General features: G+C 36.9%; 5 protein-coding genes and 2 long non-coding RNA genes across 12 annotated transcripts; 1 reads left to right on the forward strand and 6 right to left on the reverse strand.

The window, feature by feature from the left end:
- Nucleotides 1–504: 504 nt before the first annotated feature.
- LOC121726513 (serine/threonine-protein phosphatase 2A 56 kDa regulatory subunit gamma isoform-like) lies at nt 505–45,575 on the reverse strand. 3 transcript variants are annotated; one of them, XM_042113899.1, is made up of 12 exons: nt 45,502–45,575; nt 35,212–35,422; nt 30,494–30,671; nt 21,022–21,221; nt 16,524–16,727; nt 10,689–10,819; nt 6,514–6,631; nt 5,601–5,713; nt 4,625–4,787; nt 3,663–3,892; nt 2,690–2,864; nt 505–2,034 (listed from the first exon to the last, which is right to left on the reverse strand). In XM_042113899.1, exons 2-12 carry the CDS (start codon nt 35,302–35,304, stop codon nt 1,882–1,884), a joined length of 1,758 nt encoding a protein of 585 aa, XP_041969833.1. In that variant the 5' UTR covers nt 35,305–35,422; nt 45,502–45,575; the 3' UTR covers nt 505–1,881. The 3 variants fall into 3 exon arrangements, with proteins under 3 accessions (XP_041969833.1, XP_041969835.1, XP_041969834.1); XM_042113901.1 differs by having other exon boundaries at nt 35,212–35,341; nt 45,502–45,574; XM_042113900.1 differs by lacking the exon at nt 45,502–45,575 and having other exon boundaries at nt 35,212–35,469.
- Nucleotides 45,576–50,102: 4,527 nt separating this feature from the next.
- Nucleotides 50,103–51,822, reverse strand: LOC121726514. The gene has a single exon (XM_042113902.1). It carries the CDS (start codon nt 51,515–51,517, stop codon nt 50,129–50,131), a length of 1,389 nt encoding a protein of 462 aa, XP_041969836.1. The 5' UTR covers nt 51,518–51,822; the 3' UTR covers nt 50,103–50,128.
- Nucleotides 51,823–59,295: 7,473 nt separating this feature from the next.
- LOC121726204 lies at nt 59,296–75,762 on the reverse strand. The gene is made up of 3 exons (XR_006035503.1): nt 75,751–75,762; nt 71,434–71,436; nt 59,296–59,510 (listed from the first exon to the last, which is right to left on the reverse strand). It is a non-coding gene; the product is annotated as an uncharacterized LOC121726204 (long non-coding RNA).
- LOC121726201 (dynein regulatory complex protein 9) lies at nt 61,373–71,276 on the reverse strand. The gene is made up of 8 exons (XM_042113439.1): nt 71,123–71,276; nt 70,540–70,610; nt 69,699–69,870; nt 69,249–69,395; nt 68,971–69,076; nt 68,019–68,213; nt 65,792–65,923; nt 61,373–61,678 (listed from the first exon to the last, which is right to left on the reverse strand). Exons 1-8 carry the CDS (start codon nt 71,146–71,148, stop codon nt 61,487–61,489), a joined length of 1,041 nt encoding a protein of 346 aa, XP_041969373.1. The 5' UTR covers nt 71,149–71,276; the 3' UTR covers nt 61,373–61,486.
- On the forward strand, nt 62,191–76,798 carry LOC121726203. Its single transcript, XR_006035502.1, has 3 exons — nt 62,191–62,201; nt 74,208–74,212; nt 76,687–76,798. It is a non-coding gene; the product is annotated as an uncharacterized LOC121726203 (long non-coding RNA).
- A 2,523-nt stretch (nt 76,799–79,321) lies between these two features.
- LOC121726202 (prolyl hydroxylase EGLN3) lies at nt 79,322–88,279 on the reverse strand. 2 transcript variants are annotated; one of them, XM_042113442.1, is made up of 7 exons: nt 87,541–88,279; nt 87,130–87,249; nt 86,003–86,083; nt 80,535–80,674; nt 80,052–80,168; nt 79,732–79,793; nt 79,322–79,411 (listed from the first exon to the last, which is right to left on the reverse strand). In XM_042113442.1, the coding sequence occupies exons 1-7, from the start codon at nt 87,826–87,828 to the stop codon at nt 79,383–79,385; spliced, it is 837 nt and encodes a 278-aa protein (XP_041969376.1). In that variant the 5' UTR covers nt 87,829–88,279; the 3' UTR covers nt 79,322–79,382. The 2 variants fall into 2 exon arrangements, with proteins under 2 accessions (XP_041969376.1, XP_041969374.1); XM_042113440.1 differs by having other exon boundaries at nt 79,322–79,414.
- A 5,540-nt stretch (nt 88,280–93,819) lies between these two features.
- Nucleotides 93,820–139,168, reverse strand: LOC121726006 (papilin). 3 transcript variants are annotated; one of them, XM_042113219.1, is made up of 25 exons: nt 139,045–139,168; nt 114,093–114,169; nt 108,405–108,548; nt 106,582–106,775; nt 105,867–106,098; nt 105,331–105,471; nt 103,484–103,802; nt 102,947–103,236; nt 102,493–102,686; nt 102,055–102,238; nt 101,431–101,635; nt 100,790–100,983; nt 99,774–99,942; nt 99,294–99,441; nt 98,934–99,140; nt 98,533–98,719; nt 98,169–98,345; nt 97,916–97,972; nt 97,090–97,218; nt 96,483–96,623; nt 96,056–96,334; nt 95,617–95,757; nt 94,983–95,197; nt 94,332–94,466; nt 93,820–94,072 (listed from the first exon to the last, which is right to left on the reverse strand). In XM_042113219.1, the coding sequence occupies exons 2-25, from the start codon at nt 114,148–114,150 to the stop codon at nt 93,824–93,826; spliced, it is 4,389 nt and encodes a 1,462-aa protein (XP_041969153.1). In that variant the 5' UTR covers nt 114,151–114,169; nt 139,045–139,168; the 3' UTR covers nt 93,820–93,823. The 3 variants fall into 3 exon arrangements, with proteins under 3 accessions (XP_041969153.1, XP_041969154.1, XP_041969156.1); XM_042113220.1 differs by lacking the exon at nt 139,045–139,168 and adding an exon at nt 138,366–138,400; XM_042113222.1 differs by lacking the exon at nt 97,916–97,972.
- Between the last annotated feature and the right edge of the window lie 5,011 nt (nt 139,169–144,179).

Genomic DNA, 144,179 nt, shown 5'->3' on the forward strand with positions numbered 1-144,179 from the left:
TCTCATACTTATTATATTTAATTTATGTACTATTATCCCAATATCAAAATTTTATACAAAACCACACCTTTGTAAAGTGTTCCAGTCGTTAATATGAAAGGACTTCATTGGTACTTTTTAATCAAATTGTGTTCCAAAATGTTTTTAATAGAAGCAAATATTTTATTTTACGTTAAAGATTTTGGAATGGCTCATATTTTATATAATCCAGCAACACAATTTACTTAAATACAAATAAATATTATAAAATATATAATATAATCAGAAGATTGCGATAACAGCAATTAAAACTAAAACATAGTCCTGCCACATTAACAACTTTAATTTTTATATTATTAATTCCTTTAGAAACATTACAGCAGCGCTACACAATTATCTCAATAGGCTGATCTACAAATAGACAACAACTGCTGTATAACAGTTAAATAGTTTGTACCAACCGCTAATTTGAAAAATTCAGTCGAACTGTTTTGCCGTTTACAAGGTATAAGTTTTAACTTTTTACTTTTAAATATAGCGACAGAAGAAAACGTTTGTGATAGATACAAAGGTAGAGGAAGCGAGTATGTATGAAAATGAAATCCTGAAACGAGTCTTGTATTTTAGTAGTGTTTATAACTGCCGTAAAAACGAAGTTCTCGTCTGTTGTTCTCGAATGTTTTATTATATACGAACAATTTAATACTTTGATAGTGTTAATTTTTGCCGAAACTGGCAATTTATTTACAATACTAGATTGAAATGCTGGTGGGTTGTGTACATCTAAATATTTGTATAACAAACGGAGGCCAAGGTGGCGTGAAAAACATTTTACTGAAAGATAGAAGCTTAGTGTATAAATTGGGTTGTAAAGTTAACAGGATTTCTTCACTCCACCCCGGCGTGGTTGAATTGTGTGTGCTATCTACTTTATACAAATCGTTACTTAGTAAATGCGATGTGCTTCTATGTAACACTCACTGTGGTTATCAAGCGATTTAACAACGACATAGGAATTTGGAATACGAGTACTGTTATCTTAAATTACTTCCTAATAAGTCTTGTCCAGCAATGCGATGAAATAATGTAATTTAAATAAATTAACTACTCACAAATTAAATGTTCAACATTCATATTATATATAAATCTTGTAAAAATTATATTTTTTTATTATATTGCATTCTATTATAATATTTAAAACAATCGAAAAACTCAGAATACTTACATATTTTTTTCCCGCTCGGGCGACAACGATATTTTGGTTAATTTTACATGATAGCATTGTATTTGATTGATTTGTCAGATTGCTACAAACAAATATTGGCAGCAATAATTTTGATTGAAAGTCTTATTTGCGTAACTAGCGACCCAATTAGTTTATCATTCGCAAAATGCAATAATATCTTCTTGCTTTATAGACTACTATACAACCCGCCCTTTACGATTTTGAGTTCTTAAGATTGGTTACTAATAGAAAAGGCGTTTCGGGATATGCAAAAAGTATGAGGCGAGGAGGGACATATTTATTTTGTTGATAGTGGATAACAACAGAACCATGTTGGTGTGTTTTGGTATCGGTAATAAAGGGTATAGCGCCAACAGCGGTATTATGGCAGGCACAGACGACTAGCAGTATTTTTGTGATGGACGCTAACAACAAATTGGAAGTTGGATGGTGTCCGTAGCAGTTGTCGGGGGTATCACAATTTATGTTGAGCGGAATCGGTCGATGCGGGTCTGACGAGCAGGAGCTAAGAGCGGTCGGATTGTTAGTAATAGTTGTAGCAGCCTGGGCGCTAACGGTCGGGCGGGGCTAGCAGTGCAAGAGGGGCGGGGCTAGTAGCGCACTAGGGGCGGGTGCTAGCGGTCGGGGCGGGTCTGGCGGCGCGGGACGGGCGGGCGCTAGCAGCGGTCGGAGTCGGGTGGCGCGGGGAGGAAGGGGTCGGCGCGCTTGTGCTCCAGCAGCGCCTTCACCGTCGACGTGTCGGCCGGCAGCTCCGATTTCTTCCGTAGCAGGGGCTTCGTAGCGTTGTTATAGGTTTGTTTTCTTGTTGCCTGTAATTTAAATCATTTTATTTTTTGTTTTTTTACAGATAATTTCATATAGTGGTCTACAAGGGACATTTGACACGGATACAGTAGGCCTACTACGAAAATGTTTTGAGACTCAAACAATTGGACGAGAATGCCGCGTCCTGCTCTAACAACGTCGTTTCACGTTTGTTAGAGTAGGAGGTGCAAGCCCAGATTCTATAGACCGCGGGGAAAGACGTAGGCCACTTTTTTGTTAGAAAATGTACGGTCACCGCGGAAGTCCTTACGTACGCGGGTGGATCCGCGTCTCAACTTTAATATATCACATAAAAAATAACTGTGTCGTGCGTCTGGTATATTATACAGGGTGCAATTAAACCTTCCTGCCAAATTTTTCCAGGGCTTAGGTGTCATTAGGAGAGTCCATTTAACAAAAAAAATAATTGCAGAACGGTCACTCGCGGCGGTGTGTATGAGCGCGGGTGACGTGGGGGGCGGCGCACGCGCGCGGGCACGTCACGCGCGGGCGACTTGTAGTGTCCATTAATTGTAGTGTTTTTTAGGATAACTTTCGGAGGCTATTTCTCAACATTTTAGTACTGAGTGATTATAAAAGAAAAAATACGTGTATTTTAATTTTTAACAAGGATTAATATATCAAAATGTGTGTGTTCACCTCGTCGGGTTCGATGCGGGGCAGCGTCATGTCGGGCGGCTCGGGGGCGGGGTCGCGCGGGGCGTCGCCGGCGGCGGTGCGCGGGCGCAGGATGTCGTCCGCCGCGGGGTTGGCCGCAGCGCGCGCCTCCAGACGCTGCCACATCTCCTCGCGCTGCTGTAGACGCTCGTGCTCCCTGGAATATCGAGTAGGTTCGTTTAAATGCGTAATAAGCTAAAATGCACATTGGCAACAATTGCCATTACAATACACGCAACAACAAATAATTAAGATTTTTTTTTTTTATCGTTCTTACAAACGAGACAACTAAAATCATAATCTATTTATGGGCTGTGCACAACTTTAAGACCGTTAGGAACTAGAGAGTTAGAGTACAATAATATCTAAGTACAAATAACGTGACATCACGATCACGATTCGCTAACCACACCAATGGAGTGTCCCGTGTATAGCTTACTATTCGCCCCTCTAATGAGACCCTTTGAAAAATGCGCCTAGTGCCTACCCTTTCAAATTTTTCCTACCTATCTCAAAGTTGTGCACAGCCTATACGTATAACCTACGAATAATAAAAACTAAGGAAGAGTAACTGTGTCAAAAATTTGTTCACGAGTCTACAAAATGTGACCCGAATATATGCATACTTTATGCATGTATTCGGTACACATTACACAATTTTGTGTAAATATAGAAGTGACTTAATCTCAACGGCTTTATTTTGTGAGTGTTAGTGTTTCGTTGCTATTGTCATATTTTAGTGTGCGAAAAGGAATATTAATTATAATTCAAAACGGTTCGAGGGAATCAATCCACCCATGAGTTAAGCGCCATGCTCTACAGTGTACACTACTGGACCAAGGAAAGCAGAGACTTAGAGGTCGACGAGATTAGAAGTATGGGAGTTACGTTTCCTTAGTTTTTATTATTCGTGGCGTATAACGATAGCTATAATATTTTAATCCATCTCGCTCACTTCTGTTTCTCCTGCTTGTACTGCTGCGTGCACTCGTCGAACAGCTTCTGGTTCATCTCCATGAAGAGCTTGAGGGCGTTGTAGACGAGGCCGTGTATGGTCTTGTTCCAGTGGCTCTTGGTGTTGCGGTAGAGGGAGGGGAACATGATGGGCAGGATGTGCGTCGCGTTGTCCGTGATCAGCGACATTATGTACTCGTTGTTCCAGTAGTATAGCGCGCGCTCCGCCACCTGCAACAGACATTATACGTCAATTGTAATAATGTAATATCGATATATTATTATTGCGGAGGGTAAGAGATCGTAATTTGAGACTAGAGAAAACATGATTTCATGGCTCAGTTAAAGAATCCCGATTTAAAACTGCCAGGATCAAATTTTGAGGCCTAACATAATAGTATTTAGAATTCGTTCCTACGATAACTTTATTACTATACAATCAACGCCGCGCTCGTTAAAAACAACTTTAAAAAGCTGAAATAAAATATGCAGTACAGCATATTTTATTTCAGCTTTTTAAAGTTGTTTTTAACGTGCGAGCCAGACATTTACCCAGAACGATAAAAAAGGAGGTGCGGCTATATTGACTTATTCCTATCTCCCAACCTAGCCATTAGCCGTCCACCACCCAACTTTGAGAATTTTACCTTTCAACCTACTTCAGGACTCAGGTAGGACAGTGGAAATGGAAGTATTTTACTTAAATATTTCCCCCATCATCCCCCAACAAAACTTTTTCATGACTTATAGTTTTCTGTATCTAAGGGGCGGCGAAAATGATCTGCCCGGAGCGGCTAAATAGTTAGATCCGTACCACGACGGGCCCTGGGCCCGTCGTGGTACGGTTTGAGACTCAACAATCGAACGAGAATGCCGCGTCCTGCTCTAACAACGTCGTTTCACGTTTGTTAGAGTAGGACGCGGCATTCTCGTTTGCCCTGATTTTGAGAAGTCGGTACGCACCTGAAAGTGCGGGCTGGAGACGCACTTGGCGAGCTGGCGGAACAGCGGGTCCATGATCTTCTGGAACTCGGCGGGCTCGATCACGTCCAGGATCTCCTCCATCTCGTTCAGGAACATCACCTCCTTCGGCGAGTGCGTCTTCGGCCAGTACTTCAGTAGCGCCCTGGAAATTTACAACGTTCAAATCAACGATTTCAATACTTGGATATGGCATACGCCATCAAAACTGTAGCAATGTTTTTGCATGCTAAATGTGTATCGAGAAAATATTGTCGTCCTTTTTGTCTTACAGCAATAGCATATACTACTATCTCTTTCACTCATTTTACGCTTTCAATGCATATTTTACGTAATCAATGCATTAAACACGTCCGACTGTCACCGCGTCCTAAGGCACACTGCTCTCAGATGAGTGAGCTCACTCATTTCGAGGGTGACACATTTTCGCTCTGACGATTGTATGGAATGCCTTTTCTAAAGGTTATAATTCTATGGTTCAAATAGTCCTGTACCCCGATTCTGCTATTTAAGTCAAATCCTACAGATTACATCCAGGCCAAATCCTATAAGTGTTAAAATACGATTCTTAGGGCCTGTTTCTGAACACGCTGATAAGTTCCGGATAGGCTATCCACAACTTATCTGACAGATAGAGTATAGAGTAGCTGTCAGATAAGTTGTGGATAGCCTATCCGGCACTTATCAGTAAGTGGTGAAACAGGCCCTTAACGTAAAACATTTCTAAAGTTATAACGCATTTATTTTTATTTTTATTATATCCTTTTGTGTTTGCTATTCTTAAAAATATGGTTTCTCTTTGTAAATATCACGATGCCGTAAGTACTGCGACTTTGTATCATACAATTGTTAAGTTATTTTCTTGTTCTATAATGGACCGTCAGATATTTTTTGACTAAAAACGAGAAAAAGAATTAAAAATATATATATTAAAATTGACAGTATTATCTAAACGCACCTAACAACTGGCTGCGTGAGCGAGGGGTCCTTCTCCAGGAACTGCACGACGCAGTAGGCCAGCTGCGGGTGGTACACCGACAGCGACTTCACTTTGTGCAGCGGCAGCAGTACCTAAACAGTGAATAGCGCATATCAATCAATAATCCTGCCTCTTAACCAGTGTTTCCCAAACTGAGGTCCGCGTGTATATATATGTATATGGAGATCCGCGGTATCATCTCTAGACCATACATAATCCGATTTTTTTTAAGTTTGTTTTTTTAAGAGGGTCCGTGAAAACTGTGCTTGATTTCCTAGGGGTCTGTGGCTGAAAAAGGTGGGGAAACACTGCTCTAAACCAATAAACTGACCGAGAAGCACTTAAGAGGAATTTTAGATTAAGCAGACCTGGCGGTTTCCTTGCTTAAACCTCGAAGTTTAATGTAAAGATTGTAATACAACGCTATCGTTATATTAGTTGTGTGCGGTTTAAATGCACAAGATTCAACCGCGAGGTTATCGCTGTGTGTTAAGTCGAGGTTGCAATATGTGTAGTACCACTTACCAGTTAGGGGACATATTATATTTAAAGCGTTTTCTATAGAAAGGGAAACAAATCTTTGATCAATTTCTATATACATACTCATAGTTCTAAAAAATACGTGTGGCACTCGGGGACTGCCGCGGTAAAGCTATTGCATAGCATTTTTCATCAACTTATGCAATTATAATTCGCATACGTCTAGTCGCACGCACACAAACACAGTGCCAAAGTCTGGCAACGCCGTACCGCTGTGCCGGTCGGAGTGGAGCGAGTTAAGTTAAATTCGTTACGGAATTTCTTGATTCGATCGCCGCGCTCAAAGTCCGCGATATAAGCTATGCAGTAGCTTAAGATATACGAGAAACTAACGCCAAATAACCATATTTACCCTAAGTAAAAATAATTTGTGTTCCTCTTTGAGCGGCAGCGCGAACCCGTTGATGATGGAGCCCAGGATCTCCAGCAGCTCCGCGATGCCGTTGTGGTGCTCCGTCTCGTATATAAACCTGCAATACATCACCTTTAAGTATACAGCATCTTTGTACAGAACATACAGAGTCTGGATCAATAGAATTTGGTCATGTCGAGCCCAGGCGCCAAATCACGCCGAATATTGATTTAACATAGTCCACCAAACGACGTAATAACTAGACATCGGATTATATGCATTTGCATATGCAAGTATGCAAATGCATATAATGGCACTTTTTAGGAGTTAGTGCATATTTTGGCAATTTTTCGTTGACAGTGCATATTTCGGTAGTTTTATGCCCTCGTAGTCTTCAAACTAGCTATCATGACACACACCGAGGCCACAAAACAGAGGTATAGATTAAAAAACACTTCAAATATGTGGCTCCATCCCCATTAAACAAATGCAATACACCCGATACGTACAATATCTTTCTAGAAACAAAATTTTTCTTTGTATTTGGCAACATTACTAAAAAATTGGAATAAAGTAGTTACCGATTTCTTAAACTTCCATGATACATTAAGATTGCAATCGGAAAATGTTGGTAGAAAATTATTATTGGTGCTGTATAAAAAATTAAAAATCCTGGATTTGATGAAATTATAAAATTGACGCTTTAGCTCTTTACACAAATTATAAATTTTAATAATAAGTCACTTTTGATTGTGCATATTTCGGCCATTTATCGTGCATACTTGCATGCATATTTCCACACTTTCATCGTGCAAATAATCCGATGTCTAGTAATAACGTTATCTGACTATAAACTATTTTTTCTGACGGTGATTAAGTCTAAGGCCTTCTCATCCTTACCGCTGTTGAATAGTAGCCTGATATTTTGTCATGTTATCACACACATGGTGAATTAATTACGATACCGCCGCGGAGTCTACTTAAATCTTAATAAACTGCACAGTGCACTAGACAGACAGAGAAAATCAAAGGGCGTAGGCCCTTTGATTTTCTCTGTCTGTCTAGTGCCTTTGACCAAGCATAGCGGCTGGCAAACGCCACCGGTAATAATCGAATTTTAAAGGCGGATAGGCCAAGCGAGCGTCCTCTCAGTTTAATCTCAGAGAATCTGTTGGTCCTATCACCCTGTCTCTTTTGTATGCAAAAACTATTCGGAATGGAAATCGACCGGTTCATATTTTGCTATATTATGCTTTTCTTGTTTCTATATTATGTGAGCTATTTTATATTTACTACATTAGAGACACATAAATCATATTAACGACATCGTGACCCTTCTTCAAAGTAATTCGCTTATCATTACCGCTGTCGTATTCTTTTGTTAGAGCCACAAAGAAAATATACAAACATTTACAATAGTAAGTTTCTGTTTAGTGTAAGTACACAAGCCAGCGTTGTATTTGATTATTTCATTTCTATTTGAGTACGTAACATTATAGTGTTCTTCGAAGAGTGTTCTGGAAGTTTCGTGTTTGAGGTTGGCGCGTCGGATGTCACGGCACACAGTCGTTAGCCCGTAATAATGGTAAACAAAGATCTGGTCAAGTGTGACGCCTCGCGAGGTAAGAGGTTCCGTAGTTATTCTGCCATACTTTTGTTATTCCCTTTCAACTTATAAAATTTTAGACTTATAGTATGGTCAAAAGTTTAGTTTTTGCATGTCAAAAACTACTCCCACATGCACTCTAATCTGGGTCAAACTTTACCCGTCGATTAAGAGGATTCCACACCGCCCTTTTTTCCATACAAATGCTGTCCCCTGTTTCCTCCCTGGATAATGCTAGTAGAGTTATAATTTTTTTCCTGAATATCTACGGCCACTAATACAATGTCCCTATGTTTTCTTTTTTTTTCATAATTTAATTATTAAATAAGATATGAACGTTCAAAAACCCAAAAAAATGGCCAGATTTTCCACTGTGTTCAAACGTCCAGAAAACAGATTTGGCTAGATTATACAAAAAAAGCAAAACATAGGAACACAGCTCAAGCCTTTTTTTAATCTTTAATGAAAAAGGTACTTAAATCGGTTAAGTTTTGGAGAAGGAATCAGGGGACAACGAATCGTTGATTTTCTGGATTTTCTGCAGTTGTCTCTATCGCGTTCTGCGGTATAGGCTTGAGGTAAGGGAGACAGCTATACATATTACACGTACTTTTTTTTCATTTCTCTAGCCCCTGTTGTATCCTCTTAAGGGTGATCGCAGACTCAATCACACAAAAAGCGTGCCGTCTGCATTTGTACGAAGAAAAAGACAAATAAAAGGCTTTTCCAAACTTCAGACTGACAAAAGTTTCATGAATCTTAATCATTATAATATGAGCTTGAACCCTAATGATATTGTATGTCGCACCGAGCATGTGATCACCGATCACCTACATGCACCAATTAAAATGCATTCAACGCTGAACATAAAAAATTGCTAGTCCCATATTCTCATTTTGTGCAATAACTAATAACTAGAGTTCGCCCAATGGTCGAAATTCGACCTTAGTTTCAAGGACATTAAGGCTACTACCTAGGTATATTTTGTAAAAGAATATTGACGTTATCATATTTTTTTTTCAATTCTTGTCTCTGGGACCCAGCTGATCTCAGACTGGCCGTGTAAGCATTGTCTAATAGTATCTAGGATTCAATAAAAAAAACTATAATTCATTTTCAATTTGTCAACTTGTTGTCAACAGACTTCAACCATAAATAAAAGAGTATAATTCGTATGTATAGGCTTGTCACTCAAAAATCTGTCATTTCTAATGTGTGTGTGTTGTAGCGTGTGTAATGTTTTATTTGTTAAAAAATGTGTGATAAAAGCATAATTTCAAAATAATATTAGCTCGATGCACTCCTTCACCGTATTAACTATAACTGTGCAAAATTTCATTCACCTACGTTAACGCATTTTTCGTCAAAAGGGATCGTCGAAGGATTATTTGATAAATCGAATTTTCGCGAAAATTCTAGGGATTTTTCGAAAACACGGATAATTAGATAACGGTGATAACATTTTTCAATTATCCTAAAAAAATTAGGTTTTTTGGGAAAACGCGAGTTGCCTTAGTGACATTGCACATTCTTAACGCTGATTGGCTTGATTTTTGCTTACTGGCCAACTCTTATTCTGATTGGTTACTATCTTTTCCTATGTATCTTTGAGGTAATACACCATAGAATTATAAAGGACATAACCTCAGAATTAGTTTTTGGTTCTGTTTAACTTTCAGCACTAATTTCACATGTATCATTCATTTTGTATTTACAGACACACTTTTAGATAACATTTCGCACTCATTTTCAAGTCCAACTGCAATTTTAAACACATTAAATATCAAAAACTGCTAGCTCGCTTACAAAAACATGAATTAGCATTTAAAACGTCAAGTCTTCAACCAATCAGAGAAGATGCTGTTGTGAGGCGCTTAAAACGACCAATCAGTGATTTTTTTTCGATAATAACTAACGATTCGTTTCGCAATCGTACTAAGGCGACTCGCATTTTCGCGAAAACACTAACTTTTGTCAGTAAGATTAAAAAATGTAATCAACATTATCTAATTATCCGTGTTTTCGCGAAAATTCGATTTATCAAATCATCCTACGACATATAGATTAAAATTATCTATAAATGGCACTGTCCTAGTCGTTCGCATTAAAAACTGCAGAGAAAAAGTTATTTAAATCTGAAAATGAATGCAATGTAGTATTTCTATTTACATAGTACTTACGCTTGCAGAGTTCTATCATAATCTTTAGCGTATCAGTGTGTCGAAAACGATCGGACTACGCTATGAAAATATACGAATATGTATCCGGAAACCTTCCAACCGAAGGAAATTCAAAGCGTTTAAAATTGAAATCTGCAGTTAATAAAAATCAAATACACGAGCGTCTAAGCTAGTTGTTTAGTTGAAGTCTAGCATGTTCGATTTTCAACTATTGTGTTAGCAGAGTCCTATTTTCTACGCTCTGAATTTTTCTCTGATATACTTAAATTAAAGATACATAATCCAAAATCCTAATATTATTAGCACAGCTACCAGCCTTATAATAGAATAGTAGAACGTAATACAGTACCATAAGTATGCAAAATCAACTACTATTATAAGTCACATACCTATAGAATACATTGTTAATCTGTTTCCTGATGTAGGCGCGTAGGACTAGAAACTTCCCGTATATCCTGTGTAGGGTCGTCTTGAGGAAGTCGCGCTCCCGCGGATCCTCTGTGTCGAACAACTCCAGCAGCTGGAACAATAATTATTACGTCATTTTACTACAAATACAAAATACGTGTGGCACTCGGGGACTGCCGCGGTAAAGTTATTGCATTCCATTTTCATCAACTATTGCAATAATTATAATTTGCATACGTTTAGTCGCACGCACACAAACACCGCGTCGTCGAAGTCTGGCATCGGCGAACTTCTCACCCAAATTACATGGAGCTTATGACAAAATTTTCATTAAGGCTCCCACACATAAAGCTGCGAATTCATTCGCATCGCAATGTCATTTTTAGTATGAGTTTTGTCGCAGATAATTGCGATGCGATGCGAATTCGCAGTTATGTGTTATTAAATGGTACCAAAGGTACTCCGGTTGGCTATTGCCCGAATCCAATCAAAATAATGCAAATGCAAAAAATCAAGGTAATGCAAGTTCCATTTGTCTTGCATTCTTTGCTGAATCCTACGCCTTAGTAGTTATTATCTGCGTGTTAAATTTCACTTTTCAGTGCAATTCGTTCTCTCGCATTGAAAACGCTCCGATAAATCACAGCGATAGTTGCATGAAATATAAATAAACAATTGCAAGAAAAAACATAGAAGTAAATATAGCATTTACCTAATTTATTCAATTTAGATCAGTTGGCCGCGTAGAGTCTTTTAGGGTATTAAATTCAAACCAAACCGAGAACCGGGACCAAATGCTCAAAGCGAATTAATATCGACGTTTGCAATTAACAAGGAAACATACGAAACCAATTGAGAACACCATCTGTGTTTTGAAAGTCAGTTGAAAATAAGTACTTACTTTAAATATTAAGAGTTCGAGTTTTAAGCTTGCAATGCGTAGCGCGGCGCCGCGCCGCTTTTACAATAATAAATTGTTATTTTTTAGCAGTAAATAAATATCAATTTGATTCGTTATCTATACTAATATTATAAATGCGAAAGTATCTCTGTCTGTCTGTCTGTCTGTCTGTCTGTCTGTCTGTCTCGCTTTCACGCCAAAACTACTGAACCGATTGCAATGAAATTTTGTACACAGTTATTCTAGAGTCTGAGAAAGGACATAGGCTACATTTTGATGTGGGAAAATATCTTATTTCCATGAAAATATCGATGAAAATTACTTCGCATTGCGCGTGGCCAGCGCTCATCCCGGGGGTCCTGGGTTCGAGTCCCGCAGGCGGAACAAAAAGTTTTGAATGTTCCTGGGTCTTGGATGTGTATTAAAATAATATTTCAAAAATCTTAAATATATTTTATGTATAATATTATGAAAAATCCAGAAATATATCGACGCGATGCAATGAACATTTTAGTTCTAATACGATTCAACAGATGGCGCTTTTTTTTTACTTCGTTGTAACATAGAACTAATCATACTTATTAGTTATTATGTTTTTGTTTATAGTTTTTAATACGTTAGAATATTATGTTTAATAATATTATCACTTGCTATAATAATAATCAATCTATCTGATCTTATAGAACTCCTACTGCATTTCTAAGGAGTTCGAGTGTGTTGTGTTGGCCTATATTCCATCCAGAAAATATTTTTACATTTTAATCTATATCTATACTAATATTATAAATGCGAAAGTATCTCTGTCTGTCTGTCTGTCTGTCTGTCTGTCTGTCTCGCTTTCACGCCAAAACTACTGAACCGATTGCAATGAAATTTTGTACACAGTTATTCTAGAGTCTGAGAAAGGACATAGGCTACATTTTGATGTGGGAAAATATCTTATTTCCATGAAAATATCGATGAAAATTACTTCGCATTGCGCGTGGCCAGCGCTCATCCCGGGGGTCCTGGGTTCGAGTCCCGCAGGCGGAACAAAAAGTTTTCAATGTTCCTGGGTCTTGGATGTGTATTAAAATAATATTTCAAAAATCTTAAATATATTTTATGTATAATATTATAAAAAATCCAGAAATATATCGACGCGATGCAATGAACATTTTAGTTCTAATACGATTCAACAGATGGCGCTTTTTTTTACTTCGTTGTAACATAGAACTAATCATACTTATTAGTTATTATGTTTTTGTTTATAGTTTTTAATACGTTAGAATATTATGTTTAATAATATTATCACTTGCTATAATAATAATCAATCTATCTGATCTTATAGAACTCCTACTGCATTTCTAAGGAGTTCGAGTGTGTTGTGTTGGCCTATATTCCATCCAGAAAATATTTTTACATTTTAATTCTAATGTATGAAAACAGATGGCGCTTTATTTTTTACTTCATTATTATAACAGAACTAATCATACCTACTTTATTATATATTATTGTTTTTATTCATAACTAGCTGTTGCCCGCGACTTCGTCCGCGTGGACTTTAGTTTATAGTGCGCGGTGTCAACAAAATTTGTGTCAAATTTAAAAACTTTTTAAAACCCTGGTAAGTGGTACCCCTCTTAGGGCCGCGCAGCGCGCTACACCGGAATGGCAGCGCTGAAAGTGCTCGCCTCGCCGCTGCCATTCCGGTGTAGCGCGGCCCTTAATTAATCAAAATACCCAAAAACAGCTGTGCAGTGTGCACATAATCTGTACTAATATTATGAATGCGAAAGTATCTCTGTCTGTCTGTCTGTCTGTCAGTCTCGCTTTCACGCCAAACGCCAAAACTACCGAACCGATTGTAATGAAATTTTGTATACTGATAGTCTAAAGCCTGAGAAAGGACACAGGCTACTTTTTTACTGGAAAAAAGGGTTGTAAGGGTCGTAAATTTGTTCAAAAAATTCATAATGGCGTTCATATGGCGCCGTGCGTCTTCTACATGGCGCTGACGCTTGCTCAAAAGTCTTTCTATAAGAGGTGGTATCATCATACATTTAAGTCTCGATTTTTTTCGATTGTTATATCTATTCTACGGTATTAAATAACTCAGTACTTTATCTGTGCAGGCAGTGACGTAACCTTAAGACCAAATTTCACCAACGACTGTTAAAGTTAATGCTCGAATTAGTATCACGTTAGCTGTTTCGTTTTTCATATGAATGAAAGAGAAGACAGGATATTTTAACAAGCTGTTAACACTAACAGACGTTGGTGAAATTGGGGCTAAACCTATCAATGATAAATAGTTTATGGGTAAAGTTGTGTAATTGGGGGGCTAAATAAGCTTTAAAATTTGGCATAATATATAAAGTTTAACATACAAAAATGAAGTACTTATTGTTTGCACACTGCACAGCTGTATTGATTTAAGGGGTACCAGGGTTTTTTTATAAAAGCTTTTGACACCAATTTTGTTGACATCGCGCGCTATAAACTGAAGTCCACGCGGACGAAGTCGCGGGCAACAGCTAGTATTTTATATTTTAAACGCAGCGCCGCGTCGCTTATTCTCAGGGTGAGTGGTGACGCCTTGACATTGGAAAGTTCCGGGCGAAAGTAACCGTACCTTAAGAGGATACACCAAGGGCTAGAGAAATGAAAAAAAAAGTACGTGTAATATGTATAGCTGTCTCCCTTACCTCAAGCCTATACCGCAGAACGCGATAGAGACAACTGCAGAAAATCAACGATTCGTTGTCCCCTGATTCCTTCTCCAAAACTTAACCGATTTAAGTACTTTTTTCTTTAAAGATTAGAGAAAGGTTTAAGCTCTGATCCTATGTTTTATTTTTTTTTGTATAATCTAGCCAATCTGTTTTCTGGATGTTTGAACACAGCAGAAAAATCTGGCCATTTTTTGGGTTTTTGAACGTTCATATCTTATTTAATAATTAAATTATGAAAAAAAAGAAAACATAGGGACATTGTATTAGTGGCCGTAGATATTCAGGAAAAAAATTATAACTCTACTAGCACTATCCAGAGAGGAAACAGGGGACAACGTTTGTATGGAAAAAAGGCGGTGTGGTGTGGTGCTTAATGTTATCATTTTTAAAAGCTCATAAAAAATACGAACGAACAAAGTCAATTTAATCGATGTTAATAAATTAAATAAGAAAGTCATCACAAATAAACATGAGTCACTAACTGATGTAGATTATTTACAACTTTACAAGTAGTTATAAGATAATAGTTATATCGTCTATCTATGTTAATCAATCCATAAATTTTATCGAAAACTGTCAATAACATCGCGACCTAGAAGCACATAGTAGTGCTGGTTCTAGCATATTACTATTCCTATTTCTTTTATCTAGTAAAAATGCTTTAATGTTCTCGATTCATTGCTATGTATGCCCTTAGACCCAATTTATACCGTGTCTGTTAGTGCTAGCTAGTTAACATATCATGTCTTCTCCTTCATTAATACTTGGTACTACTAATATATATTCTGTGTTAATACGAAAAACGAGAGAAGTAAAATTATATTAATTCGATCGTTAACTTTAACAGTCGTTGGTGAAATTGGGTCTTAGCATTCCCTCAGGGTGACAACGACAACTCCTTGCATTGTCTAGTCTCTTTTCGATTAAGTCTCTAGTACAAACACGTAGACCAATTTAGTGAGGTATTAATAATAGATTGTAAAGCTGAAGTCCATTACATGGAAGCATGGAACAATAATTTTAATGGACGACACACCTGCGAGACTCATTAATAAATGCTGCGGCGGCGACCTCGCCTCAGCGCCACTCTAAAGGGCGTAGGTCGCGCTTCGACCTCCTACTGGATATATGTATAACTACTGCCCCTATAGTTCCGTACCTAATCCGTTATGCGAAAACTTCACCTTTACCCAAAAATCATAACGAACAAGAATCACGAACGTGTACAGGGGCTTAGGTATTTGCTTATGATTTCCCGATAATATTATGATCGACGTCGATTGTGTATGTCATACAAGATACAACTCCCTCATCCAACGTGGAGTCTGTGAGACCTTTATCAGATTGCAATTACATGAAATTATATTTTCACGGTCAGTCCTACAATACCCCGGTTCGCTTAAATATCACATACATTTATTGTAAATAGAGTCTGTTGTAGGTTTTTAGTTCACCTATTTTCATATTCAACAATAGGCAAAATCATATACACAAATATAAAAGCAGTAACAGTCAACTCGGGGTTCTGTTCACTATCACGGAGGACATAAAGAAGATAGTTAGCGCTCGATCACTCGCGAGGGCCGGTCAAGGTCGGCCGACGCTGGCCACATGTTTGATGTTACTCCAATACAAATACCGTCTATACAAATACAACTAATACGATTATATGCTAACAATGAAACGGTTGGAAGTTTAATTAAAGAAAAGACAATACCGCTGGTTTTCAAGTATTTTTTTTAATACGAAAAAGCGTGACGGTAGACTACGACCTAACCCGCCTAATATTTTAGGTGATCTAGAAATAAAAACTAGGAAGTTGGAAACGTAAGCAGCAGTAATGGACCTTAAGACGTTAGTAAAACTGTGAGGATAAAAGTAACAAAATATGGACTATACTCTATAATATATACCTACTATTGAAGTTTTAAGTGAATAATCGACACAATGACACATAGACCACGTTCTTATCTATCCACAACAAAAAGGTTCCTTCGCTCGTTCAAACTGATTCAAACCTCATGGCGACTGTACACTCGACGAGATCCTCGGCCGTACAAGTTTGCTCTGGTTATCCTCGCGAGAGCCAACGGGACGAGGACGAGAGCGCCCTGTACACAGTACACACTCGCGCTCGGCCTGTCTCGGGGTGTCTCGACGAGTGTGTATAGCCGCCATTAAAAACCAAAGACTATCAATACCTGGAGCACAAACTTCTGGTCGATGTACTTCTTGGCGACGTTGGGCTGGAAGTCGGGCGACTCCAGCAGGCGCAGGAAGAGCTCGTACACCAGCTGAAGGTGCGGCCAGGCCGCCTCCAGCGTGGGCTCGTCCTCCTCCGGGTCGAACTCCGCGCCATTCGGGTTGGACGACGGAGGTAATGTCCGGAACAGGTTTATGGCAAACTGTGAAAAAAAAAACAAATAATGCAAAAGAAACTGAAGAATAAACAGAGTAGAGATGTAGGTATCTAGTGAATATAGAGATAGATATAGTGCAAGTTTCGTATATTACTGCTACCGCACTTAGAGAATATATAATAATTATTTAACTTTAATTTATTGAAGAATTTTGTACCACAATTATTACGTTTTATCAAATTAAAGTTAGTTCCTTTAATCTGAGTACGACAGTAAGAGTGTGAAGACAAGACAGAGTCAAATAAATTTCTCGGTGAGGCCAAGAATGGAAACGCGAATAAAATGATTTCATCCAACCGTCGAAGAATTTATTCTGAGTTTGACAGCAGTTAAAGTTAAAAATATTATTGTCACATCTCTTTAGAAGCTACTTGAGTCGCAGTCGTTGTTTTACTCGACACACGGTGAAATTGCAGCCTTTTATATCAAAAACCGAAACAGTAACCGCAACTGGGTCAAAAGAAAATGATTTTCCGTTCTAAGACGTCGCGTCATGTCACATAAAATACGTACGCTATAAAGTCTGAAAGAAAATCTTTAGCAGCTATTTACAACATCTAAAATAACAGTGACGGCACATTGCTCCTTTGCGTTGCGGAGCGACGCCACAGTGGCATTGTAGCGGCAACGCCGCCGATGTTTTGCTTACATTTTTCTATGATAATATAATGTCAAATTAATTTATCAAGCCCCATACGCTCACCGATGAACGAGACAATAGAATATCTATTGTGTCTCGTTTTCCCACGATCGACGCGTTAATAGTTGCGTTGTTGCACGCGGTTTTTTGACGAAACTACGGAGAGAAGATGAAGTGGGAGGATGCATTGCGCTGTCACCGTCTTGTACTTGGTTGACGTGCGTCGCCTCAACACATCTATGTGGCATCCAATGCGTTTTTCCGTTATGACAACACAACGCATCGTCCGTGTGAACTCGCTCTAAGTACTCGTTTTATTGACGATGTTTATAACAGCAATAAGCATTCTGGTCATCAGATTTCTGAGCCTTCAATCTTGATATTTTCTTGGTAGGTACTCATACTACTCATATAGACTGCACTTACAATGAAATTAATTTCGCCTAGAACCTTGACCCACATGTACGGAATTTAAACGATAATGTAACATTGGACACTATAAATACTTTCGCGGTTATGTCTGAATGGAATTTTATTTGTAAATAACCCGTTATATACCTACTAACATTATAAATGCAATGTATGTCTATCTGCTACTTCTATTTTACCAGTTTCAATGAAACTGCTGGACCGATTGAGAATAGATATACTTTGATTTGAAATAAAGGACAAAATTAGTTGATCCCGGCAAAAATTTACGGTTCCTGTGAAATAACAGAAAAGCTGAACATCTAGTAATGAATGTTACGTAATACGTTATTACCTACTGTTTAAGAGGAGTCCACACCACCGTTTTTGCATACAAACGTTGTCCCCTGTTTCCTCCCTGGATAATGCCGGTAGAGTTATGATTTTGATCCTGAATATCTATGGCCACTATTAGCATGCCCCTATGTTTTCTTTTTTTTCATAATTTTATTATTAAAAAAGATAAGAACGTCCAAAACCCAAAAAATGGCCAGATTTTCCTCTCTGTTCAAACACCCAGAAAACAAAACTGGCTAGAATATACAAAAAATATAAAACATAGGAACACAGTTCAAGCCTTGCTTTAATTCCCAATGAAAAAAGTACTTAAATCGGTTATGTTTTGGAGAAGGAATCAGTGGACAACGATTCGAAGATTTTCTGTTCTTTTATTAGAACTTTTGTCGTATTGTCTCTATCGCGCTCTGCGGTGGGAGACTTGAGATTGGTGAGACAGCAATACATTTTCAAATACCTATTTTCAATTTCTCTCGCCCCTGGTGTATCCTCTTAACACCGGCCTTATGCGACCTTAAGTATTGAGCACACTGAGACGGACCGTGCCGGGACTCATCGCAAAAATCCGCCTCCATACAATTTGTATGGAAGCGGATGCGCGTATCGCACACTGTGTCGGGGCGCAGCGGATTTCCGCTTCCATACAAATTGTATGGAGGCGGATTTTTGCGATGAGCCCCGGCACGCTAAGCCCCGGCACGACCCGTCTCAGTGTGCTCACTCCTTTACAGAGCATACAGAATCTTTAGTAATGTGTGTCACATAGAGCCTCCCAAACAGTAATTAAAGTTAGGCGGATTCTTTTAATGTATTTCGCAGCGTAGATCTTTGATAGGAGGACTTGCGATTTTGATGCGACGAAGACGCATTGCTCAACATTATTCAAAGATGAATTTCTTCTTCGGTAAGATTGGTGTGGTAAACTAAGATTTCATTTTGTCGTAATAATCTATAGCTATCCACATAAGTCAGTCAGTCATCTATATGTATAATCAGTCAAGCGCTATTATTTTTATGCTATCATAAGAAATAATAGCGTTTAACTGAAATACGTAGTTTACGGAGAGAACAGTTCAAATCTTATTAGTCCACAGATAATAATAATTGTAAGAAACAGTAAAATAAGTTATGGTGTGCATAATAAAAGTATTGTTGTCTGCAGTACGTTCTAATGGCTGTATTAAAGGCATTTGTGTGAGTTTTAACACGTTCCATCTGGGACTACATTTTAATTAACGCGAACTTGCATTGTTCGGTTTAAGATCTGAATAATTCTTATCTTAATCAAAATATGCACACATAAAACGGTCATGCGAATAAGAACGTTACAGTTTATTATTGCAAGCATGACACAGCATGGAGATTAAATAAAAAAAAGTCTTCAAGCTATCTACCTAATAAACGAGACTAGATAGTAGATAGACATAGGTACCGTATTTGAGAAACTACGCATTTTTAATCTATTTAAATAATTTATTTTGCTTGCAGTAGCAGTAGCTGTAGCACTAAAACTACGAGCAAAGCTAATTCCTAATTCATTGTACCGCGAATCTTAAAATTAAAAAATTCCTCTGTGTGTCCTGTTCGATTTGTGAAATAAAGTATCCCACCAAAAACATTTTCATGTAAAAATGTTGCCAAGATGAGAACATAATATTATAGTTCGTCGTGTCAAAAAGTAGTGAGATCTCATGTAGAGCCAAGTTTCTAACCTTACATACTCAACCCTAAATCTAAAAACCTTAATTTTACCCTAAAGCGCGGCAAAATATTTGATAATAATATTATAATGTGTCAACCGCACGAGGAGAATCTATAAACTCTACACATTAGTCAAAATCGGTGGCCTGGCCATTTATTATTAGTTACTGTATATTAAGTTTAAAGCCCTGGCGAATAACAAAATGGCCAAGCTATATCAATAATGGCAATAGGTAGGTACTTAAATTTTTCTCAAAGTCCTTAGTTATATGTCTACTTTAATATTTAATAATAATATTAAAATAAAATAAAAAATTGAGGGGGGCTCCCACACAAAAAACACAAATGTTTGCCTAATTTTGCTCTATAATGGTACGGATATAGGTTAAGTTGGGTTTGATAATTTTTATGTTGTTTCAGTACTTATATTATGTTACATACCAATTTCAGCGTTCTAAGACTTCAGGAAGTACCCTAACAGTTTTGATGATCGGCCAGTCAGTGACCAAATTGTGGATTTTTGGACACCTATAAAATCTAAAGTATAATAGCTACGATATTCAAAATTTGCGCATTTAATAACTATACTCATGTCATTATATCTTAAAAATTTCAACTATCTGGCATTATCCAAACCAAAGTTACGAGGGTTCAAAAATACGACGAAACGTTTCGAGAAAAGGTAGGTGCCCTTGCGCGCTTCGCTTGGCTCATCTTGGCGGGGGCACTCCCGTGCCCCCAGATTTTTATCTATCAAATCACACTACTGTTTTGCCTTCAAGAACAAATTCTTTAAAAATATATCTATTTTCTTGTTCACTGGGTGATTTCATTATAGCTGTATTTTGTCTTCTGACATAGAGTGTATAATGTATTATATTTGTACAGGGTGTAAAGGTTTGCACCCTGTATAGAGTTACTTATTGTATTTATTGTGCTAATAAGGTTTGTTGTTAAATGTTTGTGTTGTAATGTTTAAGTTCCTATAACTATCTTCTGTATTGGGTTATCCTGTAATAGTAGATAAGTTTGTTTAATAAATAAATGGAAAAAGCTATAAGACGGGTTTGTATAATATATAATGTATAATGCGTTACTCATCATCAACTACGCATAGATGTATAGTTGATGATGATGATGGTTATAGTATGTTTTATGTCCAACGGCTTTTACCATATTAACCGCCTCCGGGTATATGGCCTCGGTGATGACGCCCCTCTGCGATGTGACGTACTCCACCATCTCCAGCAGCGCCGCCCGCTTCACCTCCTTCCACTTGAGGTCGGACAGCGGCTCGTCCGCGAAGTCGAACAGCAGGCAGCATTGTCGCAGCTTCTGCACGAATAGCTGTTCCCGTTCAGCCGCTGGTGCGTCTGTAAACAAAAGTGGACCGTGTTTTAGGGGCCATCCATAAAGTATGTCACACCTAAAAATATTTAGGTGGTTATAATTTTTAGATGTAAAATTGTGACGTCACACTAGGAGGGGCGGGGGGTCTAAAATCATGAAAATCGTGTGATGATAAAGTACGTCACACGATTTTCATGATGGACGGATTGAATCCCTTATCCCGTAGAGGCACTGAATAAAATATAATGCTCGAGATGTGGTTGGCACTACCGTGCTTCCAAGATACTAGGAAATCACCGCACAAATCGTACGTGTATCATTTCAGGAAGCTTTAGATAAAAAAACAATGCAGAATCACGATCATTGCTGCTATAGTTTGAAACCAAGGAGGATCAAACTGTTGAGTAACTCTACACGTTTGTGTACATAAGTTTGTTTTGTGGTAGAGATAATAATATGGTAGAATCCTGTTATCGCAAAAAGGAGGTACTAGAAGTAGTATGTATATAGTATATAGTCCTAGCATTGGCGCTAAATGTAGAACTTTATCTGATTTCAGAGATGTAGTAAACAACAAGTAAAGTGTGCACTTATTAGACAGTTGAGGGCATTCTTCGATATGTGGAACAACCTGTTGAATCTGATAGCTTTGAGCTCACGTCACTCATTTCAGTTTTCCTTTGTGAATGCGAGCGAATGTGTCGCTCGTGTGGACAACTTTTTTCCACGCGAAACAAACCCAAAAGGTATGTTATGTACCTACAATCTACATATTACTACAATACATGCTTATCATGATATGAAGCGTATAAAACTTAATATATATTAAAATATTCTGCATTGTGAAAATCGTTATTAATGTAGCGATTTCAGTAGAAAGAAATTTGAAATTGATACGGTACAGCAAAATATTTCGCTATATTAGCTTCATTTACCTCTTACGTCTGACTACATACAGCCTTATTTGGCTCCACCTTATCAACCAGAATACGCGTTTTACCAATTTACGTAATTCATATTTCATAAGTTGTTTTTAGGGTTCCGTATCCAAAGGGTAAAAACGATAATGGCAACAGGTAGGTACTTGAAATTTTCACAAAGGTGGTTGGTTAGAATGTTAAGTGTACAATTTGTACATTCTCGTTGGAGGAATAAATTAAACACTGAATACTGTATCCCTGAACGCTCTACTCTCGGTGGTGGCTGGTAAAGAAGTGAACGACAGCTCTCACGTCTGGCGGCCATATTCTCCATGCCCCCACTATAATTGGTAGTGCGGCCATCTTTATTTAATATTTATCAATACACTCCAGTACGGTTAAATGCGTACTTTAATAATTAATAATAATATTTAAATAAAATAAAAAATTTTGGCCTTTTTTTGCTCTATAACAGTATTACGGTACGGAACCCTTCGTGCGCGAGTCCAACTCTCACGTTAGGCTGATTTTTGTTATTTTTTTTGCGCTGAATGCAAAATGGAATTCGCTTTTAATAACACGACTGACCTTAGATAAGCTAAGAATGGCAATTTCACGGACAGGTCTTGAATCTTGATATTCTCGACTTAAAAACATTATCCTTACGTAGGTAAGTCGTTGTAGGTAAGTAGGTATACTACTAATCAACTCTTTCGACCTTTGTTATAAGAATGCTAATAGGTAGTAAGTACCGGTACCTTCAAAACTAGTTGATAACTTTACAGATCAGCCTTATAGCGAATTACAACTCAAAAATTGACCCCCTTACTAATAAAACAATAAGTTGTACTTATACAATGTTTTGTTCTTGTTTGATACGTTACGAAAGTCGCTTGAAAGACAAGGACAAAACATTGTTCATCTATGTAATACCGGTTTCGGTGACGGTGGCCGGTTTCATTGAAACCAGACCAGGTACGCAGGAGTACTTTTATAGTGCCCAAGTGTGTGCGCAGTACACAAGAGCACTCTCTATTCCTTTACTCTCATAACCCAGTGGGACGGAAGACCGACACGACTGGCGAGAGATCAGGCGCAGGACCGACTTTTTACATGCCCATCCGACGCATGGATCATCTTACTTGTCAGACAATCAGATGATCAGCCTGCATTGTCCTAACCAAACTTGGAAATAACATGTTTCCAACGCGGGATTCGAGCCCACGACCTCCGGAGTCGAGAGCGACGCTCTAACCACTAGACCACGGAGGCGTTATTGATTGCGTTCATCTATGTATACTGAATACAGCGTGATTCTTTTAAAAGGAGGTAAATATGTAACAACAATAACTAGATGACGCCCGCAACTCCATTCCGCCAAAATTCGTTTATCGAGCGGGAACCGTACACTTTTCCGGAACGGAAAGTGCCTCATGTCCTTTCCCGGAACTCAGAATATCTCCATACAAAATTTCAGAAAAATCGGTTCAAATCGGGAGTGAAGAAGTAACAGACAGACAGAGACAGACCGACAGACACACTTGCGTATTTAGAACATTATTATGGACTTTTGTTCACACATCGCACTATTTCAGTGACATAAAACGTTAATTCGAGTACATTTTGGGGTCGGCGAAGAGCGACAGAGGTTTTGTTGCGATGTGGAACAGCCAGCCGACAGTCGCGAACAACTGAGCACTGAGCAGGGTAACTAAGAACAAAGAAACGTACATTATTCAAGCCGGTACAATTATGTAACCCCATCCACAGGACCTACTTTACATTCACAAACAGAATTCTACAGACTACAACATTTTTTATAACTTTTGCATAATAGAAAAATATGTTAGGGCCTGTTTCACCACTTCCTGATAAAGTGCCGGATAGGCTATCCACGGCTTTTTTGACAGATTCTCCATACTCTATCTGTCAAGTTAAGTGGTGGATAGCCTATCCAGCACTTATCAGAAAGTTGTGAAACAGGCCCTTACAATCGTAATTCGTAACTAATGATTAATGAAGTTCTCTTATAGGTTATGGGCCAGTTATAAAACGTTAACAAAATGTTTTTGTTCCGCGCGGGCATCGAAAGGTAGACTTTTGACTTGTGTTTTGTGGATGTATGCATCCACAAAACACAGGTCAAAAGTAGTTTCTGACAGTGTGAAATATGTATACTTTGGTGGTGTGCACTTATTAGGGTTGATTCAGACCGCAACGCGACGCGGACGCGTAGATGCATTTCTAAATTTGTATGGATTTGACAGATTTCAATTGCGTCAGACGTCTTGCGAATCTGTCAAATCCATACAAATTTAGAAATGCATCTACGCGTCGCGTTGCGGTCCGAATCAACCCTAACTCGTACCGTCACGTACGCAGAGTAAAGCTTCTAACTCTACACGTCTAAACCCACTATCGGCAAAGTTAACTTCGCAACTCTACATATTATCATACAGCTGCCGCTGTTATACTACAGGATGTAACAAAACCAAGTGATAATACTTTATAGTTTATAGTGTGTATGTTTCCCTTAGGGCCCTTCCACACGACATTGTTTTACGCGCTCGTTTGTATCGATACAAACGCAAGATGAACGCTCAGCAAACGCAAGGAAGCCGACACGTTTTAAACTTTATATCTGTCAAAACGCGATGAAAACGCGCAGAAGACGAGCGCATCAGAAACGCGCGTCCTCGGTGCGCTAAAATACGTCATATTGTGGAAAGGCGCTTATCTAGAGTTTACTGTGATAGTAGCAGGGCTGAAAGAGTAAATTTTTATTTTGCGATTTGTAAAGGCATGTTTATGTATACACACAATAATCGTCATGATTCATAAATTTGCACATACAAAAGTAAAAACAGTTTCTCTTTCAACTCAAACTCTACTTACTACTACTACTACTAACAAGGGACTCATACACAGCTAACACAGCCTAAAGTATTATAACTTTAGTTTGTAACATTCTGTAGAATCGTAAATAAAAAATTATAAATCGCGTTTTTTTTTACAAGCAAACACGGGGAAATTAGAACTCATTATAAGCTCGAATATTTGTGTTATTTAATCGAAATCTCTACTATCGCAATACTGAGTATTCATACATTTATTTTACATAAAAATGTAGGTAAATATTGATATTTCTTTATAATACTCGTGAGTAGAGTGTAGGTACATAATATTATTGAATATTTCGAAGAAAGGAAAAATATGGGACTAATAATATGTAACGAGTATTGGAAATTGAATAATTTACAACCAAGCTATAAATAAAATCGAGAATAGTGATAAAAATAATAAATACTTATATGTCGTTAATGATTTGTGATGTGAATGATCAACAAGAATCGTAAAGGGTGGAGCTGGCCTGAAAATGCGCTACTTCATGATTGCTCTACGAATATTCATAGAGCAATCATAAAGTAGGCAATTTTGTTTATACTCATAAGGGTTCAGTTAACTATAAGGAAATGGCAGTTTAAGAGCTAAATTAATTAGTATTTGTTTCAGCCGGATACACTATTGTGTTGCAGTAGGAGTCACATCAAAGATATTCTCACATTTTGTAAAAGGTTTATTGCATTTTCATTATTTTATTCATAAAATTCTTGTAATAATTCTTAATATACAGGCGAGAACGTATTCAATCGTACCGAAATGAATACATTAACTTCGATTTGATCGAACTTTGATTTTGACCAGCAGTATTTCCGGGCCTATACGACCTGCAAACCTTCAAGAAGAGAGCGTATTCCCTCTTAAAAGGCCGGCAACGCACCTGCAGCTCTTAGGATGTTGCGAGAGTCCATGGGCGACGGTAGTTGCTTTCCATCAGGTGACCCGTTTGCTCGTTTGCCCTCTTATTTCATATAAAAATATATATTATAAAAAAGATTTATATCAAATACTGTTAAATGATTGGTGTGGCACTGATTGATGAGGGCTTACAATATTATGGTTATTGGTGACATACAATTCTGTCCAAATACAAAATTTTAACCTGAAATTAACGTAGGTAAAGTCTTGAAAAGAGCTATTTTACGTCCACATAAAATTCTGCTTCGTCTGACGTACATGCATTCTTATTTCTCTACCACTATACTAAATCACCTTAACTATTTCAAACTGTACATATAAAATTTTGTGGAGCATAAAGTCGTATCTAATAAGTAATAACGCATAGTACCTACATGCTTATATTTAGTGATAACAATATTTTACAACTGAATCTTTTTATCTTCACAATCAAAATAACTATGATATCATAATGCTTTATATTACGTCGGTGGCTGATATTACCCTACCGCTTTACTCGCTATTATATATCTAGCTAACGCCGGTCGATATGTTTAGGGAGTTTGTTACCGATTTCATTTACAATTTTCTCTACCCTAGAACATAGTACTACGTAAATACTACGCCATATTTTCGCTAGGGATCATAGAGACTCGTACACATAGATTATAAGTCAATACCGTAAAAGTTGGGGAAGTACGTAATTCAAGCATTTTATATCGGTTCTATCACTATAATCAGATGGTAGGTACTCGTCATTCATCGCAGTTTACCACAAACGATCCGGCTATGTGTTTTGAATCAGAATATGAAAATTATACCGATGTTTTAAATCAACAACGCATTAATCCTTTTGGTCACGTTGTATACTCAATATCCATCGATTGTATAGGACTCCGTTGCATGTTTTAAACGAACCTTTCAACAGAGGCAATTGCACCATTAAACTCTCTTTATCGGCGTTGGTGACCGGGCGCTCGGGGGTGGGCGGCGCGGCGGCGGCCGGCGGGGAGCGCTGAGGCGGCGACGGCGCCTTCTGCGGCTGACCCTGGCCTTCCATGCCGAACAGCGCGAATCGAAAGGCACGGGCGACGTCGGAGACGCTCTCGGAGCGCTTCGCTTGGTTCGCGACGAGGTCCAGGCCCGAGTGGAACGACGGCGACTTCGGTATCCCGAGGGGCGAGACGGCACGGCGCGGCTTTGCCTCAGCGGCGGCGAACATAGCTCGCGCGGCCGGCCCGGCGTGGACCATCGCAGGCGGCGGCCGGCAGCGGCATCCGAGCGGAGGCCGGCGGCGCCGGTACCGGAGCGAGTTGCGGGGGCGGCCGGACTGCCACGCGCCGCTGCCTGTGCCCGCTCCACGCCGCCCGTCTGCGCGCGCACCCGCGCCGCGCCCGCCGCGACCCCCGCTCACCCCCGCACTCACGCACCCACCATAAACACTGATCACTAATACACAAATGGTGAGACAATTCCGGGTGCACCGTGATGTGGAGAGAAACTACAAAAGTCTTCTTCAATTAATTTGCCGCGATGCAGATAGTATATCGAAACGAGTAGAGCACGCGATATACTCTATTGATCCAATTCCATTTGATATTATTTCCCCTGTTTCCGGCAACATATTCGGACTTCGGAGGCCGCCTCGCTGCTGAGAATTTAATAAAGCGAGTCCGTGCTACCCCTTTGCTGCAGTATGAGCTTCATCTTGCATCAAGCACACTTGTTTTTAAGAAATCTGTATATGAGTTACCAAAGTCATGTTGACTCTTCTTTGTTTTGTTATACAGGGCATAACGAAACAAAATGGTAACATTTTAGGGTGTGTATCAGTTGCGGATGTAGTGTTCATTGTGAAAATTGCAGCGCTGAAAGATTATTTTAATTTTTTTTTTGTGTAGGCCAATACATGACGCTGGGGCGCTTGCCCATACAAATCACACACAAAAATTACTCTATAATAGTATAATAAAGGACACCTACACATCCTAAATTATAAACTCACAGATTACTAAATTAGGCTAAATAGGGTAGGTTAAGCCTCTACATTGCGATCACACCAACTTTTTGAAACTTTTCAGTTTTGAGTCTTCATCACAACACATTTTCATCCGTACCTATTTTTCTTTGTATTGTTTCAGGCTATTCTAATGGCAATCGGCATGTATGACGTAAGAACGCGGTTCGATACGGTCGTCGCCGGCAATTCATTATCGTACCCCTTATAAAAACTCCGTGACAGGAGGGTTAAAGTTTATCGGAGTGTGTCATGGGGAAGGCGAGCCTCTATAAAGAAGGAATTCCTATGTCAGGCAGTACTTCCCCTTTCGTCTGCTGTCTGCACTCATCGATTACGAACTTGAGTCATGTCAAATTACTTAAAAATGTCTGCGTGTGTAATATCCGATATTGCTGCTACGCGAGTACATAGTCTGCATACCGACTTACTTTTCCTATTATTTTTAAATCCGAAGTTTCGAATTTTGTTCGTTGTTTTCAGTTCCCGTTTTTAGGGTTCAGTAGTTAACGTCGAAACGTAAATGGTATCCAGCTATCGACATAACATTTCGTTAAACTTCAGCGTAGCTGGTAATCGTTGAGTCAGTCGCCTCAGTGGCCTCATATTATCGCAGACATAGGCTTTTCGTGTCAAGCCTATAAAGTAGGGCCGTCAAGGTTTAAGTCGGAGATAAAGTGAGATTAGCGATCCTAGAAAATTATCACGAAAGTAGGACAGAATAATTAGATGGGCACTACGCCGTTCATCACTAACAGGAGATTCACAATCAGACATTCTTATGAAGGTCATTCAAAAGTCTAATAAAAAGTACGAAATTAATTATCATAATATGGTGCGGTATACCCAACTACTAATAAAAACTGCGAGTGGGCTGCTAACAGTTCCTAACACAATATACCAGGCAAAGAAAGCAGACTTTGTATAATTATCCGCTGTGTACATTTTTCTTGGGAGGACCATCTACATACTGTTATTAGAAAATTATGCAACATGAGTTGTCTATAATTCAATTGATTCCTTCTTTACACTGAGTAAACGCAAGAGCTCAGTTGCTAAGAACATAAATGAGATGTTTCCGCCGATGTAGAGCGACGACATCGCTCTCTAGTAGATTAAGGTCGTAGAGACCTTACTAAAAAAGAATAGATAACTACAAAAATTATATTCCACCGATTCTATTATACGACTTTACAAAAAAGTTAGGTAATAATCTTAAAACAAAATATCGGTGTCATTTTAAAACTTGCAATTCTTAAAAGTAAATCCCGATACAATATTTCCATCACGGAAATAGACAACAATAATGTAATCATTCGGAAGAGACTTTGCGGATTCACTCTCCTCCAATATTATGTATTTTTTATAGGTCAATAGAGTTACCGTAGCTTTGTGATATTTTCTCTGCTATGAATGAAACGAAAGCTTTTAACAGACATCTATAAACTGAGAGATGTAACTTGAACCGCACTATTGCAGCACCACTCTGGGAATTGTTTGGACAAATGCAGTGGGGTATTGCAGGCACATAGTATCTACATTTGTTTTACCATTGATAACATCAATGCATTTCGTGTTTTGAAAATAAAAGAATAAACCCGTCCAAGTGCGGGTCGGGCCACGCCCAATATAGGGTTCCGTAGTACCTACCGCAAATTTTTGAAAAAAATTGTTTGGTCAATGAATATACTAAATAAATGTTTTATACTACAATGAATATACTAAATAAATATTTTATGTACTAGGTACTTAATTATCTCAATTAGTTTCAAAGGAATTTCTTTTTAGGTACTTCACCGAATACATTATATAACTTATGAAACCTTCTTAGCCGTGATAGCTTTCCTTTTAAATTCAGCATATTTTCTACTCCCATGAATTTTTTCACATTTCCAGAAATAACCGTTTAGCTGGTAGAAGGGGGGACACTTGACTCTAGCCAATTTTTCCGCTTTAAAAATTCTAATATGAATCAGAAAATTATCTATGAATACTCATTATATTTTGTATCCATCACAAATGGATCCCTCAATCGGAAAATGATCTATGAATACTCATTATATTATTTTTAAAAACCTATCCAACGACACCCCACACGATGGGGTGGACGCGAAAAAAAAAATCATCCCCGCTTAGCCGGGAGGTACCATATTTTTTTTTAAAGATTTTATGTACCATTTTGTCGGCATCATTTAAATGTGCATTCATGCTAAATTACAGCTTTGTAGGTCCTATAGTCTCGGAGACGGACAGACAGACGGACAGACAGACGGACGGACAGACCGAAACTATAAGGGTTCCTTGTTGACTACGGAACCCTAAAAATCAGTGGTGTGATGGTGTCTAAAAACGCTAGGCCGAAAAAACGCGGCCGAAGTTCGGCATGATTAGTGATTACTGATTAGTGATTACGCTTGCGATACGCTACGCATACAATAATAACGCGATGTAATTTCGGCATGGTGTGTCATCAGCAATTTAAAATACATTGCAGGCGTAATCATGCCAAACTTCGGCCGCGTTTTTTCGGCCTAGTGTGTTTATACACTTAGGCTCTTACCTTTGATGGGTGGTAATTTGACGAGCTCCTGGTTGTGGTTGTGTACGTTGAAGCGACTGGAGCCGTGCCGGCGCGGCTGGCCGTTCCACCCCGGTGGGCGCGGCCCGTCCGCCGACTTGGGGACTATGGTCGCCGGCGGCGGCGGACGGCTCGCCAACGACGGCTTCTCTGTTCGACTCTGAAACAAACATTTTGTTTTTTATTTATGTGCAAATGACAAAAAACAAAGTTGAGCAGTTTTTAACCCACGTCAAAAAGAGAGGTTTTATTAGTTTCACGTGCCTGTCGACTGTATGTAACTATGATCGAAACGGGTGGACCGATTTAGGTCTAGTTTTTTTAATAAGCTAGCTGACATCATCGAGAGAGTTCTTAGCAATATTTCATTATCATCGGCCCGCTCAGTGAATGCAAAACACAAGAGACAAAAGTAATTAACCAGCAACAAAAAGTAGATCATTCCATCTTGCATACCGCCGTCCATCTAGATTTTTACAGTATAAAAAATTCCAGTGTTATCTTTTGAGCTGAGTTGTGACCTAGTGGGAATATTTTTTGTATAAATTACAAAGTGGCTTCGTAACAATGGAAACGCTGTTGCAGATGAAAGCGTTAAAAAACTGTGTTCATTAGCACATTGATACATTTCAATCACGTATTGAACGTATTAATTACTGTACAGTATACGTGATGATTTATGTAATAGATCGGACCAGTCGTGCAGCATCGAGAAACCAGTTTTTTAACGTTAGAATCTTCGGTACTGCAAAAGGGTAGAAAGTAGAGATAGATTTCACCGAGCGATATTAGACATGTGCGGCGATTGGCGACACCTTACAAATTACAATATGCATTCGTTTTTTGTGTAGGCAAAAACGGGTCAGTTATACTTATAATGTATATCAAACTGCCCTTGTTATTAGGCGGGTGCTAAAAACAAAATGTATTTAAAAACATATACAGGGTGTAACAAAAATAAGTGATAATACTTTAGGGTGTGTACGTGTTCCTTGTAGAGAGTTCAATGTGAAAGTAGCAGCGTTGTATTATCACTTATTTTTGTTACACCCTGTATATAATGTAATACCAACCAAGTTGTAGTTAAGTACTAATAGTAGTTTTTAGCCATTTGATGAGTTTTTCAACTACTTTTTAACGGTATCAAAGAGGACAAAACAGTTGTTAACAACGGCTTACCTATTATTCTTCTGAAAGATTAGAAGTGTCCATGTGTTCGAACTTCGAACAAATTCCATGAACTATAAAATTTATTACGAATTAAATTACTACAAATACACATCCATGCTTCCATATCCATACTAATATTAGGTATATTTTAAATGCCAAAGTGTGTCTGTCTATCTGTTTGTTACCTCTTTACCGCTGAAGCGATTTTGCTGAAATTCGGTATGGAGCTATGCCTATACATACTTTGGTATATTATGGTGAATTGGTAATACTTCCCGGCAAAGGACATAGGATACTTTTATCCTGAAAAAATGTACGGTTCCCGCGCGATAAACGAATTTTGGTACAAACGGAGTTGCGGGCGTAATCTAGTTACAAATATTTTTCCCTCGAAACAAAGTTGCCATGAACTATGTACATTGTACGTGTTGCTACGTAGCAGCCAGCAGGGCGTCCAAACTCCAAACGTTTTCCTCAAGAGGCAATTACTTAACATTTATGTCTCACATCCTAATTACATTAATTGTTGAATACCTTATATGCTGCAGTTTAATTTCCCAGTCTTAATAAAGCCGTTGTTTAAAAATCTACATCTACATAATGTAGGTAATACGGCTAAATTGACCCAGTGGCAATAATGTCATTGTCAGTCCTTAATCATATTACATACAGGCTGATGTGCCTCGATTCTACAATCATTTTAATGCAGGTTGTTCCTTGTTCGATTCATGCCTCGTTTAACTGAGGTTTGGAGTTGATAATTTCGAAGGCGTTGCTGATGGGTTAATTTTTTGACGTAACTACCGGACATTACTCCGTTTCCTATAAAATAACAACTTTAACGTCAAATAAACGTTATACGACAGAACCTGTAGAGTTTCCAAACGCGTTTGACGTTTGTTGGCGGAAACGGACTGGAGCGAACAAATAACGAAGCTGCATTCAGCATTTATTGTGATGCAATTCTGCTATTGAGTAGAATCATGGTACTGGGATTATTCATTATACTTTGTAGGCAACAAGTAGCTGCGGTCTGCGTGGGCTGATAAAAAGATTCAATGTCAATACTGTATCGAGTTTTAGCTCGGCCGCTGGAATGACAATTAAAACTATTTTTAGCGACCTTAGCGCAATGGAAGACGTTTCTGTAATGTTGAGAGAATGCGATATAATATACTCTTTAGATGGGAACAGTGAATGTATTTAAAGGCTCCTCTCCATGTTGGGCCATGTTCGATAGCCATGATTGCCAAGACGTCTATATAGCATACAATCGACGCCGGTCATGGGCAATCATAGAATACATACCTATTTCACACGGCGCGTTCGTAATCGCTTGCAAGTATAATGTATTGTTTTATCATGGACCAACTTAAAGACGTCGCATGTAGATTTGCATTTTTAAACATGTTCGGAACGTTCAATTGCAATTATTTTGTGTCCATTACCCAACCATTATCGTATATTGTTAACTTAAGTACGGTCGGGCTATCTACTTTACAACGGCAGTGTTATGTTTGAGGGAATTGGCATTGCAAAATGTTTATCACTACATCCTAAGTCCCAACGTTTTTCTAAGTTTGTAGCATAACTAGCAGACGCGGCAAAATTGTTTTGCCAAATTATTTTGAGCACATGATTCATGATGTAACATTAAATCACCTTTTTTTAACGTTTCAAACTATGATATTCTATTATAAAAAAAATTGATATCTCACTAGCGCGTACAGTTTGATACGGCCAAATGAAGGTAAGTCCCTTCTTTTGAATTGGTTGCATGTAGGCAGCAACCAGCGAGTGAGCGACGAGGTGTCACGTTAGAATATCATTGTGTCACGTTTTTGACTTAAAATGCCAAGCTGCGTTTTTAGGAAATACAAAAATTATAGTTACCTATAAGGTAAAAAAGGATGAAAAAGTTACGTACCACAAGTAAGTACATGAAAACATCTAGTAATTAATTTTTATTTGGATATTTTCCAACATTATCGACAAATTATTTAACGCAAAAAATTAAACTAAAAAAGGATAGAAAATACGGACGACAACTGCAGCGTGATAAGGACAGATAATCGTGTGACAGAATAATCGCGCATGCGTGCCGATGTGCAACTCAAAGTTTAAAGCAATCCTTTTCTATATCATTCATAACGTATTCTCTGTCGCATTCATTGTTGTAATTTATAGATATATCATATATACCAGTGGTAGGTATTTATATGTCGTACAGGAACAAATTCTGAGGACCGCTTTGTATGAGCATACGCCATCTTTAATAAAACATCATTGGTTTCAAAGGCCAAAGTGGTTTGGTAAAAAAATGTTAAGGGTCATATTCGCGTCCCCCCATTTTCCTTTAAAACTACACATTGTTTTTTAGCAGCCTGACAGTAATGTTTTGGCGCTTCGATGTCATTGTGATGGCCGATGGTGGTGCGGGCGCGGGCGGGGAAAGTAGTGCAGCAGCGAAGTAGTTTTCATGCTCATCAGTGTTACTTTTCATTTTGGCTACATGACCTTGTACAATGAATAATGATAATTGAATGACATTGACAGGAGGTCGTGAGTGTGGCAGTTTTCTCTCAAGTGACATTTCACAAAGCCAGGTTTAGACGCCAGCCGCCAGCGACCAGTCTGAATTAAAGTTGAATATTATTAAGTTATATCTATCTTTCATAATTTTAACACGGGGTTGACTTTAACTCGAGCCCCCGCAGACTGCAGACTTTATATCGGCCGATAGTTAGTTTGGTTTGGATCTTGATCAGTATGAAGCTGTACAGAAGTGCGCATATTACAACGATAATTAAGTCGGCCGATAATTAAGTTTTATGGGCTATACGATTGCCTTCAAACTGAACCATCGGCAAACTGTTGGCCGATGATTCATCGGTACGACGTTCTTCCACGCGCGCACGCGGCGCCAATTGTTTGGTCGGCCGACTCTGGGTAGAAATCCGAATCGTATAATAATTTCCATTCAAATCTATCGCTATGAATGGAATCGTTCGAGAACAATCGGCCGACTGTTGAGTGTTGTCTAGTCTGTGCACTCACCAGTCACCACCAACCCAACTGTTTAGTCATGTTTAGTTGGCGGAGTGTGCGCGCTAACAGCCCGGCAATCCGACCAAACTATCGGAAGATAGAAAGTCTGCAGTCTGCGGGGGCTCTGAAAGTGGGCCTTAGACCATAACTGGATACAACAAGATACAAGAGCTACGTGAATTATGACGCATAATAGAGTTAGCACTGTCGATACAGTGCCGATAACCGATGTTAATGATAAAATATACAACCTTCACAGAAGCCTGCTAATTAGTTGTCAATTCATGACACCAACAAAAAGAAAATCATTTTAATATAAATATCTTATTATCTATTAAATTGATTTTATACAATAGATATATGAAAATGATGAAGTTGGGCCTGCAGGCTTAGCCTACCCTTCTGGAAAGCCCCGCTCATACATCTTCCCATTAAACTTTTAACCTATCAATCCCCTAGCGGCACCCGGCTTCAATTCTTACCATAATGAGTGGTCGATCCACGGACCTTCTCATTTGAAACACAGAAGACAACGTCTGTCGGCTCAAATTGGCCGACACAGCTGAAGCCAACATTTTCACTAGCACTTCACTCTCACAACTTCAATTTAAACTGTTAATCCAATTTAAACATGGAAAAAATCTAGATTTTTAAACACACCGCGCAGTGCACAGTGCACACCTCGTGTCGAAACTAAAGTCGAATGGAAACAGTTTTGTTGTACAGTGGTTGTATTTCATGTGTGAAATGTTTATAAATAACTAGCTGTTGCCCGCGACTTCGTCCGCGTTAGCATAGTAGATCACATCCCAAGTATTATTTATTGTACAAAAATATTCAATGTACAGAATTGACTTTCTTACGATTTTATTATATTATATAGATATTCCGCGCGGCTTTGCTTGCGTTATTTAGGAATTTCCCGCAACCGTACATTTTTCCGCAAAAAATAGCCTTTGTCCCTTCACGTGTTCTATTCTTCCTGTTTGTCAAATAACATAAAAATTGCTCCAGTAGTTCTTAAGATAATAAGCAATTTCAAATAATTTCCCTCTGTTTTTTCCACATTTTCCCCTATTTCTTTGCTCTTATTAGTCTGAGCGTGATAAAATATAGCCTATAGCCTTCCTCGATAAATATGCTATCTAACACTGAAATAATTTTTCAAATCGGACCAGTAGTTCCTGAGATTAGCGCGTTCAAATAAGCCCTTTCATATAATTTCCCACGTTTTTTCCACATTTTCTTATATTTCTTAGCTCCTATTAGTCTTAGCGAAATAAAATATAGCTTATAGCCTTCCTCAATCAATGGGCTATCTAACACTGAAAGAATTTTTCAAATCGGACCAGTAGTTCCTAAGATTAGCGCGTTCAAACAAACAAACAAACTCTGCAGAATTATAATATTAAGTATAGATAACAATTTGTCTGTACACCTCACATCAGACACAACACGGTCTGACGTCACGTGCTGTAAAAATTCGCTAAATTTATACAGTGTTAAATCATCGTCTAAAGACGTTTGTGATACAAAGTAGGTAGATACTCGATAACTAAATATGTTTGCATACATTGAATACTGCGTTTTGTTGTTATTTGCCAAAAGTAATGTAGAGCTACAGCTCCAAGTGAAGCTAGAGCAATAAAACCATGGTAAATGCGTCTGTCAGTTCCCTCTTCACCTATAGGCTATAGTCTATACCATTAAACTGATTTTCATGAAATACTAGCTGTCCCGGTGAACTTCGTTTCACTTTAAAACCTTTCCTGGACTACGAATATTTTAAGACTAAAATTAACCCAATCCGTTCAGCCGTTTTCGAGTTTTAGCGTTACTAACACAATTGGAAATCCATTTTTATATATATAGATGATAATATTATGGAGATACTTGAAGTGGCGGTTTTTACTGGAAAAATTGTTAATTCCCGCGCAATACTCTAATTTCAGCGCAACAAGTTGTGGCCGCGGATATCATCTAGTTGTTTATGATTTAGCATACAAATACCATCTCCGTTATAATAAATGTTAGCAACCGGTCTGTAACTTTCATCGAACCATTATCATAATTTATGTGATGTTTTTACACATAAAGTTGTAAAAATGTTAGAATCTTTATTATTAAGATTGTGATTTGTGGATCATATTGACGATAGCGCTTTATACCTGATTGGGAGGTCATCTTGAAATTAATACCTAGCATTTATTAATTATTGCCAACGATAGGATTTTAAAATTTAGCTCGTATAAGCATTATGCACTTTGTCTCTTTTTTAAGCAAAAGACGTTAAAGAGAAGTTCAAAAAGAGTCAAGGAAGAGACCAGAGACAGAGATTGTCAAAGGAAATAGCCCACACTTATGTCCCTGCACTAGCCTTCGCCACGGTAAAGATGGCCCTTTGGCGGCATCAAAAACAAGGCCTTTGCACCCGTTGTTGACTTGTGGATGATTTTATACAGTACTTTCAGAGCGAAGTCTTCAAATACTGTAGTGCATGGGATAGATTTTTAAATGTCCGTATGGTTCAAGTCCAAGCACATACGGCATGCTCTAGGCTATGTTTGCGAGAATGCCGTATGTGACACACGACTCATAATGAATAATGATACATCTCCATGTATACCAGCTATGTCTGGGACCATCCGTGTGCGGGTTTTCTCACAAATGTTGTCCTTCAGTGTAGGAGCGTCACATTATGTACTTGAGACCTGAAAATGTCTCATTGGTACACACTACACGCCTCCACCAGGGTGTGAACAAAAGGTCTACCCACTAGGGCGGCCAAGGACGCTCTTTGGCGATATCGAAGCGTCATAAACTACGTCTTTTCTATGTCTTCCAAATAACGTTTTTGGAAACTGCAGTAAATTAAGCAGTATAAGATTCTTTATATATCTATAATAATCTTAAATAACCAAAATGCCGGAACTGTTCAGTAAATACTTCAGGGAGACTGACATCGCAGCTTGATGTCGCTCTACCACAGAATAGATAATAGTACAAGTGGCTCTATTCGGAACACAGGCTGCGGTGGTAGGGGGCCAATTCCATTGCAATTAATTACATTTATTAATTTAGACGAGTTACGAGCAAGGGGGAAATAGATTAAAAATCTATACTACTTCGGATAATAATACCAGTAAACAATAATTATTATCGTCGAAATATTAAATACTGCAAGATTTCACTGGTAAAGCCTTTGGATGGCCTCGCTACGTTGGCACAGAAGGAATGTTTCTTTAGAGTTTCGAAATCATGGTGGTAATCATGGTTATCCATCGTGTACTAACTAAGGAGAGGGGGCTGGGGGCCTTCAACGATATTCCATAAGGTTCATCGTCTCGCTAGAATATTCACATAAAACTAGTTATTTCCTGGAATTTAGTGAGTTTATTTCGAGCACCAAGTATAAACAAACTAGCGGATGAATTAGACAGGCGCAGCACTATGTCGAAAACACATTTCCTTTGGTTACGCCGTGCTTTGTTACCATGATTAATTTCTAAAACTTTTCGCAGATAAGCTCAACGTGCTCTATACTGTGGAGAAAAAACATGAATCTAGTAAGTCTTTGCAAATTATAGATAACCTACGTCTAGTTTTTGTATGTTCGTGAACAGTCCCTCAATCATAAGACGTTTTATACCGTGAACACAAGCTGATGTCATAGCAAAAACTTTGTAATAAATAAAATCGGCCATGTGCGAGACGAACTCGCGCACGAAGGGATCCGTACCGTTATAGAGCAAAAATAGGCCAAAAATTGTGTTTATTGTATGGGAGCCACCGTTCAATTTTTTTATTTACTAATATTATTATTAATTATTTCAGTAATAGTAGACATACAATTAAGGCGAGGACAAACCCCATTTTGTTATTTATTGACTCCCGGTTTACCTAGTTCCAATATAATAACGAAATGTAAAAAATATGAGATATAAAGCACAATATTAATTAAAAGGGTTTAAATCATAATATAAGATAATAGTTATATATTTTAAGAGTAACCGTGTCCTACAAATAAAACAATCCATATTTTAGGGCCATCGAGTCCAAGTATGAAATCCTTTCTATCTCTGTTAGCTACCACTTTCGAGATTTTTCGAAAATAAAAATGTTGTTTGTCTTATCAAAATGTAGCTACTCACAAAAAAAAATAGCTTGTTAGTAATCAGAAAAAAATTTGTTCTAGTGCTTCCGTACTATTAGTGAATCAATATTAAAAAGGTCTGACCCGAACAATTTTGTTCCTTAATATTTATTTCCAAAGATATTTAAAAAACACATGAACAATAACATAGAGAATATCAGCCCCTCGAAACTACAATTTTATGCTAAGCTACAAAAAAAACCACAGCCGAACATATAACCTCCTCGTTTTTTGGATGTCGGTTAAAAATGAATCTTATTGCGATGCGAGGCAAGTGCTCGCCTATGCTAAGGCTCACATACGGTTTTGCTCGATAGTTTTACTCGAAATCGAGCAAAAACCACCGTGTGGGCCGCAATACTCACAGCTAGAAGGCTCGCATCGAGCCAGTTTGAAGGCTCGAATCGAGCCGGCTTGACAATTTTTTGACACTAGTTTCTATTATTCGTAGCTAATTTCCTTCGAACAAGAGTAAAACTATCGAGCAATGCTGAATGTGTGTACGAAAGCCCGATCCGTGGTTTTTACTCTACATGATTGCTCGATCGAGCAAAACCGCATGTGAGTACTTACACTTAGGACGCTATAATATATAAAATCAAATTAAGAAATTTAAAAAAACCCCCGCCAAACAACTTTAAAAAGTAATGAAATAATATTTACTGCCTTTAAGTTCAAATATTTCCTAACTTGTGTAAAGTAATATTTTAGTCCATAATTGTTGTCACGGTGTGTCGGGGGACCGCCAAGTAAACTACAACCTACAACCGCCAAGTCGCTGATTATCTCCATTCGATTCGGATATAATGTTATGTGAAATCTCAAATCAAACATCTACATTAGCGGTCCCCCGACACACCTTGACAACAATTATGGACTAAAATATTACTTTACACAAGTTAGGAAATATTTTAACTTAAAGGCAGTAAATATTATTTCATTACTTTTTAAAGTTGTTTGGCGGGGGTTTTTTTAAATTTCTTAATTTAATTTTATTTCATACTTTTTAAACTTGTGTTGGTTATAGTGCAGAATAATTCCTATCAACGTAATTACCATCTATCAATGTCCTTTTCCATGAGGCCGTTAATATGAGCCCAAACATGAAACCTCCACTTTGGGCTCAAACGAAGCTCGGTTCCTATAGAATCCAGGTGATCGATGCTGCAGCAGCAGCATGTAAATATTTACTGTCTATCTACTTTTTACTGGTTGTCGCAATTAAAATGAGACCAAACACGAAACCTCTGCTCTAAGTTGGCGAGGAGTTGGATCCTATTGATTACCAGGTGATGCTGCAGCACCAGGTCAACTTTCCATTAATATGTGTATACGTATATTCACAAATGCCACGAACTAGAATGAAATATAAAACCCATCAAACGAATACAAGTTGCTAACGGCCCTTCATGAACCAGATAAACCCTGGTTGTCCAGCACTGAGCAGGCTGATGATGATGAATTATAGCTAAGAACACTCTCGATCATGTCAGCTTTCAAACAAAAAAAAACTAGATCAAAATCGGTCCATTCGTTTGGATGCTACGATGCCACGGACAGATACACACACAGACAAACAGACAGACAGACAGACAGACACGTCAAACTTATAACACCCCTCTTTTTTGTCGGGGGTTAAAAAATTAGCAGGTCGATGTGTGTCAGTACCAAATACGAATATCGACGTTAAGGAGGCATTTCTCAAAAAAAGTGATACTTTCTGTCTAAATCTTTGTCCCACATTTTAAAATATGTTTTTCTATAAATAACATAGACCATTACCCATTTCCATTAAATTGTATACGTAGTAAGTTAAATAAATTCAGTAAAAAACATTTACAAATTAGAATTATATTAATAAATTATTAACTATAAAAATATTTTGAAAATCGGTCTAATCTAGTCGTATGAAAAGTGAAGTGTCCCAATTTCATACCTTCCCAAACAATTGATTGTATTTGTAAGACCTAGCGGAAATTTTTGAAACTTATGTATTTATTTAGGGCTGCAAGACCTTAAATCATTTAAAACGAATATTTGGTCGTATTAGAACAAATTTATTTATTAAATAATATTTTTATTGTATCGCGGAAAAAGTTCCTCTTTAAAATTCCTTTTTTGTGACTATATTTTTTAAAATTTTGGAGTCTATTTTGGTATAAATATGTTTTAGTATAGTGGCAAAATTGTTAAGCTCGATATCCATCTTATTTTCGTTTTGATATTTCTTTTACGTTCCACGTGCGCGAACAGAAGGTTGTCTATTAGCGTAGTGGTCCAGAAAATTTCCAGTCTTTGTTACCCAAGAAACGCAGGTAAGCTCTAATATTATTATTATTTCTCCCTAAGATCCATTAAAGCTCCCAATTTTGATTTCGTAAGTCAAATCATAAACGAGTATTAGTTTAGGTTGTACGCGTATTACAAGTTGAAAAGTTTATTTAACTTTATTCGTTACTTCCTTTTTTGTTACTTTGAGTGGTAACGTATCTAAGGAAAAGAAGGTAACAAAATAGGAAATTGTAAGGCAGAGTGTTGACTATGTGATTTTTATTATAATAATTATGAAAATTACATGAGTCGTAGCCAAGCTTTTAAAGATTATTATTTGCTCATCTTGTTTTGGCATGTAATTTCAAGCAACATTGATATTTTTGATTATGATGTAATAAGATTAGACAAACAATATTTTGTTTCAGATACTGATTTATTAACCAAAGGATCGTAAAGAAACAGAGAAATGATACTCTTGAATATAACAGATTTTTTTATTTGTACTACTGTGTAGACGAGGTCTAAGAAATCCTATTTTGTTACCAGAATTATATTTTGGTTACTGTCCCATAAAAGCGGGCGCATATTTCTTTGGTTTTTTAAATATTTTATTAGGATATTATTATGTTTTTGTGATGAAGACAAAAATAAATACTTCGTTTTGCATTATATATGTATAAAATAAATATACAAGATAAAATAGACTCAATATTGTAAAGATGAAAAAGGCCGAATAGTAACGTAAAGGAAACATTACTGCCTATATTTTAAGATTTTACTGTTAAAAATAGACAGATATTTTAAAAACAAATTAAATTTAGTTTTACTATCCCATTTAATCAAATAAAATTTCTAATAACACAATTTTACATTGAATTTACGTAATCTAGTAGAAGGTAACAAAATAGGAAGTTGCACCTCGGGTTTGTTTTAATAGATTTTGCTATATATTAACATTTTATATATGAAAACAACCCCTATTCCAAATTTTATAGACATTTACCCATATCTTAAAATAAAAAAATCGGTAATATTTGAACATTTTTATTTCATCATATTTTCTAAAAAATGGTCACAAATTTTTTGAGAAACGCTCTAAGGACATTAAAGGAGTGAGCACATTGAGACGGGCCGTGCCGGGGCGATCGCAAAAATCCGCCTCCATACAATTTGTATGGAAGCGGATGCGCGTATCGCACACTGTGTCGGGGCGCAGCGGATTGCCGTCAATGCGACAAGGCCCGGCAAGGGTCGACAAACCCGCTGCGCCCCGGCAACAGTGTGACCACATTTCACATAGATTTCCACTTTTTTGTAGATTTGAAGTCAAATAAATGACGATTTAGTAGTCCAAATTTTTTTGTAAATTTTAATAGAAGATCGATATTATATACCAAATAATATAAAAAATTAAAATGCATAATGAAGACAGTCCATATTTAAAACATTTTAGTTTTATTTTAGTTTCAACCACGTAGAATACATTGATTAATAAAGGTAGATTTTCGGTAGAAGCTAAAACACGGTCTAGTAGATTTTAGTAGAATATAGTAACGTTTTTAGGGTTCCCTAGCCAAATCGCAAAAAACGGAACCCTTATAGATTCGTCATGTCTGTCCGTCTGTCTGTCCGTCCGTATGTCACAGCCACTTTTCTCCGAAACTTTAAGAGCTATACTTTGAAACTTGGTAAGTAGATGTAGCCTGTAAACCGCATTAAGATTTTGATTTAAAAATGGAAAAAATCATACAATATTTTAGGGGCCCAAAAATTTTTTTTTCATCTCACCTATGCGTGTGGGGTATCTATGGATAGGTCTTTAAAATCATATTGAGGTTCCTGATATTATTTTTTTCTAATCTGTTAATAACGTTAATGTTCTAATAGTTTGCGAGAGAGACTCTTGCAAAGTGGTAAAATGTGTGTCGCCCACCCCTCTAACTTCTAAAGTAGGGGCATGATAAATAAAAAAAATATATGATGTACATTACTATAAAAACTACCAACGAAAATTGAACGAGATCTAGCAAGTAGTTTTTTTTTACGTTATACATAAATGGTAAACATTAAATAAACTTTCATTTAATCAACTGAAATATAAAAATAAATCATAAACTTTTTAATAATAAAACCGTTCTTAGGCGGGTCCAACTCGCACTTAGCCGGTTTTATTGATATTATATCGAGCCACGAGTGATTTAAGAGTGGTCACACTGGAGCTATCCAAAGTACTCAAAATCCGTCGATGCGACAAAACCGGCACGCGTAGACAAACTGTGCGCGTACCTTTAAATAACATTCATATCAGCGCGGCTTGATAGGGCGAAAATATATGAAGAAATTTGGGAGAAATCTTAGTAATAGGGTACCGTTTTTACCCATTGGGTACGGAACCCTAAAAAATGACGCGCGACGTACCTATTATGTACATAATAATTAATTATATTTAAATAACCTTCTTAAATTTACTCTTAGATTAAAACATTAAACGACAAATAAACATAGCAGGAAAATACTTTGATAACAATAAAGATAATGAAAATGAAACGAAGGCAAAACGAGAGAATTTTGTTTGGTTTGGTTCGTTCACTAATTTTTATTAGTTAAAACATAATATTATTATTTAAAAAATTATCCATTAGCCAAGACGTTTATTTTAACTACAAAGTTTTATTTGATATCTCCAATGTTCAGTTTTCGCACCAAAATATATTTAATTTTGTAATTTGTATTGCATTTTACTACTAAATACAAAATCAATGCACAAAACTGAGGAGAAATCATGGAAGCGATCGCTTGCTGCGAATACATAGTTAAAAGTTAGTCTGCACTGTACCTTATTCTACCTTTACTTTAGTAAATGTTTCTTCATTTTAAATATTATTTCTCCAATAATAGATTGTCGAACGATTTCAATGTCCCTACGCAATGCGACTATTCTACGCTACATTTACACGCAGGCACAAGCCATTTTTGTAGAACTGTGTAATGTGTATGGGGTGGCGATTCGGCTTGGATAGGCGATTCAACTAGTGACTTGCCGCACGGCTAAAATCGACCCGTGTAATTCCACCATTAGGCGTATTCCCCGTCTAGATCATTTTTTGGTTTGTAATTACTAATTAGCCTCGCCTTTATGGACGTTTAGACGCAATTTTCCAAACAACCGGCCAAGTGCGAGTTGGCTCGCCCATGAAGGGTTCCGCAGCAGCAATAAGGTTTATTTTTATGAAATTAAAAGATTTCTGATTTATTTTTATATTTCAGTTGATTTAATGAAAGTTAAATTAAGGTTTACCGTTTATGACGTATAAAAAAACTACTTCCTAGATCTCGTTCAAACCAATTTTCGTTGGTAGTTTTTATAGTAATGTACATCATATCTATATATTAATACGTGAGCCAACAACTTTGTATCCCTTTTGACGAAAAACGGGGAAACGTAGCTAAATGAAATTTTGCACAGTTATAGTTTACATAGTGAAGGAGTGCATCGAGCTAATATTATTTTGAAATTATCCTTCTATCATACATTTTTTTAACAAATAAAAATTATACACACTACAACATACACAGATAGGAAAGATGACAGTTTTTGGGTGACAAACCTATAATTTATACGAATTATACTCTTTTATTTATGGTTGAAGTCTGTTGACAACGAGTTGACAAATTGAAAATGGATTATAGTTTTTTTTTATTGAATCTTAGATACTATTAGACAATGTTTACACGGCCAGTCTGAGATCAGCCTACCTAGCATACGCCAACGAGATATCTCACACTCTCGAGATAATTAAAAAAAAAAAACCCCTCTAACTTATATATATAAGTTAGAGGGGGGAGGGGACACATTTTTCCACTTTGGAAGAGTCTCTCTCGCAAACTATTCAGGTTAGAAAAAAATTATATTAGAAACCTCAATATGATTTTTGAAGACCTATCCGATATCCATAGATACCCCACACGCATAGGTTAGATGAAAAACTTTTTTTGTTTCAGTATTAAAATTTTTGGGGTCCCCGTAACCCCAAAAATTTTAATAATTTTTCCATTTTTGTATCAAAATCTTAATGTGGTCCACAGACTACATGTACTTACCTAGTTTCTATAGTATAGCTCTTATAGTTTCGGAGAAAAGTGGCTATGACATACGGACAGACAGACAGGCAGACATGACGAATCTATAAGGGTTCCGTTTTTTGCCATTTGGCTACGGAACCCTAAAATGAATGTTTTGCTTTCTAGACGAAAGTGATGATGATTTTTTTCTTTGGTGATGATAAGAACTAATTTTTGGTACATTTACTATGCTTATTAAACTGTTTCCATTATTTTGACTCACAAAAAAGTTTCGAAACACGAGTAAACACAAACACGCGGCAAATCTGCGTTCAGACTGAACAATATAAATTTCACGGCTCTACTAATATCCCATACGTATTTTGAACACTCGTAAGTCGTACGGCGTCATGCATACTGTGTATCAGAGAACAGTGCCAAGTGCGTCTACCAGCCAACATAATCTGCTACACAAATCTTATCACTGCATATTGAGTCCTAATGACAAGAACATCAAAACCAAATTTGATCGCAGGCATTTTATCTCATTGAGTAAACAAACGATTTTATTTAGGTAAATACTGAAATCACTATTTTTAATGCATTTTTTTTCTTGAGCCATCACGGTTAGTAGATTGAAAAGTGTTGGACTAATAGGGTGTGTAAGTTGTTTTTTACCGACTTCCAAAAAAGACAAGGTTATGATATTTCGCCTTTTTTTTACTGTTTAAAGTTGATACTTGATAGTCAGGGAGCCCTGGAACATTCAATCAACAAAACTTGGTTGACTACCGTACCCTAAAACGGAACCCTAACCAGCAAATTTTTTGTATATTGGTAGGTTAATCTTAATATATATATTTCTTGTGTGCGTGTGTATGTGACTGAACTCCTCCTAAACGACTGGACCAATTTTGATGAAATTTTTTGTGTGTGTTCGTGGAGATTCGAGAATGGTTTAGATTTACAGTTTGGTCTACTGGAAAATGTTTTTTCAATTAATTTCTTATTTATAAGGAGTTGTTGATTTTGGAATGTTTTACATTAGATCCGGCAGACGGCGCTATCATCGCATTCAATATTATTCTATTTCAATTTTAGTTTGTCCTGACAGATGGTGCTACGATTAATTTGAAAAAAAATTTGTTATTCAATTCATGTGCTGATTAAAATATTAAATAAATAACACATAGGCTACAATTTTAACCGACTTTCAAAATGGGGGAGTTGTTATGTTCGTTTTCTTATATTCAACGATTACTCCGCCGTTTGTTAACCGATTTTCAAAATTTTTCTTTTGGTATATAGGGTATCATCCCAATTTGGTATTATATTCAGAAAAGTGGTGATCTGATGAAGGATCCATAAGTAATCGAGGGAACTCCTCAAAACTTATAGGGAAACATATGGTGACTTCGGTTTCGTGAGAAGTATTCTAAGCATATGCTACCAACAAGTAAGATTTTGCACCGAGGTATACCTGGTATACCGTGGTTCGGAAGGTGCTGAGAGAATTCCTGATTCTTTATAGATACAAGTTTGGGAGTTTCGGCGTTGTTTTAAGAACAGAAAGCATATGCTACTATGCAAATTACATTCTTCATCATCATCATCATCACTACCATATTATACCATTTCATAGTCTTTTAGATCGAGACTCGAGTTTGTCAAGCGATAATTAAAAAAAATCTATATCTACCTAATATTATAAACCTGAAGAGTATGTTTGCTTGAACGCGTCAATCTCAGAAACTACAGGTCCGATTTAAAAACTTATCTCAGTGTTAGATAGATCATTTATCGAGTAAGACTCATCATTTATCGAGAAGGTTATATTATATTATTACTCTAAGACTAATACGACAGAAGAAACTCAGGAAAATGTGGGAAAAACGGGGGAAATATTTTTTATGGGAAAATGTACCTACGGATTCTGTAAAATTTCTAATTTACGCGGGCGAAGCCGCGCGGGACATCTAGTTGTTATATAATTTAAGAGTAACATTGTCCTACTTAAATAGAACAATCCATATTTTAGGACTATCAAATCAAAGTATGAAATCCTTTCTATCTGTTGTTTGTCTTATCAAAATGAAGCTACTCACAAAAAAGTAGCTTGATAGTAATAAAAAAAAAATTGTTCTAGGGCTCCCTGACTATGATGTGAATATTAGTTTGTGACATCCTTAGATTATTACTAGCTGTTGCCCGCGACTTCGTCCGCGTGGACTTCAGTTTATAGCGCGCGATGTCAACAAAATTGGTGTCAAAAGCTTTTATAAAAAAACCCTGGTACCCCTTAAATCAATACAGCTGTGCAGTGTGCAAACAATAAGTACTTCATTTTTGTATGTTAAACTTTATATATTATGCCAAATTTTAAAGCTTATTTAGCCCCCCAATTACACAACTTTACCCATAAACTATTTATCATTGATAGGTTTAGCCCCAATTTCACCAACGTCTGTTAGTGTTAACAGCTTGTTAAAATATCCTGTCTTCTCTTTCATTCATATGAAAAACGAAACAGCTAACGTGATACTAATTCGAGCATTAACTTTAACAGTCGTTGGTGAAATTTGGTCTTAAGGTTACGTCACTGCCTGCACAGATAAAGTACTGAGTTATTTAATACCGTAGAATAGATATAACAATCGAAAAAAATCGAGACTTAAATGTAAGATGATACCACCTCTTATAGAAAGACTTTTGAGCAAGCGTCAGCGCCATGTAGAAGACGCACGGCGCCATATGAACGCCATTATGAATTTTTTGAACAAATTTACGACCCTTACAACCCTTTTTTCCAGTAAAAAAGTAGCCTGTGTCCTTTCTCAGGCTTTAGACTATCAGTATACAAAATTTCATTACAATCGGTTCGGTAGTTTTGGCGTTTGGCGTGAAAGCGAGACTGACAGACAGGCAGACAGACAGATATACTTTCGCATTCATAATATTAGTACAGATTATGTGCACACTGCACAGCTGTTTTTGGGTATTTTGATTAATTAAGGGCCGCGCTACACCGGAATGGCAGCGGCGAGGCGAGCACTTTCAGCGCTGCCATTCCGGTGTAGCGCGCTGCGCGGCCCTAAGAGGGGTACCACTTACCAGGGTTTTAAAAAGTTTTTAAATTTGACACAAATTTTGTTGACACCGCGCACTATAAACTAAAGTCCACGCGGACGAAGTCGCGGGCAACAGCTAGTTATGAATAAAAACAATAATATATAATAAAGTAGGTATGATTAGTTCTGTTATAATAATGAAGTAAAAAATAAAGCGCCATCTGTTTTCATATATTAGAATTAAAATGTAAAAATATTTTCTGGATGGAATATAGGCCAACACAACACACTCGAACTCCTTAGAAATGCAGTAGGAGTTCTATAAGATCAGATAGATTGATTATTATTATAGCAAGTGATAATATTATTAAACATAATATTCTAACGTATTAAAAACTATAAACAAAAACATAATAACTAATAAGTATGATTAGTTCTATGTTACAACGAAGTAAAAAAAAAGCGCCATCTGTTGAATCGTATTAGAACTAAAATGTTCATTGCATCGCGTCGATATATTTCTGGATTTTTTATAATATTATACATAAAATATATTTAAGATTTTTGAAATATTATTTTAATACACATCCAAGACCCAGGAACATTGAAAACTTTTTGTTCCGCCTGCGGGACTCGAACCCAGGACCCCCGGGATGAGCGCTGGCCACGCGCAATGCGAAGTAATTTTCATCGATATTTTCATGGAAATAAGATATTTTCCCACATCAAAATGTAGCCTATGTCCTTTCTCAGACTCTAGAATAACTGTGTACAAAATTTCATTGCAATCGGTTCAGTAGTTTTGGCGTGAAAGCGAGACAGACAGACAGACAGACAGACAGACAGACAGACAGACAGACAGAGATACTTTCGCATTTATAATATTAGTATAGATTATAAAGGCGAAAGTTTGAATGCATGGATGTTTGTTCTCTTACTAAGCAAAAACTACTGAACCGATTTTAATGAAATTTTACAATAGTATAGCTTATGTAACTTCAGAATAACTAGGGCTGCCATCATCTAAATTGTCGTCACCAGCCAAACATGACAAAAATCTCGGACATTTGACCGAAATATGGTTATTTCCCCTGGACACCTCATAAACAATAAAATAATATTTACGACTACGTCTTACCAATTCTGGCTATGAAACGTCTTTGTTTTCCAACAAGAATTTGTAAAAATCTGAATAACTCAAGTCCATAAAATCGTACTTGATTTTTATCTGTCCGTCCGTCTGTCTGTCTGTCTGTCCGCGGTTTTGCTCAGAGACTATAGGACCTACAAAGCTGTAATTTAGCACATAACGATGATGGCGACAAAATAGAGAGTTTTACCAGAAAATAAAACTTACCTATTATCTTTTCATCAATATCCGGAATCCATCTTGAGTCAAGCGCCTTTCTTTTTCTTCCACAAGTCCTTGCTATTGGTTGCCTCCCCACCAGCCCCACTCTTACCGCTTCCTACCTCTCCCACCAACGGTCTCACTTTAGAGGGGTTTCAGAATTTGTTCATCATTATAAAACTCATGATGCACCAGGTAGCCATTACCTGGATTCCGGATATTGATGAAAAGATAATAGGTAAGTTTTATTTTCTGGTAAAACTCTCTATTATCTGTTTTGTATCAATATCCGGAATCCATCTTGAGTGATTTGTTTGTTATCACCTGGTGTTGTATGCTGTAAGCTACAGACGCTATAATGTGTTAGGAATTAGGATAGAAATGAATAATTTAGGATTATAGAGAAACCCCAGAAATATCACGAAATATTAATTTTATTACTATTACACAAGTAAATAATACAATATAACAATTATATTATATTAATCAATTTAATTTACAGGATCAAAATAATTAGATAATGAAACTGACTGATTTGCATTATTACAATTAATTATTTCCTTTTGGTAATAATTTTTAAAAGTGTGAGCACATCTCCAATTACCAGTTTTAAGAATTTGATCTATAGGGAATTGTTCCACAAAATTAAGAGAAGCCACAGCCGACCTTACAGAGCCAGGGGTGGCTTGAATTCCAGCTTCAGATAGCAGAGACTTAACCCAATTCCCTATAACTGTCCTGGAGGCAGGTTTAACATCACCTCTGGCGGTAATAAATAAGTGGGTTATATTATTCCTTCGACCTGCACCTAAGTCAATCAACCGTTTTATCCAAAATATAATATTTAACCTTTTAATTGGATGAGCCTTTATTCTCCATCCTGACTGTCTATAATTATAATTATCAGTTTTAGAACCAAATACTGGCCATAAAATCATTGTATTACCTTCGTCAATCAATCTTTGATTGTCCACGCGCAGCAAAGTAAGGTCGTGAACTCTACGGCCAGAAGCCAGCAGTAAAAGTGTAGCTGTATGCCGTGATACTTGATATAAATTATTTTCATCTAAATTATATACACCTATATGGACTATCAATTGTCTTGGATTCCATATCGGAGGCTTAGAGGGAGTTTCTCGAGCTACTGATATAGCTTTTAGTATATGTTTAATAAAGAAATTAGAAGATAAATCAAGGTGAGACGTTAAATGCGTAAATGTAGAGATAACCGATTTATGGACTAAAATAGTTTTATATGAGAGACCTATGTCACAATGTAAATGGGCAAGGTAACGTGCAACTTGATCGGCATTTGGATATTTAAAGTTAATAGAATTCGACTCACACCACTTTTTCCATCTGTCCCACGCTGGTCTGTATGTTTTAATTGTTGATGCTCGCCAACTTGACATGAGCAGTTTCTGTTCCTCCTCCGTCCAGTCGGTCAACATTTCTTGCCACCCAAAATTAGCCAAGCCTCCAGCTGCAGGTCTTTGACTTGTGGAGGGTGAGTTCCCGTCGTCGTGTCCAGGAGAACGTGTGGTAAGTCCGGAATCGTGTATGGAGGCCGAAGAGCACGGTGGCGAACATCGGCCTGCCAAAACACTTTGTCCCACCTCGGGGCAATCAGTATGTACTGACCCTGGGCCTGGTTCAGGTGTTGCAGTACCCTGGGGATCAGACTCGGTGGAGGAAAGATCCATGCCAATTTGTACTGCCACTGGTGACAAAATGCATTGAGACGGTGGGCGTCCTCGTCCAAAACGTCCATCGACACATACTTCTCTACCACATGCGCCGTTTTGGACGCAAAAAGATCTATCTCTGGTGTGCCCCACATTTGGAATATCGGCTCGGTTGCAGTTGCTGTCAGGTGCCATTCGGGACAAACTTTCTGTCGAGATAGAGCGTCCACTTCGCAATTGAATCTGCCGGGAAAGTACTGAGCTACTAAATGCACATTTTGATTGTCCAGGAGCGTCAACAGTTGTTGGGTTTGTTTCAGGAGCTTTTTCGATTTTGTTCCTCCCTCCTTGTTTATATACGAGACCACTGTCCGATTGTCGGTTTGCAGAAGAATCTGGGCATTTCGTATATAAAGCTGTTCGTGTACGATTGCCCCGTAAACTGCAAACATTTCTTTTTGATTTACGTGCCAGGATTGCTGTTGCTCTGTCCACGTACCTGTTATTAACGTGTCGTCTATCTGTGCTCCCCAACCGATGTCGGATGCGTCCGTGGTCAGTAGATGTGTTGTTCCAGTCATGTGTATTGGCATGGATCCCCCCAATGCTTCGGTCCACCAAAGCATTTCCTGGCGAACGGGTTGCGGAATACTCACCAGGCGATAAGGGTGCTCTTTGGATAGCTGGCGACTGCAGTATTGTATCGTTCGACAATGAAGACGGCCCCTTCGAGTAACGAATGTTGCGAAATTGAGTCTCCCCATTAGCGATTGATACTGTTTGAGAGACCATTTTTCCGTTCTGAGCTGTCGTTGAAGTACCCTGCGTAGCGATAGGCACTTCATCTCGGATAAGGACTTTGCGTTGCGTTTTGTGTCCCACGTTATGCCGAGGAATTCTAAACGTTGTGTCGGAACCAGAACGGACTTTTTGAAATTGATCGTCCAACCCAACACCATTATTTTTATCGCGAATGCTATGTGCTCTTGGAGTTGAGCTTTCGATTGGTGCGCGAAAAGAAAGTCGTCGAGATACACTACACATCGTATTCCATGGGTCCTTAAATATTCGGCCACCCAGTTGGTAATTGTGGCAAATGTTCTGGGCGCCGAAGAAAGGCCGAAAGGTAAGCACGTCATTTGCAACAGTTGATTTTGATGAGAATCTGGATGATAGTTCATTCTTAGAAAACAACGGTGCGTTTGTAGCACAGGTACGTGAAAATAGGCCTGGCTCAAGTCTAATTTCACCATCCAATCTAAGTGCTGAAGGAACGTTGGGACCCGGAAATGGTTGAAAAGTTGGAACGGTTTTATTTCTACAAATTGGTTCAACCTCTTCAGGTTGAAGATTGGACGGAAAGTTCCGTCCGGCTTCGGAACCAAAAAGAACGTCGAAAGGTAGCTGGGGCTGTGATCTGCTCGTTCCAGGACCCCCGATTCTAACATATCTTGAATTTGCTCTGTCATATTCGTGGAGGTTTTGGTACGGTAACATTGCATTACCAATTGACTCGGGAAAATTAGAGGCGGCTTGATAACAAACGGAATTCGTACACCATTGAGAAGCTGGCATATTTTCTTTGGTGCCCCTAAATTGCTCCAAGCACTTATGTAATGCTTCAGACAGCCGCCTCGAAATGTCCGCAAGTCATTGGCGATATTGTTTATTTTTGTAGGAAGATTTAGATTGACCTTTCTTACTTTTTTGTTTTTCGTGGGTATTACTTGGTCTATTTCTAGGTTGGTTTGGAGGATTCGCTGGTCGTTTACCCTTTTTTGAGGAAGCATTTCGACGAAAAAAGGTTTCGTCGCTTTGTTTACTAGTAGATGGCCGTTGATTGCGATAAAAAATTTCTTTGTTGTTAGATAACGAATTTGATTTATGCGATGTATTTAATTTTTCCGCCCCCCCAATTTTTTGTAGGTAAGTTTGAACTGACTCTTCGTTAAATAAATATTCAGAGCTAGGAGGTATTTTATGCAGAACATCGCGATGGTATTCTTCGGGTATATGGCGAAGTAAGCTATCCCGGCGCAAATTGATCAAATCAGCCCGCCTACCACATACCATTTGCAAAATGTCATCCGATAGCTTGCTATACGGAGACTCTTTAGAAAAAGATGTTTCTATTTTGTCAAACAGTGAATTAGGCGTTAACGAATTTTTTGTGTCGCTAGCCCAATCGACTAAGTTTTGCAAAGCATTTTGTAAGGCCTGCTTTTGCTGAAGAATAGCATTAGTTAAACCGGCAAATGAACGCTCCAACAAATAAGAGCGTGAGTCGTCTTTTAACATGTTCGACTCGAATTGTTTTAACTCATCGTTTACAGCGAGCTCGACAAAACCGGGGGTAGCTAAATATTTCTTTTGTGTATCAATGAAACGAATTGCATACCAATCACTGCATTTAAAACGTTGTAACTGATTTAATTTCGCCAAAAAAGAATCATCTGCTTTTTGGTAAATTGGATCTTTAACAGTTGTACTTATATCAGAAAGTATACTAAGCTTATTATTTTTAACGCTTTCCGGACGTCGTAACAGTAAATCACTCGAAGTAGTGGATTTCTCGATATCAACCTCAACTCTGTTCGGATTATTTGAGATTTCACTATTTCTTGCAATAAGATCGGTTAAATATGCAACTTGTTGTGATAAAAATTGAAAATGTGCAGCACTCACAGCATCCGGTTGTTTTCTTACTTTTTTAGCTGGGCTTGAAGAATCACTTTCACTATTAGAAGAATCACTTTGATCGCAAACTATATCCGGTGACACTGAACGAACACGTTTTCGAGAATAATTAACGTCAATTGCACCATCCACTATTTCACCATTACTATTATGCAATTCTTGATCTTCCATGATTTTAACGGAGAGGCAACTATTTAATTAAATTTAAAATAAAAATTATTTAATTATTTAAATTTAAATATTAAATATAGCAAGTAAAACTTGTAAACGGCGTGAAAAACGACGCTATAATGATGAACAAATTCTGAAACCCCTCTAAAGTGAGACCGTTGGTGGGAGAGGTAGGAAGCGGTAAGAGTGGGGCTGGTGGGGAGGCAACCAATAGCAAGGACTTGTGGAAGAAAAAGAAAGGCGCTTGACTCAAGATGGATTCCGGATATTGATACAAAACAGATAATGGTACTTACATGAAATCTTATTTTTTTTTATAGTACCTTTCATACACATCAAGCAGGGTTTTTTTTTAATTTATTTATTGTGAAAACCAACAGTTTACATACTTAGATGATGAATGAATTTTGTTTCGCGTCCATCCTGTAGGGTGTCACCCCATCGTGTAGGGTGTCGTTGAATAGGTATTTAAAAAATATTATGAGTATTCAATATTCATAGATAATTTTCCGATTTAGGGATCCGATTATGAAATATTAAGTTTCAAAATGGAAAAAATTGTTCAAGTCCAGTGTTCTATCAGCTAAACGGTTTGAATCATCATAATCATAATAATCATTTATTTGCAAAGAATGTTGTTTACAAAGATCTAAGTTATGTTATACAGTATCAAACATTCTGCTTTAGAAGCATGCAAAATTTAATACAATAATATTAAATATTTACCTAGTTATTACAGTGATTTTACATTTATATATTATTATCAATGTCAACCAAAAACAGAAAAAAAAACTAATTGTCAAATAATTTAATTTGTTCGCCATGACTTGGGGTTTTCATCAAATCTGCAATATCATCTACCAGCCACGTGGCGTTTAACATGGAAATACAGACAGGAGTCTATAATTATATTATGCTGTGTTACAAGTTGTGATGTCCAAATCCAGCAATACTTTGCTATCCTGACTCCTCAGGTGCACACACATATACGGTAAGTATGAGTCTTACTGGAGTCTTATTCAGGGAGTAGGAAATATATGCTGAATTTAAAAGGAAAACTATCACGGCTAAGAAGACATAAGTTATTGAATATTGAGTAATAGTCGATCAACTAAAAAAAATGTATTCCTAGAAGTATGAAGGAACTTTTCGTTCAAAATCCTATTTGAACGTAACTGAAATGATGGTGTTAGTAGTGTAAAACACGTTATAAATGTGCATTCATTGACCATACAAAAATTATCAAAAACTAGCCATACCGACCCTATATTGCGCGTGGCACGACACGCACTTGGCCGGTTTTTAATTTTTTTTCTTTTATTGCTGCATGACTAAAAAGTTGGATTTGTCTCAACAAAACTTTCCGGATTCCACCCAAATTTTCAAAAACCCGGCCGGACGCAGTTCAAACTAACGTGGGAGAGCCATGCTTCGGCACGAATGGGCCGGCTCGACCGAGACATGCCACGTTCTCACAGAAAACCGGCGTGAAACAGCATTTGCGCTGTGTTTCGCCGAGTGAGTGAGTTTACCGGAGGCCCAATTCCCTTCCCTACCCTCCCCTATTCCCTTTCCTTCCCATCCCTACCCTCCCCTATTACACTATCCCCTCTTAAAAGGCCGGCAACGCACCTGCAGCTCTTCTGATGCTGCGAGTGTCCATGGGTGATGGAAGTTGCTTTCCATCAGGTGACCCGTTTGCTCGTTTGCCCCCTTATTTCATAAAAAAGAAACTAAGATAAATCCGGGGAAATCCGGACGGATGGCAGCTCTAAGAATAACACTGAGGGTGAAGCCAAACGAGCGTAATTTGTGAGTTGTGAGTCGTAGAATTTCAGCTGGCAGAATTCTGCAGTATTCAGTTTCATACACAAGCCTTTTTTGATTCACACGAGCATAATTTTGTGAGTCATGATTTGTATGAAAAGATATTTACGCGACCGAAATTATGCAACTCACAAATTACGCTCGTTTGGCTTGTTACGTTTGTTTTTTACGTTTGGAAGGTGCTGAGAGAACTCCTGATATGTTTATAGATACAAGTTTGGATGTTTCTATGTTGTTTTAAGAACAGAAAGCATATTATGCTACTATGCAAATTACATTAAGTATCATCATCACTTGAATTTGAATTTGTGTCCCTTATTTCTGTGAGGCAATTAGTAAGTGCTTCATAAATGCAAATACTATTACAATTGAATATTCTTGCAAATTAAACATTTTGTGAAAAAAAAATCCCATCAATGAGTGGGGTTCTGGAACACCCCACTATCTATTACTTCATTGGGATAAAAGTCTGAAAATATCAACATTAGTTTTAAATAAGTCCTTGCATTAACTAAGTGATTACAAATTGTAATCTTAGGACTTATGATCAAACTTAATATTAGCCGATACAATTTGTAGACCTAATAATTCTCCTTTACTAATACTAATATTATCAATATAATACATTATGAAGATTATGATTAATGCAGCATTTGGCTGTTTATGTAACATACTCTATGTCAGAGTATGAAAAACCAGATGATAAAAAATATCCTGCATAATAACATGAAAAATTCTGTATACGTTTAAAGTTCAATAAGTTTATAATATAGAGCCTAAAGTAAACGAACTTAATTTATGAATGGATCTAAAAATAGATAATTTTACTGTCAATATGACATGAAAAAACTATTGTAGGTAGATGCAATAACGAGATTAGGAGGCACATCTTTTTATAATACCGAGACGATGCATTCGTTCTAAGATTACCTGCAGTAATTAACTTACCTCTGTATCACAATCGCCGTTCTTGTTTTTATCACTTTTGGTCTTCATCTCCCCCGAATAACAGCTTTCACTTTAACTTCACACTGCCGATATTTGTTTAATCGGTTGTACACAATTTCAAAATGAATTGTCCACTAAAACCAGGAAAAAACTAGGCTTAGAAATCTGACATGGCAAGGTATAGCTGTATCCACAGCTGTATCTTTGGAGTTGCGATTGAAGCGTATCGGAAATGCCGACAAAACACAGCCGTTGCAGTGCAGTCTTTCTCACTCAGTTTGGCTAAGATCTCGTAACACCCACAATATTTTTAATAATATCCTATTTTTTTATGTTTTTAACACCATAAGATCAGTAAAAATAATTTAGTAACTTGATAAACATTTAAAAATTATACAGCCGAATTATAGTTTACAATTTTACCAGACTGTAAATAATTATAGTTATACGGTACGTCAAAATCTTGTGTCAAGTTGTCAAGTCGTCGACGACCTAGCTGTCAGTAGTCTTCTTATCTGTGGTCTTCTTCTTCATCTTCTTGTATGAATAAAATCATAGGAGTTGCCATTAGTTGCAATGTAACTTGGCGTCTCGTGGCTCGGGCTCGGCTCGCGGCGCGTCTCGCGTCTCGACTCTCGTGTCCAGCGACCACATAACCCAATAGACGACAGTATATATTATGTCTATGCAAAAGACTGTTTTGATTTCTCAGACTGGAGAGAGCCATAAATCGGTGTATAAGCATCAAAAGCATGTAATGTTATGTCCTACTTACTAGGACATAACAAGGGAGTCGGTCTGCATATTTCATGTAATTAACCGATTCGTTGCCACCTTCATTTTCACGAATTCTTACCACAGGCCAAGCAGTTTGTTCGTTGACGCGCCATAAGCGTCATCGGCCCTGCTAAACGATGACGCCTCACGTGCGGCATTGGCCATTGGTTGTGTTTTATGCACATTTTATTGTTAATAGGCGTAAATCAGAGAGAGAAAAGATAAATTTTGTTGTTTTAGTTGTAATTCAAAGCTAATATGGCGTATAAAAGTAGTAATTCATACTGTTAACAAAAGTCGTCAACCTTTGGTACAAATTTTGCCCAGGTATCAATAATTTCAATAAGAGATTCAGTGAGGCCGATGACGCGCCAGTCGCGGCATATACCTAAGGATTGTTGAAAAACACGTTAAAACTAATATATTATACCTACTGTAATTATAATTAGGGAATTATAATTACAGTATAAGTAATAAATTATTTTTTAATGTTAATTTTTGAAATTCAAAAGAACGAAGAAAAGACTAGGGAGTCTTTTCTTCGTTCTTTTTAATTTCAAAAAGCCGAGCATTATGAGGGCTCGCGTCGTCACACCTTGACTGACTGATGATAACACATATCTATAATATCTATATAATTATATAAAAATGGATTTCCTAACGCTACAACTCGGTAACGCTATAACTCCATAACGGCTGGACCGATTCTTCTAATTTTAGGTCTTAAAATAATCCTTGAAGTCCAGGGAAGGTTTTTAAGTAACACGAAGTTCACCGGGACAGCTAGTACATATAAATGAAAATTACTATGTTATAGCACAAATCAATAGGCATGATAGTTTTTCCGTAAAGTGTACCATAAAAATATGTAAAGGTTTTGGGATATACTAGGGCTCGCTTCGCTCGCCCTGACTAGCAACTTCATCTGTTTTCGTTGAATAATAAATATAACAATAACGTAATAAACATAAATATAACAATTTAAATTTTGTATTGAAATTGAAAAGCTCATTGAAACAAATGAAACACATTTGTTTCAGATAATCAGCAGGAATATAATGGCTTTTCTGAATGTAGCCAGTCAATATTGCAAAACTTTACATTAAAAAGGACATTTAAAAGTTCTCGTACTTGTCATGACACAAAAAATAACTCAACACAGTAGCATCAAGGAAATTACTGACATTAATGAAGATGAAAGTATTAATAAGAAAAAAGTTATACAGTGTGTTAGTGTAAACACCGTTATCCTTGAAACCATCAAATGAGCCTGTCAAAATGAACAACTTTTTCTAGAGAACAATGCTGAGAACTCAAAAAAAAAAGCCGTCTTCATGAGTTCATATCCATACGGATGCCCAGATCGGCAATTTGAATGGGTATGAAGACGGTATTTTTTGAGTTCCCAGCATTGTTCTCATAGAAAAAGTTGTTCATTTTGACGGGCTCATTTGATGGTTTCAAGTATAGCGGTGTTTACACTAACATCTTGTAATAAAAACGCCAATCGTAAAAAAATTGGGATTTTTCGAGTGAACCAATGATTGACGATCTCTGACTAGTAGCCTTTAATTCTAAAATAAACGGCCACGCATAAAATTGAGTTCAACATGTACATTTAGACAAAGAAATTGTAATTACAGTATAATAAATTAGTTTTAACGTGTTTTTTAACAATCCTTGTATGCCGCGACTGGCGAGTCATCGGCCTCACTGAATCTTTTTAAATGACGCGCTGGGCGCGGCAGTGGCCACGAATCGGTTAATGCTAGATTTGTTGAGGTTTGTGGTTCCGCTAGATAATAAACCATAAGAATGGTCAAAGAATGCCTCAAACACGTGGATTTAACATTAAATACGTAACTTTGGAACAACGTTTTTTGGGCTTTTCAATCGGTATTTTTATAAGCTAAAAAGATAAAGTTTAATAATCCCTAATTCGTGCCATATAAGGAATTAGTGCTAAAAATGTCACATCAATTAACAATTTGGCCACAAACATTGCCTAGCTTTTTACATGTGTTTACGGATTCTCATTACTTGAACTATAGTTTATCGATATCATAAACTAAATAAATGACTTTCTTTTCTGGATTGTAATGTGCTTTGAAATGATCGACGAATAGAGATATTCAAGCAAATAAATGCACACTACTTGTATGAAAATAAGCACAAAATGGTCACGCGATGACGGGTTAAATAAGTGCCTTATAATATTAATATCATCATCATAATATTAATACGCGAACGAAAAACTTTGTAACCCTTTTTACGAAAACTGGGGAAACATACCTGAATGAAATTTTGCACAGTTAAGTATAATTTATATGGTGAAGGAGTGCATCGAACTAATATAATTTTGAAATTATGCTTTTATCCATAAACCTATAATGCTACAGTATATATTATGTCTATGCTTTTATCATACATTTTTTTAACAAACAAAACATTACACACACTACAACACACACACAGGAGAAATGACAGATTTTTGAGTGACAAGCTTATACATACGAATTATACTCTTTTATTTATGGTTGAAGTCTGTTGACAACAAGTTGACATATTGAAAATGGATTATAGTTTTTTTATTGAATCTAAGATACTATTAGACAGTGCTTACACGGCCAGTCTGAGATCAGCTAAGTCCCAGAGACAAGAGTTGAAAAAAAAAAATGATAATGTCAATATTTTTTTACAAAATATAGGTAGTAGTCCTAATGTCGTTGAAACTAAGGTCGAATTTCGACTATTGGGCGATCTCTAGTTTAATATAATAAGTAAGTACATCTTCATATCTTCATAAATAAATTCTCATGTCACAATTTTATGTCGGCTGTACACTCTCGCCGAGACACAGCGAGGCGGCCCGAGTGCGTGAGTGTAAATGGGTGCGCTCGCCTCGTCTCGCCTGTCTCGGACCCTCTCGGTCCGGTGTCGGTATTTTGCGCCCGAGACAAAGGGTCTCGCGAGGAAAGCGAGCGCATTACTGTACACTCGCGTTTTTCACTACTAGTCGCGCCGCTAGACAGTGCAGAACAGAAAAATAACAATAATAAACGTCATTATCAGTCATTACCTGTGAGAAATAAAATTAAATATGATTATAGATCTTTGGATTACAATGATATCTTTCGATGCATAGAGAAAAATAATGGTCCATCTTCTCTGAGTTCATAACTGCAATTGAACTAAGCGAGAATGTACATGATCGCACTCGGGCAAGGGGCTCTCGCACGAGACTCTCGCCCGAGAGCTCTCGGCGAGAGTGTACAGCCGACAGTACCTTACTCCTCCGAAACGGTTTTACTGATTATACTCCTATTAACCCTTCGATCATGGATTCTTGGAAATCTATTGTTATTCAATTGTGTCTCGCTCACCGGTGAACTTGTAATAAGATACGTAGAATAATATACAGGTGTATTATTCTACGTATAGTACGCGATAGTTTACTAGGTAACTAAAAAGGGTGAAATTATTATTTTTAACAAAAAATTAAAACCGACTTCCAAAGTAAAAACAATAATAACATCCTTATAATATGAACTAAAAAGTATTAAATAACTTTTCCTGTTAATTTAATTGTCAATAATTATTATTTTAAATTATTATACAACTCCCTTGCCACATTTTTCTTGGATCAAAAAATCACTCGGTAAGTTTCAGTAATTATCGAAAACATTATTAAGTAGGTACTTATGTAACTTTTAAGTATTAAATCTCTGTTTTGGGTCTAAAATTTTATTTTTTCTTCTTTTTGCCCTTTTTCTTATTAACTTTATATGGACCCAATTGTTGTCTGACCAAAAGTCCTCGCCACCAAGCTTGTACGATAACAGCAGATTGATTCATTTTTTCTACGTATTCACGATGTCTTTCGCGTTCTTTTTTGAATTCTATCCATTCTTTTGTTAAAAATTTACGATTCTCCAACTGAAATCATTGTAAATATTTAAAATAAATGCAAATTTTCTCCGATCGCAACTCCACACTATTAGCGTCCCCTAGCGGTATTTTATGGTACTTTAAGAGTAGGTACAACATCTCTAAATATAGTAAAGCCTGTAATCTGTATTAAAATAAACCGCTCAATATAATTATTGGGATGCTGTTTTAATTTCAGATCGTAGGTACTTAAATACTGTAGTCTGTACCACAGAAATAATACTGTACCTACTTATGTGCAGAGTATCAACTGAGTGCGAACGTACTACCTATAAACAAATCTCGGCACTCCACCCCACTTTAGCGGTAAGTATATTATTGCGACTTGAGAGGCAGTTTTGTAAGTGTGGTCAAACCTTGACTTAAGGGCTGTCAAAGTTGATATTATCAAACTAATAAACTAAGTAATATAAAAGGAGTGCCTCCGCTGCCGGCGCCGGCTTCCAAAAATATCAGTAACTAGATGTCCTGCGCGGCTTCGCCCGCGTGAATTAGGAATTTTACGGATACTGTACAATTTCCTATAAAAATAGCTTATGTCCCTACTCCCTTCACTTGGTCTACTCTATATCTGTGCCAAATATTGCCATAAAAATTGCTCCAGTATTTCGTAATTTCTAATATTTCCCCCGTTTTTCCCACATTTACCTGAGTTTTTCGGTCGTATTAGTCTTAGCGTGATAATATATAGCCTATATTCTTAGGGCCTGTTTCACCGCTTCCTGATAAGACTATCCACCACTTAATTTGACAGATGGAGTATGGAAAATCTGTCAAATAACCCTATCGGGCACCTTATCAGGAAGCGATAAAACAGGCCATTACTCGATAAGCTATCTAACACTGAAATAAGTTTTTAAATCGGACCTGTAGTTCCTGAGACTAACGCGTTCACGCAAACATACTCTTCAGATTATAATATTAGGTAGGTATAGATTTTTTTAATTATCGCTTGACAAACTCGAGTCTCGATCTAAAAGACTATGAAAAGTACCAATAACAGGATCATTATCATAGCTGGGCGCCGTTAATCAAATAGTTAACTTCGATAATCGTTAATCCGTTAAAAAAAATGTTAGCTTCGTTAAACGTTAAAGCGTTACACTTCGGACGAATTAACGCAAGTTAAAGTTAATCGTTAATATGTAATATGGCCTTGTTGTAACTTATATCATTGCGTTAGTGTACATACAAAACCTGTTGGTTTAAGGTTTTGGAAGTTAAAATGTTAGGAACAAAACAAAATACTTCTATAATTATTGTATTCTACCTAACTAAATTGAAAAAAATCAAGTTTGTTGTATGAGAGCCCCCCTACAATATTTAATTTCTTTTGTTTTTAGTATTTATTACTATAGGGGCAACAGAAATACATAATCTCTGAAAGTTTCAACTCTCTAGCTATTATCGTTCTTGAGTTATAGCCGGAGACAGACAGACGGACAGACAGAAGGACAGACAGAAGGAGAGACAGACGGACAGACAGACGGATAAACAGACGGAGAGACAGATGGACAGACAGACGGTCAGGAAGACGGACAGACATTAAAGTCTCAGATAGGGTCCCGTTTTTACCCTTTGGGTACGAAACCCTAAAAACACACTCGGCCAATTATAGAAACTCATAGCGAGGCAATGATTGGAGATAGATACAAAGTGTTAAGGACAAAGTTGTAGAAAATTTAATCATATCATATTATGTAGTACAAAATAATTTCGTACGAAGCACCGTTTATGATGAGTAAGCAAAAAACCAAAAAACGGGACCTTCTCGTGACTTCGGAAAACTTTGTTATACGTGGCAGGGCCATGCTTCGGCACGAATGGGCCGGCTCGACCGGAGAAATACCACGTTCTCACAGAAAACCAGCGTGAAACAGCGCTTGCGCTGTGTTTCGCCGAGTGAGTGAGTTTACCGGAGGCCCAATCCTCTATCCTCCCCTATTCCCTTCTCTTCCCATCCCTACCCTCCCCTACTACCCTATTCCCTCTTAAAAGGCCGGCAACGCACCTGCAGCTCTTCTGATGCTGCGAGTGTCCATGGAAGGGCGACCGACGTTGCTTCCCATCAGGTGACCCGTTTGCTCGTTTGCCCCCTTATTTCATAAAAAAAACTTCGGAAAACGGCGCCGGCAGCCATTTCGGCAACCGGCGCTGGCAGCGGAGGCACTCCCTTTAATTAAGAGTTCGTATACGAAATTTTGTCGAAATTTTGAAGAAAACGACAGAAATAATCTAAGTATATACTTAGATAAAATTCTATCCAATTCGAGAAAAAAGAAAAAAAAAATTGTGCCAAAAAACACGATTCAAAACAACCTAACTCTTACATTATATTTATTACTCGCCGCAAGGCTAATGTGAGATTTAGGTTGTATTGACACGTTTTTTTTTGGCACAATTTGCTTTTCTTTTTTTTTTCTTTTTTCTCGAATTGGATAGAATTTTATCTATAGATTATTTCTGTCGTTTTCTTTTTATGAATTACAGCTCCAAATTGCCGAAATTAACAGCAATTCTTTGCCCATTTTCTCTAAAATTTTGCCGAGTTACATATTTTTTTACTCAACTATTTCATATTAAAGTGGTAAAAAGTAATTCCAACATTGTATAGACGACTTTCTCAACAGTACATTGTACTTTTTTCATACCGTTAAGACGTCAAAACTGTTACGTGCTAGGGTTCGAGGATTTGGAGAGAAAGACCTGGTAACTCTCTTGAAGACTTTATTAACACTGCACTAAACACTAGGTCACAACACTTAGCACTCAGTCCAAACACTAATCACTAGGTCCAATCACTAAACACTATCACTGTCCTAGGTCGTAGCCAAGTCGCAGGTTTCACTGGTTCACTCACTATTGATCACTTGTTGTCGCCTCGAAGATAGCTCAGATCGAACTGACTCGCCGGGCCTGCCTGCGGCTTTTTATATGGCGAGACGAATTCCAGAGAGTTCCCGATTCACGTAAACAAGGAAACGTATACAAGTGAACTTTCTAGGAGGCTCGAGCATGTACCACAATAAAACTGCCGTCCTTACGATAAGTGCAGTAAGTTGAATTTTTTTGGCAAATTTAATTTAGACCTTATTGTCTCAGTCATAAGGTCTAAGTTAAAACACGTAAACACGCAAACAAATGAACGGTAAACACGTAAACAAACATTGGACCTTTCTAGAGGTTCGAGTATGTACTTGCGCACCTCATGCCATCTACTATTGAGTAGGGGATTTATGTTGCCTGTGCTCCCTCGGTTAGTGTCGCCGGTTTGTCGCTAGATGGCACCACGTGTCCGTATACCATGTACCGTAATAATACAATCCATAAACAGGTGATATTCTAAATCTTTTACAGCAAATATCACAAAACTGTCGCGATGTGAGTTGGATTATTTAAAAATACTTAAAAAAAAAAACAAAAATCTAGCTCCAACATTAGATTTTAATTGAAATGATCTTACATGTTGTGCATTAAAACTTATAGAAATACTGTATTTTAACTGTTAAATCACGTCTGTTAATCAGCGAAATCGGCAAAATTTCGTATACGGACTCTTAAAGACTATCTTAAGACAATGAGACCTAGAAACCTACTAGATTGAGAGCGGTTTATAAACACGGGCCTAAGACTATGGTTACACGCTCAGTCTGGCATCAGTGATCAGCTCAATGGTCAGTTCATTAGTCTGAGACTGACGCCAGAATTATGTCTGAAAGCTAAAAAAATGATCAGTTCGTCAAACAACCGGTTACGATCATTCTCCCGTCATTCCTGATCAAACTGATGAACTGATGTCAGACTCAGCGTGTATCTACGTGTGCCTGTTGCCTAAGGGCACATCCACTATACCCGTTAGACCCCGTGGATTCAGAGATAAAAAGGGGTTTTTAATAGTAAGCCAAAATAGTTCTAGTATCCGGCGTTAAGAATGAAGGGATCGGCGTCAGGAATGAGCATGGAGCTAAAGTAGATTTTTTCTCTACAATAGCTCCATGCTTATTCTCGATCATCTCCACTCTCAGCGCCGGCCGCTAGGACTAACAAAGGAATTTTATCTAACAGTCCACCTTTCAGAAAATTTATTATGCATGTAGGTACCGTTTGCTCAAGTCCTATTCTTTTCTCGTGTATGTTCTGATAATCATTTTTCTTGTATTGTATTTTTAAATCCACATCTTCTATATCTTTATCATATTTATTCATCCATTCTTCCACTTTCTGAGATGTTTCCTACATTGAAACAATATTTTTCATTAATTTCTAAATACTCTGGAGTATTCTGGTCAATCAAATGAGGGATTTTCATTTATATTTTTTTATTTTTATTTTAACAATCATAACTAGATGGCGTAAGGATAGACACTTCTAGATTTTCTATTGGTTCCTCACCGATCTGAAATTATCTGCAGGTTGGCATCACTGACTACATATGGGTTGTGTTTCCAAAAAATATCAGTGTACTGTCAAGTGTGACATAAATCAAAATATCTTAAACCTAAGCGATCATTGGCCTAAGCGATTAGACCAGTACACTGGTAATAGTTTAGGAACACGCTGACTTATTAAAAACTTGTCAAACTGAAACTTGACAACTGAAAGAGTTTTGGCGGGGATGTCACTTTCAAACTTCTTCTACTTTTTATTGTTAGTGTGATTTTTATAATCTTTTCCCAAATTGTGTTATTTGGATTTTTGATATTCATTATTGGTAAAATATTAGCCATTAAATATCCGTTATATTGCACAAGTGCAGGTAAGATGTTGTCAAAACCAAAATGTATTATTCCTGTGACATTTGGTGTGAATATCGGTAAATATTATCAGCCTATAGTCGTCCACTGCTGGACATAGGCCTCTCTCAATGAACGCCAAGATGACCGATCTCCTGCTACTCGCATCCAACATGGGCCTGCAACTAAGCGGAGATCGTCGTCCCAACTAGTTGGAGGTCGACCTACACCCCGATTTCCCAGCCTTGGTCTCCATTCCAGAGTAAGTTTACTCCAGCGATCGTCTGTTCTTCGAGCTACGTGACCAGCCCAGGTCCACTTCAGCGTACTGATTCTCTGCACTATGTCGGTGATTTTATTTCTTTGACGAATTGTTTCATTTCGAAGCTTATCCGCCAAAGAAACTCCGAGCATAGCGCGTTCCATAGCGCGCTGAGCGACGGAAAACTTACGAGCTAGCCCTGCTGTAAAAGGCCAGGTTTCCGCCCCGTAGGTCATAACGGGAAGCACGCATTGGTCGAAGACTTTCGTCTTCAAGCTCTGCGGAATATGCGACGTGAGAATGTGGCTTAGCTTCCTGAATGCTGCCCAACCCAACTGTATCCTCCTATCGGTTTCTCTCTCGAAGTTATGTCTACCTACCTGCAGTATGTGCCCCAAATAGACATATTCCGTTACGACTTCGAGAAAGACACCGTTAACTGCAACCGGTCTCGGGAGAACATGTTCGTTGAACATGACTTTCGTCTTGTCCAAGTTCATCCCGAGACCGATCCGCCGGGAAGATTCATTTAGGTCGTTCAACATTTCCTGCAAGTCCTCCAACGATTCTGCCAATATGACGATATCGTCAGCGAAACGAAGGTGTGAGAGGTACTTGCCATTAACGTTTATGCCACGTCCTTTACAGTTTAGGGTCTTGAAGGCGTCCTCTAACGCATTTGTGAACCGTTTCGGGGAAATAATATCCCCCTGTCTCACTCCTCGATGCAAATAGATTGGCCTTGTTGTGGCCCCCTGTACTCGGACGGACATATATTTCGAGTAAATTCGAAAAAAAACATCGTTATAATAACTTTATTATCCTATTCATTGGAATATTATTGCATCTTTTTCAAATTGAAATGTATCAAGTTTTACATTCTTTTGCCCAGTTTTGTAGCAATTATTGATGGTATTCCCTGGTATTACCGATAGTTGTCTACCCATACGTCATCTAGTTACTAAAATGGAAACTGTTTGACAATCAAAGTAAAAAAATAGGAAAATCCTTCATTGTAAGGTCACGTCACAATAGACAGAACGAAAGTACGAAATGTTAGGATTGACCCACACGTACCCGGTACCACACCGTCGTGCGACACAATAGAAAGTATACGCCCGACCATGTGGTGTGGTTGTGGTCGCGGTGTTCTTGTGGTACGTGTTAAAACCCTTATAATTCTGTCTGTTGTGATCAGTGATCACGTCATATTTGATGTTAAACATTATTTTAGAACGAGAATCGCACATTACGTTTCACGTTTCTTGATCTATTTTTGCGTTGAAATCATGAACTATGTTTCATAATTAAGTACTATGAAGTGTGTACATACATTTATAAGGATATTCATCAAAAGTTCTATTTCAGCATGAACCCGTTGGTCCTGCTCGTACCGCTGTTTGTAATACTCTATGACCCCTGCTGGATCAGACTCTGCGAGTTCAATTGTCCGATCGTTCTGTTCTATACGAGCTTGCTGCCATTTCTCCACGTACCGCAACTGAATCTCAGTCATGAGGCTGTAATCCTGAAATGTTGTTTTATTTTAAAAGTGTTTCTGTTTGTGCCATTTTCCTCCAAAAACGGAATACTTAAAGCCTAAGGCGGCGTTTCCACTGAAGCGGAGCGGAGCTTAGCGGTGCCCGAATTGACCAATCGTGCTATTCCAGCGGAATGACAGCGAAGATTTCGAGCACGGTGATTGGTCAATTTGGCACCGCTAAGCTCCGCTCCGCTCCGATCCGCTCCGCTCCGCTTCAGTGGAAACGCAGCCTAATACCTTAAATTTTAAAGTTATTGTTGTGTAGGCCAGGCAGAATCTAGGAAGTAACTAAACTATTATTCAGGAACGAGTTCTAGCTCCTAAGGATTATAATAAAATACTAGCGGTCCCGACAAACGTTGTTTTGCCTACATATAAGAAGATCGCCTGGGGGTTACGCGGCCGGAGTGGTTTTCAAGGTTTTTTTTTTATAAAGTAAGGGGGCAAACGAGCAAACGGGTCACCTGATGGAAAGCAACTATCGTCGCCCATGGACACTTGCAATATTAGAAGAACTTCAGGTGCGTTGCCGACCTTTTAAGACGAATAAGGGAATACGCTCTCTTGAAGGTTATTTGAAGTAACAAGCGCGGCCTGCACGGACGCACTCCTCAGTCTCCAATCGGAGACTGAGGAGTGGAATCCCACGGAGCTCGTCCGCGGAGTATACTTAATTATACGGCACGTTATTTTTATTACAATTATTAGTTATTACGGCAACAAAAGAACCTTGGAACCTTACTTGTACTTTTCTTTTTAAGTTTTCGATGACATTATTGGTATCGTATGCAAAAGTCTTTATATGGTTACGTTGGTGTCGTATTTGCCTGTAAAGATCTCGCCTTAACCTGAAATTAAATAGGCAAATGTTTAGTTGTATAATAATTTATCAACAACTAAAAGATTTTTAATCAACGAAGGATGAAAAAGATGAATGATTTTTTACAAAGGGCTTATAAAATAGATAGGTAAGTAATAATATAATAATCAATGAATAGTAGGTAACTTGTCAACGCTTACAGTTTGTTTTTAGCATTTTCATCAAATAAGTCGATTCTATCTTGATTGAGTTGGATGTATTTTTGTATTTCTTCAAGTAACACAGTGAAATCTTGTTTAAGGTTCAAATGTAAGTAGCAAGCCATTATTGTGTCAGTGAAATATTTTCTGTAAAGAAAATAAAAATAATACACAAGATAATGGTTTATATAGAGCGTACCTTTTTATAACCATTCAGGGTTACAAGTCTAAAGTAGAAAAAACTGCAACACGGACAAAATATCTTGAGACTCGTCGCGTGATGACAATATCATGACGATGTGACCGGCGCGGGTCCATGTTAAGTACCTATAACCGCTTACCGCACATCAGCTAAGCCCCAAAATATTTTGACTAAGTTGTGTTACGATATTCTATTAATAAAACATCATTGAAGTTGTGCCTATAGACATCAATTTCCTACTTTGTTACCTGTCCGCTTCAAGTTTTTTAATTTTATAGGTGCTGTAGTCCAGATTCTGAAGGTTCACATTGTCACGAGGCAGCTCATTGGTCTCCGATGTTCCCACTTTATATTTAGCAGCCAGAAGCACTGGCATATCCGACAGAGCTTTTGCTACTCGAAGACCGTTATTACATTCGCCTGAAAGTGAATAACAAAGGGAATAGTATCAAGACTGATAGCAGTGGCGTAACTATAGGGTGGCAGAGCTGGCAAAATGCCACGGGCCCCCGACCCAAAAGCGCCCGGCCCAAGAGGCCATGAGGTCAGAAATGTTTTATACATTGTTTTATTATTAACGTGACGATTTTTACTGATAGGGCCCCATCAATTTGCCACGGGCCCCGAATGTTATAGTTACGCCACTGACTCTAAGTAGTAGGTAGTTCTTCGGACAAAATAATAGACAAATAAAGATTCGCGTACATTGTAAGGCACAGGCCGAATGCGCTAAGAAATAGGTACTTATAGGTACCTTTTATGAAAAACTAGGTATATGACGCCCACATCTCCGTTGCGCCATCGCGTGCGAATCGTACATTTTTTTTCGGGATAAAAAGTATCCTATGTCCTTTCCCGGGACTCAAAATAACTCCATACCTGATTTCCGCAAAATCGGTTTTGGCGTGAAGAGGTAACAGGCAGACAGACACACTGTCGCATTTATGATAATAATATTATAATTACTTATAAGTTATAAGTATATACCTAGTATGGATGCGCGGCTCGTCCCACTGCGCTCAGAGCAATGTGAGCGAAGAAACCTACATAGTACTAAAATATTAAATAGTAAGTATCCATAATAACTACCAAGAATATTTATTTCTTTGAGGGGATCCTCCAATATTTTGGCGAACAAAGACGCTTGAAACCACGACAACCTGAAAATACCTTATACTGTTATGTAATACTTTTTACAAAAAGAAATAGATTATTGATAATCAAATCATAGATAAAATTAAATGTTCAAGGTACAAGTTGGAAGCCGGCTACATGAAGTTGCAGCAGACGACGTGTCGTCGCGACACTACTGGTTTCTATGTATTTCTATGAATAAGTGTATAAGTGCTTTGAATAAGTGTATCTGCGGTTTCTTCATATCGCCCGCTGCCAACCGGCACCTTTAGTCTATTGCTCGCGGTCTGCAAAAGCGAAGTAAGACCAACACTTAAAGGTGAGACATACATTTCGCGACACTACGCGGCAGCGACGCGACGCGACACTACCGTTCCATACAACCGACATTTTGTAAGTATTGACGCGACACGCGTATCGCTTCATACCTCATAACATGATTTTATACTTGTAACTTGAAAGAATATTTGGCCGCGCAGTGTCGAACCGCTCGGTTGCGGCGTAGTGTTAGACCTTAACATAACAAGTAAAATCTTACTTGTTATTTTCTTGCCTCCATTCCATTCTTGCCAAGTTGAAAGTTTCAAAGCTTTAAGATTTCACAAAGGATTCTATAGGAGATCTGCGGTGTCAGTGTCTGCTTCGTTAATAACTAACTGGAAAGTCTGAAACTAACGAAACGGAAAGATAAAGTTAAAAACCATTGTTAAAAATAATTTTATGACAAATTCAGACGTCATTATTGCTATAATTAATACATTTAAAAAAAAAGATTATTTTATGTCTTTTAAAAAAAAGTCCTCACCTAAAACACCACCATTTGAAGAATTCACAGCTACTACTAGGTACTAGCTAGTTAGCTATACCTTAAGCATTTAATATAAATACTTAAATATATGCGAAATGCTAACATAATATAGCACTTGCAAATTCATTAACTTAAATATTTATTAATTAAAACATTTGGTCCTTCGAACAAGATTCATTTATTGTATTGGTATGAATTATTGTTATATCACTTCTAGTAAAGCAACCGATAATAATCTGACAATAACAATAAATGTTAATATTAAACATTTGGGTAATAAAAATAAAGGACTCAGAAAATATTGTTCAATTAATTTATTTCAAAAATATATTTAATTAAGGTACCGAGGTAAATGGCAAACTCACATTTTAGATTTTTAGGAAATGTTTGATATTATCAGACATAGGTAATTTTTTTTGCAATACTAAGTATATTTTATGCTTTAACCAGAACGCCTGTCGTCAGGCTTATGGACAGTGGTGGGTATTAAATTAAAAAGTGTTAACAATCGTTTAAGTGTACCATCGAAGAAATTGGTTCAGAGGCAGTTGACGGGCCTACGTCATGTGGTCGGATTACGTCAACTCAATGCTAGTTTTGATATATCAGCTGGGTTTGACATAACGCGACCAAATTACATAGATCCCCCATCTGTCTATGAATCAACTTCTCAGTTCTCTGATAGTAGGTACATACATGAGAAACATGATAGGCGAACAATAATATGTTATAAATCATAGAATTAAAATTATAAATACTATAAAATCTTATGTTTTCACATAATACCTTTATACACACAAAATAAATAATTGTCCTAATAAAATTACAAAAAACATAGATAGGATTATTATACAAATGTTAAATATAATTACATACCTACATGAAAAACTTATTTTTCATTTGTGAGTTGTGACAACTTTGACTATTAGGGCCTGTATTCACTTTGATTAGTGCAAGTGTAGGTGATTAGTGATTACGAGTAAATAAAGGACTTGCACTAATCAGTCGCTGTGAACTTTCTCGTAATTACTAATCACCTGCACAGTTTATTACTAATCAAAGTGAATTCAGGCCATTAGGGACAGGCTATTCGTATATTTACAAAACAAAGTCAATTTAACATGGGATATTAATTTATTAGTACTTTAGGGGTTAAAATAGGTATAATACTATGTAGATTCCAATTAAGGAACAAAAATAAATGTTATGTAATAACAAATGACTGACTTAAATAATAGGATATCAGTGGAAATACAAAGGCTAACAAAGGTACGTGTACATAAAAAAAGAATGTGTATGTAATTGTTACAAGGATAAATTATAATTAATAAGAATGCTAATTTAAACTACCGAAAGAGATATCAGGTTGTGAGTAGGTTAATATATAATCAAAGTAGAATAGTTTGCCGATCATTAGGTAGATATTACATATTATAAAACAAATCGCTTTAAGGCTGGAATCATATTATGCGCCGGCGCGAACGCGCGGTTTGGCCGCTACACCGCGAGATCAAAGCAAATAGGTACATAATCTATACTAATATTATAATTCTGCAGAGTTTGTTAGTTTGTTTGTTTGTTTGTTTGAACGCGCTAATCTCAGGAACTACTGGTCAAATTTGAAAAATTCTTTCAGTGTTAGATAGCCTATTTATCGAGGAAGGCTATAGGCTATATTTTATTATTCTACGACTAATAGGAGCGAAGAAATAGAGGAAAATGTGGAAAAAAGGGGGAAATTATATGAAATTGCTTATTATCTTAAGATTCTTAAGAACTACTGGAGCAATTTTTATGTTATTTGGCAAACATGAAGAATAGACCACGTTAAGGAACATAGGCTATTTTTTTGCGGAAAAATGTACGGTCGCGTGAAATTCCTAAATTACGCAAGCGAAGCCGCGCGGAACATCTATATATAATAAAATCGTAGGAAAGTCAATGCTGTACATTGAATATTTTTGTACAATAAATAATACTTGGGACGTGATCTACTATACTAACGCGGACGAAGTCGCGGGCAACAGCTAGTAATATTATATTAAGTAACGATTTATTTAAACTAGAGATCGCCCAATGATTGAAATTCAACCTTAAATTTAATTATCTTCTTATTTTGGCTCCCTGTTTAAAGTATTGACTATTTCAGATTAATAAAAAAAACAAAACGGCCAAGTGCGAGTTGGACTCGCTCACGAAGGGTTCCGTACCGTTATAAGGCGAAAGTAGGAAAAAACGTTTTTTGTATTATTTATATTATTTAAATATTTATTTTATTATAATTTTATTGTTAATTATTAACGTATAAATATAATTAAATAATATGATGTGAAAATTTCAAGTGCCTAGCTGTTGCCTATGCCCACTGATTACGAGCAAAAAAGGCCAAAAAAATTACGTTTGTTATAAGTATGGGAGGAAAAGTAATTTTTAATATTAATATGAATATTAATTAAAAGCTACGTTTGCTAAATATAAATTTATTTTGTTTTTAGTAGGTATTTGTTGTTATAGCGGCAATAGAAATACACAATCTGTGAACATTTCAGAAGTCTAACTATAGCGGTTCTTGAGATACAGCCTGAAGACAGCCAGACAGACGGACAGACATCGAAGTCTTAGTAGGTAATAGGGTCCCGTTTTTACCCTATGGGTACGGAACCCTAAAAATAACAATCCTTTTTAGGGTTCCGTAGCCAAATGGCAAAAACGGAACCCTTAAGGATTCGTCATGTCTGTCTGTCTGTCCGTCCGTATGTCACAGGCATTTTTCTCCGAAACTATAAGGGCTACACTATTGAAACTTGGTAAGTAGATGTAGTCTGTGAACCGCATTCAGATTTTGATATAAAAATGAAAAAAAATATTAAAAATTTTAGGGGTCTCCATAGGTGCAACTGAAACAAAAAAAAATATTTTCATCTAACCTATGCGTGTGGGGCATCTACGTATATAGGTCTTCAAAAATCATATTGAGGTTTTTAATATCATTTTTTTCTAACCTGAATAGTTTGCGAGAGAGACTCTTCCAAAGTGGAAAAATGTGTGTCCCCCCCCTCTAACTTCTAAAGTAGTTGCATGATAATTCTAAAAAAAATATATGATGTACATTCCTATAAAAACTACCAACGAAAATTGGTTTGAACGAGATCTAGCAAGTTTTTATATGTCACTAGCGGCCCGCCCCGGCTTCGCACGGGTGGACATTGATTTTTAAATATTTTTTTTTCAATCTTTATTTGAAACCAACGAAATGAATTAATGAAGCACTATAATATTATCCCATCAATGAAGCGGCACCCGGCTGTCGCATAACTATTATATTATAAATCTATTGTGTCTGCGATTCCCATGATCGAGGTAATAATAATTAATATTTACGTGGACTCTCCGGGCGAGCACACCCGCGCGGCGCGCCTTGACGACGCCCAATTCGCAACGTGCAGCAGAAATCGTAATATTTTATTTTCGCCATAACATTAAAACCAAACGTCCAATTTGAATCATTCAAAGACCAAATATTATCTACATTAACTGTACTTAGTAATGAAATAGTTTATTTTGATAAGAATTAATGCCATGAGTAAAATAAAGGCATTTAAATGTAGTCCAAAAACATTTCAAGATTGTTTTAATAAAAAAATGGTTATTGTGCCTCACTCAACATAGATAGGTATAGTGTGTCGAGGACTTTTTTGTAGATATTTAAAAGATCTACAATTACTTTGAACATTTTGTGGTTTTATCTTTTATAGTTTAGGCAGCGTACGCCAAAAAAATAACATTTCTGGTTGATTTTTTACACCTAGCGTCCGAAAATCCCAAATATCTTACGGAACCCTATTTTTTTCCAAAATAAAATTTAGCCTATGTTCAGCAGAATTAATGTAGGATTCCAATGGTAAAATTCAAGACAAACAAACAATCAAATCTTTCCTCTTTATAATAGTAGTGTAGATAAATGGTAAACCTTAATTTACCTTTCATTAAATCAACTGAAATAATATAAAAATAAATCAAAAGCCTTTGAATTTCATAGAAATAAACCTTATTGCTGCTGCGGAACCCTTCATTGGCGAGTCCAACTCGCACTTGGCCGGTTTTTTTAATTTGACAACATACCATAACCATAAACAAAAGAGCATAATTCGTATGTATAGGCTTGTTTTCAAGATTCAAGAATATGGTAGTGTGCACATTGAAGTGTGTGTAATGTTTTAAAATAATTTCAAAATAATATTAGCTCGATGCACTCCTTAACCATATAAACTATAACTGTGCAAATTTTTTTATTCACCTTCGTTTCTGCATATTTCGTCAAAAGGGATCTAAGTTTTTCGCTCGCGTGATAATATAACTATTAATGATAGCGGCGCGGTCACGCTGTCATTTACATACTGTGTAGCCTCCAAGCCGCGCGTTCGCTCCAACGCATATAATCCAGCCTAAGGCTGCGTTTCCACCAGAGATGTGTTGCGACTTGCGAAGAATGTGTTTTTAAAATGCAATAGACTCGCTGCCCTGAGCGAGGTCACGTCAATGAAGCGACTCATTGGTTCTCAAACACACATTCCTTGCAACACATCTCTGGTGGAAACGCAGCCTAACTACCTGTTCTCTCAGATCTTTTTAACTACTCGACTTTTAATGCAGTTTTAGAGTGACTCAAGAGGTTTGTGTATGAACCCACGATGGGCGGTTCGCTAGATTTAGGCTATGTTCCGATATGCACTGCGACCACTGTAGAGTATGACGTCAATGTAATATACTGTAAAGCCGTTCCTTTAAGGAGTGAGCACACTGAGACGGGCCGTGCCGGGGCTCATCGCAAAAATCCGCCTCCATACAATTTGTATGGAAGCGGATGCGCGTATCGCACACTTGTGTCGGGGCGCTGCGGATTTCCGCTTCCATACAAATTGTATGGAGGCGGATTTTGCGATGAGCCCCGGCACGGCCCGTCTCAGTGTGCTCACTCCTTTATAATTGGTTATACTGTGGTTATACTAGTTACTATTTATAACGGAACGCAACCCGTTTACTATCAGCCTTGTGGAAGCCGCATTTTTGGCAGCTCGTATTGAACATTTTCAACACAGTCTTAAAAGGTTAATTTTTGCAATTCTTCCATTGTTTTATTATTATTAATCCAAATTAATTACAGAAATTTATAACTTTGGGATTAAACTGTATAGATATTATTGTTTAAAACGTTAGACACTCGCGTGGTTTTGACACTTGACAGTTGACTGATCACGTGATCTACTGCGAGTACCTTACCTCGAAAACGCCAGTGCTCACAGTAGAATATGGCGACGATTGATGACGTCATATTATATTTCACTAGGGTACTGCGGCAGTATACTGCCAGTCCATAACGGAACGATTTTTTCTACAGTGATAGCACATGTGCAGTGGTCGCAGTGCATATCGGAACATAGCCTTAAATAATAAATAAAAAATATAAATTTCACTAAGAGACCTATTTAGTTTATACTAGCAGTTCTTTCCTTATCGTTAGTAAATACTGGCTTACAGCCTATATTTTACGGAAAAACACTGCCCGTGAAAATTGGCTCTTATGTCTAATCATAACTATTATCTACTCACTATATTTATAAATGGTTCTGACTGTTGAAATAAAGGACAACACTTGAATATTTTAAGTAACAAAATAATAATTATTACGATTTGATTTCACGCATACCTACTATTTATTCTGTGGATAGGCGTACCGCGTACTTATTGCTCACGCCCCAATATGAAATATCTACTATTTCATATTGGGGCGTGAGTAAAAGAGAAACAAAAGAAATAAAAAATAAAACAAAACGCTATAAAATTTTCCCTACCTGTTAAAATATATTATATAGTCTTTGTGGTCGTTACATAGAAGCAAAATCAGTGTCGTCCTCTTGTGTCAGTTTTAGGTACATAATAATATCATACATAGTTGAAGGTATAACAATATACAGGTAAGTAGCTAAAATTCGAATATCATAACAATAAATTAAAATCATTAAAATATTACCTCATTACTCAGTCTTCGTGTTATCGCCTATGTGATGATCCTTAACATCATAGTACACTATAGTCTGTTCGAATTCATTATGACGTCATACGAAAATGTCAAAATTAACCAATGATGCAAATATCACAATTAAATATATCTTACTCCCATTCGTCAATAAAAGAGTGGTCTAAAACTGACATGTTTGTCTTTATTAAGTGTTGACTGTATTAGGCATACGCGTTCCTCGGGCGTGTGAGCGACATCGCGCATTGGTTGCGTGTGACGTGTGTGCAACGAGCACGCGGCGCTCGCCTTGGCGTTTATCCCCCTCAGTCACAATTTGGAGAGTGGAAGCGGTTAGAACGCATCGCGAACGCCGCGTGAATCTCCACACACGTCACACGGCACCAATGCGCGACGCTTATGCTTATTTGATTGGAGCGTGATAACTTCGAGTCCATGTTTGTAGCGTAAAACGCAGTATCTGAATGCAATAGAAATTGAAACGCGCGTATACACTTCGCGCGTAAAACGCCTCATCTGGACAGACACTAATGTGGGGGACGCCTAAGCAACACTCTGCTGCAGCGGAGCGACACATACCTTCACATTCCATAGAACTGACGTTTTTTGCCACGTTGAGTCGCTGCCGCGGACGCGTAGTGCTTACTTCATTTGATTTTATATAAAGAATATATATTTTGGCTGTGACGTGCGGCGTCACTCCGATGTGGTGTAGTGTCGCTTAGCGCGGTCTCACCTCTATGGTACGGACTAGGCGACGCGACACTTCACGTTTCATAGTAGGGGCTGTCTAACTTAAAATGACGCGCGTCTCCCTCGTATTCCCAGTACAAAAACTTTGATTTATATTAACTAGTGAAGTGGTGGGGCGCGTCATTTCAAATTAGACAAGCTCTACTGACGTATCGTGTCGCGTAGCTCCGCTGCACTGCAGTCGCACTTGCGGTATCGGTCATTGGACTAATGATTCACCAAGAACTAAACGCGAATAGACTATAGTTAACTAGATCATCACACACGAGTACATGTTGCGAGAGAATTCGCGATGTTTTAGGGGTACATACAATAATACTTTAAGCGAACAATAATGAAACTTAAAATATGACTTTTTCACATTAACATAATTCGTTAAATACAAATATACATAATCTACAATGGCATATGAGTTACACCCAATTATTAATAAAAATATATATATATATATATATTCTCTAGGCTCAAACTAATCCAATCCGCAGTCTCCATTCTCTGCCTATGGTATTTTCCATGTATTAGACAATGACAGCAACATAGATCAGTTATCACTGTGACAATATTTTTATTAATAAGAGAAATTTTATTTTATCTAGTCCGACTCACTGATTGTTTAAACACGTATCCTGCAGTTTATTTTATATAAAGTGGGTACTTTATGATTTCAAAATAAATTGTAAACTTTTTTCTTGTTTTCCTTCTGTCTCTTTTGCGACACCTTTCCTTAAGTGTGGTAGGAAAAGCGTTCGATGATTCCTTTGAATCGTGGCACAATTCATTGTCAGTATCCGTATATCTGTAAAGAATTATAGATTTTATACAAAACTTTGTTGCGATGGACCATTACAAGTAAATTATTACGAACGAGTTTGACTAGATCGAAGACTATTTGTGAATAATTCACACGCCTCCCGAATGGCAGATTGTACAAGAACAATGTTTAATTTAAAGATCTTTTTGTCTACATTCACGCAATCAAATTTTGAATCGTATAGACAGCCTTGCAATCATCGTGGATCTGGAGGAAATGTTCTTCTATGATAACAGTCCAACGTGGTTAACGTTTGACTGTATACTTTATAGAAGTGTGTGGTTGGTACATACAGTAGGATATAGTATGATATAATAAACAAACATACCGTAGGATGAATCGATGAATCGCTACGGGCAGGCAATCCGCTCGCCCGGCCGCTCCCAACATCACTTACTCGACGACGCCTCACCACGCTCTTCTGAAAAAAAAAACAGTTATATTGATGTAAGACTTATTAAAATATTTTTACAGAGAAAATGTTTGAAAATCGTTAAAATAATATCTAGTAAGGAGTGCCCCTTATCCGCTGACCTTTCACTGTCGGCTAGTATTTTTACAGTTGGGTATATTAATTATTGCAGCTTCGTTCGACCCAGTAATTTCCTATCAATCTTCAAAATGTATTATCATGAAAAGTCAAACCAACAGCATTGACTGGAGTTCTGGACGTAATGCACAATAAGATTTATTTGACGTACTTACAACTAAGTCAGAAGTAATGAACAAAATACTAACTTAACTTTTTACGTGCTGCTGCCTTCTCGTGTGAGTCAAAATACCATAGCGTTATGGCGTACCTGAAAACACATTGCAAATTAAGGGCATACAGAAAAAGGTTATGGCCGTTATTTTTTCAAAAACGTGCTTTTAACGCTATATTGGTTTTATGCTTTATATTCCTAAGTAACATAATATAAAAATTACTCGCAACATATAATAATAATCTATTGAAATCAGAACGACGAGACTGGGCACAGAATTTCATACAAAATATGTTAGCATTTTTATGAAGTTTTGTGGCTCGATTCGTCGTCTGGACTATAGTCAGTAGTTACCTCGTCGCATACGCCGGCTGCACCTCGTGAGGGTTCCGTCGGTCGGACCAGAAGAACAGTATCCTGTCGAATATCGGTTCGATGTCTGCCACTTGGTTCAGTCCCTCTGGGAACACTCTGGAAATAAAAAAATAATAATCAAGTGAAAACGCAAAACATACATACATCACACGAATAGGAAACACACAACGAGCGACGTTGATGTTGGGTAGTGAGTCACCGTCTGATTGCGATCTACCAATAACAGCCCGGCTGATCAGTGATCGACCAATTATAGCGTGTCCCCATGCGCGCAAAACCGCCCCGCTAACTCCTCGCCCTAAGAGACCTAAAACTTGAACATTGCAGTTTGCACCTTCCATTTTCATTTTCATTGATCGATCTCTATGCTGCATGCGGGCTACTTTTTAGAATATCGCTGGACAATTATATGAAAATGACACACATAAGAAAAACGTCCATTATAAGATCTAACGTGGCTACCTGAGCAAGCCACCGTATTTTCTGACGTCCCAGTCGAGGTTGAGGTAGTAGATGGCGGTGATGCAGCGGCCATCTTTGTTGGGGTTGTCCACGTGCTTCACGTAGTGGCTGCCGGAGCCCGGGTAACACGCCACCATGGCCTGGTAAACAAGACGTTATAATTAGGATAATCTCGTATGTATTGTTTATATGCGTGGAGAGTGGAGACTGGCGCCCCAAAAGATCTTCCGGCCGAGCGAAAAAGCATGCAGGTCGAAGCTTACTGACGATAAATCGATCTAGCTAGGAATCATTTTTAGAAAATGTCATTTTATTCGTGTTTTATGGAATACCGAGCAAAGCTCGGTCAAATAGCTAGTATAAACATTAAACACGTTTGTAAATATATAGCAATTATTTAAATAGTGGGGCATCATCTGCAGGCGTAGCATGGTCACCATAGAAACGGTTTCTTTCTACGGAAGAATAGACAAAGTGACAGTTAGACAAAACAAAGTGACAGTTAAAAATCATATAAGACAAAAAAATCCGCCATTTTGTCGATAAAATCTGTCAGTATGTCGATTCTTTCCCATGTTTTTATACTAGCCCTGCTGGTATGTAAAGGCGCCTCTTTACGTTGACAATATTGAAATTGTAATCATCGTAGTATAACCAAAATCGACATCGATCATTGACCATCATAATCTTGGTCCATCGTGGCTATTAATATGAGCGTATTCGAGGCGAAAGTATCAAGTAGGTGAGCAATGCAATGTTACGAGACTCAGGTAGATAAGTATACTTAACAAAAAAGGGACTGTAAACATGCGGAAATTAATTTTATTTGTATAGTTGAGTTAAAAATATAGGAAACAATTTCCAGACGGACTTTTTAAAGGATTTAGACTTTTTATTTCGTCTGAGGATTTAACAGTTACCTCACACCAAATAAATAGTCTTTACCACATTATTTTGTAATTAGAAAGAACTACGATTAATTAATTTCTGACACTTACAGATTTCTCTGACACTTTTTGTGTTCTTACAAACGAGAGGCACTATTTTTTTTTTGATAAACTGTAGTTTGTAACAGATTCTATTTTCAATTTTTTTTTACTTGCGTCTGAAGAGTCTAAATGTTAGGTCTATTTTAGATCACACACAATTTATAACTTCGTCAAGGTATATTTTTTGTTATTGTTTAATCAAGTGCTTCGAACACAACAATTATACTTACAATAAGTAGCAGTAACTAACCGATGAAACTCATAAAAACTTTCTCAGACAAAAACCAACAAACAGCTGAGACCGTCATACTCGCAGTTAGGGTTGCCAGGCGTCCGGATAAAGCCGGACACGGTCAGGCTTGTTGATTGCGTGTCCGGCCCAAATTAAGAGGAGTCCGGCTTTTGTAGAGCTTTGAATCAATAACTTTATATGAAAATCCTACTAATTTTAGACGGTTTTACACCTAATAAAATGTAAAAGTGTATGTTAAATTGTTTTAATAAAACAGAAAATTACGAACGTATTGCTACACGAATGCCTGTTTTCACCAACGGTCTCCTAACGCTAAGTGTTCCCTAGCGATCTTTGCGGATCGAATATCTCTTAAACAAATACATAAAAAAAAAAATGTTTTGCAAAAGTTCTTACGCCCTAAGGACGAAAGTGACGCACAAAAATTCGTGAAATCTTGAAGGATATGTACCCTTAATGGCCGCTAGGGAACCACTTAGCGTTAGAAAGCGGTTGGTGAAAACAGGCATTAGATTTCAGATTCTAAGTACTCAATAGCAGGACTTTTTGGAGAAATGTCCGGCCAAGCTGGCTGCTTTGTCCGGCTTTTTGGTTTAGCGACTTGGCAACCCTACTCGCAGTTGTGAACTTGTGACTAATGAATGAGGCCATCCAAGCGAGATTGTGAAATAGGGTTTTCCCCTTTATGCGCCGTAAACCTTTTCGCTGTTTCGTTATAAATGAATTGAATTCGTTTTATGCTTATCGATGGTATATGTCTTACTAATAACAATAGATTTACACAGCGTTTAAGTTCCTGGTCTTTGACTGTCATATTATATTGTGACTTTTTCAATGTGCTAATCACAGACAAACCTTCTATAGTTATTCGCTGTGTAAACAATTTTATTTGTAAAAGGGTTAGCATATTATTATAATATTATAGTATAAGCATTACCACTAGAAAGACCGGAGCGGTCAAATGACCGCATTTTCGTTTTTAATTTGCGATGTTTTTGTTACCGTTGTGTGAAATTCGTTTTCCTCTCGTGACATTTAATAATTTTCCATTGTTTAAATTGTGATAACGTGTTTTTAATGATTGCTCAATAATTATAAGTTTTAAATAACAACCTACCTAGAAAGACCGCAGCGGTCAATTGACCGCTTGAATAAAATTTCTGAAGAAAGCGGGGTTTTTTCTTGCAAGTTTTATTTTTCTTTCAAATTTTTTATCATAATTATGTTTTGTTTGTATATTGTATTTGAAATTTGATTTAAAATGTACAAAAAACTCGACTGAAATAGACTTGTCAATGACTCATAGGACAAAAGTGGGATAAATACTTTTATTTTCATAAATAGTCTAAAATTTCACATTTTTATATGTAAAAATAATGGTAATATATTTACAAATATAGTATGTGCACAAATAAAACCTTTTGCCTTGCCTGTTTTGATATTGTAACGTATTTCAAGTTTTTTGCCTAATAACACCCTGTTTTTTGAAAATTATCAACGTTACTACAAAAATCTGTGTCAATTTTAATATTATTGTTGCGTGAGTTGACCTAACACAGCCAGGGTTTATTAGTAGTTCGAATTTCAATAAAATATTTATGCTGAGTTAATTTTATTTCTTGTTTTACCTACACAAATGAACAAATAACAAACTAAATTTTGCGAATTGTAGTTCTATGAAAATATGATACAAACTATTATATTTATGCTAATTTTAAGTATATTTCATTTCTAAATCATATTTTTTGTACTTTTTTAGCTTTAGTGATAAAAGATTTTTATATTGTGACCAAAAATACTACACGAAAAAATAATAGTTTTGTCTTCCAATAGGGTATTTTCATCAAGATGTTCATGGCTTCTAGACGTGAATTACTGTACATAAGAGTAACTTTATGATTTTATTGCTAAAATAAGAACATATAATCTGAAAAAAAAAAACGGTGTTTTATGCTCAAATACAGGAACAAAACCAATAAATCTTGTGGAGTCATCATAATGTCATTATATCAGTAGCAGGTCTATAAAATGCCTTTTTAATAATTTTCTTGAATATTTGCTTTATAATTTAAATTAGTTACATTTATAAATAATCACATGATCAATTAAATGCAAAAGCAAAATGAATGAAATAAAAAGACACACAAAAAATGTAAAAACATACGATGGGTCATTTGACCGTTCTTGGTCTTTCTAGGAAGTTCAGAATTCCGGTCTTTCTAGTGTTAAATGATCAGGATGAGCCCAGAGCCAGCATTAAAGTTCAAACTACGAAAGAAGTCGTAAATCGTTTTTAAGAACACAATCGACTAAGAGCTGACGACCAAATTCGTCATGTGGCTTCAGCTGTATTAAAACTCCATTAGCTGAATAACCTTTCCTGATAATCTGCGTGAAATGAAATGAATATAATAATAATTTTCCTTCTTTTAATTAACGCTGGCAACCCCTTCCCACCACGCTATCGATTTAATTATTTTTTTGGTGCAAAAGTACAGAGCAATTGTTTGGAAAAAAAATTAAAGTATCTGAACCTACATTTTTTCCATTACACCCACCGCCCGCGGCCTGCCAGCACGCAGATTATCAGAAAAGGTTGTTCAGGGAAGTAGCTAACGGAGTTTTAATACAGCTTCAACCACATGACCGATTTTGTCGCCAGCTCTCCATCGATAAGTTATGTGTGTCAAATTAGGTAATTTACATAACCCAATTTGACAATGCAATACAACCGGAGATCTAAAATTAGAGTAAATAAGTACTTAGTGAAATTTTATAATTTAATCCAAGGTCTGTTGGAATGTTCAGTGAATGATATAAAATATTAGAAATTTATATTAAGTATTTCTACATTCCTAAATGCAGCTGTTGAAATATAACGAGTGTGTCAACAAAAGTACGATTGACTTGACTTATGGATTTGCAAATATAGCACCGTAGGTACGGTACCTACTAAGTGGAAGTGTAAATATGAAATAGTTTTGTAAACACAATACGTCCTGAACGCTCGCTCTCCCCGCCTCTTGCCCCCCGCGCCCGCCGCCGCCCGCGCTGCGCGCCATGTGAGCCATGTCTCAGATCACGTACGCAAGAACGGTACCGCGCATGCGCCACTACACCCCTTATCTACCGTGCGATTCTAAGCTCGCGATACATTTGGCAAAGATAAACTGATAACGATACTACTTTGTACGCTTTTTATACAATAGTAAGTGGTATAACGTTCATCATTTACTAGCCAGACTATAAATATTGTATATCTTTACTGTTGTTGTAGTTAGGCAGGGTCAGGGATATATTTGTTTTCTTTGGCGCTATTTAAAAAAAATATTTAAGAATGCTTCCATTCAGTTTCTACTACAACAAAGTAATATTTAAGGCCGTATTAAAATAGTATATTGTTGGCAAACATAGAAACTTCAGCTTGGCAGTCTTTATCAGCGTTGTATAAATAGCTATCGCCAACGGTGCTCGAGTGCTGTGAAACTTTCGTAGCGCCTGGCGCCAGACTACGATTAGCTATCTTTTTTAGTACCTACCTATGTGATGATTAGACAAACGCGGTAATGGCAATAATCGCCCAAGTGCGAGTCAGACTCGCGCACGAAATTAATAAAAAATTATTATTAAACATTATAGTAACATAATATAACTAAGTACTTTAAAAAAAATCAAGTACCTATCTGTTGCCATTATTGATATATTATTAGAGCAATAAGGCCTAAAAATCATGTTTGTTGTATGGCATAAAATTAAATATTAATTTTATTTTTAGTACTTATTTGTTGTTATAGTGGCATTATATATAATATACATAATCTGTGTAAATTTCAACTCTAGCTATTACTGTTCTTGAGTTACAGCCTGGAGACAGACAGACAGACAGACAGACAGACAACAAAGTCTTAGTAATAGGGTCCCGTTTTTACCCTTTGGGTACGGAACCCTAAAAATGGTTCCAAGACCTATAATTTGCTAAATTTGCAAAAAGTGTACAGGGGTTTACCTGTGTTGCTTAATCTATAGTCACAATAAAAAAAATAACGTCAATCCATTGAACTGGAAACAAAAAATGCCATGTATCGTTTTTTAAGGCAATTCTATTGTATCTTTGCAAATGTTGCAAATACATGTAAAGAAGGTGTAGTTTACAGGTGTTATATTGAGATATATTTTATAGACAGCAATTATATTTACTTTATTAAAATATTGATTTTCATAATTACCTTTGTTCTGCCATCAATGTTATAGTCGCCCATTTTCCCATTGTTTGCCATTTTGTTTGCTTTTAATATTATGTTGTCCACCTGCAAGAAAATATTCTTGTGTACTAGGAATGTTCTAATGGCATGGCAAGATGCCTGAATTAAATAATTAAATAAATAAAATATATATAATATTAATTTTAGTACACACAATATAGATGCAGAATGAAGGAAGTTCTTCTATTTTAATTAAATATTTTGGCAATTCAATGCAAGTTGGCACTGACAATTTTTTTTTATCTCATTGGTAAAACTTATCCGTTTATCAATGTTTGGATGACTTAAAATTAAAGTTTTTATTTTTATTTTATCACAGCAAAAACTGAATTAAGGTTTAATACATATTTTAAGATCAGTTTAAAACATAATACCTACTTTATAACGTTACTTCATCACAGAGAGCATTCACTTGTAATTTAATATTATAAAATTGCGAGTTTCTTACGCCGGTTCTTCTCGCCGGGTTAGTTCCCGAACCGGTAGTAGGCAACATGTAGTTCAACATTCTGAAAATGTTTGATTCAAATTTATTCAGAAATAAAACAAATTTTATTTTATAGAGTCAAGCATTACATCAGTGAGGGAGGAGAACCAAGCATTACAATGCGCACCTTGTAATGATAATATGTGACTGTGTAAAATCTTGATACAACTTGTAACATCAATGCTATGTGACGGTGAAGTCAACTTGCTATGTAATGCGCAAAGTTGAATCTACAATGTTACATTACAAGCGAATGCTCTCTGTGATGAAGTAATGTTATAGAGTGGGAATGCCCCCGAGTGAGGGTGCACCTTTACACATAATATTCAAGCAATTACAGTAAATGTTAGGAATAAGCATTATTTAGTTAATTTGCATTTGTGTAATGGTTTACAATAAGTGTATTTAATTTAGTGGAGTATACATAAGTATTGAATCATATACAATATTTTATTTCTTTGTAACCTACCATATCCAGTTTGTTTTCCTAATAAAATTAAATGCAATGTTTCAAACATGTATATGAGATATCTATGTAAATTCATAAAGTATAAAAAAAGCTAAGATTTTGAGGGCACTAAAGTAGCATTTTCAAAGTAATTACCTGACTTATCAACTGTCCAATATGATAGCAGTGTGGTTCTTTCCCATCTATCCAAGTTATTCTGTCACTCCGTATGGTCTGAGCATCTGTACAACCTGGGTTCGATACAAGTTGCCCAGCCTGCAAGAAATTTTTTGTTGACTCAATTCACATAGTTCATAATATGAGAAAAAGGTGCCAAAGATAGTGCAAAAGCTGAGTTTACATCTTTACGAAAAAAAATTCAGAGCTCATTGTGTAAGTAGTTTAATAAAAGCAGCATGCTTCAAGTTAGTAAACTGATAGTTGTATGTTTTCTAATTTAAATGAATTGTGTTAGTTCCTATGCAAAATAAATGTCTTAAACCATAATTTTGAATGAAAACTTTACATTCATTAACTGAAGTAAAAAAGTTGTGAATTTATACTTACTTTGAAAATCCCAGATCTGTACATTTGCAGAACTTCATTAAGCACTAAAAGTCCCCGTTCTCGGCCCAGAAAGTTATTTAAAACACAAACACCATACTGAGTCATGTCTCTAATCACCCTTTGACAAATTTCATAGCAGGGGTCGGTAGGATCCATGTAGTAACTGTTCAACATGTTGCTAAATGGTGCTGCACTGCCTTTAACTGAGTCTTCAGGGTACTCTTTCATTTTCACTCTGTCTATTCCACTATTGTATTTGATATGCGGAGAACGTAAGTAGCTATTCATATGTGTTTGATTTCAATAAAACTTTCCTTGTGTTTCAATAGCTACGAGTTTTAGCAAGACAGTTTTCTTGTCTTACCTACATAAAGGATAATCACAAAAATGACGTACCAAAGAAATTGAGAATGCGTAACACTCACGTATCACTTATAAGTAGTATTTATCGATCATCTTTTTTTTATGTTTGTGGTAACAATTAATTCAACGATATTCTTTCTATATTTGGATTAATACTTGCTTTATCATTAGAGGCGCAGTGTACACTGCACTCTAAATATGTTGGAATTGTTGGTAGTTTGTATGTAACTTGATTTTTTTGAGATGAAAAATATTTGTTTTGCAGTAAGTCGCAGGACTCGTTATTCCAAGGTATTACAAAGCAATATGCAATAGTTTTATTATAAAATTTCTCGTATCTTGCCTTGACTTTACAATTTACTGCCGAGACCATAGATGATAGACATATGACAAGTGACAACCAGTGTTGCCAACTATTCAAAACGTTTTCCCCCTAAAGCAACTTCAAAACCCACTAAGTTTCAACCAAAACTCCCCAAAAAATCAAAATATTTAAAATTATTTGGGGTGTGTAATGTGTTCTACTAAGCGCTCAAAACGCTGAAATACACCTTTAACAGGCCAAACAAACAAACAAACAGGCCAGCAGTTTTTTTTTTCATTACTTACAACGACAATAAATAATATATCTATCTGTCAGCCTACCGTCAGCAGTGCCAGCTGGTACGACTCAAAAGACTATAGAGACATGTGCTTTGTGCGGCAGTTCCATTTTAAAGGTGGCTTTCGGATCTTTGCCGCAAGCGACCGCGACCGGTAAAATTGAAATAAAATGCTACATAGAATATAGGTATCATTTTCTACTGACATTTACGTAGTGACCAGCGTTGCCAGATTTTTTTTATGCCAAGTCGGGACTTTGGAACTTTTTGAATAAAAAAGCGGGATTCTTCAGTCAAAAGCGGGACAAAGTAAAAAAAAGGTATAAAATCAAAAGTTTTTTAAATTTTTACCTTTTTACTTGCGTTAAAATAACATTTACGTGACAATAGAATATAGATAGCTAAAGTAGCCAAAGAAAATCCACCCCTCTACCTCCCACACTCTTATCTTCAATTTAATCACTACGCACCTTTCTTTCTCAGCACGCTGCGCGTACGTTTGGGATTTCCCCAAAAAGCGGGACTGAGTCTGTCCCGCGCGGGACATTTAATTTTGATGAAAAAATCGGGACGTCTCGCCAAAATCGGGACGTCTGGCAACGCTGGTAGCGACCCATACTGCCGCCGGCGGCGCGGGCGGCGTATAAGCTAGTGGCGGAGTAAAATGAAACCTATAGCCTATGTCATAAAATGGCATTTCGTTTCGGTCGTCCGTCGCGGTCGCTCGCGGCAAATATCCGAAAGCCACTTTAAGGTTGTTATTTAAAAAAATCCATTCTTCAAAAATTTTGCCCCCAAAAATATCCCCAAAATATTTTACCCCCTAAAAAACCCACTAAATGTATTTTTTCCCACTAAATTTAGTGGGAAATCCCCATAGTTGGCAACACTGGTGACAACCACAGATTACTAGTATGCAGAGACATGATCATTGAGGTACTATATACTGGAGAGAGCCTTATATCGGTGTATAAGCGTCAAAAGCGTGTAATGTTATGTCCTACTTACTAGGACATAACAAAGGAGTCGGTCCGGATATTTCATGTAATAAAAGTGTTAATAAAGGTTTTTAGTGAACATTTAATGCTAGATATTGTTGAGTTTTGTGGTTCCGATAAATAATAAACCATAACAAAACTTTCTTTCCTGTATCATAATGTGCTTCAAAATAATCGACAAAATGAAATATTCAAGAAAATAAACGCACACTACTTGTATGAAAATTAGCACAAAACGGCCACGCAATGACGGGCTAAGACTACATCTTCTTCTTCTTCTTTTTTATTAATGGCTTCTTTGTGAGTCGCCATACATCTATATGATACTAGTATGTGACAAGTGACAACAGACTTTTTTTTTAATTCGTCCTGGTCGGGACAGGCAAATGGAGCGCTGCCCATACAGCCATTTCTATGTTTTCTCTATAATTCTTTGATATCAATAATATGAAATAAGTTTTTTCATCAGGCCTAAGTCATTTCTCATGTTTTGATAGTATTTTACTGTCCCTTATATTTAAAGTCGTTTTTCCAGATGATTGTCAAGTCCAAAGTCTAGTCGAAGTCTAAAAAAGTAGTCAGTAAAGTCAACGAGTCAAGTCAGTTGTTTTAGTAAAGTGGTAGACCCTTTACTAAAACTTTCGATGGAGTTTTGGGGGGAACACAAAATGGCACGTTTCTTGAAGTTGTATCACTTGCCCACACTTGTGCACGACATCGAATATTTAATTGTTAATATTCTACCAACATTACATATTAACCAAAACCAAACGCCACCACCACCAAAATAACGATGAACACTAGCTTGACGACAAACCAGACAATTTGACAGATGTCGTATGAGAATATGGGGTGTTTGGACGCCATATTTAACTTTAACTATAACCACGCCTCTGGTGCAACCCAACCTTAGTAGTTACTTAAAATAGTTAGTACACATAACAGATGAAGAGTACACATAACAGAACTAGTAATAAAAAACGCCAAACTATAAATTATTGTGAACCCATGACGCTAGAGTAAAAGAGTTTTTGCTTATGATTAAATAGCCTTTTTTTTTCTGGGTCGGGAAATGCCATTTGCCATTATCAGAGTAGACAGAATTATATGCATCCCCGGCAGTGCTGGGGAGGACAACCGGGGTATGTGGGACTCGCTGCGACCGATGGACGCTCTACCCACTAAATCCCGACCGTGTTCCTTTCTGCGCCGCTACTGACAGATTCACGGAAAATGTGGGGCCACCGCAGATGATTAAATAGCCTGGGAAAATTTATTTATTATTTACATATTTATTTATTTATTAGTAAATTTAGATAAAACAAATGTAGCTTTAACAGATCATAATATTATTGTATTAAAATCATTTGTCTAAACGCATTGTCCAGGGAGTAAATTGGGGAATATGTTTGTATGGAAAAACAGTGCGAGCGTACCCTTTTAATACTCTGTATTTCCTGCAGTACCTAATCATCGTACAGTAAAAATGTATGTACGTAATTTATAGGAAATTTAATGAAGATCAGAATAGAAGTCACTAAAGAGATATTATAAATAATTTTCGAGTCACAAGCAAAAACCTTGAAAAAAAGACCTTTCCCCCCCTCCCCCACCGCCGGCTCTTGTCCCACCCTCGGGGACTTTTAGTATATTCATCTCATGAAGCTATGATTCATCTGGACACCTTTAGGAACAACTGTACCAACTTTCAAAACTACACGAATTATTCGATCTGAATTCCTTAATTTTCCCAGGCTATTGAATCATAAGCAAACATACATAATATTAACTACTTAATATTTTCTCTTTTACTCTAGCGTCATGGGTTCACAATTTATAGTTTAGCTTTTTTATTACTAGTTCCAACTTCCAACTTCCATCTGTTGTGTGTACTAACTACTAAGACGTATCTAATCTAAGCAAGTTGTAAAATATAAAGTAGTCTTAGTCATAACATCGCGCCCGAGTGCAAACTAAATTATTGTTTGTCAAATAAACCAAAGAAATAAACGGCGAATTGTCTGGTTTGTCGTCAGCTAGTGTTCATCGTTGTTTTGGGAATCCGGAATTATGATATTATGTTGTAAACACGAGTTATGTAATGTTCATGTAATACTTTAGGAATTTAATATTAATGAATTATTATCTATATTAAGTATTATATTTTCACATCCGTGAAGATTCAGTAGGTAACTACCTACCTACACGGACTTTGGTAGGTGTTGTAAATTTAAAGACACACTTGAATTTATTTATTTATTGTTAACTATAAAAAGTTCAACAGAATAATATTATTTTTATTAGAATTTTATAAACAATACAGGATAATATTTAATTAACTTAATCATCTATTACTTAAATAAATTGAACAAAAGCATCTGAAGATTGAGATGAAGATTTGATATTTTATTTATAGGACATTCACTTATATTATCTACATACATAAATAATAGATACAATAATAATATTATAATAAACGATTTAATGATTATTTACATCTGATTTATTTATTAAGATAATGAAAAGAGTACAAATAATGTTTGAAGGAAATACCTACATGTAGACTAGATTAGTTCGATATCAAGTCACGCTCTTAAAACTATTTTACTGATTTTATTTTTTATGGAAAAATAATAGTATAGTAAGTACTATTATGTTCATATGAGATGTTGCAGGCCAGGCATTAACAGCGCCGCGCCGCTGCAAGTCCTAAACCGCACACCGGAATGGACTAGCAATTATAGGCTACTTGACCTAATTTTTTTCTTCATGCTAATCGCTTCTTAATCATTCATTTTCACAAAAACAACTAATATTTTATTTTACACAGTAGAAACCCATAAAAATGTTGATTGAAAAATATGCCTTATAAATGGCGCCGAAAACACTGCCCGCCATAGTGTGACGTCATACGTTTTGTATTTTAGACTCTCTTTATTGAAAATTTTTTATGTGCTAAATGTACGAGTCAAAAAGTGCCCAAAAATTATAAAAGAATTAAATAAGAAATTAGAAATAATTTGTAATGTTGAAAACTTTGGAGAAAAGTTTTGGCTATTTCATATTCCGTCTACAATAAATGGAGATAATATTTATATAAAACTGATGTTTTATTTGAATTATTCAAGAAAATATATTTTACAAATCTTTCTAAGCTTATTCTTATTATTTATGTACAAATAAACTTACATAAAACGAGCGCGATAAATAAAAGATAGTAAATTACGAGTCTGATGACGTCACATCCAAATCCGAAGTACCGCAAAAGCGTTTTCGTCAGTACAAATCCTATTTTCATAAAATCGTATTTTCAAATCGACTTTATTTATCAATCATAAGCTTTTATTTGATGATAAGGGTGAAATACGGTTTCTTAGGCCAAGTCCTACTAGAAAATAGAAATATGCATTTGTTCAATGAAATTGGATATAGGTCAAGTAGCCTATTACTACAATTATTAGTCAGTACAATAGTATCAAAATGAGGATAATAAATAATATTATCAGATTGGGATGTCCCTTATCTTTTCTTTTTTATATTATAGCCTTTTAGTTCGCTCAATATCGTAGGACTTGCAACGCGATGCCGAGCCTTGAGCATTGAGTAGCCCCACGCTAAAAACATTAAGGAAGCTTTTGCTTCCTGCAAGGAATTCCTTGCTTTTTAAATAAAATTGATGAACGTGAATCGACAAAAGGAACTAAGTGAAGCGCAAAGACGTCCGTCGTCGACGTCGACGTACGTCGCTGCGACTTCCTTTGTAATAGTTAGATAATATTATAATTATTATTACTTACTTGTCCTTAGAAACTTATAAACTAGACGGAAGAACGAGTACATTCGAGGAATGAAATAAGTTAAGCATTCCATATTTATGGAAAAATCGTTCTCTATCGATACCTACTTATTAAGTACCTACTTGAAATTGAATATTAGAACACGGTCGCTAGTTTGGTGCTGGTACCTACTGTAGTTAGATAACGTAAAAACGTGATGACGATTGTCTATTTATTATTAAATGTTAAAGTTTAGGCGTAATAATAATTAAATAGTGAATTACCAATGTTTATTGGTACTAGCCATTGGACCCTAAATTTTCCGGATACTGCTGTACCCGTACCATATTCACATATCGATATTACCTATAATGGTCCAAAGTAACTTTTATCTTAAATATTATTAACAATACAAAATTGTAAAAATTACAGTTTTAAAAGATTTTTATACACAATTTTAAAACGTAGACGGATTCGAACAATAGATTCTACCGTTCCGGATTTGAATTTCGAATTGTCACTTGTAAAGTTTTTTTTTTCAACGTTACACTCTCGTGTCGTCGGGGTGAGAGACTGGGGGCGGGGCGTGGAGTACCCTGGCTAGTTCCGCCTTCTCGTCCGCGGACAGGACGTAGACGGGCGGCGCGGCCGGCAGGAAGCGCTCGGCCTTGTGCGGCTCCCTCTGCAACCGCGCCCGGTACAGCATTACCAACACGCACAACACGCTAATAATGAAGGCGGAGGTAGCGGCCAGGACTATAAGCGCTGTGTGGTACGACGTCGCCGCGGATACCTGTGTAACGAATATTTTGGTTAAGAATGTTTTATAATTGAAGTCAAATCAATCAATTCGCTTAAAAATTAACTCGTTTTTAGGGTTTCGTACCCAAAGGGTAAAAACAGGACCCTTCGGTTATTCTTCTTAACAAAAATATTTTCATTGTGGAAATTAATAACGCGTTAATTAGCGTAAAGCGGACGTAAGCGGATATACTACTAAAATACCCTTATTATAATTTGGTTAAGTTGGGCTAAAATACAAAATAATATACCGTTGACTCGGTGAGTATTTCTCTCTGCATGGCGGGCGAGGGCGCCACCAATCGGTACTCGCTGCGGATGACGTCGGCGCCCAGCGCGCCCTCTGTCGGTTTGTTGTCCAAGCCCGCTAACTTCTCTTTCTTGACCTGAAATTTCCAAAAATAAATTATTCTCATTACGTTTACACGTACATTATTTAAAGACGGGAGCCAATGACAGGATCCCTCATCCCGATAATAATTAGAAGATATCCCTCAGAATTTGGTGCTCGCTACTTTATCAATATAGATCACTTTTTTTTATGAAATAAGGGGCAAACGAGCAAACGGGTCACCTGATGGAAAGCATCTTCCGTCGCCCATGGACACTCGCAGCATCAGAAGAGCTGCAGGTGCGTTGCTGGCCTTTTAAGAGGGAATAGGGTAATAGGGGAGGGTAGGGAAGGGAATAGGGGAGGGCAGGGAAAAAATAGGAGAGGGTAGGGAAGGGAAAAGGGTAGCGGATTGGGCCTCCGGTAAACTCACTCACTCGGCGAAACACAGCGCAAGCGCTGTTTCACGCCGGTTTTCTGTGAGCCCGTGGTATTTCTCCGGTCGAGCCGGCCCTTTCGTGCCGAAGCATGGCTCTCCCACATCAAAATCTCGTCGTCTATAGTAACAAACCTGAGTTTCCAAATGATAGACCATATCCGCAGACTTGGGTCCAGTGAGTAGCACCCTCAGTTTGACGACGCCGCGCTCCCTCGCGGTGGTGACGGGTGTGTTCGCGCCCAACGCGGCCAACCGCGACGACAGCAAAGCGCGCGCCTTCTCACCGGCAGCATCGTCTGCACCGATCAGCTCTAATTCCAGGAAGGCTGTTTCAATTTGTGTTTGATCTGAAAAAAGTCTTTGCTTTTTAGACTCTATAACGTATTAAAATTAAAATTAAGCATCTAAATAAACATTTTTTGAAAAGTTGGACAATATAGTCTTAATTAAAAGCGGCAGACATAAGGCGAGCAACCGTTCAATTGCTATAAATTCTATTGTTACCGATAGTCGATAGAGACAGCTACCAAGCTGACTGAGTACCATCTCTAGAGGTGTGAAATTCTTCTTTGCATGTTCAGTTAGTTTTATCTTTTAAATTGGTAGTGAATATATTTTATGAACTTGAACTTGAAAACTACCTTAGAAAAAAACAAAATTATAGGCATTGACACTCTTTCACTTTGATATTTCGGAAAGAAGTAGCTGCCCACGGTTACGGTTTTAGTATTAGTTCCATGTATATCCTTCGCAGTAAACAACATACCACAGTTGTCAGTGAGCTGGTGCGGCGCGGTGTGGTGTCTGGTCTGCCCCGCCGCGTCCACGCACCAGCAGCGCGCGCGCGAGCACTGCCGCGCAGCAAACGACCCGTCAGACAGGCAGCGCGGCCGCCAGCCCTCACCGCCTGAGAAATGGGACAGAAATGGCCAATAAAAGTAGGTGTTACAAATTTTAGTAATGTTTAGAAACTAGCTCAGGCCAAAAAATAATTGATGGCCTTGTGGTTATTTTGCTAGAATAAAACCTATTTAGTATCATCAATGTTTCTATTAAATGATGTTATTGTTTTACTAAAGTCCAGTTTCTGATCTGAGGGTTTTTTTGTCAGGAGCTTGTGTCAATTTATTATCTTTGTTTGATTGGTTTGTGTTTTGCTTTTGGCGATGGCCAATTAAAAGCGCTGAAAAATGTTAACAGCTTACCATTATCAACCTCCTCTTGCATCAGTTGGCATTTAGTTTTGAAGCTAACTTTCTCAGTTGCAGCTTGCGTGGGTATCTCTTTTGTTTTAGTTGTTTGAGAGTTCAATGGAGACACAACTTCAGCTAAAACAGTTGGATCTTCTTTCGACTCGTCGTCTGGTAGATCGAGGCTTAAACTTCTGTGTTCGCTGTCTAAATTTTCGCTGTCTATATCTTCGTATTCGTCTTCTAATTCATCGACTCGGTATGCAGTCATTTGTCTGATCAATTCTTCAAGCACTGTAACGATAAAACTATTATGTTTAAATTGAAACAATGTTAGCCGTTTCTTACTAACGAGACAAAATTAAAATCTTAGAAGGTATGGTCGCAAACAGATCCCGTACCTACATCAATTTTTAACTTGTTGCCAAGAAATAAGCCTTACCTTCATCAGCTCTAGCCTTCTCGTCGAGGGGATCCCTTCTCGCCCACTTCCGGGCTTGTCTGAAGTTGCAGGACGGTTTGTTGCCGCGAACCAACGAGCCTTTCTGCGGTTCGCCTCTTGCGTTTACACACCAACAAACATCTGAAAAAAAAAACCGAAATCAGAAAGTTTCAACGAAAATGGGTATTCTTCGTAGAATTTCTCGTTACAGGAAGGGAAATACATGAAATGTAGTTTAACGCTTAAGATAATGGTTCGGGAATAACCGCCGAACTTTTGGGCAAAGTCGCGTCGCATGCGGGAGTCGGAACGACAAAGTTTGGGGATCTTTGTTAATCTATCCCGCCGAAACTTCCCAACTCAGTTGACACATTACTTTACATACTGTTGTAACTTTGATAGATTGCGAGTTTGTGTTCATTTTATAAGTGCTTTAAGCGTTACATTTTACATTGCACACATTAATGATTGACATTTAAATATGTATTTTATGTAAGGATTGGGGTTATTTGTATGACTTAAAAATGAGATATTCTGTACACTTTGGGAATTCATCTTGAAAAGAGAACGAGATGATTTTTTTGACAGTTATATAATGAATTGTTACCAATATGTGACATGCACTGCACGGACTCCCAGGCGCCTGTGACGTCACATTTCGGTATAAAAGTGCTCTTCCCATATTTCTGAGCCGCCACTTCATTCTTCTCGCGTAGTCTCTCGCATGAGCTTAACACTGAAATAAAAATATAAAATAAATTACAGGCTGGAACAAAAACATAATATGATACGCTACATACACGATGCATCTGCAGGCTGTTAGTCATCGTATTATCTACATAGAGTTTTCTTAGTTCAATTACAATATCAAAAGGACGCGGACGCATAAAATAGGTATGGGGTGTTTACCTCGCTTATTACGAAAAGTAACAATACAAGTGTTAGAAATAATTTAAAGATTTAGTTAGAGATTACTATAAAATACAGTCTGTGTACAAAAACAGAGGAAGAAAGAGAGCGTCAGAGGGTTTATAGGAGATAGAGTTCAGACTTTATTATGTATTGTTTAAACTTTAGACCATATTATTATTGTGGCAGGAAGCCTAATAATTGCAACAAAAATTATTTTGTGATAAATCTACATTAGACGTGCAAAAGTGGGTTAGTAAAGTGTTGACATGAGGTTAATGAAAAAGTGCTTGGAACATAAAAGGGTATACATATATACCTTTATTATCGTTACTGTAGTAGCAACCACATAAAGTAATTATAACACAATGAAGGTCTACCGGAATAATGGGACTTATTAGAACTGGGCTTACGAATATTAGGGAAATAAATTCACAACATCATTTATTATTTTGATTAGACACAAAACATAGTGTTACTACGGACGTGTATTCATACAAAATGAAAGGTAAAAATAGTCCTGCCTTCTTTTGTTTTCTTAACCTCCTTCGGCTTGGTTAGTTTTGGCGTCGCCTTCCCCACTGTTATAAATGTAGAAATATTAGCAATGTTTTTATTAGTACCTAGGTTCTCATAGTTTTTGTTTAAACTTTACTTAGGCTTACTTCATCCACTACATTAATTTCAAGGGTTTCAAGAAATGCCAAGGAATAGAAAACTTTTAAAGATCTAATCAAAGTATAAGTAAACCCCATTAAACACGGATTAATACCATACCTGGACAGACGTGGTTGCACTCGGCTTTGGTGCGGAAGTTGTTGTGGTTGCCGGAGCAACCGTTGTACTGGAACCTCTCGCAGCGGTTACGCTCGTGGTTGAAAAACCACCGGGTTGCGTTTAAACCTTCACCGCTACTGCACTCTCCCTCGTCTTTGCTTTCGTAACATACGGTACCTGAAAAAATAAACCTGAAACTTACAAAACTGCAGCAACTAAGGCATTTGAGCTTCTTAAGCCGGTTTTTCTTGCCGAGTAGCCGAATATTTAATGCAAATTAATTCTCAGTTTAAACATGCTTCGATTTGAAGTATTTTTCTGGAAATTCTAAGAAACGAACATGGATGGATCAAATTTGACTTACGTGGCTTAGGACAGCAGACTGGTGGCCTTGAATCGTGCGGTGCAAATCTGCAGGAGTGCGTAGACGGGCAGCTCGTCGCGTTGGGTCCACATACCAGGGGACCAAAGCCTTCAGGAGGTTGCAGAGGTTTGCCGTCGGGGCATTGCGGCGCCGGCAGGCAACGAGCGAGCGGCGTACATAACTCACCCTAAACATCGAAGCTAAAGTTTTAATCACATTAAATGGTTATCAAAATACGGAAATATTTTACTCGCGCAACATTAATTTAGTTGTAGAACTTTTGAATTTAATTTAGAACTCACTTTGAAAACAATTCCTTCAAGTTATGAAGATGGATTCTTTGATGTTACAGTAAGAATTTGTTTACAATATTTTCAAGATACTTTCGCTTATCTTATTACCTCGCAGTCTAAAGGCAGGAGGTCGCAGGTTTCGTCCTCTTTGCAGTTGGCTTCGGCACAGGGGTCTCTACATGCGCAGGTGGGGCAACCTCGGTCGTCCAGCTTTACGCCGTGGGCACAGATTTGGTCTTCATCGCAGTTGGGTTTCGGACATAAAAGAGGCGCATCGCAGGGTGGAGTAGAATTCGTAGAACGCGTCCCTGGAATCTAAACGACACCTTCTTTTGTAACATATTGCCTTAAGTATTTGTCATATCATTATGGCTTAATAGCACCTATGGGCCTTCCTCATAAAAGATGGTATACCGTATAATATGAGTTTTCTATTAATTGTACTTAAGTCCTTTTCTTCTCTCTTACCTCATTTCCAGCCAAGTCCACACACCAGCACATCTTGGTTGACCTTTGACATTGAACCCGTTCGTACGCTCCGTCATCTTTGCATTCCGGAACCCAATTCCATGAAGGAGGATTGCCGCTCTCTGCCGCCGTGTGTAGAGCTAATGACCTAAAATAATTACATCAGCTTAGCTATGTTATTACGAAAATTAGAAACAAAAAGTTTTTGGCAAGCCTACCTACATAAACATACATGCAGCAAGCTAATGAGTGACCAAGATATTATAAAGCTGTTCAATATTTAACGACGTTTTATCCATGTATGTTTCAATCAGATTATTATTGATGTGAGGAGTAGAGGCAGATGGAGTACCTAGTTTTATATCAAGAAGTCAACAATATCAAGACGTAGTCAGTTGTGATTTGTCAGTCGGCCTCGACTTTATCCGTCAAAATTACGTAGGTCTGCCATTTGCTATGAACCCACTTTTCTGTTAGTACCTGCGCTGTTGGCAGGCCGTCTGATGTATGGGAGCTGTGCAGGCGGTGCCGCAGCCGGTGGCGCAGCAGCGCTGCTCGGCGCCGCACTCGGCGTCGGAGCGACACGCCCACTCGCACGCACCAGTTGGTGGTACTAGGTACGGACACTCGCCGGCTTTACGAGGCAGACCTAGAGTCAAGGAGAGAGTCGTAAATTTTAAACAGTTAACTAATCAGTGGTCTAGTTTTTTTAAAGTTCGTGGGTCCCTTGATAAAACGACAACAATATTGTTTCTATCGATAGATCTCTTATAGACTGGACGGTGATTAGCTATGCAAAAATTAGCCTGGTACAAATGGTTCAATTTTTTTATTAAAATTAACGTATTCGCGTCGGTATGGCGGGCTGTAAGTCGCACCCGACAAGTATGGCATTACGCTTTCGCCTACTTATTTTTTTTCGACTATCTGAAAATACAAGCATTTTTGTGGAACAAAACGTTCGACACTCGTTATTTATCCGACACGTTCGATTAACGCCCACGCGTTTGGGCTGCCAGTGCGAGCGCTATGACCGTCATTTTCCTTTTTGCCTTTACATAATTATACCCCTGTAAAACCGCCATACTGGTACAAATGACCAAGAATTTTGTGTCAGTATCTCCAGGCCTATGAATGCTGATCATCTGATTGTCTGACAGTCAAGGAGTGAGTCGTAAATTTTAAACAGTTAACTAATCACTGGTCTAGTTTTTTAAAGTTCGTGGGTCCCTTTATAAAACGACAACAATATTGTTTCTATCGATAGATGAATCCTGATCATCTGATTGTCTGACAGTAAATGTGATGTATACTAATCCTTTAAATTAGCATCGGGCCTGTAAAGAGTTCCAGACTTTTGATCTCTCGTGAGTAGTTTCCATTATTATTTGTCACACTGGGCGCGTAGGGGAGAGAGATGTCCTTAATATGTTCTGGCCACATCCATTTGCTATCACTAGAGACAGATTTTAACAATATCAATTATATTCACTTACAAGCAGGCACAGGTGGGCAGTAATCAGCGTCGCAGGCCACGTCGACGAGGGCGCAGGCTCTGCCGGCAGGACAAGTGACGTCGCCGCACGGGTCGCGGCACCGGCACGTCGGGCAGCGGGACTCGCTCAGCTCGAACCCGTAGTCGCAGCCCATGCGGCACGTCAGCTCCAGACACGAGAGCTCCGCTCGCACTCTGAGGATAAGATTGTAGTGGTAATTTCTGGAAGTCCTGCAAACGAGCGAATCTTAGCCTGATGATATACTAGTGTTGATTTTCGGGATTCCTAGAAAATATATTGTGACCAATTTTGCAGTACTTAATCCTTTTCTAATGTACTCCTTGTAATGTAGAGTCTATAAATGTATAGTCTCTTTCTAATGTAGGATCTTGACAGAACTCAACTTGTAAAACTAAATTACAATGTAGATTTCAATGCTATAATTACTATTTTATTGAGATCCTCTTGATCCTGTCAAAAAATGTAGAGTTTTAACTCTTAACACAACCTAATATTTTATAGTTAAGTACATTTCAATGCTAATTATACTGTATTGATATCTTCACGTGTCAAAAAGTCTTAACATTACGCAACTTGTTATATCAGATATCAGTTATATCAGTTGCTTTATTTTCACTTACTTGTCGCAATCAACGGACGAGGCGTTGACGGTGCGAGTATCGGGTATCTCTGTGCCGAAGGAGTCGACGCACCAGCAGCTGCCGCCGGCGCACTGCTGCGAGGTGAACGACCCGTCCAGGTTGCAAGATGGAGCCGGTAGAGCCAGCTTCATACCGTCCACCGTACCTTCCATCTTCTCGTCGAAGTCGCGTAGGTATTCACACACTGGAGTAAGAGGCTTGTCTAAGCTTTTCTTCAACAGATAGGTATACGCTTCAATAAAAGTGTATTAAATATTTTGTTGGTTGTTCAAACTCAACAAACTCAAACTCAACCAACCAACAAACTAGTTCAAACTCAAACAAATCAGTAGCGTAGCCACTAGCAAGTCTTATTTTCAAAGATAAGTCCCCATGACATTTTGACTACACATCTTTAGGAGCCACTGTTATCCATGGCCCCATATAATTGATACGGCTGATACAATGGCAGGTACGTAGGCGTAGCAGACAGCAGTAGCTACATGGGCGTAGCTACGCCCTACGTCTTTTTAATAAGATTCATATTGTTGTTAATCCTATATAGAGCATCACAAACATGTTTATTTAAATGTAGGGTCACCAAAGCATGACTTAAGTACATACTGGTAGGAACATCATCAGTGCGATCCGTCTGCAGCCTCAACTTGTCAGCATCAACACATACAGGCCCGCACGCGTTTGTCCCGCAGCACGCAAGTCCATCCGCGCACTCGCCGTCAGCACAGCTCACCGTGGAGTTGAAGCCGCAGAGAGCTTCGGCATCTGATCCACAAGATTCGTAGGAGACCTGTAAATTGTGATAATATTGAAACGTCTGGGAAGTGATTTTATTAATTTTTTTATTGGCTTTGCATGACTATACTGCAGTCGGAAAGCGAAAGAATTAAAAAATTGACAAAAATTGGGATATCATTTTATTAACAAACCAGAGAAACTCTTTTGATGGTCATGACCATCAACCATCACCATCGCCGTCCTCGTCGCTCACGCCCACGGAACACGGGTAAGCACTAAATGTTATGGAGGCTTAAGTGTACTCACATCATCGAGCTCAGATTCAGTGGAGTTATCAGCGGGGTCGGGGCAGCATACGGATGCGCCGTGTCTCCGGGCGAGCGAGCATACGTGGCCGGCGGGGCAGTCGTCCGCCGCACCGCACGACACAACCGCGCCGTCCTCGTCGCTCGCCGGCACGCCCACGGAACACGGGTTCTCGTATGAGATTCTGGGACGACCTACGAAGAGTTCTTGTTTGTAATATTATGAAGTGCTGCTAATATTGAAGCTCAAAATAATTTTAAAATCTTTAAAAAAATATATTTGAAAATTTTTAGGAACAGGTATGGGTTTTATTTTATGAGATGATGACTTTTTTTATTTTATTCTCAGATGTTGCTCGCAACTTCTAGCCTCAAAGTAAATCTACACCGAACATAAAAAAAGAGGTAACAGAGGCAACATTTTAGTATGGATCTTTATAGATTTTATAACTTACACACAGGATATCCAGTGCACAATTCACCGGAGCAATCGGAATCCTTCACTCGTACGCACTCTTCGCCGTCCGGGCACGGGTACCCGGCACAGGGATCATCACATTCGCAGGTCGGACAGCCATCGGTGCCGGTCTTGTAGCCGTACTCGCACACACCAGCACAGAGCGCGCGTGCGCATGCGCCCAGACTCCTTCCCCCTGACCGAGCTACGAGGGGCGTGGCGGAACACTTCACAGTAGCTGCCGGACCCATGGAGCCTCGCAGTTTGTTGCCTTCGGTGTCCACACACCTACAAGTAAATAGAAATCTTTTTAAATTTTTCCTTGGCAGACTTTCGTGTAATCTGATCTTAGGTATGCCACCAGAAGTACAAGTAACAAGAGTTTTAGGATAAGGATTTTACCACGTACAGATTACAGAACACAAATCCTCTGAAACATGGAAGATTAAATTAGTCACTTTATTCCCTTTTATTTAAGAGGACCTGCTGTATAATACTATACGTAAGATTATAAAGTATGCGCCTATTTACTCACCAACAAACTAGTCCATTTCTCGAGCACTGTCTCGAAACGAAGGATCCGTCAGCACCGCACTGCGGGACATATCCTCGACCCTCCTTCTCGCTTACCACCAGGAGCTCAGCTAACATCTTCTGTTGGGTACACATGGTCACATTATGCGGTAGAGTACAGTGCTTGCCGCATTCCCCGCCGTCGCAGCATTTCTGCATGGATGGACATTCTAGGTCGTGCGCGCACGGCGTACCACAGTCTTCGGAGCTGTCTGATGCTGGACATGTCCCTGCTTTTTGCAGCTCCAAGGAAGCCGGGCAACACACCCCGTAGTCGTTTCCTGGTGGGAAAATTTTGTTTGTGGCTGGTACCAATTTAGGAAATTTCATAGAGTTTAGCCCTCGTAATTCATTTTTTTTAAAGCATTAATTAGAAGTCAACTAAGCACTTCGTACGAAGTAAAGGTACGAAGGAAACTCTATGGAATAAGATGCTAACTTGTATGTTGGACTCCCTCGAATACCGATGATAGTACGTAATATTATATTTTTTAATCAGGCAAGCCTACAAAGTTACTGTAATAAAAAATACCCATTTATACGGGTCATGCTGTATAGATGACGAACACGATTTATTTGGCTAAGTATAAATTATAAGCAGCGGCCGGTAAATGCCATTTGAATGACCATAAACACTGCCAACATGCGTGCGGTCTAGTGTCCGACCGAAGGTCTATTTTTGGCCGAAGCCGAAGCCGAATCCGATTAATCGGCAATCGCCACACCTTCGGCCGAAGCCGAAGCCGAAGGTTAATAATCTTAATCTCGACTCTCAGTAATTAATTTTGTTCAAAATTGTCTACAAGCTACAATGAATATTAAAATTATTTCAAAACTTCAATATTGAAGGTTTACTACAGAAGGTTTACAAAATGTAGGTAATTGTAGGAAAAAATGGAGCTGACACATAGCTGACCAGCTCATTCCCGAATGTTTTTTACACATTTAACTAAGCAGGCTAACAATAATTAGTGTATGTTCCATCTGATGGAAACTGGTTATCGTAATACCTTGCGTCGTCTGCAACACCAGGGGGCTACTGGTGCGTTTCCGCGTCAAGGGGTGTAATGAGGGGATGGGGGATGTGTTTACAGCCCTCTCACTTACTGAAAGAAGCATAGAAGCGGTAAAGCTACTATTCAATCAGAATTAGGCTACAACGCATCGTATTTTAGTTATTAGCCAAAAACCAAAAATTTAGACTTTTGTCACCCTCCCTCACTCCCGCTCGCCTCCTAGACTCCATAAGCACCCTGAATAAGTTCCAGCAGAAATCTCTTAGGTTCCCGCTCACGCATTCTACAACTACTTTATTGACTGTACTATTGTAAAAAATAATAATTTCTTTATTATTTCGCAAATAATAATAATAAGACCAATCAATCAGTCTTTGTTTTACTCGACTAGACTGAAACTAGACTAAAAAATAAAATAAACAAACAGTAACTTCTTAATAAAAAATTAAATTATTTATTAAGAAGTTAGTGTTTGTTTATTGTATTTGACAGTGACTCCCAGCGCCCTCTCCATACACGACCGGTCCGTCGCGTCGCTCTCTCACGATTCACATTTCACACAGTCTTTCGTAACAGTTCGTTCAATTTCGACGGTTGCTTGGACCTTCAGCGAAAAAAGGTTCGCCGAAGATGGTTTTTTTGGCCGAAGGCTTCGGCCGCCGAAGCCGAAGCCGAAGCTTCGGTCGGACACTAGTGCGGTCACTTACAATGTTTATTTGCATAACTACTGCATTGTTTTTCATAAAGGAAACATGCCTTAGTAGGAACAATAGGGTCGATTGTTATTACTCACCAGACTCGACCAAACACCTATAGAGCGGGGGACAGTTGGGCTTTCCCGGATCCGTTCCGCATAGGAAAGGTCGGCTCGTCTCAGATATTAGGAGAGGTTCGCCAACTGGGCATATGTTTTGGAGGCTGCGTCCTCTTTTACCTGCAAAAAAATTGCAATACTACGATATACAATAAATTTAAATAAACGTTAAAACATTATAATTAAATCAGTCTGTTGAATAATAAAACATTGATTAATTAATTATTCAATTTCAAATTCAGTGTTCCAATATAAAATGTATGTGTCGTTAAAATTGAAAATAAACAAATGAAATTAAAACGCCCGTTTCGCGAAAATGTATGAAGCCATTTTAACATCTGTACGATTACAAAAAAGCTTGGTTTATTTTTTCAGTGACGGTAGCCAATTTCGTCAAACCTGCATTCAGACTATATTTGCTCTCGTAATCCAATGCGATGTAACCTTAACGAAACAAATCGTTTAGGTTGCATCGCATAGATAAAAAACAGGCATATACTCTACTAACAACTTACAAGTAGGAACAGGAGGGCACGGTGGCTTCAAGCAGGGCACCTCCTCCAGCTGACAGGACAGTTGCCCCGGACAAGTAACGGACGAGCACGGGTCCCTGCACTTGCACATGGGACAGCCCTGTGCGTTGAGCTCGAAGCCCAGGGGACACAGCATGCGACAGGTATGGGCAGCACAGTCCGCCACGCGGGTGCAGTTCACCAGCCCCGCCGCTGGGGCCCGCGTACCAGGGACCTAGGAAATTAAAAATTGTTGAAATAAACTGTAACTCTAAGGGCCTGTTTCACCACTTCCTGATAAAGTGCTGGATAGGCTATCCACAACTTTTTTGACAGATTCTACTGTATACTTCATGATCTGTCAAGTTAAGTGGTGGATAGCTTAACATGGCACTTATCAGGAAGTGGTGAAACAGGCCCTAAATATTTTAATTCGTTCGTTTATTGCAGACATAATATATTTTTATGAGAATTAATTCTTTACTTTCACAGGAAACAGACTAGATAGATTTAATCTGTTTCTTGGTACGTTTAGATGAAATTGATTATAATAATATTCTTTTCGCCAATTCAATATATACGAGACCATATTGTAGAATCTGTCGGTATATTGTAGAAGTAAGTAGCTTTACTATCTACATTTAAAGCTACTTGGGTTAAGTTAAAACGTATAGACTGATTTTTATGGCTTTCACTAAACAACCTATTCTCAACCTACCTCAAAACCTGCCGCATCGACGCACCAGCATGTGGTAATGATTTCGTTATCGCATTGTATCTGCTCGAACTCTCCGTCGGAGACTCTACATCTCGGCGATCTTAGCGGCCGCAGCACGCCTCTCCCACTGCGGGTATTCTCAGCTGCTAGGGCTCGGGATATCCTCTCTGATGATAGCTTTATATTCTCGCAACCTAATAATCAAAAGTTACATATAAACCGACTAAATATAAGTCTGTGTATCTCGGGATTGTTATAAATTCAGTATTTGGACTCTATAGAAATCTCATTACCACCATTATAATCTCATCAATCATCGTACAAAAATCAGTAAAATTGTTTAAGCGCCACGGTGAACAAAGCATACATATTACGTGTCTACAAATACTGCAAAATTAATTAGGGACTCCTCTTTTTGGTTTAGTCGTAGTCGGGTATAAACGAAATACAAAGTGAGAAAAGGATATAAAATGTCAGCGTTAACACACACTTTAGTGAGCGCTTTGTGGGGGTTTCCGACAAGAGAAAAACGCTTGCAAGCTTTGTTCACATTGTTTGTGTTCGGACTACGAACGAGCAAAAATGCGTAGTCACGCATACTTCATAAATTTTTCCCGTCGCAGATTGCGTTGAATCATTAATGGTATAGAATGAGGCGTGGCCTTTGGTTTACTGCATTACTTTTACCCAGATGAAAATAATTTTGATTAGGTAGGGCAGTTGACGGTGATATTCCCACATCATACTATTATTATATCGTCGTACTCGTATATTAAAATATATAAATATAAAGAAAAATGTAGTAGATACTTAAGCCCATCCCCAAGCGGCTGCCGTTTAACAATTGAAAATCCATTGTGTCTGTGATACCCACGATGGAGGTGTTAGTAATCTTTTAGTCGTTTTAAGCTGGTGCTCCATCACCGGAAGCATTCACGCGTAACACACGTCACGTCACATTTAAATAGATCCATTTTTGAGCAACATTACAAAAATACCTCCCTGACCGACGATCATTCACGTGTAATGTAACATCAAAGCTTTGACTTTGACTATTACATTACAATACTTACCTCCCTGACTAACGACCATTCGTTCGCGTGAATTGTAAGTTGTAATATTCAACTTTGAGCATTTCATAGCTAGTTGATGTTATAAGTTGTATCAAGATATTAGTTATTACATACATATATCATCACAAGGTGCGCATTGTAATGCTGGGTTTTGTATCATTACCTTGTACTATTATCTATTCTGTGTCATTACAAGGTGCGCATTGTAATGCTCGACTCTCCTCCCTCACTGATGTAATGCTCGAATTTGTAACGTACAAACGAATGCTCCCGGTGAGGGAGCACCTTTACAGTAATAAATAATATAATTCAACGTCTTATTAATTCATCTCTATCACAGATATTATAACCTTGTTATACAAGGCCTTCATCTAAAAATCGTTATTAATTACATCAATTCTGAAATAACACGACGTAATTAATTAAGTATTATAAACAAAATACATTCCAACAGCCAACATGCACGCAACGTGTACCATGGTCCATGCCCTGCATGATCGGCGTCGAATGTCGACAGTTAAGTTGTACCATCGAAGAAATTTATTTATAGGCAGTTGATGGACCTACGTCATTTGGTTGGATTATGTCAATTCAATCATGAATTTATGTTGATTGGCTGGGATTGACACAACTCGACCAAACTACGCACCACCATCATCTATGAATTTACTTTTCTGAGAATAGACAGACAGCCGCGTAGAGACAGTGACATTCATCATGATACACTGTGCATTTATATTAGTAACGTACCAGTATACAGAGGGTCTACGCAGGCTCGGCCGCAGCTGGTGCTGCAGCAGACCTGTTCCCCGCACTCGTCGTCGCTGGTGCAGGGCGCCGCCCGCGCCGGGCACGCCGCCTCTGTCGGACACCGACCGCGGACCTCCGCAGATGCTGTATGGAGATGGAGCTTTAATTAGACTTCAGGATAATCTTTAGGTCCCATTGCTGCAGACTGCAGTATAGAGTCTTGCCTACAGAGGATTTCAAATATATAGCGCTACTAAAATGCCCTTCGTTTGGCTTTGCTGAAGTCGAGTAAAACGAAAATGAGTGATAAGTATGCATAAAGTTAAAAAATAATAGTTAAAAAAATTAAATAGTTCACAAAATCGTGTAAAGATTTAATTTTGTATTCTAAAGGATATAATTATAAGTTCATAAAAACTAAATACAAGTTTCTATTTTATCTAAATATCTAATTAGTAATTACGACAGCCATAGATCAAGATAGATATCGCATGTTCCTCCATTTGTATGAAAACGAGCGTGCCACTTTTTTCCTTTCCTCACCGATGATAAGAAACGTGTCCATTATTTAGGCCAACGTTTCTATTCGAATTTCTAAAGCTCAATACGGCACAATTAGGCATTTAGGCATTTTTAAAATTCCGATTGATGTCCGATTCCGATAGCAGACTTTAGTTCTTTAGAACAAACTTTCGAAAGACGAGCATTGCTCGTCGTTTGGGAACGCGAATTGGCACGCGAAGTACAAACACATGCGGTATCTATCTTGATCTATATCTGTGGCAATCACTAATTACTAATTAGTAATTACGCTACGAATAACAACATGGGATTTTTTCTAATTGCAAATCTATTCTTATCTTTCGCAACAAGAGCTAACCTTGACACATATTCACGAATATTAAAATTTAAAGTAAGAAGGAATTTAAACATTCTTAAAATTGGAATTTAGATGAATGATATTCCCACGAACAGACGGAAAACCAGATAAAAAGTATTGAACCCAAGAGCCAGCGACAGCCAGATTTTCGTCATTTTATAAAAGCTGAAAGTTTGCCTGTTTATGACCCCTATAGAGGCGGAAAGAAGTTCTTACATATTTAGTAGCTGCCCCTCTATCATGAGCTCTTAAAGCCAGCCAGAATACTGACTGGCTCGCATTTTGGTACCATGACCTCTATTTTCCAGCCAGTCAGTGGTCACGTGACACACAACTCACTTCTCCATTGTTAACTGAGTAATAATTTCGAATCATGACAACACTTCTGACATAAGCTCGCTTGCTTTTACGTCAAATACAGCAATTCAATAAACACCAACCAACGAGTAGCTTTTACTGAATAGTTTACATTTTAGTAATTTTATTTATTAATATTACATACTTTTTAGTCTTAAATTATATTGCTATTTAGTTGGTTAGTTACTTAATAAGTTATATTTTAGTCTATAGCATATATTTTAGTGAAAATAATTCGTTATTAAAACCAAAAAACTAAACATTCGAAGTGTCCAAATTTTTGGAAAACGATTAAGTAGGTATTCTCAAGTTAATCACGAAGTGATACATAAGAAACGTAGAGACCTTAGTAATCCATTTAGTGTTAGTGAGGTTTCAGAATAATAACATAAGTGAGGTGTAGTATACCTATATGTCTAGTCAACAATAAGGTTTGCATTTGTGCGATGAGCTAAGACTGCATTGATTTAGTACACAAGAAACACATACAAGGTATAAGGAACACAAGTGTTGTGTATAATTACTTACTGTAAAACAAGTATGAATTTTCACCAAAAACCTACAGGTACAATCTTATAGTTGCATTGTAGGTTTTTGTGTTATTTCACAAACTATTTCCTTGTAAATCTGAAGTATTATTGGTATATGCATGATAAACACTGCACCAAAGAGGTAAATTCAATATTACTTACTTTTAACAAGAATTTTCAGAACACAACCTTTTAAACTTTAGATGTATGTATAACATGCTCCGGATAAACATTGAAACACCTAAACTTCTAGAAAAGTTAAATAATTGATAATATCATAGAATCCCAATTAGCTAAATTCTCATATGAGCACTTTTTCATTTAAGTATAACTTCTTCTCTTGACTACAATATGGTATTATATGATGGGAATAGTGTAAATCACTAAATTTTACTCAAAAACAAAAACCTACATTATAGTACTTTTCCAAAAAAGACTTACTTAATAAGAATTGCATAACAAACATATGGAACTTATTGTTCATAAAACATAATATTATCATAGGAACATATATTATTATGTATTACCAAAAATACTTTTGTACTTACCTCAATAATAATAATAAGTATTAGTTTTATATTAAATTAAAACTTAAAATACATGAGGACTTACTATGTACTTCTTAGGAACCTATCTTAGGAGCATTTCGTACAATCTTTTGATTGCAGTAGGTCTTTGTGTTATTTCACAAACTATTTCCTTGTAAACCATGCATGATAAACGCTGCACCAAAGAGGTAAATTCAAAGGTATTACTTTCTCAATAACAAGAATTTTGAGAACACAACCTTTGAAACTTTAGATTCATGTATATTCACGAATAAATATTGACACACACACATACACCTAAACTACTAGAAAAGTTAAATCATTGATAATATAAAATCCAAATTAGCTAAATTCTCATATGCACTTTTTCATTTATAACTTCTCTTGACTACAATATGATATAATATATAATGGGAATAGTCACTAAAACTCAAAAATATAATCCTACATTACTTATAGTACTTTTTCCAAAAAGACATAACAAAAATTGCAAAACAAACATACTTATTGTTCATAAAACATAATATTTTCATTGGAACTTATATTATTATTACCAAAAATTCTTTTGTACCTCAATAATAATAATATTAGTTTTATATTATTACATTAAAATTTAAAATACATTTTAAATTTTAATGTAATAAGGACTTTAGTAAGTCCTCATGTATTATACATTTTAAAAAGATGTGGTCGTTTTAGGGACCTATCAGACAGAGTGGTCACGCGTTGAAGCATTTGCGTTGGAGCAGTCAGTGTGTGACTGAGGAGCAATTCTGACACATTCAGAACTCCTCCTGTGTGAGTATATAGAGATACTCACACGGGAGGCATTCTACAACATAATACAACACAAAGAACACAAAACCCTTGACCGCTCTCTGTCTGAGATATCCCAGGCAATTTCCCATAGTTGCAACTTGCAATGCAGTTTCTAATTGTTATTGGTTTGCCAAATAAAAGTCTGAAATTATAATATTGTTTTTATCTTTCATCAAAAGTTGGTATTTGAACTCCTTTAATAATAATAAATTAATATTTACACAAGGGATATTTGATTCATCTTCTTTGATTTTAAGTGACAAGACCTTGTTTAAGATTTCCGCTGTATAAATATTTTTATAAGTATAATATAAAAGAGATTTAACACTTGCCTATCTGATACTAGGTTGATAATAAGGTTTAAGACAAATGTAGTACCTATTGATGAAAGCTGTGTATGAATATGTATCTAAGGTAGGTATATTTAAGTGAGAAAATAAATAAAAAAACATTTAAAAACGAGTATTTATTAAATTTCTTTTAATTAAAGCTTTTGAGTGAATATATATTATCTTCCTAGGACTTCGTCATCATTACACTTGCAATTCTTTATTATAAAATGTAGTACTTATAGTATCTCAGTGTTAGCAATCATCCTTTATCCTGAAAAATATTTGGTTCAGCGTACACAGTACTAATAATGTAAAATGCCTTACAAGGCACGAAAAGGGGATTATTAAACTTATAAATTGCCTGTTTATGTTACAATAATACCTATTTGAAAGCTCAAAAAAACGTAGGTGTTCAAGAATGAGTTCAAGTTCAACAAACTATGTTCAACTCATGACATCAACTCTGTTGTAATGCATGTAATTGTAATCCACAAGTTTGATGCATTTCTAAGACTTTTTCATGGTAGATTATTTAGCGTAGGTATCAAATAGGTATAGGATATAATAAACTTATCAATTTCTTGCTTAAAACATAATCTCTATAAACTTAATAACAATATCTAATTATCTTTTTTTTTTGTCTCCTTCTTCTTCTCTTTTTTAATTGCCGACTCAGTTAGTTGCCAATGTCAGAGAATTCTTTCTCCTCTAGATCGCCATGCTTGTGATAATATAAACATGAAGGAGTGTTATTTTCTCAGTGTTTTCATAAAGGGCTTATAAAATACCAAAAAATATAAATAAAACCATTTACACATTTATAATAATTACCTTTAAATACAATAAATCGGTGCAAAAGTAACTATTCCTACATTGACCACGTTATATATTAGAAAATAGTATATTTTATGATAAAAAATATCAATCTTTTTTTAAACTATATTTTCATCTTGATTTACAATTTTTCCGTTAGTCGTTATGGCTAAGCCATTTCAATTCCTAAAAAAAAAACAATTCCGTTAGTCAAATTTGACGTTCGTGTTTGACATTTCTTAATCCAGTTCAGAGACAAATATTACAGGTTAAAACCATTCAGAAGTAAAAGTGCAAATGATACCGAAACAGAACCACTCACTTTACAACTGTTTACATACCTGCACGGATTAGCTCAGGTTTTGACAAAGTTAATGATAGGGGTCCTGGTCGTTCTTACTAAGACCGACTAGCTATAGTAGCTGGTCGTTCGGGAGTTTCGGTCGCGGGGTTTTTTTTTTTTAAATGAAATAAGGGGGCAAACGAGCAAACGCGTCACCTGATGGAAAGCAACTTCCGTCGCCCATGGACACTCGCAGCAGCAGAAGAGCTGCAGGTGCGTTGCCGGCCTTTTAAGGGGTAACAGGGGAGGGTAGGGAAGGGAATTACAGGGGAGGGTGAGGAAGGAAATAGGGGAGGGTAGGGAAGAGAAAAGGGTAGGGGATTGGGCCTCCGGTAAACTCACTCACTCGGCGAAACACAGCGCAAGCGCTGTTTCACGCCGGTTTTCTGTGAGGACGTGGTATTTCTCCGGTCGAGCCGGCCCATTCGTGCCGAAGCATGGCTCTCCCACGTCAAACGTTACTTCAGGAGTTTCAGTTCTAAAGGTCTACCTGACCTTCGACAAAGTATAAAGATTAGTTATTTTTTATCTTATTTTCTTCAGCATAACAACTGTAAGAATTGTTCAAAATATTACCTCTATAGGGCACATATACAGGCAAACTTTCAGCTTTTATAAAATGACGAAAATTTGACTGTCGCTGGCTCTTGGGTTATTTTATGAACAGCTGAACCTGACTATTCGAAATTAAAACTTTTTTTTAACTTGACACAAAGGATATGCGTTTGTTTTGGCATAGACAAGATAAAAAGCTAAAGAAGGGCGGAAGCTACGAATAATAAAAACTAAGGAAACTTAACCCCAATACTTCAACCGTTTTGAATTTGATTCCCTTTAGTACACTAAAATATGGCAATAGCAAAGAAACACTACGCTCTTTACGAAAAAGTTGCCACTTCTTTATTTACACAAAATTGTGTACCGAATACATGCATAATATGCATGTATTCGGGTCACATTTTGTAGATTCGTGGACAATTTTTTTGACACAGTTACTCGTCCTTAGTTTTTATTATTCGTAGAGCGGAAGCAATAAAGTTAAATGGAATTTGGAAAAGTAGTGTACCTTGTATAAACAGTAGGCACGCGCAAAACAGCGCCACCCTCAACGTGCTGACCATCATAGCTGCATTACTGTGCCGCCTGAAACAACAACACTATGTTAACCATGTTTGTACATCATTATCGGAGAAAAACATTAGATTTAGGAAATAGGTTACCATCGTTTTGACAGACCACGAATTATTTTTACTAGGTACATCATCTTAATGGTTTTTAAGCCTCAGACATCGTAGATTCGAAATGGATGAACCAATTTTGATATACCTAGTTACATAGTTTGCATTTTGCTGCGGTTGTCGAGTATGTTCTTAGCATTTAATTCATAATCATAACCTCGCTCGCAAACTCGGCAGTTAATCGAATGTAAGAAGGCTAATTTAAAGTACAATGTACATATTATAATATTACAATATCTACTTGTAACTGGTTCTATACTCTAGATAGAGATGAAGAAGACCATATAACCTAATATAATTTAAGACTAACATTGTCCTATAAATAAAACAATCCATATTTTAGGACCATCAAATCAAAGTATGAAATCCTTTCTATCTCTGTTAGCTCTGTTAGCCACTTTCAAGATTTTCCGCAGATAATAATGTTGTTTGTCTTATCAAAATGAAGATACTCACAAAAAATTAGCTTGATACTTAGATACTTAATGAAAAAAAAAATTGTTCGAGGGCTCCCTGACTATAAGTCAAGCCCTAGAACGATTTTTTTTCAAATCTATCAAAAGTTCGAGTTAAAATTAAAATTCATTGCATATACCCATATACCCTAGGTGCATGGTGTATGCAATGAATTTTAATTTTAACTCGAAGCAGGCACATAATATAAAAATTTCCAATGCCACGTTTGGTTCCAAAGCGGTTTTAATAATACACGATGCTTGGCCCTAGTGTTCTAATTCTACCATTTTAAATTTTAATACCACATAAGTGCAGCTTCGTTCAGGTTGTTCAGTCCAGTCTTTCTCTTACTAAACTACAAAATGGTATTTTCATGATATTAAGTTAAACCAAACAAAAAGCTTTATCTGATGTACTAATACGAAATTACCATTGTAGTTTCATAGGAATCGGGCTGGATCAAACAAGAAAAGAAGCTGCAATAACATTGCGTCAAAATAGTACGAGTACCTACCAGTATATTCCTTTCCCTTAGCAAGTACGTAATATGCCTTTATCAACAGACCGTTGACAGAATGTTGTGACTTGTGTGATCATTATCAGGAAACAACACAGTTTTCTTCACGGAAAGTGTTTGCTTCAAATAAAAGTAAAAGTTTGCTAAACATTTTCCAGTCTTTATTCCGTAACATGGTCAGAATTTTCTAAACAAACACAATAATTATGCAAAATGTGCTCTACATTTTCGTGTTACATAACTTTGATATACTTACTTACTTAAATGGGGTTTTCTAAGGTGACGTAAATTTTTGCTCTGTTAATCTAGTGGTAATTTGTTCAACTTATTATGTTAGAAAAATAATACATAATCGTATTTTGGTTCCTAAGAAGTTAATATTCCTAAGTTTATAAGAATTTCAAGATTAGTGCCGAGAAAATCTACATCAATAACGTATTATTGAACTTTTTTTTAATTTTGGTATAAACTGGCAAAATAGACAGTCAGCTCATGTTGAACACTTTTGAAAATGAAACACAATTAAAATTCACCTCGTATATAATCGTGAGTCATTATAAATTGTTGTAGAGTACCAACGACCTAATGCAGCCAGCCTTGCAGCCTAAACAGTAGTACACACGCGCGTTAGGCAACAGTAATTTGTTAAATTATACAATACCTGTTACGCAAATTGATTACAAAACGCTAATAACTACTCATTAATGCGAGAACTTATGCTTCTTATTCTGAAGTAAAGTATAGAGCAACACATCATAAATCATAATATTATGGAACATTGTAGTAAGTATAGTGATTTTGAGTTGAGCTGTCCACTCAGAGATCAGAGATTCGTTTACCACGTTGTTAAAAAAATCTTGTTTTTTTTTACGGAAGATCCAGGCAGCTTGTTTAATAAGCCAAAGGATCCATGCTACGGATGGTCATTTAAAAAACTGTGCCTGATCAGTCGTGTCAATCATCTTTTCTGGATTACGGGGAAGAAGGATTGTTCGTGTGTACTGCGCACATACTGAAGCACTATACAAATAATACATAAACAGCTGGCTCAATTTGGATGAACCGGCGTAGGAGACATCGTTTATAATGCCCTCCTTCCAAATACAAATGATATCGATAACTTATTCAACCGTTAACCGTAAAGATGGGTTATACATATAAACCCTATAGATAGAGTACGTATGGGTATAACCTTCTCTTCATCAAAACTTAGTCATCTTGTTTTTAACTAGATTATTAAGTTTTGCGTTGTGCCAAGATTGGCTTTCGCGCGGGAACCGTACATTTTTCCGGGATAAAAAGTATCCCATGTCCATTCCCGGGACTCAAAGTATCTGCATACGAAATTTCAGCAAAATCGGTTTGGGCGGGTTTTTTCTATGAAATAAGGGGGCAAACGAGCAAACGGGTCACCTGATGGAAAGCAACTTCCGTCGCCCATCGACACTCGCAGCATCAGGAGAGCTGCAGGTGCGTTGCCGGCCTTTTAAGAGGGAATAGGGTAATAGGGGAGGGTAGGGAAGGGAAGAGAAGGAAATAGGGGAGGGTAGTGAAGGGAATTGGGCCTCCGGTAACCTCACTCACTCGGCGAAACACAGCGCAAGCGCTGTTTCACGCTGGTTTTCTGTTAGAACGTGGTATTTCTCCGGTCGAGCCGGCCCATTCGAGCATGGCTCACCCACGTTAATATAATAGGTAACAAACAGACAAACACATCTATTTCCGTTACAATTTCACTAATCTCCTAATAGAAAATGTAATGCATCAAGTGTGTCCGAGAAATGTAATTTCCTGTACAGGTTTTTAATACAACTGCGACCGGAGACCGATCGCATGCGATGTTGCGTGTCACTTTCTTTCACTAGCTTTTATCTAAATCTAAAGCTCTTCAATCTTCATACACTTAACGCGATATGTTATAGTAGTAACGTACGTGCATCTAGTAATCTTTAGCGAGATTACTCGATGTTGCCAGCAAAACTATTGCATCGAAATTATATTATTTACACATGTACCATCAAAGAAATTGATTTATAGACAGTTCAAATCAAATCAAATCAAAATTGTTTTATTTCTGAATAAATTTAAAATAAATGTTTTCAGAAAGTTTGACGGAGCTACGACAATTAATAGAATTTCGAAAATTTGTATGTCTACCGAGTTACATATTACGAAAAAAAACTACCTTAGCGCCGATTCCGCGTCGTTCTTATTCACCTGGCATATGAATTACGGGCGTAAGTGTAAAGGACGATTGTTTTATTTCTTGCTTTATTGGCCCCCTTAATGTAAGTAAATCTTAACCCTGATCTCAGCGATCGAGTCTACGGCTGGTATAAATAGTCAGTACTCAAAATGCGATCCGGTCTCAAGACGCGGTTCGGCTCTGTGATTGGTCCAAATTTTGACAGCCAACCAATCACAAAGCCTGAACCGTGTCTTGAGAATGAGATGCATCTTGAGTACTGACTATTTATACCAGCCTGCATTCTCATGTAGAGTCGATCGCTGAGATCGGGGTTAAGATCGCTCCGAGGAATGACACAATAAATTCATGCAGATCTTATATAGTTTGTTATTATTTAACAATGTTTATTTGTTCGGTTGTCATAGCTTTCCTTACGTTTTTAACTCAACTAGAGATCGCCCAATGGTCTAAATTCGACCTTACTTGCAACGAAATTAGGACTACTACCTATATTTTGTAAAAAATATTGACTTCACCATAGTTTTTTTTTCAATTCTTGTCTCTGGGACTCAGCTGATCTCAGACTAACCGTTTAAGCATTGTCTAATTATTAGTATCAAAAATTAAATAAAAAAAAACAATAATCCATTTTCAATTTGTCAACTTGTTGTCAACAGACTTCAACCATAAATAAAAGAGTATAATTCGTATGTATAGGCTTGTCCAATGATGAAAAACTCAAAGCAGATATATGTTACTACCGCGCGCGTTGTGAAGATTCAAATACGGCCCAATTGGGCCGTCAGTTGTTTAGTCTGCATCGAGCGCAGTCACAAACGTGCCACGTCTTGTCTAACCTAAATAAATGGAAAATGACGTCGTGCGTGTTTCGAAAATGTACCAATTATGACTCGAAAGTAAACAATACACATGGAATCTCTTACCACATGCCTTTGTTGCAATAAATACCTCGATTATTTACATTTTCAATTATTTTTTCGAACAATCTGGAAAAAATCGAATTTTCGTCATAGCTCAGGCGAAGAAAGAGACAGCGATACGATTCGACGTTTAAAAATAGAACTGTCTCTTTTATGTAAATGGTTTTTCGTATCTTTTGTTTCACTTATCTATCAAATTTGTCAATGTTTGCAATTTTGAATTTGAAAATCGTTCGGAAGAGATTTAAGCCGGAAAATAGTATGGACGTAACATATCTGTATAAGTAGAATATCATTGGGCTTGTCACTCAAAAATCTGTCATTTTCCTAGTAGTAGTGTCGTAGTGTGTGTAACGTTGTAACGTATTTGTTAAAAATATATATTATGATGAAAGCATAATTTTAAAATAATATTAGCTCGATGCACTCCTTCACCATATAAACTATAACTGTGCGAAATTTCATGCACATACGTTTCCCCATATTTCGTAAAAAGGGTTAAGTACAAAGTTTTTCTCTCACGTATTAATATATAGATAAAATTCGTTCTTGTATCTTGATAAGTGGGATCAATAACCTCTCAGTGCTGGTAATGCGCACGTACGCAGCAGACCATCACGCTCAATTTCTAATATTATATTATCTAATTCAATTAACACGCTACCATTATAATCTTCCATTAGATGAGTATTTTTTAATTGAGATAATATAATAACATACGCATCTTAGAGTATTTTATACTCAGCGATAGAATAAGGTCATGTGGAAAATTTTATTATCACTAAAGTGAAATAATCATCAATATTCTTGTAATATGAAGTGGAAGAGGCAACAAAAGAAAAGCAACGAAGTAACAACATTAATAATAAGAACATAAGGAAACCTTGACCTTTCGAATATGACATTATATTATAAATGCAACAAGTAATGAAATATAAGAGAAAAAATTATCATTAAAAAAGTTGAACTGCTTTTTGAATGATAATTTTTCAGTTAGGTGAGAGCAATCTGGTTAAAATTTAAATTAGCTCCGCCTTGCTAGCTGGTTTAATCAGGGTTCATATAAAATGTATCTATTTTAAATAGAGTCTTAAACTGATTTTTGCTGAAATTTTGAGATGGAAAAACTTTACAAAGTTCTACAATAATATAATACCGTGTATGGTAAAAAAGCTTTTCTTATTTTGAATTTATAATAAGGTTAAAGTGCTTTTTTATACTTAATATAAATTATAATTTATGAAATACATACGAATCACAAATATTTTACTTTCATAAACAGATATTAAGTATTAACTAGCTACTAGTTCTAGTTAATAGCGCTACATTAAAGTAAGGGAAATGACGTTATATTTTTTAAGACTCAGCGGCCATGTTTGTTTACTAATCTTGTAAGAATGGAGGATATGACGTAACGCGCATTGTTAAAATAATTGTTACTTTCTCCTGTGTGCAACACCGCCTCCGCGTGGACGACGAACTTCTTCATGACACTTGTGACGAATTAGTTTATTAGCAAGTTTTTCGATAATTGAGTGTAATTACTAATTACCCTATTTCACACGTATTTAAGCTTTGCAAATTAGTGTAATTTTCAATATTGTAATAGTAATATGCCATCATTTTTTTCCGAAATTAAGAGAACAAATAATTTGTAAAATATGACCTCGACAGTTACGGATAATAAATTATTGCATTAATATACTGGATTCCTACAAACCTGCAGGCTGGCCAGCGGTGGGGGCCTGGCGGTTTTAAGAGCTTGTAGGGTCTTAAAAAATTACTGTTACTCGTATGCTAATTTCCAACCCTGATAAGTTGAACTGAATAATTAAATTCCTCGCAAAAATAAATAAAAATTTAAAAGATTAATTAAACTTTAAAAGGATTTTCGTGTGTACATACTCCATTATGTTGCAAGTTTCAAAGTGAGTGAACTCCACGACGGGTTTGCCGGGTGACGCAAGACGCTGAGGCGTGTCGAGTGAAAGGCTCCAGGTCCATATGCTTTCTTTACCCTATAGATTGACCCATATGCATGTCTTTATGCAAACGTCGGGAACATTCCTCACTCCTTTCAATCCAGCTTAAAATATATATGATATACAGCGTCGTTCTTTTATATTTTATTAAAATTTTTAAGAGTTTCAACTTAAAAGTTACTATTACGGACGGTGTGACGCTGTGACGATGAATAGTTAATATAATGGACTTTACAAAAGAGAAGTGCTACGTTTGAAAGTTATTTTGATTTACTTTTATGGCATACAAATGACGAATCGAACGCGAGTAAAATGGACTGATTTTCACTTTACAATTTTGAATTAGTGTGGCTAAAATAATTTCCGACGTACGAGTTTGCTCAATACGTGTAAATAATATAAAATAGAGTGCTGTAATAGTAAAAAATCAGGTTAATATAGAACATTTCTTACATTCTTTTCTATTAAGATATACCTACATCTTCGTTATTATAACTAAATACATGGCTAGCATTAATTTTTTATACATATCGCTAACGAGCCATATCGTTTTATTTGTATGTAAATTGAAATCGTTAAACATGTTATTATGCAAGTTACATCATAAAATATCTATTAAGAGTAGCCTAGTGCTCTAGATTAAGAATTTTGAAATATGTCATGTGAAATCGCAAACCATAATGCAACTTCTAATTATAACATTTTAAGTAAGTACTAAAATAAATTGAATTACTATGGTTTGGAGATTATAAAAATAGTTAAATCCAACCTTTAAATAATACCTATTTGGATACTTATATCTTTTTTTTCGGGTCGGTCGGGAAATGCCATTATGCATCCCCGGCAGTGCTGAGAAGGACAACCGGGGTATGTGGGACTCGCTGCGACCGATGAGATGGTAAGTGGCCGCAGCTCTACGCACTAAAACCCGACCGTGTTCCTTTCTGCGCCGCTACTGACAGATCCACGGGAAATGTGGGGCCACCGCAGTTCTACCAGCGGGCGTCTGCCTGGTCATCGGCAGACACGTCTGAGTGAGGGTGTTCAGACACCCCCCAGGCCCTACTAGGGCTTGACTAGGCCATTCCTCTGCGTTTACGGCGCGAAGCACTGGAACACATAGCGCATCGCGACCCGCTCGGGGGCTCTGTGCAATGGCGATCCGAGCCGAGCTTCCAGGCTATGGCGGAACGTTTCGGTCGTCATGGTTGATCCTACGTCGCCTTGGCCGGCTGCGTCTTCGGGGGTCGAGCGCCTCCTCTTTGGCGGCCATTACTTGCTCAGCAAAGTCTTCGACCGCCCTCCATCCTTGATTGCTGCCCAGCATCGAGCGAATCAATGCTGGGAGCGAGGTGTCATATTCTGGATACTTATACCTACTATCATAGTGACATTTAATGTATGAATAATAATAATTATGACGTTATAATATTATACCTTATGGCTTGGAGTCATTGTATAAGTGATTACTCATCCATAGTTACACACTCGTTTCGTAGTTTTGAGAGCTGTAGCTCTACCATACTCGATACCGACTACGTAAATTTTTAGTATGGCAAATTTTACAGCGCCTCTAGCGGTCACTTGCGGAACTAAAATCGCCATACTAAATATTTACGTAGTCGGTGTCGAGTATCGTTGAATACTATAGCTTTAAACTCATGGTAGAGCTACTGTATAGCACAACATTCTAATAAGACAAGATATCTATGGAATGATGTCATAAGTTTCAACTCTCGAGTCCTCAATAATAATAATTATACACATCCATTGTCAATCATTTAAGTGGAAGCCTCTATTATAATTCGTAGGAGGCCTCGTTAGAACTTGATGGATACAATTTTATTGTGCCTACATTGTTAGCACGATTGAAAGTTGCGATCGTGACGACTCAATTGTCGCCCGACACTTTCGAAAACGTAATTCGTTAGAAGCGGCTTAGAGCATTGTTTGCTAATGCATATGCCCCAATGCTCCAGAACCCATGTTAGAATGGTATCCGCAATCATATTCACGTTATAATCTTGTAGAGAACACTGCTACAAGTTTTATCTAATATATAAAATTCTCGTGTCACAGTTTTCGTTGCCATACTCCTCCGAAACGGCTTGACTGATTCTCATGAAATTTTGTGAGCATATTGAGTAGGTCTGAGAATCGGCCAACATCTATTTTTCATACCAAAAATTATTTATATGGCAAAACAACGTTTGACGGGACAGCTAGTTATACTTATATTATTCTTTATAGAGACGCAAAACTGCTTGAACAAGTTCTCAGTTTCTTCAATATTAGAAATTACTGACGACTTATAAACTTATAAAGACACGGTCTCACCGAAATTCTGCTTTCATTACCGGACGTAAGAGCTCATTAAAATATTCGCTAAAATCTCGCGTAAAAACTAAAACAACAAAAAGATTTTGATGTTAATAAGCGTAGACAAAGCTAGATAAAGCGAAAGATGACAGGAATAAGGTCAAGTGATGTAGCGCAAAGGAAAGATTGTTAAGAGCGACAACCCCGAGCGGCGTCTTAAGTTTGACTATCCCCGGGGGCGTTTAGATACAAAGACGGGAATGTAAAGCATCTGAGGCATGTGAAGAGGTGCTATAGTGCTCCAAAAATAATAGCGCTTTATAGTGCTGCAAAAATAAACTACGTGAATGAGAACCCTCGCTTTCAGCGTTTGTTATATTGACTACAACAGAAAACAAAATAGTTTGTGAAATATTTGGGGACAATGGTTCTCGAAAATATTATGTCGACTCTGAAATATATTGAAAATATTGTTCTGATTTCGTTAACCGAAATCAGAACAATCTTTTCAATATATTTCAGAGTCGACATAATATTTTTGTAGAAACTAGAAAAAACTAAAGTTGTTTTTTGTCCAAGTAATATTTTAAAATAAGCTATGTGTTTCGTAGACAATTATTTCGTACTTTTACCTTTTGCCCATGTATGGAAATCTCTTCATCAATACACTTAAATACGATTTCTTTGGCAATGTTTTACCCTATAGATTTTCTATTAGTGATATTCTATTAGTAATATCAAATATGTTTAATTTGAAAATTATAGAGTAATAATCATATTCATATTCATATTTCTTTATTTGCTTCAAAAGTGGTACATTTTGATATTACAGTTATGATAGTCTTTCCATGATCACACTTTTCACTAACAGTATAGCATGCAAATTCTTCTGCACTTATTCTAAATAGGTACACTAATTTCCATTTGATAACATTTCATACTATAAATAATTCAATATAATTACTTTAATGCGGGAATAATAAAGAATGTAGAACGTGCATTCTGAGAGAGCAACCGAGTTACAATAAAGTTTTAAAGACGAGCGTGCAATTTCCATCTTGGTTTAACGACGCCATCAAAGCTGTGGCATGACGAGATATTACAGAGTTATATTTACGTAAGCTATTATAGCTCCATCTTAAGGATCAACTAAATTAAATTTCCACAACATATTAAGAAATGTAAAGCGATTGAGTTAGAAAATTTAAAGGGCAGCCGCTCCAGAAAATGCTTCCTAATCCTTCATGTTTTTATTGGCAGAAGAAATTGGAAAGATTGAATTGCTATACTAGCTATCATTGACGTAAAATTCTTTAAAATAGTTTTAATATTCTGCTATTTGAAATAAAGTGGAAATTAATTCTTAAGCAATTAAAAACTTCTTTTTGCTATACTTAAATAATAACTGTTTCAATTTTAATATTTTTAAAATTGAAACAGTTGACCTTATGAGTATTATGTTAGAACTATGAGGAGAGTAGAGTGTATATTACTGTATATAATATTATTCTATTCTATATTCTATACAGGGTGTAACAAAACTAAGTTATAAAACTTTAGGGTTTGTGTGTGTGTGTTTAGGCTGTATGTGTCCTATAAATAGAGTTCATTGTGAAAGTAGCAGGGCTGAGAGAGCAACTTTTTTTTAAACTTCTGTATGGGCAAAGCCATGACGCTGGGGCGCTTGCCCATACAAATCACAAAAAATGGCTCTCTCAGTGATACTACTTTCACTGTAAGCACAGGGGACACATACACAACCTAAATCGTAAAACGTATTATCGCTTAGTTCTGTTACACCATGTATAGTAGAGCTAGCCCAACTGGCGACCCTCAGATTTTCATTTGAAATGTTAGACAAAGCATTGATGTGTGTTGTGTGGCAGTGCAAACTCTCGAAAGTGTGTTTTCACTTGAATGGTATGTCGCATGAGCCGGTGAAAGTGTCCACTCGGACAGAACGATTAGTACAATCGCGAACGTTATATTTGTTTTAATTATCAAGAATTTGTCGACAGAAATCGAACCATGGCTTTTGTAGGCTGATATTCCTCGAATTAAGGAAAGTGGCACGAGCTGCGAATATCTTATAGACATAATTATTTTAATTTATGGATATGAATATGGTGAAATATGCATTCTTAATTTGCATGTACTATCAGAGAAGTTGCTTCATAGGTAGTTTGGTCAAGTTATGTGAAATCATAAAGTTAATATATTTAGCGGAAAAGAGCAACAATCTCGAGCTGTCAAACGAAACCGAAATTGGTTTCATCTGTGTGTAAAAATATATTATGTGTACGTATACACTTACACAAGCATGATTGAACATGATTTCTATGAGATTAAATTGTCAACGTGCGGCACGTGCCGACTGGACGTCAAAAAAGAGTGCTGCTGTCATGTATCACACGTCTCTTTTTACCACGCAGTGTTACTGATAGTGACATCTCTCTTGCTCAGGAGTCAGGCCTTTGTTTCTCTATTCCGCTAGGTATATTAACCTTATGTGTGAAATCCAGTCGACAGATCACGACGAATTGACTTAATCCTACCGAATGACGTAGGCATGTCAATTGCCTACGAATCAATTTCTTCGACGGTACCTACTTGTTGCTTCAAAGTTCAAACGAAAGTAGGTACATGGCACTTTTGTATGGAGCAGGATTTTATTAGGGAAAAACTAAATTATGCATTCCATTATCCTCAGCACTCATGTTTTTATCTAAATCTATTTTTCTTTAACGATAGGTATAGCAGTATATTACTATAGCTCAAACCATTAATATACATCGTCAATACTCTTTTTCTTCCTTAAAATAAAACTAGGAAAAATCTTACTTCTAGGAGAAACTAGATCAATATGTCAAAACTACTGCATCCTATACCACATGACACATTTAATAATAACCGCATTGGATGCTTAGATGAAAATTATTACGGTAAAGCAAATAGTTTGTGTACGGTAAAGATCGCATGTACGGTAAAGGGCGCATGCACGAATATATTCTGATTTCGATGTGTCCGTTACGCGTGCACTGACCTACACTACGCGGATCTGCGGGAAATTACTATTTACTTATCGATACAGCTACGTCGTTACTCCTGTGTACCGTTGCGTCGCTAAATTTGTGCATTCGCCAACCTAGATTGCACTGAACATGCCATTACTGCGATTCGCGCTATATCTTCATGAATATCAAAGACTATACCAGCGTTTATTATTCTCATCAATTTTCAGTTTATATTCAATTATGTGGTGAATGCTTTTATTTTCTCTTACAATATTTTTATTATTTCATAAAAATGGGACAGCCCCGGATCTAGGGGGGGGGGCAAGCCGGGGCCTATGCCCCGGGCGGCAAATTCAGGGGGCGGCCAAATTCACACTTCACGGACCAATGGACAACTCATCATTTATTTAACTTTGACCACGAAATAAATAATAGCACAAGTACAGCAATTTCATGGCCATATCGACTTGACTTTTATTATTCGCGAGGCGCGTAGGCATAGTTCAAAATACGCGCCCGGCTCTCGCTCGCTCTTAAACCCTACCGGCTACCCAGTTAAATGTACATATTGATAGCTGAAATTATATGGATGATAAAAGCGAAAATAAACATAAGTACCTACTTATGTTTATTATACGGGGCAAAAACTGAAAAATGCCGCCTAAAAAAAATTTAAGATCCGGGGCTGAAATGGGAATGTTGAGAGTTGTGCGAGCGAATATAGAGCAATTAATGAAAAGCTCAAAAGGCGAACTTTTTGTATTCACGAGGTTTTTTTTATGTAATAAGGGGGCAAACGAGCAAACGGGTCACCTGATGGAAAGCAACTACCGTAGCCCATGGACACTCGCAGCATCAGAAGAGCTGCAGGTGCATTGCCGGCCTTTTAGAGGGAATAGGGTAATAGGGGAGGGTAGGGACGGGAAGGGAATAGGGGAGGGTAGGGAAGGGAATAGGGTAGTGGATTTTGCCTCCGGTAAACTCACTCTGTGAAATACACCGCAAGCGCTGTTTCACGCCGGTTTTCTATGAGAACGTGATACTTCTCCGGTCGAGCCGGCACATTCGTGCTGAAGCATGGCTCTCCCACGTAAAATTTAGGTACGCAATTGGTAATCTGCCTGTTATTATATTTTAAACTAAAGGATCTACAGTGCAAACATTTCCAAACTATCAAGGATTATTGCCGTTGCGTCGTCGCAGAATTTGCGACATCGATGAGATAATTTTGAAGTTGCGAAAGAAAGCGTCGAGAATCCGGTTCGTAGGATTCTGACTCACAGCAACTGTAGTCACACTTTAGCTTAGCATAATATTATATTATTATGTCCGTGGCAAAAGAATTGCTGCAGACTTATTTAGAGCTGAATTATTACGAAGTTTTAGTTAAATAATTATTGCTATTAAGTAGGGTAAGCTGTTACTCAATAGAGTCGAACATAACATGATGTTTCAATATAAATATTATGTAGTTTCCTGAGTTTTATGATCGCGTTTAAAGTTGCTCTTGAAGGCATAAATGCTAAATTCTTTGTCGACAAAAATACATAATTATTTATGTAGGTACGTGTACATTTATTGTAAGACATGACACATAATATTATTTCATCAGAAATCCATTTCTTTTAAAATCAGTGATCACCACGAAATCAATTAAGCGAGCAATCATGGTCCAAGATGTACCGGTAAGAGATGTTTAACCCTGTTAGTTCCGCGGTGCCGTAGAGGTACCGCAGTAACGGGGCAGTGTCCGCAACCGGCTTGCGGAATAACTCACAGATCCACGGAAATACAATGGATAATAATCATAAAAGGGTTATTCGCAAGAATATTGGCCAACGTACCCACTGCGTTGGACAAAATATTATGTTTAATAGCATTTACGAGTGGCCTAATAATTGTTATTATTGCACATTATATGTAGGTAATTATTATTAAGTATACTTATTAATAATGCAAGCGCAATCAAACTATATTTTTTTCAAAAAAGTAATTTTTCATTATAGTGACAGAATATAATATATTATTATGATCGTTTTGCAAAAATGTGCAAATTGACTATTGTGTGTGTGTGTACAATATACACATTACACACACACTACCTAATTTTAAAAAAAACGGCCAAATGCGAGTCGAATTCGCGCACGATTGGTTCCGTATCATCACAGAGCAAAAATAGGTCGATTTTTTTTTGTATAAGAGCCCCCATTAAATATTTACATTATTTTAATTTTATTACTTAATAATTATTGACTACAAGCAAAAAAAGGCTAAAAAATCACGTTAGTTGTATGGGAGCCCCCATTAAATATTTAATTTATTTTATTTTTAGTATTATTTGTTATAGCGGCAACAGAAATACATAACCTGTGAAAATTTCAACTCTCTAGCTATTACGGTTCTTGAGTTACAGCCTGCAGACAGAAGGACAAACGGACTCTCGGATCAGTAATAGGGTCCCGTTTTTACCCTTTGGGTACGGAACCCTAATAAAAATTAGATATTTGCAATATGCATTAAGAAAATTAGAAAATCATAGCCACTTCTACTGCCAAGTTGTTCAGTAAAATGACATTGAAGCACTTATTAGAGTTCGTGCTCGGTCGCGCAGGTGATATTATTTTATACTCTCGGAACTCGGAAGTCGGAACTTTGAAGTGCGGTATACAAACTAGTAGGTTTACCGCACTGCAGGGTTAATTAACATTTTTGCTTTAGAGTACACAATCAATTACGCTGTTCCGTAGCTCTCCAGTCTCCCATCAAACATTTTATTTAGAGAATTCCATTTTTATAAAATATCAGACGTTTTCGGTTGTTCGAATTTTTTAAATTGGTTTTATTTCATACAACAAAAAAATAATATTGCAGGTAGTAACAACTATACAATTTACAAAAAAAATAGTTGCTTTACCTAAGTGATATGAAATTACCCTTAACGAAGCCTTTCACAATTAAACACATTTTCAGCTAAGCTTAAGCTGCATAATCCATTTCTCCCTTTGAACAATATGTGGTTTTCAGTTTAGATTAACACTCGCATTAATATGTGAAGACTAGAATGCTAATGATGCTCCGATAGCTTAGATAAAGCTCAGACGTATTCAAATCTATCTGCCGACACGGTCGACAACTTTCTGAATGTCGACCGGTATCCCGGAGATGTACTGAAATATTCATCGTTCCTTTAAATTTATACATTCCTCTATGCCTAGAAAATCACATGGGATTCACGAAGGATCGGCGAATGCAAATAAATTAATCAGGAGTTCCTTGTCTCTCATAAAACTCCAGTAATTGGAAAGAGCCTATAATCATGAAATAAAGGGCCAGTAAATAATTAAAAGGACGTTCAAAGCCGATTAGGTATAGAAATGTTGTCAAAAATATTATTGCCTTTTTTAAAACTGGGTTAGTACTTTTATAGGCATTGTTAATCTAGGTCGGCTAGTGACTAGCTTAGTGACTAGTCAGTAGACTTAATACTTGCTCTGTTACTATCACCTAATACGAGTATTAATCACTAGGTTCTAAAGTAAAGTTTTTGCTCAGTCACTTTCGAATTTTGCTCATCGGTCACAAGCTAGTGGTCACCGGAGATGCTATTAAAGGCTGTGAGTGCTGTGACATAAAGCTAACAATAGCATTGCCAACCATTGCCTCGATGACCCGACAAGTGCGTGTTGAAAATCGTTAAACTGAGTTGGGCAAACAGAATAATCTTTAACATTTAAGGTATTTAAAGAAATACACTATTAGCACAATTCCGTTTCAAATGTGAGAACAGTTGTATGCCCTTATTTTATGCAACAGTTATTATTAATGTATAATAATAATTGTTGTATTTAACCTATATATTTTAATAATGTACGAACAAACATTCGAAGTCCTAAGATAGCGTTTACTCTACCGCAATCAAAAGAACTAATTTCCATTATTTCGAATGCATAATATATTATACACTTTGTATAAATATAGCTAGTTATTTAGATGGTTAAAATGATTTCTATACTTAGTACTTTCTAAAATATTTTTATGCAAAGCGAGCAAAACCGTATGTGATTACTTCACACACGGTTTTGCTCGATCGAGCTCAATAACGTCGAGCAAAACCCGCGGCTCGGGATTTCGTACACACATTCAGCATTATTCGATAGTTTTATTCTAAATCGATAAATTTAATTCCATCAAGCCGGCTCGATGCGAGCCTTCGAGCGGCTCGATTTAGAGTAAAACTATCGAGCAAAATCGCATATGTGAGTACTAAGCATTAGTGTGTTCAATTTCAAACTACGAACGATCCCTTCGTCGCGTCGCTTGTTATCTTTGCAGAAATGAATTTCGTCCAGCGATTGGTAGAAATCCAGTGATTCATTCAGATACGTATTTCACGTTCGGGTCAGTGGAACACGGAACAGGGGGAACGGGTTTCCAGGCAACTGGTTACGAACGCACAATGTATTAGCCGCTAATATCGCTACAGTTTCTCCAGAACACTTTCACCGTTGGATCTAAATTTCGTAAGATTTGATCATCTGATTTCGAATTTTACGAGGATGCAAGAAAAGCGTTAATGGACTTGTGAAATTTGCGTAAAGTATGTTTATCACGACGTAGTTATTACAAAGCACTTTGAGATAAAACCGCTGAGTTGAGTAATATATACTAACTACTAAGTTAGATATAAGAGAAATAAATATAGTGTTCTACACAGCTTTAACTTAGTGACTCGTCTAGGCTAGACAGAGTTGCTGTAGACAAGTTCTACATTTACATCTGTTCGAATATTTTATGTTATCCAAGTTACAACGTGCGACTCGGGATTTATCTTATAATAAAAATATTTTAATAGTAAAGGTAAATAAATATTGTATATAATTTACTAAGTACTATAATAATTATTGTAGAGTATTTATCGTACATATTATTTAAATTATCTGTTTTTGTTAGTTTTCGTTAAAATTTTATATTCAAGTGCCTTACATAAACAGCGTTAGTATTTTGCGACTAAAGTGTTAAAATTTCAGTATGTGCCTACCATAAGCAATAAGTACATTTGCTCAGTCTGACTGAACAAATTCATGATAATATTTCATTTTAAATTTTTCAATTCGCAAGATTCCAGCTAAATTCAGATTAAAATTTTATTTATATTTGCCTGTTATACTTTATAGCTGCCGCAATATTATCTGCTACGAACACGCTATCGCTAATTTAACATCAAAAATATTAACATTTTCCGCTGCTACGTTCACTCGCAATTTATCCTTTACAATACACGATATATAAAAAAAATAATCAGCCAAGTGCGAGTAGGACTCGCGCACGAAGGGTTCCGTACCGTTATAGAGCAAAAATAGGCCAAAAATTGTATTTTTGTATGGGATCCCCCCTTAAATTTGAATTTTATTTAAATATTATTATTTATTAATTATTATTAAAGAACACGCATATCTAAGGCCTTTATGAAAATTTCAAGTGCTACCTGTTACCATTATTGACATCGAAGGCCGAAAAGATCACGTTTGTTGTATGGGAGCCCCCCTTAAATATTAATATTACTTATTTTATTTTTATTACTTGTTGTTATAGCGGCAACAGATGTAAACAATCTGTAAAAAATTCAGAAGTCTAGCTCTAGCGGTTCTTGAGATACAGTCTGGCAACATACAGACAGACAGACGGACAGACAGACAGACAACGAAGTCTTAGTAATAGGGTCCCGTTTTTACCCTTTGGGTACGGAACACTTATAACGAAATCGCTCCTAAATACCGAGCATTTTGGTAAATCAAATACCTACCATAATTGCCGAATTCCGATATTTCAGGGCGTTACTTTGAAAAGCAATTAGAAAGGCAAAACTGAACCTCCACCAACTAGGAATAGTCAAGTTCAATGCTCCGTTTCCAATGAAGATAATGTCTGACAATGTGGCCATTAATTAAACCTAGCGTGGGATTCCGTCCGCATTCACCAATACACAATCGATAAACAAAAACGGTGCACTTCCCGCGTTTGTCTGAGACTAGTGTAAGTAGGAATCTAGATGTTAGTACGTTTTCTATAATTATAAAAAGTTAGCAATTAAAATATACTTTCAACCGTCTATTTTTAATAAATGTTTTGTGACAGAAAGGTTAGTTAGAGTTTGGGACCATTTCGAAAACAACAAAAATGTCTCTAAAATCTAAATCATAGTTATTACTTATTACTTAGGTTGGGTTGCACCAGAGGCGTGGTTGAAGTTAAAGTTATGGTTATAGTTAAGGCTAAATTTAACTTTAACCTTAACTTTGACCGGAGAAATTGACAGATGACAGCTGGTCCAACAAGGTTATAAATGAACGTGGGCGGGGGCGCTGCTGGTAAAGGAGAACTGTCAAAAATGGCGTTTTTGTATGATGACAGCGTTAGTTCCTTTTTTCGCCACGTGCATTTAAAACCTTGTCGAGCTCTATGGTTATGGTTAAATATGGCGTCTTGATGGCGTCCATTTTAACTTTAACCAATTTGACATTTTGCATTATAGTTTTAAAGTTATAGTTAAAGTTAGTTGGTATAACCCAACCTTAGGAACTCAGATCCCGCAAAAAAAATTGAAATAAATAACGTTAAACGTAGAGCTTAATCAAGTACACAAATAAAATGAAAATGTTACCGACGTAGTTACCAACCCAGTAATAAAATGTTTTCTTTTTAAATTGAAATATCAAGCCACGAGCATAACCACAATAACAAATGGACCTTTAATAATTTATTTAATCGAAACAATGTAACTATTTTAATCATCCATTTTACAGTGGCACGACTTTTAAAAATATGCTGAAACATGTAACACTATTTCTTCGACCTTAATCCCCTATAAAATCAAGGCCGTATTGTAATACCAGTGAATATTTGCCACGCGATAATGTTTTCATTTTCAACTGAACGTTTGTGGCTTTCAGCGCTATTTTCACTTATAAATAACTTTTAGAATCCTTTGTAGGAAAGCTTTTATGCCTCTTTTATGGGTAGTGTGGTGTATATAGTGGTAGGATATAGTGCGATATTATTTGAACTCCAATTCAAATAATTTCTCACTATTATTTAGAATCTAATTTAGGCTGAGGCATTGCAACATAAATAAAAAAAAGTAAATATAGAGTTCTTTCATAAAATATCTACTCGTATTCGGCACTCAAATCGAAAATAAGTTGAAAAATAGTAAAATATCAATGTATTAATTTGATTATCTTTATGAACGTTGTGGCTACTAGACTACTAGTTAGGGAGGCGAGGTAGCTAAATGGCGTAATTCAACGGCGCCGTCGAGACCTATCATAATCGAAAGACAAAATAATTTCGAAAAGAAAAGCTCGTATGGTAAAAACCATTTTAGCGGTGGGTTTGGCGTGTACGGTTTTTCAAAAATTAAAAAAAAAAAACATTTACTTGGGCATTCTCGAGCGCGTCAGATATTCATACTACGTATGCCCCAAGTGCCTCTGATAACATCGGTATACTAATCTGCCGGTTTGCGTGGTGGGGGTAGGCATATAAAGTAGTCAAAAATGCAAAAAAAAAAATTTACTCGAGCGCGTCAGATTTTCGGAAAAGGTGTTAAGGCCCCAAGGAAGCTTCCTTTAAAAAAACTGACGATTTCGGCGTGACGATAAGTTACGATGAATTTTTGAAAATGCAAAAAAAAAGTTTTTTTGAAATACTCGAGCGCGTCAGATTTTCATAGGGGAGGTTTCTCTCGGTATCCTGAAAGCATATTTTCTTAATCTGACAAAAATGTTGGTGGGTTCTCTTAATCTGACCGGAAAGGTTTTTTGGTTTCTTTTTTTTCATTTCTTTCTCCTTGATAAAACGGGGAATTTAAGAATGACAATAAAGCGATAGATACAATCAACGTAAATGTAGATGAAATGTAGTATGAATTGTATTATTTATTGTATAAAAAAATGAAATGATATAAAAATTGTATTATCTCAGTCTGTATTACATGTTTATGGCAAATTCCTCTTTTTTGCTTCAATTCTTCACTTCGTTTTGCTTACGGTACGTCCAAAAAACAATTTGAGGATCAACAGGCTATTGAATAATATACATACATGAAACTGTACATGTTAATAATACTTTTGTATACAGTTGTATACGCGTAACTTTTTCCGAGTCCACGAAAATTGTCGAGAAGCTTTAGAAAAAAATATTGAGATATAACAAAAGTCACATAATTTAATCATCGTTATTTCATATTAATTTTTTTTAACACCCTCAGTTTTCGAGATATATATTCAAAAAACCGGGAGTTTGAGTTTTTATGATGCTTCAAGTCAACTTTGGACAAAAATGTAAAGAGACCTTTTTTGTGTAAAATAAAATTACCTTTTTTGTTTATTTAAACTTTTGTTTTGTAAAATGTATCGTTCGCGACTTATATGCCGCAACGCGTTTTTCGGAAGACGAAATGGCTCCTCCACAATCCACATTTTCGGTCATGAGGAAACCGGCAGATTTAGTATTTTTAGTAAGTTTTAGATTATATTCTTAAAAAAAAATCGCGCTCGAGACCGAATTAACGTTTTTTTTTACAAGTTTGCGACCCTATAACACGGCGGCGTCAAGGACTTATCGTCAGATTAGTTACATTTAGTCTTAAAACACTAAAATCAACCCCCAATATCTTAATCTGACGCGCTCGAGTATTTCAGACTATCGATTTTTTTTTACTAATCTGATCGTCTATCCTAGGCGCGCGTCACTACATATAGAGCTAAATACTTTACATTTTACAAGGTTGTTCTATTAGGTCTAAGGTATCTCTTATATCTTTTTTTTAATAATAATAATAATAACTTTATTGGTGCAAAAAGAAGAAAAATTGAAATAAACTGCCACGCTCGAGTATTACCGAAAATTCCCCTATTCGCCTCCCTAACTATACTGGTGATGGTTAAATTAACTCATTAATTTATTCAATGATAAACCCATATCGAATAGCGAAATATTAATAATTAGTCATTGATTTATCTACTAAAACTATTGACTTTTATCTACTAAAACTGTTTACTTTTTACAACTTCAATCTTTGTGTATTCTATGGTTTCAAATTAATCTCTGGGTGTTGGTCAGATATTATAGGTTGCAATTAATATGCAATACGCGACACCTATTGCATGCGGCGCGTGTGTAGAAAACTTTAGTGGGATGAAACATTTTTTTTACACAACCTGAACAGAGTAGGTACAGCATGTTTGAACACAAAGAAGGTCACTCATTCTCATTTAAATGGGGGAGCACGCGTTGCGTTGTTTGAGTTTTTTTTAAGAATATTTAACAGCACGAGATGAGATTTTGTCTAAAGAGCTCTCATGTTTATTCCGCATTTCCTGCATTTATTTTCGAGTGCGTTTTTACTTTTTGTTTTTGTATTTGCGTGGCTTTTGTAGGTTTAATGTATGGAGGTTTTGTAGGTTTCATTTATTAGACTTAAGAGCAATTTCAAATTTGCGTTAAAATACGATATTAAATAGATAAATTTTTAGTTACCTGCAATTCTTTGTACAAACTAGGATACTGAAAACTGTAGAGTTAGTGTAGCGAAGTGTAGATATATTTTAGATACATTTTTTCGCAGTTTACAGTTATAGCAGCCCACGTCCTCCTTCAGGACAACTTTTTGGGACCTATTAAACAAACAAATATCTCATGTTCATAACATTATTAGGGATTTCGAGACACCCAGAATACCTCTACAGTCTACGAGAACACGTCGAGTAGCTATGCCTTTGATATTAATTTACGAGCTACATTAACCTCAAGGCCCTCTTACGGTACGTATGGGCTATGATGTATTGTGCTGGATCCCTATAAATCAAGACCATATCGTAAATTAGGTGTCCACGAGCCCAGTCTTATGATTAATGAATTAGACCCAGCATAATAATGCGGTAACAGCCAGAGTGCATAGATTACGCTTTGACATCTAATATTAATTGTAATTTAATTAATAATTTTTAGTACGCTGTGCGCGCTTGTACGCTGAATTATATTTTTTCTTTTAATGTCTATTTTAATGAATGAATGAACATTAAATATTTTAATGAATGCTCACTCTACATTTAACTATTATTATTTAATTGTCAAGAAAGGTCATAAAAGAAATAAGAGTGAGTAGAAAATTCCCAGTTTTTATCTTCATTTTTGGTACTTATGTGAAATAAAATCCGGTGGCATAAATCCACAAAATTCTTTCACAAAATGTTCACAAAATTTATATACTCCTAGATATAAAAAATAAAATACCTCAGCTCAGTATTTGAAAGTGGAAAGTTTGATATGATTTATGTATAAGCAACCCATTACTTTGAGTAGGCACTTATAGCAGTTTTATGCGGAAAACACAGACTGCATATAAACAAGAAACTGAAAGTTTGTGAGTTATTACGTACTTGTTAGTCTGCAACCGACGAAGACGCCGTAAAAAGTTTCTACCTCATCGTAGTTTTAGTTGACTTTAAGTTTAATTTTAAACCATGATGCCCTTAATGAAATTGTATAAAGAGTTAAAATTTTTCTACTCCTCGGATATTGAAGTTATACTAAGGTTTAAGTTAATAAAAAACCTATAGGTAGAATGAAAACATCTAAGTCATTTTACTTAAAAATTTCCATTTCCTACTGGTCATGGAACTTGGTGTTTGTAAAGAATTAAAAAAAGCGGACAAACATTTTTAATAATGTAACTACCGTCTTCTTTAAAATATACTTTCGATCCACAAAATACGAGTACAATATTTAAAGCCTGACGTGTAACTTGAAATGTTGGACGATAAACAAAGTGTTTGCTATTTCGTAGCGTGTATTTACTGTTTACTGCTGCGCATTGCCGCTGGTGTCACCTGCTGCCAAAATCCTGTTAGAACTTCGATTTCATTTATTATTTTACGAGTACTGACATCTAAGGCATTCGCTGTATACGAACTGTATTCTTTAGGAACATACCTTTGTTAAAAATATCAATCCATACTAAAATTAAAAATATTCGTCAATCTGCAACCTAGCTACAATCTACATGATCAAACCGCTAAACTGATTTGGAAGAAATTTGGTATGAAGATGCTATGAGTTCCGAAAAAAGACTTATAATAAGTACCTATATGTTCCGACTTCCGGAAAAATTGCTTAGCTACCTTAAGTTAACCAAGTTTTTTTCACGAAATTGGTAAGATTTTGTTTCCAATAAGTACGCCACAGTTCCTATTGAAATTGCCTGTAAGCTAGCTTACAAATTTGAAGATATAAATGGAAGAAGCAGGTAAGGAACAATTTGAAAACTGTAGTTTTTTGGCATAAATGGAGGCTTTACGACCGGGAAAATAATTTGGAATCAAATAATTATATACTCTGTGTATAGCATGGTATATCAACTAAATGATGAAGTAGGTAAATTACAAGGTTTATTCTAATTATAAGGGAAAAAATTAGTAGCTAATTGCTCTTATCTTGTAAAATTTTAGTTACTCATTTTATCCACTCATGTCTTCGTTTATTTACAGACTACCCGTGTATATCGATTATAACTTCAAAAGTCTAGTTATGGGTTTTTAAAGAATCAAAATAAACCACAAAATTTAAAACAGATCTAAAATAATCAAAATAAACCACAAAATTGAAAAATCTATTTGGCTTCTTGATTGCGAAAAACTTTGTATCCCTTTTGACGAAAAATGCGGAAACGTAGGTGAATGAAATTTTGTGCAGTTATAGTTTATATGGTGAAGGAGTGCATCGAGCTAATATTATTTTGAAATAATTATTTTATCATAAATTTTTTAACAAATAAAATATTACACACACTACAACACACACACTAGGAATTTTGAATGTCAAGCCTATAAAAATGAATTATTATACTCTTTTATTACTGGTTGAAGTTTGTTGTCAAATTGAAAATTGATTAATGAACTTAAGGTCGAATTTCGACCATTGGGTAAGTATATTGAAATACACGGCATCTTCTTATAAGAAGTTAGGAGTAACTAACGGAAATACTTTGGGGTAGTTTACCGTTATTTTGATTTTTGTTCCAGGGCAAAAATATTTTTTTCTGTCAAATATGCGATGTGACGCGGCCTATCCTGAGTTTCTGAAGCTTTGTTTTGATCCCTATATTTCTTCGACCGGAAATACTGAATATGATGTGAGCCCATACCGTACTCCTGAAGAGGGATTAAGTCGCGACTCAGGACACGCTTCAAAAGTGTCATATTAGGTTACATGTTGCTCGTTGATATACCTATAGAGATAATATAATGTACGGACTTAATTGAGGATCTTGCAGCTAAAGGGAGGCAAATCCAAATTTCAAAATTGTCGAGTATTTAAAAAAAGGTTTTAAAAAAGAGTAACCGTTAAAATTTGGATCTGCTGCAAGGTCCTCAATTAAAGTCGTCCTTTTTGCCGTCAGTTTCTGAGCTTTTTGATACGAATCTATCGATTCACCAGCACTTTTGATTGGCTTTGCTCAAATAGTTACCTATCATCAACTCTACTGAATAGAAAAATTCTTATCAAAACCTTAGAAATTGGGCTTCAATCAGTTCAGCTCCAGTACATTACAATTTGGTTAATTATTGTTGTGTACACACTACACAATCACAGGAAAATATAAATAAACCTAAATAAAAAAACCTAAATGGTGTTGTAACTTTTTGCGGCTTTGTAAGTTTCACTCGGCACAAATTGCAGTAAAATTAATTTCTGTCAGCAGTTTGACCTTCACCATCGCGTGCTTTCTTGGCGCTTACAAATTCCGCATTCCGGACAAAAACAATTTTACCATTGTAAACCGGTAAAGGTTTACAATGCTCAAAACGGGTTGTACATCATATTAAATTACTTTCTTACGAGTAAACAGATACAATGTAAATAATGTAATTTATTACACTTTCTAATTTCTATTAAGATTAACTTAACGTTCTTGAATCAATACAGTTATTGTTTACCTGTCTCTACGTGCTCAATAAACTGCATTTTAAAAATTTAAATAAAATAATATGACAAATGTTAAATAATTTTATACTAACTGATAAACTGTACCATCTTAATAAGTATAATATTTTTTTCTAACGATCTGTAGATACTGACAATAATTATTATGCTGGTACCCTAAGAAAATGACATAGACTCAGGCTTCTCCTAGATTGCTGCAATAGCTTTCATTTTAACCGTCAAGCAACATGTTTAACATTCACAAGAACATATTTGATGAAAGTTTTCGTATATCTTATTCGCCAGCCGTATTACTTTCACATTTCACGACTAGTGAAGTAACAAGCACGGTGCGATAACAAATAAAGACTTAACACACCTCGGGGATGAAGAGAGTCGCTCCAGGTTTGACAGATCCAAAACACACAACACAAGCCACTTCACTCGCGACGTTTCGCGCCCAACACACACTTTTTCTCGTTCGACGCGACCGATGCTCTCGAAAGTCCGCTAGCGACTGTTCGCCGGAGCCACCACGAAACAAGGCCATGCAAAATGTTGTTCTCATTTCCCACCAGTGGAAAGTGTCTGCATCCGTGATCAGGCTCGGACAGGTGTGGGAGAAAGCACCCGAAACACTGATCTCTGATTCATCGGAGATGGATCTCGTTAATAGCTAAGGAAAGTGATCGGACCGGTTTCGATATCCGATTCTTATTTTTGAACTGGGTTTTTTTTTGCTACATCGGAGATGTTTTAGAGATCACACACAAAGAACAATAGAGTTGTGAGTAGCTACTGGATAGCTAATTTAGTTCTGCAAACATAGTAGGATGGGAATTCGTTAGGCTAAATTGATTGTGGTACATACTAATTACAATTTCATACAACCCATATTCATACTCATATTATAAATGCGAAAACGTGTCTTTATGTCCGTCCTCTTAACACTCAAACCGATAAACCGATTTTGCTGAAATTTGGCATGGAGATACTTTGAGTCCCGGGAAAGGACATAAGATAGTTCTTATCCCGGAAAAAATTACGGTTCCAGTGCGATAAACGAAGTTGAGACTATAAAAACAAAACACTAAAGTAAAGGAAACATAAAATCCTGTATGATAGCGTAGGCTCTACCGTATCTAGACCAATGAATTACGAGAAATCAAATGAAAGGATTTAATTTTCCACAAATAAATCTGAGCTTTGTTAGAGAAGTTACAGAGGTTTACAAAAAGGTTTTGACAGCGGCTGATAAATTGCTTCAGCTGGTGGCGCGCGGGCGGATACAATTACAATATCACAAAACACGGGCGAAGAGCCCTTCTGGGAAAAATTTCAAACCAAATGAAAAGACGAAAAGCAATAATTATTATTTAAGATAAACTAGGCATTTATAATATCCAGCATTCAAATTGTTGTCGTTTATTTTTTTATTTTATTTACTTCTTTTTTCTGTATTAGCATAGTGATTATAAAACAGGCCGATTTGTAAACATTACTTGGATAGGACCTCTTTTTTAAATAAATTAATATAACCTTGTATAATTATATCGGTTATAAGCTTTTAAAAAGTTCTGCAGTGACTGTAGAGCTACAAAAGTTCACGCATATTTGAGCTCTTTGAAATCTAAAAGCTCAAATCGTTATGTAGAGTATGCCAATTAATTGAAATCTTTTAGTTAAAAATTTTCCAACCATCATCAGCAACTGTGTTATAATCATAACATAGTTATAATTAATTACCATAAGGTAATAAATTATTTTCTGGAAATCGCAGTTTGAAAAGGGACGACTCCTGAGAACATTAACATCGTGACCAAATTACTGTAAATATCTACATAGACTTAAGTTCTTTTATAATGCTGTTATCTTAATTTATAAATTATGTCTGTTATTAAGTACGAACCCCGACCTTTATAATGGCGGAGCGGGGGTTTTATGACGTTCATGACCATTACACAGAGCACACCAAACATTTGGACTTGTACGATTTGATTAATATTGAACCACTTTTTGCTATGTGAGTTGCTATAATATGATTCAGCCATTGACATGCAAGAAAAAATTAATATATAGTTTGTTTTAATTATGAAAATCCTAGATGTTAATTTGTTCAACTAAATGCCTGCTACATAATATAAAGAAACTAGTTACAAAACATCTCTATAAAGTTTATAGAATGATATATTAATATTTTTGGCTGCTCTATTTTTGACTAGTGTAAGTTTTATGCAGGTAAATAAACTTAACAATGATTTAGGGTTCTTTCTGCAGTGAACCAGCAGGTAAGTACGCGTTTTTCGTAACAGGATGAGGTAATTGCTCTTCGTATAAATTGACCGCGTTTCTAACATTACTAAAATAAACTTAGCAGCAGCTAACTAACATAAGTAAAGAATTATTCACTAAATTAGTTATTGAATAACATTTGTGAAGTTATAAAATTTGACGAAGCCAAAAAGGTAAAACAGCTTATATATTAGGCAAAACTGATAATTAGTTATCTAGATATTATGTAAAATAGCATACTTTGTGTTTGGAAACCCAGTACAGGCACTTGGCCTGTTCTATGTAGCTTAACATATTGTCAATTTTCGAGCTGAGTGGAGTGTTATGTATGGCGCATATCAACTACGAACGTTAGGGAAATTGTAATAGGAAATCTAAACTCGTATTACTCGGTTATGTTCAATTAATTTACAGCGATTATTTTTATCGGAAAATAGAGATTAAAGTTAACTACCAGTTAATCGCTAATCAGCCACAACTGTTAGCATATTACGTACAATAATGCCTCGATATGTAATAATTTGCATGTTAGTTAAATAACCGAAACTAGTGTTTATCGTGTAACATGTTACATACTTATAAGTTGAAACTTGTATTTCCAAATCTTTCTTAAAATATTCACACTACAGACTAGTAGGTTTTACTAGACAGGACTTGGTACTTGAAATAATGTAGATAATAATTGGTCGCATTTGTGTCCTAACCCATATTATTTTTGTAAATTTTTTATTGCAATCTAGTTTTAAATGATCTAAAGAACATAACTGCATTCATAGTTCAATACTTTTGTGGGTTAGTGCACGAATATTTAACAGCGTCCAATTAACAACTGCATTTCAAGCCACTTTACGATTAGAAGTACCGAGTTGGACCTAATTAACTACCTACAATCTACATAATAATTATAATAGTATTTTATTGCCGCTAAATAATGATCGTGGACTGAATCGAGCAAGGCATGAAGTTGCATTAATTTTCCAAAAATTTGGATACAATCTCTGAACAAGGGCTGACACAGAGACAGTCATCAAAATGGGACAATCATTGATCAAACTTCGATAAGACGTGAGATTGATGTAAAACCCCGAATCCGTTGCTAGTCGCCAGCGATTTGTCACTGTCACGTGGCGACTCAGCATTCCGAGTGACAAGAAAATCCGGGATGTGTGCGTCCTCGAAAAACGCGTGTAGGCACTTAAGTAATATATTTAGTAGATTTCTATTTACTAAACGTTACATTATGTAGCATGAATCATAGTTTTGTTGCATTTAAGATATACTTTTGTAAAATTCATGAGCAATACGAGAAATAATGCTTGTTATTATTTTCTGTAAGGCCGATGGTACTTTCGTCCCGAACCGTGGCTCTCTCAATTCATAAAACTTGTACTCAACTATTCCTTCGATCGTGGATTCTTGGAAAACTATTGTTATTCTATTGTGTCTCGCTCACCGGTAAGCTTATGGGGCTTGATGGCAATCATTATCATTCCAAATAAAAAAGGTGTTTTTGTTTTAACTGATATATTTTAATGACATAGCAAATAGAGGTAATATAGCGCAGTACGAAGAGAAAAGCAAATTCGTATTTGTCCGTAGGTTATTAATAATTTTGCAACAACAAGGATAAATTCTTTCACAGATTTCTCTATCATTGAGTATCTACAACGATTTTGTGATATTTATTTTGTGAGGGATTACATCGTGAATCGAGATTATCGAGATTATCCTTACTGACGAAGACTGAAGGAGCATCGAGAGCCTATCATGCCGCATACGACACGTTTTAACCCACGTTCTTTTTTCTTTTGACTTTGTGTCTTATATTATAATTACTAGCTTTTGCCCGCGGCTTCGCTCGCGTAAATCAGTGTCATTATATACAATCTTTCATCCCCTATTTTACCTCCCCATACCCTTTGGGGGTAGAATTGATCAAAGTCCTTCCTTAGCGGATGCCTACGTCATAACATCTACCTGCAGGCTGCATGCCAAATTTCAGCCCGATCCGTCCAGTGGTTTGGGCTGTGCGTTGATAGATCACCATGTCAGTCACCTTTGAGTTTTATATATTATATATAGAAATATCATTATTTATATTTAAAATTTTGTAAAAAGCCTTTGGATAAAAACACGAATGCCTTAACATCTTATTTTAATCTAAAAAGAAGTTTATTTTTCAAAAGTCGAAACTCCATTTAAGGTCAAGTGTCCCACTTTATAGATGTTAGGGCGTATGTTACCTAATTCAGTTTTTGGCAAAGTAAAACCTTTTTTGCTGGCAAGATTTACTACGTCTAATAACTTGTTTCAAACTGTTCGTATAAATAAAAATTGTGATAGACGATCCCTCCACTTGGCTAGTTTTCACCAAATAAATAATCTTATCTTTTGTACTTCTAGTAAATTAGTTCTTATCTGTTTATTAAAAGGGAAAAAATATTAATTGCTCTGTACCAGAAAGTTGTTGAAATTGTGATTTTTTAACAATTTATTCGTATCACTTCAAAACAAAGCTACGACATGTTTCAAAGCTAAAATTCAGTTATAACCTCAACTAAAGCATACCGTGTCATGTCACGTTAATTCGGTTCTAAACAGGGACAAAATTGGGCAATTACCGGCAAACAGCGACACAACAACATTGACAAAACACAAATGGAATAAATGATTTCACGCGGGCGCGCAACAAAGCCGGGCAAACACGCCGGATCTGAAATTGGTGTCATGACTATCGCATTACCATGCGCCTTGAACGACCGGCATTGGGCATTCCCTGCACTGACGATATCGTTTCAAAATTTAAAATTCCAGCAGGATTCACCCGGCCTAGTCCTAGATTATTGAAGTTATTTAATGCTCTCGTATGTGGCTAGTCATACGTTAGTAACATAGAATATCATTGAGTCAAACTCGTAATATCTATATACTCGTATCTATATATTAATACGTGAGCCAAAAACTTTGTTTCCCTTTTGACAAAAATGCGGAAATGTAGGTGAATGAAATTTTGCACAGTTATAGTTTATATGGTGAAGGAGTGCATCGAGCTAATACTATTTTGAAATTATGCTTTTATCCACGGACGTAAAAAAAATACGGACGGATCGCCATTAAGAAATGAGTGAAGCACCCTTAATAAGCCCAGGCGATCATATGTACACATCTTGCACAAACACTCGCACTGTAATAAGCCGATCGTACCGCCATTACGCAATTAGA

Source organism: Aricia agestis, chromosome 4, assembly GCF_905147365.1.
Source record: "Aricia agestis chromosome 4, ilAriAges1.1, whole genome shotgun sequence".
NCBI classification, from domain to species: domain Eukaryota; kingdom Metazoa; phylum Arthropoda; class Insecta; order Lepidoptera; family Lycaenidae; genus Aricia; species Aricia agestis.

Bases quoted from the DNA above. Each gene is read 5' to 3' on its own strand.
- LOC121726006 (XM_042113219.1), bottom strand. From the start codon at position 114,150: ATGATGGTCAGCACGTTGAGGGTGGCGCTGTTTTGCGCGTGCCTACTG. The intron at 103,237-103,483 runs GTGAGTAAATAG...ATTTACTTGTAG, and splicing joins AGAAATGGACTAGTTTGTTG to GTGTGTGGACACCGAAGGCA. The intron at 97,219-97,915 runs GCAGGACTATTT...TTTTTATTTCAG, and splicing joins GGTTAAGAAAACAAAAGAAG to TGTTAAGCTCATGCGAGAGA.
- LOC121726514 (XM_042113902.1), bottom strand. From the start codon at position 51,517: ATGGCACCTGACAGCAACTGCAACCGAGCCGATATTCCAAATGTGGGG.
- LOC121726202 (XM_042113440.1), bottom strand. From the start codon at position 87,828: ATGAATAGCTACTTACGTTCTCCGCATATCAAATACAATAGTGGAATA. The intron at 87,250-87,540 runs GTAAGTATAAAT...AATTTCTTGCAG, and splicing joins ACAGATCTGGGATTTTCAAA to GCTGGGCAACTTGTATCGAA. The intron at 79,415-79,731 runs GTTAGTATTTTG...TTTTTTTTTCAG, and splicing joins AGCAGCACGTAAAAAGTTAA to AAGAGCGTGGTGAGGCGTCG.
- LOC121726201 (XM_042113439.1), bottom strand. From the start codon at position 71,148: ATGGAATGGAGGCAAGAAAATAACAA. The intron at 69,396-69,698 runs GTAACAAAGTAG...TTTTCTTTACAG, and splicing joins AAAAAACTTGAAGCGGACAG to AAAATATTTCACTGACACAA. The intron at 68,214-68,970 runs GTAAGGTTCCAA...ACAACATTTCAG, and splicing joins ACTTAAAAAGAAAAGTACAA to GATTACAGCCTCATGACTGA.
- LOC121726513 (XM_042113899.1), bottom strand. From the start codon at position 35,304: ATGTTGGCTTCAGCTGTGTCGGCCAATTTGAGCCGACAGACGTTGTCT. The intron at 6,632-10,688 runs GTATGTGACTTA...GATGTATTGCAG, and splicing joins ATTAACAATGTATTCTATAG to GTTTATATACGAGACGGAGC. The intron at 2,865-3,662 runs GTGAGCGAGATG...TCGATATTCCAG, and splicing joins TACAAGCAGGAGAAACAGAA to GGAGCACGAGCGTCTACAGC.